The sequence below is a fragment of the Peromyscus eremicus genome, chromosome 11 (assembly GCF_949786415.1).
Source record: "Peromyscus eremicus chromosome 11, PerEre_H2_v1, whole genome shotgun sequence".
Taxonomy (NCBI): domain Eukaryota; kingdom Metazoa; phylum Chordata; class Mammalia; order Rodentia; family Cricetidae; genus Peromyscus; species Peromyscus eremicus.
The window spans coordinates 41,449,689-41,593,867 of NC_081427.1; the positions used below are offsets into that span (position 1 = coordinate 41,449,689).

The window sequence follows — 144,179 nt, forward strand, 5'->3', positions numbered from 1 at the left end:
CTCCAGGTGTTTCTTTATTTAGTAAATGATGTTGACAATTAAGGTAAGTCATCATGGAATTAAACAATAAACAGGGCAAAAATACAACTCTACAGAGTGTGAGAAAAGTGATTCATGTGGAAAAGAATTAATATCTGGAATATAGAAGACATACAAACAAACACACACACAGATTTAAAAATGAGTGGAATTCTTTTGATGTTTCTCAAGGAAGGTATATACAAAGGACAAGAAGTATATGAAAAAATATTGAACATCACTAATCATCAGGGAAATTAAAACACAAACACACACACACACACACACACACACACACACACACGCACACACACACAGGTGTGGTAGAGCACGCTTTTAATTCCAGCACTTGGGAGGCAGAGGCAGGCGGATCTCTGTGAGTTCGAGGCCAACCTGGTTTACAGGACAAGTTCCAAGTTCCAGGCTACTCAGTGAAACCTTGTCTTAAAAAACCAACACACACACACACACACACACACACACACACACACACACACACACAGAGGCTGGGTATAGTGCATACACCTGTATTCCCTGCACTTAGGAGGCAGAGGCAATAGAATCACTGTGAGTTCCAGGCCAGCCCGGGCTATACAGTGAGAAACTTACCTTGAAAATGAATGAATGAATGAATGAATGAACAAAGGATAGAAAGAAGGAAGGAAGGAAGAAAGGAAGACCACAAGGAGACACCACCTCGCTCTGGTTAAATAACTATTACTAAACATAAGACAACTAGGGGCCCAAGAGATGGTCCAGTAGTTAAGAGCATTTACTGTGTCGTGCGGTGGTGGCGCACGCCTTTAATCCCAGCACTCAGGAGGCAGAGGCAGGCGGATCTCTGTGAGTTCGAGGCCAGCCTGGGCTACAGAGCAAGATCCAGGAAAGGCACAAAGCTACACAGAGAAACCCTGTCTCGAAAAACCAAAAAAGGAAAAAAAAAAAAAAAAAAAAAGAAAGAAAGAAAGAGCACTTACTGCTTTTGCAGTGGATGGGAGTTCTTGAGTTCTGTTCCTACAACCCACATTGGATAACTCACAATTTCCTGTAATTCTAGTTCCTGGCCTCCCTTGGCACTTGCATGTACCTCATACACCCACACCCCCCCCACCCCCACCCCCCACATACACACACACACACACACACACACACACACACACTAAACAAACAAACAAATCTTTTGTCGTCCCAACCCTCAAATTTTTTTGTTTTGTTTTGTTTTTGACAGGGTCTCATTATGTAGCCCAGGCTGTCCTGGAACTTACTATGTAGACCAGGTTGGCCTTGAACTCACACAGCTCCTCCTGTCTCTGCCTCCCAAACTCTGGGATTAAAGGCGTGTACCATGATACTCAACTTAATAAATATATGAAGAAAAAGAAAGATAGGGCTGGAGAGATGGCTCATCAGTTAAGAGCACTGGCCCCTCTTCCAGAGGACTCAGTTCAATTCCCGGTACCACTCGGTGGTTCACAACCATCTGTATAATTCTAGTTCCAGGAGAACTGACACGCTGGGGCACCAGGCACACTGTGGCGCACAGACACGCAAACAGACAAAACACTTACAGAGTGAAAATGCATTGTACTAAATTGGACATTTGAGTAACAGTCTGCACAGATGAAGGGAAGGAAAACAGGAGGCAGGAAGGCCCCAGGCCCTTTGATTAGATCTTGGTGTCGTTGGGAAACCAGGCTATTCTGCAGGAACAAGAAGCTAAACAGGAAGTCGCCTCCAAGGGGTAAAGATCCATCCGCAGGGCATCTAGAGCTATTTCCCAGAGTCTCTGTCAAAGGGGCATAAAGTGGGGGTGGGGTGGGGAGTGGGGGATGGTGTTTCCACATGAAGATGAGACTTCAGGATTCTGGACAATTCCCTGGAACCAGGGGAAACCAGGGAGTGAGCCCTTATTTTGTCCTTATGGAGACACTCTGTACACACCCAAGGCCAGTGACTTCCCAGGTCTCCTCTGTGATGGTCCCGTGAACCAGACCCAGGACCGGGGAAGCCTCCTTCTCGATGGGGAGCGGCAATGGACTCTGTCCCTTATGATCATGGGGAGGATCCTCTCTCCACAGGCAGTTCCACACCTGCTTCGTGCCATTGACCCAGGAGACTCCAGCCTCTAAAGCAGTGTTCAGCCATCATCAGGCACCTCAATAAAGACAATGTAAACTCTGTTGTCTTCCCTGACGAGCCACAGACTCCTTCAATGTTGTAACCAGTGGCTCCTTTCCCACCTCATCTGAGAGTAAAATGTGAAATTACATGAATGGCCCTGGAGAGAGGTGGGGGAGGAGAACAGGATTAGAGTTGTAGCTCAGCCGTAGAGCACTACTAGTTCAGACACACGAGGTCCTGGCTTCAATCCTCGGCACTAGCAACAGAAGGAAGTAAATAAATAATATATTCTGGTGAGAACTGTGATACTTAATTTTTTTTTTTTGTAGATTTACCGAATTTTTTGTGTATGGAAATGTTTTGCCTGCATGCATGTATATGTACTACATGTGTAGTTGGAGGTCAGAAGGTGATGTTAGGTCACCTGAAACTGGAGTTATGGATGGCTGGATGGTTGTGAGCCACCGTGTAGGTACTGGAAACCAAACCCACATCCTCTGCAAGAGTGGTAAGTACTCTCTCAAATGCTAAACCAACTCCGAAGGCCCTCTCATACTCTTTTGAGAGTAATGGAAATTAGTATCACTTTTCTGGAAAACAGTGTGAAAGTTTAAGAAGCTGAACGAGACAAGCAGAGTCACAAACCTGTAGCCCCAGTACCTGGGAGGTACTAACAGGAGGATCAGGAGCACAAGGTCCTCCTTCACTACTTCGTCAGTTCAAGGCTAGGCTGGACTACTGGAAACCTTGTCTGAAAACCAAACCAAAACACAAGAAAAATCTAGAAACAGAACAGCCATGTATCTAGTAATTCTACGCCAGGATATGCATCCAGTGAAAATGAAATCAGTACAATGAAGAAACCCTAGCATGTATGTGTTTACTCTGAAGTGTGATTCACAATGGCCAAGAAATTAGAGCGGCCTAAGGGTCAATCACCTGACAAATGAATGAAGAAAACGAGTCACAGAGACAATGAAATACAATTCAGCCAAGAGGAAGGAGACCCTGTCATTTGCTGCAACATGGTTGGACACCATCAGACGAAGTGAAATAAGCCGGGCACCAAAAGACATATGACCTCTCTCCTTTATGGGAGCTCTCGGAATCGATCTCACGGAAGTCGAAGGGCCCTTGTCAGCGTTGATGGATGGGTCCTAAGCTTCGGTTACAGGGGAGTGAGAAGCTCTGATGTGGTAGTCCACAGTGCAGTGGGTACACAGAACTATGCAGTGTGCACTACAAAAGGCAGAAAAGGGATTCTAATGGTTCCATCATGAAGAAATGATGGCGGCTGGCGAGACGGCTCATAGTGGAAAGGAGCTGGCTGCACAAGTCTGGTAGCCTAGGCTTGCTCTCTAGGACACACAGAAAGGTGGTGATCCTCTGACCTTCACACACGTACTTCAGCTCTCTCTCTCTCTCTCAAGTTTAATTATCAAGTTAGAAAGAAGGGAATAACAAAGGTTCTAGGAGATATTGGCTTATGTTGAGTAGTACAGTGTATACGAGTATGGATGTACAATTGTCACAGGCCACTTTAAAAATACATACATTTTATATTTATATATAATGTCCATATTAATAAACCACACACACACACACACACACACACACACACACACCACACACCACACACGGTTGGAGAAATGGCTCAGGGGTTAAGAGCACTGACTGCTCTGCCAGAGGATCCAAGTTCAGTAGCAGCACCCAAGTCAGGCAGCTCACAGCTGCCTAGAATTCCAACTTCAGGGCATCTGATGCCCTCTCTTGGTATCTACGGGCACCTGTACAAAGTGGTAGACATACAAACACATACACATAGATTAAAATAAAAATAAACACTATAAATATAAATAATATAAAAAAGACAAACTGCAGAGTATTTATTGTATATAACATATCCCAATCTTGCTAAAATACACACGTGTATGTGGATAATGCATACCTGCTTGAGAAAAAAAATTTAGAAAGCTCACAACAAACTTACAAATATTTAATTCTGAAGTATATATACTAAGACATCACTCTCCTACACATATATTTTTTGTTTGTTTGTTTGTTTTGAGCCAGAGTCTCATGTAGCCTGGGCTGTCTGGGAGCTTTTCATTGTTCTGCATCCTAAATGCTCTGTTTATGGACATTCCTACAATACCCAACACATTCTTCCGAACCTTTAACAAAAGCCAGTCAGTGGGCCACAAGATGGTTCAGTGTGTAAAGGTGCTTGCCACCACCAAGCCACCGGACCTCAGTCCAGTCTCCAGGATTCACAGAGGGGAGAAGAGCACACATGTTGTGACACACACAGAAACACACACACATTGTAATTCTGTAAAAAAAATTTTTTCTTCGAGACAGAGTTTCTCTATATAACAGTCCTGGCTGTCCTGGAACTCACTCTGTAGACCAGGCTGGCCTTGAACTCACAGAGATCCACCTGCCTCTGCCTCCAGAGTGCTGGGATTAAAGACCTGTGCCACCACTGCCCAGCTTCACATTGTAATAATAAAAAAAAAAAGCCAGTTAGTGTGACCTATGCTCACTAATGTGGAATTGACCTACAACCACCCTAATTCTGAAACATAAAGGCTGAATACTGGGCACCAAATGAGAGGTTTTTAGTTTTACCTCGATAGTTTCCTTTGATCAACTTTGACTATGTCCTTTGGCTTGTCAGTTTTCCTACACGCTCTTTAGGCGATTAGTCTTGACGGTATAGAGAGTATTAACTCGTGTGAAGGTGATTTTAGATCTTGTCAAGTTGACAATTAATCTTCTATTTATTCATTTTTAGACAGGGTTTCATTCAAGGCCGGCCTTGAATCCTCCTGCCTCCGCTTCCCAAGTGCCAGGATTATAGGCATGTGCCTACTTTTGTGTGGCGCCGGAGATGAAACCCACCTTACCAGCTGAGTCACATCCCCAGCCCTAACTATCACTGTTAACTATCGCAACAGGTGAATTATCCTCCATTGAGAGGAGTATTGGCAGGTGACGGCAACTGGGGATGGGAGGTTCACTTTTCTCTGGGGGTGTGACCGTTGGGAGTTTGCCCATACCACAGGGGATGACCTCACACCCATGCCCACATGGGCCCACTAATTTGGCTCAGTGGATTATTAACATAGAGAAAAGAAAAAATAAAAGAGGGCATGAAGCTGGGGAGATGTGTTGGGGGGCCTGGTGGGCATTGGAAGGAGGGATTTGGAAGTAGATATGCTAAAGATACATTGTATATATGCATGAAATTTTCAAGTAATGAATTTTTTAAAATTATCTTAAAAAGGAAAGCATACCAATTATTTAACCAAATTTCTTATGATCGGAGGTTTTGGAAATGAAAATCCAACGACCTAGGGAAATTGTATTTTTTTTCCTTTATGTGTTTTGCCTGCATGTGTCTGTGCACCATGTGTGTGCAGTGCAAAAGAAATCATCGGATCCCCTGTAACCGGAGCTACAGAGTTGTGAGCTGCCGTGTGGGTGCTGGGAAGTGAGCCTGGGTCCTCTGGAAGTTCAGTCAGTGCTCTTAAACCACTGAGCCATCACTTTAGTCTCCTCACAGTGATAGTTAAAACAAAACAAAACCCCCAAACCTCAACGCCTTATTCCTGAAACGGTTTCCTTAAAAAAACTTATCTTGGAGATCTCCATGAGTAAACTGGGGATGAGGGAGGGGCATTAAAGGAGAGGGGATGGGGGATGAGAACGCGAGGTTACAGGATGTCGAGGTGGGGGAGGGACAGAGTGGGAGAATGAAAGAGATATCTTGATAGAGGGAGACATGGGATAAGGAAGAAACCTGGTGCTAGGGAAATTCCCAGGAACGCACAAGGGTGACCCCAGACTAGACTAGCAATAGTGGAGAGGGTGCCTGAACTGGCCTACCCTGGTAATCAGATCGGTGAATACCCTAACTGTCATCATAGAGCCTTCATCCAATAACTGATGGAAGCAGATGCAGAGATCCACAGTCAAACACCAGGCCGAGCTCTGGGAGCCCATTCGAAGACAGGAAAGAGATAGTACATGAGAAAGGGGGTTCAAGAGCATGATGGGGAAATCTACAGAGACAACTGAACCAAGCTCATAGGAACTCACAAACTTTAAACCAAGAGCTGTGGAACCTGCATTGGACCGAACTAGACCCTCTGCATACAGAAGACAGTTGTGTAGCTGGGTCTGTTTGAGGGGCCCCTGGCAGTGTGATCAATATCTAACTCTGGTGCATGAGCTGGCTTTCTGGATCCCATTACCTATGGTCAGACACCTTTTCACCATTGATGCAGTCAGAAGGGGCTTGGTCCTGCCTCAACTGAATGTACCAGGCTTTGCTGTCCCCGCCATGGGAGGACTTAACCTTTTAGAGGAAGGGATGAAGGGTGGGTCTGGGAGGAAGGCAGGGGAGGGAGCAGGTGGAGGGATGAGAGGGGAATCTGTGGTTGGTATGTAAAATGAATTAAAAAAAATTAAAATAAAAAAAAAAACAAATCAAAAAAATATCTTATCTTGGGTTTAGAATACAAATTAGAACTAAAGTATTTGCATGCATCAACCCCCAGAACTGCTAAATAAACAATAAATAATATTTATTAACCAGCCACTCTATAATGAGTATTGCTTACTCCAGGCCAGCCTTGTGCTAGGTGCTGGGGATACTGTAGAGGACAAAGCATGAGTTCTTCCCTTTTGAGGTCCTTTGAGGAGAGGGACTCATTAATCAGCAGCACATGTCTGTGAAATTTGCCAGGAAGGAAGAGGGATGTGATTACACTAAGGAGAAACTGGGTTTCTGATTTTTGTCCAAGTAAGGCATGTGAGCCTCAATTTGAATTATCTGTGGAGAGGTAGAACCCCAACAGTGAAAAGATGGGGAGACTTCTGTTGTGGGATTTTTCGAGACAGGGTTTCTCTGTGTAGCTTTGCGCCTTTCCTGGAACTCACTTGGTAGCCCAGGCTGGCCTTTGAACTCACAGAGATCCACCTGCCTCTGCCTCCCCAGTGCTGGGATTAAAGGCGTGCCACTACTACCCGGTGTAGAATATTATTTTAAGGTGTGTTATTTTGTTTATGTTGCATTTGTTTAACTCTGCGAAGCTGTGTTACAGTGCTTATCTAACGTACCTGGTCGGCTAATGAAGAACTGAACGGCCAATAGTGAGGCAGAAGAAAGGATAGGAGGGGCTGGCAGGCAGAGAGAATAAATGGAGAAATCTTGCGGGGAGAGAAAGAAGTAGCCAGAGAAGGAGGAGGACTTCAGGGGCCGGCCACCAAGCTATACGGCAAGCCATGGAGTAACATTTACAGAAGTAAGAGATTGGGAAAAGCCCAGAGGCAAAGGGTAGATGGGATAATTTAAGTTAAGGAAAGCTGGCTAGAAACTAAGCCAAGTTAAGGCCGAGCATTCAGAAGTAATAATAAACCCCTGTGTGTGTTTACTTGGGAGCTGGGTGACGGTCTGCCCAAAAGAGTCAAAAACCAACAGCAGACTTCTTTGTATTGTACCTTGGCAGTGATCTCAGAAACTGGTCTCTAAAGACAGACAGGACCTGTGTGGGTACCCTGCTCCAGTCACCTGACTGGGAATTGTACTAAGGGTGCTCCAAGCCTCAATAAGTAATACAGCTCAATGTATTAGCCAGGCCTGGGTGGGGGGTGGGGTGTGGGGTGGGGGTGGTGGTGGGGGGTGGGGGGTGGAGGTGGGAGGGTGGGAGGGGTGGGGGTGGGGGGGTGTCATGCTTATAATCCTGGCACTCGTGGGATGGAGGCAGGAAGAGTATGAGTTTGAGGTCAGCCTGGATAGCCTTGTAAGATCGTGTCTCAACAAAGAACTTCATTTCACTGAATTCTACTACGGGTTGAACCCTGGCAGGGCAAGCGGGTGAATAGAACAATGTCCCCGATATCTGGACAGGATGAAGCGTGCCTATAATCTCAGCACTTGGGAGGCAGAGGCAGGAATGTGGAAGTTCAAGGATAGCCACAGCTACATAGCAAGATCTTGTATCTCCACAAACCAAAAAAAGGGGGTGGGGGGCAAGAGATGAAGAAAAAAAAAAAGTAAAAGAACAAAAGAACAGTGTCCCGTAGACTCGTCCTCTATCAAGAGAGGTTACAGAAGAGGACAGATAAAACATGCCTACTTTCAGAGGACAGTCAAGCTTTATCTTACGGAGTGTTGCTTCAGCTGGGTCTTTGAAGATAATAAGAATTTGAGAAGGAGAGCAGGCAAAGAATGAAAACAAGTCTCCAAGTCGACCTTTCAAGGATAAAAGAAGTCCTGAGTACAGACAGTAGGTAGTTAGCACAAAGACTAAAGTGTTAGTTTCTGCTGTTACCAATGCTGCAGGAAGACGGACATTTTTATTGGGGCTTGTAATTCCCTCCCTGACAGAGAGAGCAGGCAAAGCATAGCCCTCATCAGGCGAATCAGGGAGACAGGGAAGTGCTAGGGCGAATGCACCACAGTCCCCACTTCCTACCTCTCACCACCTCCCAAGAATGGCATTCATTCTATTAATGAAGCCATCAGTGGTTAATCCATTCATTAGGTCAGAGCCCTCTTGATCTCCCTAATTGCCCTTACAGACACCCTCAGAGGTGTGCTTCATTAATCTTGTAGGCGGTCTTCAGTTCAATCAAGTTGGCAATTAAAGTTAATCTTCACAGCGGGAAGCCATGCATTCAACAAACATTCCTGGGGCATTCATAGCATGGCTGAAACTGTACTGCTTGCTGTGGATAACACTGAGAGGTAACACTTTTTTAAGGGTCTTTAAGGGTCTTTGAGTCCACGGGATTTGGAGAGATGGCTTGGAAGTTAAGATTCCTTACTGCTCTTGCAGGGGCTCCAGTTTCAAGCCCCCCCCCCCCCTTTAAAACTATGTCTACAGGACTTTGCAATAAGAACACAGATTTCAAGGATTTTTAAAAGGTTTCCCATATAAATGTTTATTTCAAATATGTACTTTATTCTTTTGAGTTGTTGCACACTTTGGGACAGTTTACTCATTTATTGTGATGTGCGTGTGTGTGTGTGTGTGTGTGTGTGTGTGTGTGTGTGTATGAGTGAGAGAATTTGTGTGTGTTGGTTAGAAGATAACTTGTAGGAGTTGGGTTCTCTTCTTCTACCATATGGGTTTCAGGTAGTGAATCAGCTTGGCTGCAAAAGCCTTTATCTGCTGAGCCATTTCACGAGCATGGCAATTAAGTTTTAAGCATTAATCATCATAAAATAGTATATTCAAATATATACTATTTCATATATTCAAATAAATGCACAACAATGTATAAAGCCAAAAGCCCTGCTTTGATGACTATTCAAACTATTCTTTACTGTTTTTTGTGAGGCTGGGGATCATACTGACACACTGACCATAAAGGTCCATTAAGAGACTATTAGTTTCTTATGGTCAAGAAGAAAGATTTTGGGCTGGGCAGTGGTGACACACGCCTTTAATCCCAGCACTCGAGAGACAGAGGCAGGTGGATCTCTGCTGTGGAATGTCGTTCTGTATGCTGTGGATGTGTGTTGCTCTGATTGGTTGACAAATAAAATGCTGATTGGCCAATGGTGAAGCAGAAAAAGGTGGGACATTCTAACTGGAGAGAGAGGAGACTCTGCTGGCCGCTGCCAGGAGAAGCAAGATATAAAGTACCAGTCAGTCACAAGCCATGTGGCAAAGTATAGATTTATAGAAATGGGTTAATTTAAGATGTAAGACCTAGCTAGTGAGAAACCTGAGCCATTGGCCATGCAACTTTTTTTTTTTTTTTTTTTTTTTGAGACAGGGTTTCTCTGTGTAGCTTTGCGCCTTTCCTCACTCGGTAGCCCAGGCTGGCCTTGAACTCACAGAGATCCGCCTGCCTCTGCCTCCCAAGTGCTGGGATTAAAGGCGTGTGTCACCACCGCCCGGCTGGCCATGCAATTCTTAATTGATAAAAGCCTCTGTGTTTACTTGGGTGTGAGCAGCTATAGGACTGGGCCCAGACACAGGAAAACTTCCAGCTACATTTGGCGCCCAGACTGCCACCAGGAGAAGCAGATCTCTGTGAGTTTGAGGCCACCCTGGTCTACAAAATGAGTTCCAGGGTGGTAGTGGTGTTAAAAAAAAAAAAAAAAAAAAAAAAAAAGGGTTCTGGTAAAGAATCTCTGGTCTGGGTGGAGAGCTTACATTTTAGACTACTCAAAATATAAATTAACCCAGCTGGGCTGGTCAATGACTGGGCCACGGTCCCATTCCCCTCGGGAAAGCGAGGCAACATCGAGGATGGGCTCAATTTAACAGTGCCAAAGCCATAGGTGGAATAATTATCCCTTTAATAGACAGTGCCCTTTCACTTCCTGGAATCCCTACCCCCTAGAACTCTTCCTACAAGCTATAATTTTTCTGCTTCTTTCAGCCTTCTTATTCTTTCTCTAGAGTTCCTTTTCCCCCATGTGTTTGACCTCCATACTGGCTTAGTTTAAAAAGCATGCTTTTTTCCTTATCAGTTCCATTCTCCTCCGGGCAACTGCCAAGATTTATAGCTTACCTGCCTGGAGGTCTTTCTTTTAAATCCTAATAAAATTGTCCTCTTTGAGTAAACTATGACTGTGCTTGACTTTCAAATTTCTGCCTTTTAAATCTGTAATTGGAGGAAAAAACAAACCCATTTTTGTGGTCCTAGAGAGAATCAGCACCCAGGTCTTGCAACGTGATAGGCAGGTACTGATGCACTGTTCTTATTTTATTTTTTTAAACCTGTTCTCGCCAGGCGGTGGTGGCGCACGCCTTTAATCCCAGCACTTGGGAGGCAGAGGCAGGCGGATCTGTGAGTTCAAGGCCAGCCTGGGCTACAGAGTGAGTTCCAGGAGAGGCACAAAACTACACAGAGAAACCCTGTCTTGAAAAACCAAAAAAGAAAAAAAACAAAACAAAACAAAACAAAAAAAACAAAAAAAAAACCCCAGTTCTCAGCGGGTGAACATTTCAGTTTCTCAGTTTTCACTCTTACCTGTAAGTTGAGAAAAAAAAAAAAATCCTAGCTTATACAGCATTGTATACTTGGGCTCATACAACCTTGGGCTATATTAGTTGATGTATGTGGCTAATATCTATAAAGGTACTGAAAGAACTAATTAAAAATTCTTGTAACAAAAGAAAAAAATTTCTTGTAGAGCTGGGTTGCAGAAGTGCAAGTTCTCTTCCCTCAGATGGTACAATATTATGTTTGTTTATAGACTAGTCCATTATGTGGTGTGCCTTGGGTAGACTTCCTTAAACCAGTAAAAGAAAACAATGGGATAACTGGTAACAGGTCCATATATATTTTTTTTCTTTCTGTGATTAGAAGACAAGTAGCATGTGCTCTTGGCAGGTATGACGGAAAGATCCTCTACTAGTCTGACATCTAGAGAGGTACTTTGTTGTCCCTTAAACATTTACCACTCTCCCATTGTTTTTTGATGTTTTGAAATGGTCCTCATGGCCTTGACTCCTGATTATTCTGCTTCCTCCACACAGTGCTGGGATTTCTGGTGTGCAACATCAGACCTGGCATTTTTTTTTTTTGGCGGGGAGGGGGCTGTTTCCAAGACGGGGTTTTCTTTGCGTAACAGCCCTAGTTAGTTGTTCTGGAACTCACGCAGTAGACCAGGCTGGCCTCGAACTCACAGAGATACTCCAGCCTCTGCCTCCGAGTGCTGGGATTAAAGGTGTGCGCCATCAAGCCCGACCAGATCCGGCACTTTAAAAGCTAGCTCTTTGGTTCTGCCAGTGCTGCTGGGGCAAGCTGACCAAGACCCAGCCCCGACTGCAATACACAGCTGCCGGAGGAGCTGTTTACAGGGACGTCCTTTCAGGGAATGCTGGAACCTGGGCTTCACTCAGCAAAGCATTTCAGGACAAGAGAATATGAAGCAGAGGTAGAGATACTTAGGTGTTTTGTTTGTTTGTTTTTAAGCATAGATTTACTCACAGGGGCTTGGTGGAAACACACACACACACCCAGGAGCAAAAGTGTGGCCTTTTCAAAGGGAGCCACATCTCCTTGTTTTTACAGGATCTCTATGTAAGATTTTGGTGTGTTCTGAGGTCAAGCTTGAAGACTTGCTAAGGAATTTAAATGAGATCACAGAGCAGTTCTTGAGGTGCACTGGGCAGTGACAGCTGAAAAGTTAAAGCCCCAACTCACTAGGATTGTAAGGGACGTTAGGGTGCTGTCACTAAAAACAAGTATGCTTGGTTGCAAATTTCCAGAAAGTATCTGGGAAAGGAACAAGACCATACTTGGGGTTTGCGCGTACTGAGTCCTTATGTGTTCATAGTTCACTGCTATTTAAATGTTTTTCCTTGAAATCTGAGGCAGGGTCTCATCTGGAGTCCTGGCAGGCCTGGATTTTCACTATGTTGTCAGGCTAGTTTGGAACTCATAGCGATCTGCTCACAAAGTTCTGGGAGCAAAGCTGTGACCCATGACTCCAGGATCTTTTTCTCTTTGGGTTTTTAGAGACAGGGTCTCTCTGTGTAGCCCTGGCTATCCTGGAACTCACTCTGTAGACCAAGCCTACCTCTGCCTCCTGAGTGCTGGGAATTAAAGGTGTGCCGCCCCCCCCCCCCCCCCGACTCCAGGATATTTTAACTTTCTTGGAATAGTTTTCTATACAAAGTAATCTTCAAGGTAAGAGCTGTTCATTGCACTGAATTCTCCACTCTGAGCCAGTGAGAGGCGCTCCTTTGCTCCTTTTCCTTCTCATGTCCCCATAATTGCCACCTCTTCCTATTCTGTCCAGTTTGACACCAATCCTCAGAACCAGGAACATAAAAAACAGGTGTTGTGGCTTCGAAGGGATAAGGAGAATTCCAGGCTAGCCTGGGTCACATAGCTGAGATCCTAGCACAAAAACCAAAAGCAACCCAAGTTCTCTTTCAATATATACATCACTTTTACGGACGAAAGCCTGGCATGCTGGAAAGAGTTTGGATTAGCAGAGCTGGGTGTGGTGAGGCATGGCTGTGATCCCAGCCAGCATTTGGGAAGCTGACGCAGGAGGATCAGGTGTTCGAGGTTATCCTTAGGTAAATAACTCCTTTGAGTGAGACAGAGCAACGAGAATCCTCCCCCTCCACCCCCACGCCCCATTGCAACCTTTGCCTGCCGTCTATACAAACCCACCTAAAAGAAACTGAAGCTTAAACCTGGTAGTCAGGTTGAGCAGCCAAGGTCCAGAGAGTAACTTGGAGTACTTTTTTTTTTTTTTTTTTTAACATGAAACCAGTTTCCTTATGTGAAAAAAGGGGGAAAACACCTTAGACATTGGTACAGGATTAAAATAGATAGCATATACTGTTTTAAATCCTTTCCCTTTTACGCAGGGACATTTATTCATTGCCCCAGGTGGCAATCTCCACGATGTGCAAAGGCTGAGTTGCAAATTAGGGTGAGTTTACATTGCAGCGGACTTTCGGGGACGTTTTAGGAGCACTGCCCTAAACTACAAACCCCATAATGCCTATAAAGACTTAGTTTCTGTGATAGGACGCTCCCGGGGCTCGGGCGAAGGTAGAAACAAATATTTATTTCCCCTCGTTGAGACGTTTCCCTCTCGTTTCTTCTAAGCACGCGTTTCTTCCCTTGGCATGCCAACTTCACCTCTTTGAAAGTGAACCTTCAGTGACCACGTTTAGGGAAGCCGAATACCGTAACATTTATGATTATTTTTTTTTTAAACAGCAGTGGTTTGCGCTATGCGGATTCCCAGGACAACTCTGTTGGAATCATCTACCTCCTGAAGGGTGGTTGGAAACACGAGTTAACCAGCGCGACGCTATCTAACAGCCCTTGGGCGGTCCTGGGAGAAAGCCGAGCTCGGGCCGAGCCCCGGGTCCCTAACCCGTTTTCCGCGTGTCAACGTCCCGCACGCTCCGCGTGGCACGCGACCGCGGCGTCCAATCACTCCGGCCCTAGCGGGGCCGGCTCCGCCCACGCGGCGCTGAGTGCGAGCCGCAGCCGGGCGAGCGAGTAGCGCCCGCCGCGGCCGTCCTGGGCTCCGCCGCCCGGCAGACCCAGGAGCACCGCCCGCTCGCTCGGCTCGGCTCGGCTCGCTCGGCTCGCCCTCCCCACCCCAGCGTCCCGAGCTCGGGGAAGGGCCGGCCAGCCGGCGAGGGGCGCTCCTCGGGGAACGGCCGGGGGGATTCCCCCTTCCACCGAACCTTCGGGATTGTTCGCCGTCCTCACGTCAGCAGCAGGGGGTAATCCCCGGCTCCAGCTGCTCCTGACGTCACCGCGCCGAGCCTCCGCGGCCCCTCCCTCCCCTCGGCGCCTCCCCCGCCCCCCGCCCCGCGCCTGGCCCCGCCTCCGGGACTTCCTCAAAGCCCCGCCCCCCGGGGGACTGACCACGCCCCCTCCCTTCCCCCCAGGCGCCCGGCGACGTAGGGGGCGGAGCTTCTCGGACCGGGGCGTGAGCGGTTGCTTGGGCCGGAAGGTTCGGTCGTGGAGGCCCTCCTCCTGCTGCCCCGCCCAGTGAGTCCGGGGTTTGCACGGCTTCTTCCACACCCTTTTCTTCCTCCTCTTCCCCCCCCCTCCCCGCCCTCGCCCCCGCCCCCCCTCGTCGGCCCCGCCTTCCCTCAAGCGTACTTCTCAACCTCTCTGCTTCCTTCCCCGCCTCGCCACCTTCCTTCCCACGATCTCGCGAGACTTGGCCCAGAACATTGCGGATCGGGTCGGCGCCATTTTGGGACGGAGACTGGTGGTGGGGGAGGGAAAAGCGGCAAAAGGGGATTATTCAAAGTACCGAAAACCACCTCCCGGGATCGAGCGCAGCGGCACCCCCAGGCCAGGGGCACCTCTGCTGGGGCGGAAGGTAACACCGTCCCCTGGGCCCCGTCCCGGAGTCCCGGGGACCGGGGGAGGACGGGGGGGGGGGTTTGCCCGTGTCGGCGTTGGGGCTGGAGGGGTCGGGGAGCGGCGTTGGTGGCGCGAGGCGTGAGGCTGCGGGCGGGCGGGCGGGGGGACGGACGGGCGGCCGGACGACCGGACGGCGTGGGGCTCGGGGCGCCCGCCCTCGGCGTTGACTCAGCCCGGCGGAGCGGAGGCGGCGGCGCGGAGAGGTGGGCGGCGGGGCCTCGGCGGCCGTGGGGGGGGGGGTGCTCGGCGGAGGCCCCGAGCGGCGGCGGCGGCGGTGGCGGCGGCGGGCTGCCTCAGGCCCCGGCACGCGCCTTCCCGGGCAGCCAGCGAGCCGGCCCCCCGGGGGTCCGGGCGGGGGGAAGCCGCGGCCGAGCTGTGTGGCCTTCCGCTTCGCCCGTCCTCGCCGCCGCCGCCGCCGCCGCCGCGCCCGGCTCCGTGGCAGTTGCCGTGGTAGTTGCTCGGCTCGGCTCGGCGAGTGCTCCTTGCGCTCCCCAAGTCGTGTGGGCTCCGAGCCGGACGGGACCTGTTATTATTATTTTATTATTATTATTTTCCCGGAGAGAGCACCGTCCCCTAACGCGGTGGGCGAGTGGGGTCCCCGGATCTCCCTCCCACCCCTTGAGTTTGGACCGAAACCTGTTTGCTTAATTCAAGGAAATGGGGGATTCACACCTTTATCCCGCTGCTGCTGCTGCTGTCTGAGGCCGGGAAGTCGCCCCTCAGGCGGATCTGAGAGACCTCCTTGCCACGCTCCCCTCTCACCTTCCCAGCCAGCCTTGGTGGGGGACAACCCAGCGGCTCCGTTCTCCCAGACATTGCATTTTGGAAGGAGCGTCCTTCTCTTTTTTGCCTCCCATTCTCGGAGTTAGGTTTACTAACGCTCCGTGGCAGCACCACCTGTCCATTTGTTTTCCTTTGGCACAAGGGATGGAATTAGGGGAGACCAATTGTAAGATGGTGTGCCAACTCCATAGTTTTAGTATTTGTTCGGAAACTTGTAAAGTTTTGCACACAACCACCTCCCGTGTTGTTCGTGCACATAGTTCCCAGTTCAGATGGGAACTTTGCTCAGTGATTCCATCATCCACTTTTCTGCCCCTAGACTTGGAAGTCCTTTTCATTCAGTAGACTTTTGCCGAGGGTTAGGCTCTTTCCCCAGCTCTTTTTAGGACTGTACAGACCGACCGGAGGTTGATTGGGGGTTGATTTTCATTTGAAAAATCAAAACTGTGATTTAAGTTGTTTTTTTTTTATAACTTTTACAGGTGATTGAATTATGCAGATATGAAGATCATCTTCTAGGTTTTTTTAAAAAGGCCTTGGATATTTCAAGTGGCCATTTTGGAATTACAGTTCTGTTTTTGTTTTGCCCCAGAAGTTTATTAAAATTGACAAGAATCATCTCTGAAGTGAATTGAAAGTAGTAAGCCAATTCAACGAGCTGCTAAAAAACCCAGTCATTTCTTCAGTATTTTGGTTCAAACGGATTATATAAGTGGTTAAAGTATTTCGTCTGATGTTATTTTCGTCTCTTCCCCCTCTCCTGTTGGTGTTCTTCAGCCAAAACTGTAAGATATGTTTGATTTGTGTACTGAATAGTTTCAAATTACTGTTTAAATATTGCTGAAGTTTCGTGGCAGTTCTTTTTACCTTTATTGAAAGTTTTAGTAATTTTTGACTTCAGCTCTTTTCATATTACGATGGGACAGCTTTTCTAAATGAAGACATTGAAAGAATACAGAGTTTTTTCCCCTTTTCCTTTTCTTTACTTGGGAGAGTAAGATGTTCCAGTGTCACACCAGCATGGTAGGATTGAGATAGCTATTTGTCTCTGTATATGCTGATGTGTAGAAGTAAGCTTCAGATGTGAAGTTTTCTTTTTGTTTCTGCTTTTTGCACATAAATTGGATATTTCATCTGGAGTGGATAAGTACAACAGTGACAAATACATGGAATAATAAAGAAGACCTTGCTCTTGAATCCAAGGAACTTGGCTAATTCTGGATATAGCCGTATGAAAACTTCAAAACAAATATGGGTAGCTGACTTCAAATAACTCTATGTCAAATAGTCATAGGTTAAGTATCTTCAAAGAACTTGGATATTTCAGAGGATACAAAATAAAAAAACAAACTGGAAAACATAAAGCTTATAGAGAAAAAACCAGCACCTTCCTGTGCAGTCCTCTTGGAATTTGTAAGTACTCTGTGGTGAGCAAATTAGATATTCATTTGTAATCTGTAGTATGAGTCAAATTGATCCAGTGTTATTCTTGGAAACCTTTCAGTTTCTTGAAAAAATTTTGCTTTTGATTCAGTTTCTGGATAGTCTGAAAATAGTCATTAGCCATGTAGTAAATTGAAATGGAGAAAATTTTAAGGCTTACAAGTGTTTCAAACTTATTACAGTCTTAAGTTTAAAGTTTTTGTGTTTTTAAGGTTAAAAACATCTGTCAGTATTCACTTTAGACTATGAATAACAGAATAGTAGAAACCTAGAAAAAAATCCTACACGTTTCACATATCTGGTTGGTTTTACATTTTAAATGTCTTGTGTCTTGATTGCTGGCTTACTTTCTCAATGAGTTTAGACAGCACTACTACACATAGTTTAGTGATCTAGCTTAGAGTAAGGTAGTTTGGTTTTAAATCCGGTATCTTATGAAATAGTACAAATACTCCTAATATTTTAACTCATTACAGACATTAAGTTTTTGAAACAATTTATTGAAGCACTTTTGTGTTTCACACTCTTAAGTTTCCTAAACTTTACTGGGAAAGAAGCAGAGGAACTGAGCAAGTGGACTTCAAAACCTTTAAACTAGCATACTGATTACATACTCCCCTACCCCAGAAGTGTGCTGGCTTAAGTTTAGAGATAGTTTTTTTTAAGTTGTGGATATTAATTGGTCTACTTGAAATTCTTTTAACAAATGTAAAAATTTTTAGTGATAACTGAATTATTTTTTTTTTTATTTTTGGTTTTCTGAGACAGGGTTTCTCTGTGTAGTTTGGAGCGTGTCCTGGAACTCACTGTGTAGACCAGGCTGGCCTCGAACTCACAGAGATCTGCCTGCCTCTGCCTCACAAGTGCTGGGATTAAAGGAGTTGGGGCATTCCGGAGTGTTTTTAAAAAAAAAATTCGGGGTTTGGGGATTTAGTTCAATTCCCTATGTTCTAACAGACTGTGTTCTAATAGACTGGATTATATGTGTTCTTAAATATTAAAAAAAACCCACATTGGTTCTCCTGACTTAAATCTCAGTGCTGAAATTCACCTGTGTGCTACCACACCAGGCCTTTTCTGTTTTTTAATAAATTGATGAGAACATTAATCTATCACTTGGGATCCAAGAGCTTGTATTCCATGCATTCCTATTAATTGGCTTTTGAGATTTCTTGTATAAAAGTATGTATTTTTAGTGTGAATAAGAAATTGAACTTGGTCTGTCCTGGTGTTGTGAACCTTTTTTAATCCCAGCATTCAGGAGTTAGAGGTGGGTCTGGTGTACATCATGGGTTTCAGACCAGTCAAAAAAGTACTGGGCACTGGGTGGGGACAAAACAAACAAAAACCACTCCACAGAAATCACCTGACCTTAATTCATAGCAAATAACCACATTTGTTTCCTTGTGATTTTGAAATTTCCAGTATTTTCAAGCAATTATATCAGGGTAAATTACTTAAGAAACCAGTTTTGGACGCTTGACTTCTTGGTAGTCTATTGTGAACTTTGTCTACAGCAATTGGTCAACAACTGATGTACTTTGGCTGGGCTTGGTGTACCCCTTTAATCTCAGCAGAGACAGGCAATCTCTTTTGAGTTCAAGGGCACCCTTGTCTACAGAGCTGAGTTCCAGGACAGCAAGGACTACACAGAGAAACCTAGTCTTGAAAAACAAAAACAAAAATGAAAACAAAAATCCTAAAACAAGCCGGGCGGTGGTGGCGCACGCCTTTAATCCCAGCACTCGGGAGGCAGAGCCAGGTGGATCTCTGAGTTCGAGGCCAGCCTGGTCTCCAAAGCGAGTTCCAGGAAAGGCGCAAAGCTACACAGAGAAACCCTGTCTCGAAAAACCAAAAAACCAAAAAAAAAAAAAAAAAAAAAAAAAAAAATCCTAAAACAAAACCAATAAAAAAACCCAGATGTATATACTTCAAAAACATTTCTGTAAAGTGTGTGTCAGTGCCTGTCATGGCCAGAAGAGGGTGTCAGATCCCCCTGGAATTGGAGTCATATTACAGGCAGTTGTGAGCTGCTCTAAAATGGGTGCTGCAAACCAGATTGAGGTCCTCTGGAAGAGCAACCAGTGCTCTCAATCTCTGAGCCGTCTCTTCAGCCCCTGAATTTCGGTTCTAAGACAGCTTCTCATGTAGTCCAGGGTGGCTTCAAAGCCAAAAATGACCTTAGACTTCTGATCACTTGCCTCTGCCTCTTCCAGGGTAGAAATTGCGGACATGCCCCTCTACTCCCACTTGTTTGAACCTATGGCTTTGTGCAAACTAAAGCAAACATTCTACCAACTGAGCTACAGCTCCACTCTATCTGACTATTTTGACAGTTTTCTAATGTTTTACTTTCTGGAAATTGAACTGTATAGTATCACTAGTTAGTAATGGTAGGACTGATTCTTCCCCACCGTATTTTCCAGTTTCTCTTACTCATGTTGTAAATGAGGTGTTTTAATGATTACAGTTAGATTATGGTGTCATGTGTTTTGCTGCATACTTTTACATGATAATCCTGTTTGGGTTTTTGGTTTTTTTTTTTTTTTTTTTTTTTTTTTTTTTTTTTGAGATAGGGTTTCTCTTTGTAGTTTTGGTTCCTGTCCTGGATCTTGATCTGTAGACCAGGCTGGCCTCGAATTCACAGAGATCCGCCTGGTTCTGCTTCCTGAGTGCTGGCATACTCATGTTCTAAATGAGGTGTTTTAATAATTACAGTTAGATTATGGTGGTGTCATGTGTTTTGCTGTATACTTTTGCATGATAATGATAATCCTCTTTTTTTTTTTTTCTTTTTTTTTTTTTTTTTTTTTAAGACAGTTTCTCTGTATAGCCTTGTCTGTCCTGGAACTCACTCTGTACAGGTCAAGTTGGCCTCACAGAACTCATAGGAATCCACCTGCCTCTGCCTCCCGAGTGCTGGGAATGAAATCCATTCTTTTTTTTTTTTTTTGGTTTTTCGAGACAGGGTTTCCCTGTGTAGCTTTGCGCCTTTCCTGGAACTCACTTGGTAGCCCAGGCTGGCCTTGAACTCACGGAGATCCGCCTGGCTCTGCCTCCTGAGTGCTGGGATTAAAGGCGTGCGCCACCACCGCCCGGTGAAATCCATTCTTAATACTATGAGAAAGTAGTATAATTGTAGAGGAGTAAGTAAGGAAATTAATATTTAGGAAAGTTCAGGCTGGAACAGAGTTGCTCACTTAGAATTAGAATCCAAGTGATCTCCCCCCTCCCCCCCACAATAAGCATATGGCTTATGGTTTTCACTGATCTTTCAGTTAGCATAGTAAATGAATTAAAAGGAAAGATTTTATTTTATTTTCTCTATGTATGAGTTTTGCATGTATATTTGTATGTACACCGTGTTTGTGCCTGATGATAAGAGGGTATTGGATCCCCTGGAACTAGAGTTATAGAAACTTGTGAACTGCCACGTGGGTGCTGGGAACTGAGTGCACAGGTCTTCTAGAAGAGCATCCAGTGCTCTTAATCAAATAATCTCAATAGCCCTCACCCGTTAATTTTTTTTTTTTTTTTAAATCTGTGCGTGTTTGTAAGTGCATACTAGAGGCCAGTGGTACCACATCTCATGGAGCTGGAGTTAGAGGCAGTTGTGAGGTGCCTGATGTGGATGCTGGTAACCTGTCCTTTGCAGCAGCAAGGGGTCTTAATCACCAGCTGTCTCTAGCCCTTAATTGTCCTATTTGTAAACAATAGTTTTGATATGCTTTCTCTAATGATTAATAGAATATTTTTTTATACTAACTGAGCCATTTGTATATCTTCAGGGAACTGTTTAATATGGATTGGGGATGGGCCTCTTTCATGCTAGACAAGTTTTAGTCTTCAGTAGTAGTAGTAGTCTCAGCCAAGCCTGTACTCTGTCAGTATGCTTTAAACTCATTCAGGCTGGACAAACTACCCCCAGCACAGACTATACTCTGAATCACTCTGCTTTACTCACACTATCTTCTTGTGGATACCACTTTTCATTCATTCAGTTTGAACATCCCCACCCCTCAACCCCCCTTTTTAAGTTAACCCTGATTGTACTAACAGAGGTTGGTGAAGAGAAGGTGCCGTTTAGTTTGCTATTTGTTAGTAACTGTTTGGATGATAACTTGCTTGGTTACAAGTTAAAATGTGGTTTTAACCGAAGAGTCTTACAAACGTGGATCTAAATATTTGCTGTGCTTTACTTTCTCTAGCTTTGGCCTGAAATTTCTACACAGGTTTTTGTTTGTAAAGCTGCTGGTGAGCCTCATGCACAGCAAAAGGAAAAAACCAAAATACTCATTAAAGAGAAAGACTGAAGGATGGGACAGTTTAGTTTGAAAGTGAGATAAATTGAGATATTTGAATCCAGGTCAGATGATCTTGTGTTCTGACCATATATCTTGATTATTATTTTTTTATTTTTTATTTTTTTGCATATTTTTGTTTGTGACACAGCATCTCACTGTCTCAATGTTTAACTTTGGCTGGTCTGGAATTTGCTTTGCAGTCAGACTAGTCTTAAACTTCTGGTGATCCTCTTGTTTCCGCCTCTTCAGTTAAAGGAATGATGGGTCTGTACCATCATACTTGGCCTTGTCTGTGTCACTTAAAATGAAAACCTTAAAGACTGTGTGTACATGTGTTGTTTACACATGTATGTGTTCATGTGGAAGTCAGAGGATGGCTTTCAGAAATTAGATTCTCTCCTATAAGTTGAAATATTTAAATACTTAACGAAGGTAGCACTGTTATTCTTCCCTCCTCTCCCGTTCTTGGTTTGTAGCCTGGTCTGTCTTGTAATTTCTGATCTTCCTGCCTCAGCCTCCCTAGTGCTGAGATTACCGGTATATTTCACCACACCTGGTTATTTGCCCAGTAAAACTTTGTTGTTGTAGACAGTCATATATTGTAGATAGTAATCTTGATCATAATGAGCGAATCATTTGAGACAGGATCTTAGCACATATGTCAGGCTGACTTGAAACTGTAACTCAGGCTGGCCTTGACCTCTGATTTCTTGCCTCAGATGGATGAATGCTGAGATTACAGGGTGTTGTACCACCATTTTCAGCAATGAATGAATCATAAGAACTAATAAGTACTGCCTATTGGTGTCCATAGCATGTCCTGGGCTATTGCAAACCTTGGAAAGTTTAGTCCTCTAGACAGCTGTGTGGGAGGCCTGCTTACTCTCATTTTACCATGGAGGAAATGCAGGCACAGGGATTTTAGACACTCTGCCAAGGTTATACAACTAGTATTTCTTCTGAACCCATGTATTTCTGTATCAAGGCTTACAGTTAGGTTTTTAGGTGCTAACGAGAAAAGCAAATTACTACTCTCTTTTCGAAGATACTTATTTTTATTTTGGGCAGCAACTAAATTTTATTTTCCTAGATGAATATGATAACAGTTTGCAGGTTGATAATCTTCATTTAGGAACATAGGAATCAAACCCAAGTCCTCTGTAAGGGCAATAAGTGCTCTTAACCTCTGAGTCATCTCTCCTGTCCAACCATAACTAATTCTTAGGGTCCTTGTGAACATTTACTAAAATGAGGTATCTCAAATCAGTCATACAAAGAAATTCAGTCTAAGATTAAATAATTTACCTAAAGAGTTAGGTGACAAAACTAGAATTTGAATTGGTTTTTGTTTTCTTTTTCTCCTTTCTCTTTGAAAGTGGTGCTGAGGACTGATTTCTGCCAAGTGTAATTTCTGTTCCAGTAGAAACAGTGTCCTAGTAGTGGCTCTTATCCCTTAGTTTTCCTGTCTACTAGAACATGAATGGTGGGAACCTGTTTGGAGACCCCCCTCCCTTCTCTGCTCTGTTCTTCTCTGTCTCTTCCTCTCATTTCTCTCTTCCTCTCACCTTCCCCCCCATCCCTTCTCCTTCTCCTCCTTCCCTCTCCCCTACCCTCTTTCCTTCCTTTCTTCTTTCACTCTGAGACAGGGTTCTACTTTATAGCCCAGGTTAGCCCAGAACTTGTATTCGTTAGCTTCCTAAGTTCTAGGGTATAAAAGCAAGTGTTACACTGGGTATACTTGATGTATTTTTGGAGTTGGAGATAGAGCCTAGGGCAAGACAAAAAGGAAGAGCACTTAGGGAAGCGTAAACCACTGACCTATACTTTAGCTCTTTTAAAAGTCATCTGTTAGACTTTTGTTGTGATTAAAAACCTCATAGAAACCATGTAAAATAAGGGAAGATTTATTTTAGCCTTCAGAGTAATAGAGGCTTCCCTTCAAATCTCTTTGGAAGGCCAGGCGATGGTGGCACACGCCTTTAATCCCAGCACTGGTGAGGCAGAGCCAGGTGGATCTCTGTGAGTTCAAGGCCAGCCTGGGCTACAGAGTGAGCTCTAGGACAGGCACCAAAACTACACAGAGAAACCCTGTCTTGAAAAACAAAACAAAACAAAACAAACAAAAAAACAAACCCTCTTTAGAACTGTACACTAGACACACACAGTGCTTTATTAATCTCTTAGGCTCTTTTCAATCCACCTTAGTTGATAGAATTAACTATCTTTTTTGAAGCAAAATACCCTCTTTCATATTAGATCAAAATAATATATACTTGTAATAAAGGTAAATGAAGGGAATTTATAATAAAGTAACACATTTAAGTATGTAATGTCATAAGTATGATTAATCTAGAATATAAAACACTATTCATTTCTTTGTGTGTGCACACATACATGTGTTGACATATACTTCTGGCTGGCTGGAACTTACTATGTAGAACAGGCTAGTCTGGGACGATCCTCTTGCTTCTTGGTTCTATCTTCCCAGTGCTGAGATCGAAGGGTTGTGCCTCTAGTTAGCTCATCTTGTCTTTTAAACAAACAAACAAACAAACTAATGTCCTTGGTTAGTATGGTCTTTTTTTTCTTTTTTGAAAATTTTTTTTGTTTTTGTTTTTGCGGTTTTTTTTTTCTTTCTTTTTTTTGGTTTTTCGAGACAGGGTTTCTCTGTGTAGCTTTGCGCCTTTCCTGGGACTCACTTGGTAGCCCAGGCTGGCCTCGAACTCACAGAGATCCGCCTGGCTCTGCCTCCCGAGTGCTGGGATTAAAGGCGTGCGCCACCACTGCTGGCTTTTTTTTGTTTTTTTGAGACAGGGTTTCTCTGTGCAGCTTTGCGCCTTTTCCTGGAACTCACTTGGTAGCCCAGGCTGGCCTCGAACTCACAGAGATCCTCCTGGCTCTGCCTCCCGAGTGCTGGGATTAAAGGCGTGCGCCACCACCGCCTGGCCTTTTGAAAATATTTTAAAAGCTTTTTTTTTAATTGTTTTATGTGGATGAGTGTTTTGCCTTCATGTCCATGTATGTGTGAACATGGGCATGCTGATGTTGGTGGAGGCCAGAAGAAGGGTATCAGATCCCCTAGAACTGACTGGAGTTAGATACAGATAGTTGTGATCTGCCATGAAGTCCTGGGATTTGAACATGGGTCCTCTGGAAGAACAGTTGGTGGTTTTAACTGCTGAGCCATCTCTAGCCCTCCACCCCCCTCCCTTTTGTATGATAGTATCTCAGTGTAGCTCAGGTTGACTTGGAACTTGACATCTTCATATTTCAGCTGTGTAGTACTGGTAGTTATAGATACTGTGATCTGGGCCACCATACCAGCATCTAATTTTTTAAAAATAGTTTCTTACATATTGTACCGTATATTGAACACAGGGCCTTGTGCATGCTAAGCAAGTATTCTACCACTGAAGTACATCCTGCCAGAGTAAATTTATACATTTTTTATATTGAAAATATTTTACTTATACAGTATGTTCTGATCATGGTTTCCCTTCCCTCATCTCCCAGATCTTTTCCATCTTCCCACCTTCCAACTATGCCTTCTTTTTTTCTTTCTTTAGAAAAGAGTGAAATTAAAACAAAACAAAAAACAGAAAAAGCATGAGAAATACATGCACATGAAAGGACATGCCCCTGAAACACAAAACCTATAAAAATACAAAATTGGAAACTGTTTTATATATAAGCAAAAGACTAGTAAGGTAAAAAATGGCCAAACAAAGCAATATGATATAAAAATCTCCAAAAATATCATTGAGTTCCTTTTGTATTGGTCATCTACTGCTGGGCATGGGGCCTACCCTTAAAGGTGGTTTGAATACCCAGTGAGACTGTTGGAGGAAACTAATTTCCTTTGTAAGTGGTTGTCAATTGGAGATATAATGTATACATTTAAGGAAGAACATATGAGACTGAATAATCCACTGATTAGTTTGCTTTCCCCCCTATTTTTTTCTGCCAATGTAGTTGTGAATTGTAGTCTGCACTGTCCTATGTGGTAGTTTTTTTTTTTTAAATAAAAGAAATGATTAAAAAAGTGGTTATCACTTTCCCTGTACCACTAATTGAAGATAAAAATCAACATCAGGCTTGGGTTAATGGTTCTTGTAGAGGAAGAAAAATAAAATAAATTTGTATTTATTTATTTATTTTTGTTTTTCAAGACAGGATTTCTCTGTGTAGCCTTGGCTGTCCTGGAACTTGCTCTGTAGACCAGGCTGGCCTTGAAGTCCTAGAGGTCCATCTGCCTCTGTCTCTGAGTTCTGGGATTAAAAGTATGTGCCACTACTGCCTGGGTAAAACATAAAATTAATTTAAGGGCAAAATATTACCACAAAACTTAAATCTTACCCCCCCCCCCTTTTTTTTTTAAAGATATTTTTGCCGGTAGGTGGTGAGACACGCCTTTAATCCCAGCACTTGGGAGGCAGAGTCAGGCGGATCTCTGTGAGTTCAAGGCCAAGCCTGTTCTACTGAGCGAGAAAGGCGCAAAGCTACACAGAGAAACCCTGTCTCGGAAAAACAAAAAAACAAACAAACAAAAAAACCCAATTTATTAATGAGTGCTCTATCTGCATGTGTGACTTTATACCAGAAGAGGGCATCAGATCCCACTATAGATGGTTGTGAGCCACCATGTAGTTACTGGGAATTGAACTCAGGACCTCTGGAAGAGCAGCCAGTGCTCTTAACTGCTGAGCTGTCTCTCAGGTCTCTCAGTTTTACATTTTTACAGTAGAAAAATATTTTAAAAATTGGGCTGGAGAGATGGCTCACTGGTTAAGGGTGCTTGCTGTACAATGGAGAGGACTCGAGTTCTTGTTCTAGCACACACACAAGAATCTGGACATCCAACAAGCTCACACACCGGCACAACACATGCACTGTGTGTACACTTGCATGGTTTCATACTCACAAACAAAACTTTAAATACAAATAAAAGGAATGTCTTGATTCCATTACAAAATTGATCTTTTATGCCAGGCATGATACTTCCCTGTAATCTCAACACTTGAGGCTAAGGCAGGAGGATGAGGAGTTTAGGGATATTCTTCTCGCTAAGGCTAAGTAGTGAGTTTGAGGACAATGTAGATGACATGAGACCTTGTTTATTTGCTTACGTTTCTTCATGGACCCACTTGGAAGTTAGTTTTATTGACATACTCTCAAGTTTATACAAAGCTTTATCAGACCAAGAATGTATAGGATGTTTTTATCAACCAAGAATGGTGGTTCTTAACCTGTGGGCTGCAACCCCTTTGACAAACCTATTTCCAAAAATATTTATATTATGGTTCATAACAGCAAAATTACAGTTATGAAGTAGCAATGAAAATAATTTTGTGGTTGGGGTTCACTACAACATGAGGAACGTGTGTTAAAGGGTTGAATCACTGCCCAAGAAAGTTAACTTGTTTTGCTATAAGTTAATTATAAAGCACTAGTCTTTCACATGTATATAATACATTTGTATTATATACTTTTGCTTTTTAGAATGCCATGTCTGAATCTAGAAAAGTCTATCATTATTTCATCCCATCAATAAAGAATTTTGTTTGAGAGAGGTGTCATGTCACCAAAGCTGGCCTCTTAAATCGCATGTAGTCATTTGAGCATCTTGATTCTACCTCCACCTCAGAGATGCTGAAATTACAGACATGCCTCACCATGTTTAGCTGTGCATATTTATTTATTTTTACAAAAATTAAGTCGGCCGGGCGGTGGTGGCGCACGCCTTTAATCCCAGCACTTGGGAGGCAGAGCCAGGTGGATCTCTGTGAGTTCGAGGCCAGCCTGGGCTACCAAGTGAGTTCCAGGAAAGGCGCAAAGCTACATAGAGAAACCCTGTCTCGAAAAAAAAAAAAAAAAAAAAAAAATTAAGTCTTTGATGGATATTTAAAACTGTAGGATGTAGAACATCTTCAACATTTTTCATATGTTATTGATAATAATGCTAAGAATGTCTTCTAAGTACATGGTGCAAAAATGGCAGAAATATGTTTAAGGTCATTTCAGAAATTGTTGGAAAAGTGTGTTATAATCTTAAGCCAAAGTTCATTTAACAGATAATTTCGTCAGCAGCGAGGCATGGTGGTGCAATATTGTAATCCTGGCACTTGGGAGGAGGCAGGAAGAGAATTCAGCTGTGTAATGAATAGTAGTCAACTCAAACTTTTTTTCCTATTTTTTTAAAATTCACCTACTTACCCACTCACCCACCAGTTCATTTATCTATTATGTGGGTGGATGTGAGTACCACAGCATACATGTGGAGATCAGAGGACAATTTACCTGAATTACTCTCTGTACCTTCTGTCTCTACCATGTGTCCCGGGAAATGAAGTCTAGTTTGACATCTTTACCTTACTGAGCTGTCGCCCTGACCCTCAAATAACAGTTCTTAAAAAAAAATGAAACATTCTGACAATACAATCTGAAGATAAGTTGATATGGTACATGGTAAGGAATGGTGAGAGGAAACTACTAAGTCTTTTGTATTCTGTGATTAAACCATTAATTTTAAAAACATCAACTTTGTATAGTAAAAGCACTACATTTGATAATAGTATAGTTTTTGAATCAGAGGTGTTTGAGGCATCATTCATTGTTCATTTGTGCAGCATGTGTGATGTAACAGCACAGGCAGAGTGAAGTGAATATGTTGCTCTTAGAACCAGAGCTGTTGTGAATGTGCTTGATGCAGTATGGGTCAATACTGTCAGAACATCAGATTTATTAAATTTTTGGTTACCAAGCATTGAGAATCCTTTTAATTTCTTTTACTGATGCCAGATGTTTTCACCACTCCCACATTCAGTTAGATGATAACCATTTGGGGTTGAGGTCCACTAAGAATTTGGGATGCTGGGTGTGGTGGCTCAGGCTTGAAATCTCAGCCCTTTGGAGGTAGAGTTGAAGGTCAGTCTGCTCTACCACAAGTTTAGGCCAACCAGGACTACATAATGAAACTCTATCTCAACAATAACCCCTCTAAAAAAACCAAAAACAAAAACTAAGACAACCCAGAATGGCAAATTGAGGACTATGGGATCAGCCAAGAGGGAGAGAGTGAATTGGAGAGTATAAATATAAAATGAAGGGACTGAAATGAGCAGTAAGGGTAATGTGTTTGGTGTTTTATATATTTATATATACACGGAAACATCTGAAATTAAGACAATGCATAATACTTTTGGATCATACTTAGGTATGATTACTTGAGTAATCTATGGTATGGCATCATAGCTTTAAGTGATATATTTATATATACAAGTTTTTTTGCACAGCATCTGGTTGACCTGTAAACGAGATGTGTCGATCAGAATGACCTTGAACTTGTGGCAGTCGTTTGAGTTTTGGGATTATAGGTATGGATCATCATGCCTGGCCCTAGCTAGGTAATCTTAAATGTCCAGTCCATATCTTTATATCATGTAACCATTTATCTTGAACTCTCCATATGTTAAACTGTACTCTTTTTTTTCTTTTCTTTCTTTTTTTTTTTTTTTAAAGATTTATTTATTTATTATGTATACAGAAGAGGGTGCCAGATCTCATTACAGATAGTTGTGAGCCACCGTGTGGGTGCTGGGAATTGAACTCAGGACCTCTGGAAGAGCAATCAGTGCTCTTAACCTCTGAGCCATCTCTCCAGCCCTGCCTAAACTGTACTCTTATTTATATTACTGGACAACCTCAAGTCATTGGTTCCCCCCATCCCTGGTAGCACTGGAGATTGAACCTGGGGCTTGGGTGTCTCAAATATGCTAGGCAAGCATACTACCATTGAGCTACAGCCTTAGCCTTTTGGGGGAATGATTGAATTTAGAATCTTATGCATGCAAGGTAAGTGGTTGGCCCTACCTGTTACTCACCCTCTTTTTTCCTGTTCATTTTTATCTCAGTAAATCTTCCTTATCAGACTGAAACACCTGGGAATCATCTTTGGTGTCCATTCTCCATGGACTCTATTAGCAAATACATCGGTTTGTTCCACCTCAAATCTCTTATGTCCTTTTCTATCCCATTGCTTCTACACTTGTCCAAGACACATCTTATTTTCATTTGAATGACTCATTAGCCACCTTTCTTTACCATTTGTACTGTATAGCTTATTCACAGAACATAATGATCCTTTCAAAGTACTAATAATTGGGACTGTAGAGATGGCTTAAGGGTGAGAAGTGTGGACTTCTTTTGTAGAGGACTTGTTTGGTTGCAGCTACCCTGGGTCCCTCTATCTTCTGGGTACCTGCGCTGAACATGGTGATGGCACACATAATTAAAAACAAAGAAAAGGTAAATTTGCTGCTTAAAAGCCTACAGTGTCTTTTCTTTGGATCTAAACATACTGTTGTACTTACAAGTCTTTATATTGTTTCTCTATTTTCTCTGCAACTTTGTGGTCTTAGTTCCCATTGGCCTCTGGCCACCTTCCCCCCTCCCCCTTGAAAACACCAGTTTCTTTGTTGTCTAAAGGTATGTTGTTGAGTTTTTTCATTAGCCCATCCAGCCACTTCCCTCTGCTCTCTTTCTTTCCCCATTTCCTTTCCTTGCAGGGAGAGGACTGATTGGAACTTTGGGCTCCAGGGGTCCTCCTGCTTTAGTCTTTGAATAAGTTGAGACTGTTTCTGTGCAGTACTGCACCTGGCTAGTTCAGGTTTACCTCAGCGGTCACCTGCTATGATAGACTTTCTCTGATTACTCTTTGTCTGACTGTTTATAGTGAACAACTCTTTGTATATTCTGTCAGTTCTTTTAATCCATAATATCCTACCGAGTTCATCAGAGCTGAAATCACCTCACTTAATTTCTTATGCCTATCTTGATGTAAACTTGGAGGGCAAGGACCTTTTCTCATTTATTTATCGCAAGTCAGAATTATTCACATTGTAGATAATTTATTCTTTTTTGAGGTTTAAGTTTGGTATATGTAGTTAGTATTTTTGTTATAAATTGATGCTTAACTGCTTGGAGACTAGTGAAATTTGTTTTTACAGGGTTATTTATAGTCAAATTGTGTTGTCAGATCATTTAGAAGCTGTTTTATTTGCTTAGATTTACATCATTTGTTTCATGAACTTCTAAATCTGTGTACTAGATAAAGACTTAGCTACTGTGATGCTTTTAAGATTTTTTTCTATAATTTTGAATTGAACCACAGGGATCAAACACAGGTATTTTGCCATTTGTTTCTAATTTAAAATGCCAGAATCTACTTATTTCCAAGTCTTTGAAATAGAATGGTAAACAGAATTTCTAGCTCAGAATTTTTGAGACTCAGGGAGACTGACATTTACTTTTTATGTGTGCATTATATGTGCATATAGAGGTCAGAGGACAAGTGTGTTATCGTCTTCCACATTTTTGTGGCTTCTGGAAAATGAACTTGGTCTCCAAGCAAGTGTTTTTTTTACCTGTTTTGCCATCTCTCTGGCCCAGCTGTAACTGTTTACACCGAATAATATCTTTTTTTTTTTTTTTTTTTTTAAAGATTTATTTATTTGTTATGTATACAGCATATGTGACTGCAGGCCAGAAGAGGGCACCAGATCTCATTACAGGTGGTTGTGAGCCACCATGTGGTTGCTGGGGATTGAACTCAGGACCTCTGGAAGAGCAGCCAGTGCTCTTAACCTCTGAGCCATCTCTCCAGCCCCCGAATAATATCTTTTATGTATTGTATTATCTGAGAGGAGGGAATGGAAGAAGGTAATGCAGATTTGTTACAGCAGGGTCATGGGTCTTCCCCTGCCCCCAAGACATGGTTTCTCTAGCCGTAGCTGCTCTGGAATTCACTCTGTAGACCAGGCTGGCCTCGGAATCTGAGATCCTCCTTGCTCTGCCTCCTGAGTGCTGGGATTAAAGGCCTGTGCTACCATGCCTGGCAATGACTGAAGTTTTAATCATTTGCTATTTTGAAGTTTCTTTTTTTTTTAATTACACTCATGATATTCATTAATTACACTCATGATATTAATTACATTTGTGGTATTCATTGATTACATTCTCAGTATTCATTCAATAACTATGATATTCATTAATTACATTAATTGTATTGATTTATTACATTCATATTATGTCCTGATACTACTGTCCGTTTGTGGGGTTTTTATTTTGAAGTTCTTAAGAGTGTTAAGATCCTTTCCAGGGTTTACTTACTAAACAGAGCTCTGGAAAAATGCTAAGACGATGCTCTGACAATATTAGGAGGTGAGTGATGAAATGACTTTGGAACCTGAATTAGGTTGAAAACTACTTGAATAGTAAGGTGCTTCAAATACTTCCTTGTGTAAACTAGATGTCACCCCCTCCTCCATAGGGGGGTTATAAAAGTGACTGTAAATGTTTTGATCTTAGTTATATTAAGGTAGAACCTTCCAAATACTTGATTTGCTAAGAAGACAATAGTCTATTTGAAGCCTAAGGGGCTTGAGTGGAGGGGGAACAAATTTTGACTGTCTTACTAATTTTTCCCAGTATAGATTTAGACCTGTATTATGGTTTGATATAATGCTCTAAGTGAAGATTTTGTGATTCTAGAAAGTTAATATAAAATCGTGAGGCCTATTATTTTGTTGTAAATAGCTAGGAAAATTACTTTTTTTTTTTTTTTTTGGTTTTTCGAGACAGGGTTTCTATGTGTAGCTTTGCGCCTTTCCTGGGACTCACTTGGTAGCCCAGGCTGGCCTCGAACTCACAGAGATCCGCCTGGCTCTGCCTCCCAAGTGCTGGGATTAAAGGCGTGCGCCACCACCGCCCGGCTGGAAAATTACTTTTAAAACACTTACTTAGGGTGAGATGGTTCAGTGCATAATGGTTCAAGCTTGGCAGCTTGTGTTTGATCCCTAGAGCCTTATAGAGTGTGAAGGAGAGAACCGAAGTCCTCTAATTTCCACACACATGCTCTGCCAAACCTGTCCTCTCCCTTCCCATCATATGTGCCTTTAAGGCAGGGAGATAAATTCCATTATCTTTCTGTATTAGACTTTGAAGGTGGTTTTGTTTTCTGCTTAATTAAAAGTATTTAAAGTATTGTAGTTTTGTGTCTTTGACTATGAAAGTTTAAAAATGTTTAACAGTGGCTACTCTTATTTAAAGATTGTTTATTAACAGCTACTTGATAGTTATTGATTCTAGTGTATAAACCCTGTTCTAAAAAGTGAAATTCTATGTCATAGCATAATTTCAAGTTTTTGGTCATACCATTGCCATAAAGACATTTAATTTTGTTCATGTTGTTACATTGAACTAAGCCACCTGTAGGATTTACATAGCCTAGTAGTGTTATATGTAAGAAACACAAATTAAGGATTAATTAAACACCTCCTAAGAGGCTTCACAGTTACTTCATTATTACTTAGTGGATAAACACTAAGATTTTTTTTTTTTTTTTTTTTTTTTGTTTTTTTGAGACAGGGTTTCTCTGTGTACTTTTGGTGTCTGTCCTGGATCTCGCTCTGTAGACCAGGCTAGCCTCCAACTCACAGAGATCCACCTGGCTCTGCCTCCCAAGTGCTAGAATTAAAGGCGTGTGCCACTACTGCCCAGCAACACTTAAGATTTTTTAAAACAACATCAAAACTATGGCTATATTGTAGTGTAATTCAGAAATTTTATACATCTATGGACTAAAAGAGTACTCAAGGAGAAGTTACTTGAAGAGTAGGCAACAGATTGTTTGCATATTTTAGTAAATTTGGGAAAGTTTGAGAGAGATTGGTGTTCTTTCTCTCTTTTTTTAGGGGTCGGGAGAGGGGGAGAGTGAGAGAGAGAGAGAGTGTGTGTGTGTTGGAGACAGGCTTCGGCAATGTAGCCCAAGCTAATTTAGCTTGTGATCCTCCTCCTGCCCCAGCCTCCCGGGTCAGTGCTGACATTATACTTGTACATCACTCTCTTGGCCTTAAGCAGTGTATAAAGACCTGGGGTGGGTCCTATTTTCCAGGTTCTGTCATTTATTGATTGGTTCAGGGATAGACTACCTTTTTCTTTTTTTTTGAAGACAGGGTTTCTCTGTGTAGCACTGACTGCCTTGGAATTTGATTTGTAGACTAGGATGGCCTTGAACTCAGATCCACCTGCTTCTGCCTCCTGAGTGCTGGGACTAAAGGTGTGTCCACCACCTCCTAGTTACTTTTTATAATTCTAATTTTGCCCCTTTTATCCTTCCCTTTATCTGAACTTTTACAATGCTGACTTTTTTTTTTTTTTGATACAGATTCTTACATAGCTAAGATTGTTAGCTTCCACTTCCTACAGACAGGTGACACCATTCCTGACTGCTTTTTGGTGTTCTCAGGCAGTCTTGCTCTGTATCCTTGGGTGGCCATGAACTTGTAGCAGTACTACTCTTTTTTTGGGGCGGGGCGTGGTTTCCAGACAGGGTTTCTCTGTGTAGTTTTGGTGCCTGTCCTGGATCTGTGCTCTGTAGACTATGGTGGCCTGGAACTCACAGAGATCTGCCTGGCTCTGCCTCCCAGAGCTGGGATTAAAGGCGTGTGCCACCGCTGCCTGGCTTGTAGTAGTACTCTTATCCCTAGCATCCTGAGTGCTGAAATTACGGAACATGTGGCCACTGTACCCTGGTGGCACTTTTCTAATAGTAAATACTTCTGGGAAAAATTATACTTAAGTTTCTTGAAAGGATCTGTGGCTACAGCCTAGCTTTACAATTATTTATTAGCTGCTTGTTAAAATCAGGGCTGACTGCTCTCTTGTGCCTTGTGTCTTCCACTGCTTGGCCCAAATCGTTTATGTTGGCCATTCAGTAAATGAGTTGATTTGAATTCAGTTTTGTTCCAATTAGTCCACACTGTTTGCAGTACAATTCTAGTTTAAAATTTACCTTTACCGACCCTTAAAACAAAAAGTCCCTGTATACTAATTTGTTGAAGATTTAGCCTGCTTCAGTGTTGTGAGGAAACCCAGTAAGTATAAATTGGTATACTTAAATTTTTTTATTTTTTCAGATTATAATATGATTATGTCATTTCTCTCTTACCTTTTCTCCCTCTAACCCCCCCCCCCCCCCCACATACACATCCCTGTCCCTTCAAGTTCACGTGTGTTGCAAATTGCTGGTTGAAATCAAGATTTCATGTGGTATGTATGCATAGTACTACTAAGGTTAAGTGTTAGCTCAGCTGGAGCTGTATTCCTAGCTGAAGCTATGTTTTCAACCCTGTAAAGTTTTTTTAGGTGTGTGTTTCTATTGTGTGCATATTTTGTATATTGCCCATTAGGAGTCTTAAAAACTGAGTATTAAAAACATCCTGTTTTCAGAAAATAATGTTTTTTAGAGGGGAGAACATTTATGAAACCCTTAACAAATAACAATTTTATAATTTTATGATTTTTTTTTTTCTTCTAAGTAAAGCACAGAAAGATTCTGGTAAGAGAATAGGTCTGTCTGTCTTTCTTTCTTTCTTTTTTTTTTTTTTTTTTCAAGATGGAGTTTCTCTATGTAGCCCTGGCTGTCCTGGAACTCACTTTGTAGACCAAGCTAGTCTCGAACTCAGATCCACCAACCACTGCCTCATGAGTGCTGGGATTAAAGCCCTGAACTACCACTGCCCTGCTTGCTCTCTCTTAACCTCTTAATTACAACCATCAATAGCTTTACCTTTCTTTTGTATTTTTGAGACAGGATTTCTCTGTAGCTTTGGAGTCTGTCCAAGAACTCACTCTGTAGACCAGGCTGGCCTCAAATTCACAGATCTGCCTGCCTCTGCCTCCCAAGTGCTGGGACTAAAGGTGTGTGCCACCACCACCTGGTCCATCAATGGCTTTAACACTTTTAATAGTATCCAGGGAACTTGGTGTCGGTTTCCCCCCCACCCCCCACCCCCATGAGTCTAATGCTTATCCCTATCTTTATCAGTTCTACTTCCCTTCCAACCCCAATCTTAGCAACTAAAATCCCAGTATACAACATATTATCCTTGGTTGACTCTAACAGCTATTGAGGTCAAAGGGGCCACTGTTGTTAACTGGCAAGTATGACATTTGCATAGTGGAAATATCCAGTAGCTGTGATTGTTCTCACAGTTACTATTGCACTCTGAGATAATGTAGAGACCTACAAGGCAACCTGGGACCGGGAATTATTTTCTGAACTATGTACTTCAACTCTACTGCACCCAAGTACCATTTGAAGAGTGCAAATGTGTTGACTGAAAGAATATAGCTCACAAAATCCCAAGCAGTGAAACAACCCCAGATGCATAAATCTCAAGACAGTAACATAAGAAACACAAAAACCAAGGCAATATATCTTTCTTACCAAATTACTAATCATACAGTAATGGCATCTAGCAAGAGTGAGTTAGATAAAATTCCAGGCAGATAATTAAAAAGAATGATATTTTTTTTAAAAGTATGTTTAAAGAGGTGAAAGAAGAAAGTAAGATCCTGATTGGGAACCCAGGAAAACAACAGAATAAAAAAGGTGAGCAATGCAAGATAGGAAAGGAGGATTTGTTTTTAAAGAAATAGAAATATTGGAGGAAAAAACAATCTGAAATGCTGTAAATGAAAACCATTGTAAGCCAATAAAAAAGTCTGTGGAATAGAATAGAAATGAGTCAGGAAGATAAACTATATGAGCTTGAAGACAGGTGGCTGACCTGAAGCTGTCAGACACAAAGATGAAGCAATGAGGAGGTACCAGTGGGAAGCCAACATACACATTTCATCCTCAAAAGATTGAGTGCTGTGGAGGTTAACTGTCCCAGGAGCAGTCAGGCTTTGGAGACTAGGGTCCAGGTGCCTTGCTCAGTAAATACATTTGAGAGTGAGTGAGAAAGACTTCTGGTCTCTACATGGATGTGAATATACCTATATACCTGTGCCTGAGCACACATGCACATGTTAAAAAATTAACATGTTTAACAGTTTGATCAGTTTATTAAAAAAAAAATCTTTCTTGGCTTTTATTAACCTGATTCCTCTTTTGAATTTTTAAACTGGGTTTTACTCATTGATTTTGTTTGTGCACATGTGTACCATGGTGACTATGAGGAGGTCAGAGCACAATTGCAGGTCTCTGTTCTATGCCTTAATCAGTGTGGGCCTGGGGATTGGACTCATTTGATCACATTAGGCAGAAAGCATCTTTACCCATTGACCTCTTTCCAGCCTTGCAACATATTCTTGAAGGTTTTTTTTGAGCTAGTTATTTTGTCTTTCTCTTAAAACAAAATACCCCCTCCCAACATTGATTGATTTGGTTGCCTTTTCGTGGGTGTGGTGGGGATGCGACTTGCATGCCATATTGATATCCAGACCAGAGTTTGAGAGTTGACTCTTTCCTTGTACCGTGTGGGTTCTAGAATTTGAACTTAGGTTGTCAGCAAGTGCTGTGGACCATTAAACCATCTCACCTGCCTAAGTTTGCTTTTCTTGTGTTTACATAGAAGCTAGGCATCTTTGGGGTAGAATAGGGAATGAAGCTTGATTTTGTTTATTGCTTTCTGCCCTGTGGCACACATTGTCAAATTGTTCATTACTAGTAATGTTCACTTTGATCTGTTTATTAAGGTGCTATTTGTGGGGCTGTTATACTGCAGAGCTGTAATTAATAAATTTTGGGATGGGGGAGTACTTAAAAATTGCATAGGTAAGATATTCTCATACAAAATGTGTATATATAATATATATGTGTGTGTTTGTGTGTGTCTAGATTTATAGTTGATTGAATGTTTATAGTACAGTGTTCCTCTCACTTATTTTCATTGGGGTAAAAGTCATATACTTAACATTTAAGGTGTACAGTTTTATTAATATTTAGTTGCATATCATGATATACTTACAATTATACAATGTGTTTATCTTCCTAAAAGAAAGTTTTGGGGACTGGAGAGATGACTCAGCCGTTAAGAGCACTGGCTGCTCTTCTAGAGGACCTGGGTTCAATTCCCAGCACCTACATGGCAGCTCACAACTGTCTTTAACTCCAGTTCCAGGGGGTCTGACACATTCACAAAGACACACAAGCGGGAGAAAACACAAACATAAAATAAGAAACATAAAACATTAAAAAAAGTTAAACAAGCCGGGTGGTGGTGGTGCACACCTTTAATCCCAGCACTTAGGAGGCAGAGCCAGGTGGATCTCTGTGAGTTCAAGGCCAGCCTGGGCTACCAAATGAGTTCCAGGAGAGGTGCAAAGCTACACAGAGAAACTCTGTCTTGAAACCTCCCCCCCCCCAAAAACAACAAAAAGTTAAACAAAAAAATGTTGTATGCCACATTTTACTTATTCTTTTGTCTGTTTATAGACAATTGGGATGATTCTACCTTTTGATGATTTTGATAAGTGCTGATGCAGACATTGGTATACACAATTTTAAGTATGATTTTTAATTCTTTGAGCATAGTGAATAAAGATATTGTGGACAATAGGGTAATTATGTGTTTTAACTTTTTGAAGGATTGCCAAATTGTAGTCTATAGTGGTTGTACAATTATCTTCATAACAGTGACATACAAGGGTTCCAATTTCTTACTATCTTCAATACCACTTGTTATTTTTTGCTATTAGAGATTATATAGATATCCTAGCAGGTGTGAGCTAGTATCTTATGGTAGTTTTGGCTTACATTTCTCTAATAACCATTTTTCTAGTGATGTTGAGGTTATTTTTATATGTGTATTGAGTATTTATAGATCTTAGAGGAAATATCTAGAAATACCTAGTTGCATTTGCTTATCTTTAGAGTATTTTTTTCTTCATTGTTATTTTTTCCCTTCCTCCCTCCTAACTTTCCTTTCTTCCTTTTTTGAGGCAAGGTCTCCTTATGTAGTAGACTCTGCTGTCCTGGAATTCCCTATGTAGAGGTTAGCCTCAGACTCCTCAGTCCACATGCACCTCTGCCTCTGCCTCTCAGGTGCTGGGATTAAAGGCATAGTCCACTGTGCCAGCTTTTGCTGAATTTTTAAGAGTTCCTTGTGTATTCTGGACACTTGACATTATCAGACATGATATGTACTCCGTTTTTGCTTAGCAGCATACTCAGGCCTTGATTATTCATGTCAGGTGAGGGTTCTTTATTAATGAGTTCATACCCTTGAATAATGTTCTTTATATAGTTGTTTTTTGTTTATATCCTTTTTTTCTTCCTGGTTTTGTTGATTATAAGAATATTGCTAAAGGCAGGGCCAAGAAGCTTTATCTCCTCGTTTTAAGAGTTTTAAAATTTTAGCATAAAATTATTTATTTTGTTCGTGTGTGTGTGTGTGTGTGTGTGTGTGTGTGTGTAGAAGGTATTTTGGAGTGGACTCTGTCCTTCCACCATATGAGTCTTACAGAACTGAGGTCAACAGGCCTGCTGTGCCATCCCTCTCTCCCTTACTCCCTCTTTCCTTTTTTTGTAAATCTTAGCTTTTGAGTAGTTTATACAGTGTCTGTACATTGCATTTACTTTGCTTATTAAAAACTATCTTTTGGTCTGATGTGATCGTGAATGTTTATAATCTCAACATTAGGAAAGCTGAGGCAAGAGAATCAGAAATGAGAGGCCTGCCTGTGCTACAAAGTAAGACTGTATCTCAAAAAAACAAAACACAAAATAAACAGTATAATAAAATCCATTTATTTGCTGCAATTGTAGCATTTGCTTGTTAGTGTACTGGGCCCATTTTTTTTTCTGTTTTCTGCTAGTTATTAAAATGACTTTTATACAGGGGAGTTTATTCACATAGTGGTCAAACATGGGAGATTGAAGTCTCATTTAGCTCTCTGAGGACAGCTTTTTAGGGTGTTTATGGGATCAAGGTACTCTGGGTGATTTGAGATGTAGATAAAGGTGATTGGAAATAAAGTAGTGGTTCTCTTTAGGATCAAGTACAGAAAATGGAGATTTTTCTTTCTTACGTCAAAAATCAACAGTCATCAGGCAACTTTGTAGCCAAAGTGAAAGGTTGGTGGCATTAATTGATTTAAACTACCTTCAAGTTGCTAAAAAACTGATGAGGTAGCTATTACCATCCTGACTGGTATGTCAGAGATAGTATATATAGCAAAGCTAATGAGACTGTATTGCTTAGCTAGGTGACCTTAATATTGGTTGTAAAAAAGCAAGTGACCAAAAGAGGGATTAATCAGGTTTTTCTTTTAGTTTCATGACCCTTAAAATATCTTGTCATGTGGAGTTCTTGTGTTACTTCTTACATGCATCCCTTTTTAAATTTTTTGTTTGTTTGTTTGTTTGTTTTTTTGAGATAGGATTTCTCTCTCTGTCCCTGGCTGACCTGGAATTCTCTCTGTAGACCAGGCTGGATTTGAACTCAAAGATCCACCTGTCTCTGCCCCCCAGTGCTGGGATCAAAGGTGTGTACCATCACTGCCCAGCTATTCTTATAATATTGTTTTGAGTTTTCTGAATATTGTCAGTTGAATTATATTTAAAATTCTTTTTGGGGGCGTGGGTAAGAGTATATCACAGAACTGGAGAGATGTCTTAGTGATTAAGAGTACTTGCTGCGCTTCCAGAGATCCCCAGGTTCTATTCCCAGCACCCAAATGATGGCCCACAACCATCTGCACTGGGTATCCAGTGCCCTCATTTGGCCTTCCTGAGCACCAGGTACATGTGTGATGCACAAATGTACGTGCAGCACCGTGTGTGTGTGGTGTCCTGGCATTATAGATTGTACCATGCAAGTCACACAGTTTTATGTTAGAAATAATTCTGATTGTCATTAAAAATAAGCTTTATTGAGGTATACTTTATAAAAAATTTGCCCTGGTTTTAAGTGTATAGTTTGAATTTTTCCATAGTTTCGTAATTACTGTTACCTCAATTGCTCAAAAAATTCTTGCTTCTTATAGCCATCTATTCCACACTGCAACTGATCTTTTTAATAACTAGAATTTCATTATGTGAAAATTTACAAATTTAAAGATCTTACTGGGCCTTATTTGCTCTTCTAGAAATTGGGAAGCCTTTTTCTATAAAACAACATGTTCTGATGAACTGAGTGTAAATAGGTTCTATAGATATAAGAGCTGAAGAAGGAAACAGAAGAAAGTTTGATACTTTCAAAGTTAATCTTTTAAAGAGGGGACAGGGAAACAGTAATAGACAATCACTTGGTTACTGTCAGGTTCCTTCAGGTTTTTTTGGGGGGGCAAGGATGAAAGTGGAGGAACAACATTAATATGGTGTTTGAAACTGATCTGTTTAGAAAAGTTGGTTATTCTCTTCCTTGATTTTTTTTTTGTTTTTTTGTTTTTTTAAATTTTGGACAATAAGTAACTTTGAGATTAGTGATGTAGAACTTTAGTGTGGGAAACTTTGTTTTTATTTTAGTTTGGGATCTACTTCAGGAACTTAGTTCAAAACAATGGTCTCCTATAATTGTGATTTAGCAATTGCAAATGGAATCTTACAGTTTTGTCAGTGTAATTTACTTGTTTCCGTTTTGAGACAGGGTCTCTATGGAGTCACAGCTGTTCTGGAACTTGCTATATAGATCAGGCTGGCTTTGAGTGCTGAGCTGAAAGGCATGCACCACCATGCCCAGCCAATTGTAATTTAAAGGAGATATAGCATAAAGTTATAATTTTGGTTAGAAACTACAGATCTAATTTCTTCCATTTTTTTAAATTTATTTTTTATTTTTTTTATATGACAGGGACTTGCCATGAGGTGTTGAAGCCTTGTTTCACTGAGTTGGAGAGACTGGACCTAAATGGCGCAGCATGACTTTGCTCCAGCCTGGCTTAATTTTCCTACTCCGCCATCATCAACAAAGGTACTTTTCCACCCTGAATCTCTGTGCCATTCTGTCTGCCTTGATTTTATTCATGATGTACACAAATTTAACCAAAGTGTGAAGACTTGGGCTGGGGTTGAGTGTGGCTCCTTGGTAGAGTACCACCCTAACCTTCACAAGTCCCTGGGTTGAAGGCACAGTGTAAGGAGAAAAGTGAAGACAGTTTCTGTGTTGTCTTTGTTCAAGGTGGTTTTTGCATTGTTGAGAGGCCATACATTTTAAGTCAGATCAGTCAGATGTTTGAACTTCTTATCTTACCTTTTTAAAATAATTTTTGTTACTTTACTGCTAAGTAGTAATGATACCTTAGCATACATGAGATAAAGTTTGTAGAGTACTTGGCCAAATATTTAATTTGATCATAATTTCATGAATGTTGTATATTTTAGATTTATTCCTACTTCCTGTTCCACAAATTTCAATTATTGACCTTGTTTTTGACAGGGAAAGTGAAAGGATTGTATTCCATAGTAAAGGACATGGACACTGGTTATTCTGTAAAGCTGTCTTTGATATCACAACTCTGTGCTAGGCCCCATTAATTGCTGGTTGGTTGCTGTGTTGTTTTCAACAATGCCCTGGGGCACAAATTGCTCCTTGTTCTGACTCAATTTAAGTAGATAAAAGGTGGTTTTTGAGGTCAGTCTTTGAGGTTTTTCTGACCTCAAAAAAGAAGTCTCTTAGTTGTTTCCCTGGTTCTCTCTGTGCTAGCTGCCTTATTGGTTTAGCTTATCGCTATTTGTTGAGAGTAGCCACCACCCTCCTGTGTCTCCTTCCCACATCTCCCACTAAAAATCTCCATTGGCTGGTTGTGGTGGTGCATGCCTTTCTTTAATCCCAGCACTTGGGAGGCAGAGGCAGGTGGATCTCTGTGAGTTTGAGGCCAGCCTGGTCTACAGAATGAGTTCCAGGACAGCTAGGACTGTCACACAGAGAAACCCTGTCTCAAAGGAAAACAAAAAAATGTCCATTATTTCTGATGGATTGTCCTTTAATTTTAAACTTTCTCATGCTGTGTTTTGAAAAGTTTCTTTGAGCACTGCTTCTTACCATTGTAAATATCTATTTATTAGGTAGCAAAATTTGGGCCTCAATATTCTTGACCTGAAAAACCTGAAATAGATCATTCAGTTGTGAATGGGGATTGGGCAGAGAAAAAGAACCCTGGTTTCATGATTATCACTTGGAATATAACCTCTTCAGTTGCAGTGGGACAGAATCCTTGTTTGCAGTTGAAGAGGGATGGCTAACAGAACTCAGGGAAATACTTGCTTTGCTAGCCTTAAAGGATATAGATGAATAGTGTGTATTATTGGGAAGGCCTTTCAGAACTTTCCCAGGCTGTCTTATGCGCTATCTTAATTACATTAGCATAAACTCTGGAGTTATTAAAAGAGCTTATGATGAGTAAGAAACGATACTCCCACCACTTAGGGATTTCCACAGCTTTTTGGGAGGTCTGTGACCAGGTACAGGGACAGAGACCAGATATACTTCATGTAGTAAATGTACTCATAGTGGAGATCAAATTTAATAATTTGTTTTCTTCTGTCCTTTATATTTAAAGTTATTCTAAGGATAGCATATTTTACCTAGTTTATACTAACTTATTCTAAGATTCCCTCTTTTAAGTCTCACTAAGAAAGAAAGAATAAAAGAAATAATTTCAAATTAATCTTAAGTATTCTAGCTTATAGAGATAACTAGAAACAGTCCATCTGGCTTAATAGCTATGTTCTACTTTGTTTCTTCTGTAGTATAGAGGAATCCAAGGAGTCTTGATCATCTGAGCCTTTTTTACCATCGTTACCATCATGAGGTAGCCATCTAGTACTTTTAGGTGTACAGGTAGTTTTTATAAAAGTTTATTAAAAATAGCTCTCATGAGAATGATTTTAGTTTGGGAATTTGTTCCCTTAAAATATGGGTTGAGCCTACTTCCCTACGCAGTAGAATTTAGTTTGAAAGTGAATCTAAGTGGTCATTGAAGCTTACTGTCTTGTACAGGTTTTTTGGGAAGGTTAACTTGCTCATATATTTTTATATAGTTAATTCATGTGAAACCAGACTTTATTCTATGTTCTTGGCATACAATTCCTTTTGAATTAGAGAAAATGGTTAATAATTCCATTTTGTAGATTGTAAGACTGTAACAAAAAGACTTGAAATTGTTAGGAAAGGAGACTCACTAGAGCTGCGAAGATTTATTTATTTTTAAAATTTTTATTTCTTTCTTTTTTTTTTTTTCTCCTTTTTTCTTTTGAGACAGGGTTTCTTTGTGTAGTTTTGGCTACAGAAATCCATCTGCCTGCCTGTCTCTTGAGTGCTGGGATTAAAGTTGTGGGCCACCACCGACTGGCAAAGTTTTCATTTCTTTTATGTGTGTGCGCACATGCACACACACATATATGTTCATTGGTGTTTTGCATGTATGTATATCTGTATGAAGGTGTCAGAAACCCTGGACTGGAGTTACCAGGTGTGGACTGCCATGGGGTACTGGAAATTGAACCTAGGTTCTGTAGAAGAGTAGCCAGTGATCTTAAGTGCTGATCTATCTCCATCTCTCTAGCCCCCAAATTTTCTTTCTTTTTTTTCCTCCTGGCAAATTTTCATTTCTTAAGCCAAGGTCTCATGTATTTTTTTTTATACTCCTGTTTACTTTCCAAGTGCTGGGGTTACAGGTGTGTTCTATCACATTCAACCCAGATGAATTTTTGTTACTGTTTTCCTTCTTGTTTCCCCATGCATAGTTACTACAAACTGTGCCAGCTTGTCTCAGACCCCTAGTTCCTGTAACCTATCTAGTTTATAGGCAGCCTCTCCCATGCCCAAAGGCCAACTTTGGAGTCTATATATTATTTCTATTTCCTTTCACCATTTTGTGTAAAGGAACATAAGGCTTATTCTATTTGTAAAAGAGTCTTACGACTACCAAAAGAGTATTTGGAAAGTGAAATTGCCCTAACAAAATTTTGTAAGTTTATTATTATTTAAGCATTAATAACCCAGGGTAAGGGCTGAGGACTGTTAAAGTACAATAAACTCTTAGTGCTTTTCTAGATTCAGTATGTGTATAGACCATCATGATGATAAATTCTGATTCTGTTTGAGTTGAGTGTAGGTTACTCTCCATCCCAAACTAGGCCATGCCAGGCAAACACTAAACACTGCTACTGAGCTGGTGCTTTTTACTATTTATTTATTTATTTGTTTATTTTTTTAAAGATAGATAGGGTCTTATGTAGTCCAGATTGACCTTTGAATCTCTGTGTGGTGGAATATGACCTTTGAACTTTTGAACCTGATTCTTCCTACTTTTAAGTTCTGGGATTACAGGTGTGTGACACTGCACCTTGCTTTTTATTTGGGACAGAACCTCACCAAGTTGCCCAGGCTAGCTTCAAACATTCCCTGTAGTTCAACCAGCCCTTGAATTTATGTGATCTTCCTGTTTCAGCTCTCTAGTAGCTGAGCTTACAGGCTCTTGACACCCAAGTTAGCTCCAGATTTTCTAACCAAACATGTTATTTCTCAAGTGGTCATCAATTTGAGTGATCATCAGTCTGAATTCTTAAGATTTGAGATTTTTTTTTTTTGATCTTCCCCTAAAGCAGTGGTTCTCAGCCTTCCTAAAGAAGGACCCTTTAATACAGTTCCTCATGTTGTGACTCCCAGCCATAAAATTATTTTCATTGCTACTTCATAACTGTAATTGTGTTCCTGTTATGAATTGTAAATGTAAATATTTTTTGGAGATAGAGGTTTGACAAAGTGGTCGAGATCCACAGGTTGAGAACCAGTGCCCTAAAGAGACAGCTACAAGCTTATGCTTTTTGTGATGTGAGATATATATATATATATATATATATATATATATATATATATATGTACTATATATATGTGTACTATATATATATATAGTACTGTGATGTGAGTATTGTGATGTCAGATATTATTGTGATGTGAGATATATATATATGTACTATATATATAGTACAGTAATTTATTATTAATGTTAATATTATTTTTGGAGACAGGATCTTTGTAGCTCTGGCTGTTTTGGGACTCACTGTGTAAACTAGGCTGGTCTTGGCCTTGAACTCACAGAGAGAGATCTGCCTGCCTCTAACTGTGCCCACCACTCCTGGCTATAGTGATTTCTTTATTTTCTTTTTCTTTTTTTAAAATTACAACCTCTCAGCTTATTTTTTCATCTTAAAAATCATGTCTTAGATTTCTGTTTGTAACTGCTTGTTCTCTACTGGGACTTTTGTATCATGTATGTCTCTGCTTTTAATGTTGTCTTAAGTAAATGGAACAAACATTAATTACTATTGTGTTCTTTTTTTTTGTTTTTTTTGTTTTTTTTTGACACAGGGTTTCTCTGTAACAGTCCTGGCTGTCCTGGAACTCTCTTTGTAGACCAGGCTGTCCTTGAACTCACTGAGATCCGCCTGCCTCTGCCTCCCAAGTGCTGGGATAAAAGATGTGCGTCACCACCACCCGGCTTACCATTCTTTAGTTCAGTATAATGATAGTTCTCAATTTTAGTTCAGAATGATGTACAGATAGATGAATTAAGGATGATAATGTTATAACTGTACTTACATGCCTTTCTGAGACATGTAGTATTTTAGCCCCATCATGTGGTCAAAATACAAACTACATGCATCTGGTTATGTCTGTGCCTTAGGACAGTTTACACAGTATTTTTTCATATGCATAGATCTAATTAAATAAGTTTTATTTGCGTTTGTGCACCAGTGCATAACTTTTGTGGTTCTTTAAACCAATTGCTTTAAATTTTTTTCTGAATTAATCCATTAAAAAATTTTTTTTAACAATTTTATATGTGTATTTAGCCTTCATGTAAGTTTGTGCACCATGTGCATGCATAGTGTCCACAGAATCAAGAAGAGGGTGTCTAATCCCCTGTAACTAGAGTTATAGATGATTGTCAGCTACTATGTGGGTCTTCTAAAAGAGCAGCAGGTACTCTTAACCACCAAACGACTCCCCACCCCCCTTGTTTTCAGTGTTGCGCATGTGGAGGGCAGAGGCCAACTTTTGAATTTGTTTTCTCTTACCATGGGGGTCCAAGGACCTACTGAGATTTTCAGTATTGGCAACAAGCACCTGCACTCATCTCTCGCTGATTTGGATGTGGCCTACAGTAAGAGTAACATTTTGGGTAAGGTGTAGTGGCACATGCTTTTAATTTTAGCACTTAGGAAGTAGAGGCAGGTGTGAATCTCCGAGTTTGAGGTCAGTGTGGACTACATACCACAAGTTGTGCTCCTGGCCAGCTCCAGTATATAGTGAGACTGTCTCAAACAGTAACAACAAAAACCAAAGCATTTTGGCCTGGTCCTATAAGATGACTCTAGGTAAAAGGCTTGCCATGGGACTTAGGAGGACCTGAGTTTCATCCCTGAACTCACATTTAAAAAAAAATGTTAGTCTGTGCCTTTAATCTCAGCTCTGGGGCTGGTGAGACAAGTCCCAGTTTGGATCCCTGGGACCCACTGAGTTAGCCCAGCCTAAATTGGTGAGTTCCAGGTTATTGAGAGATCCTGTCTCATTCTATTATTTAATGTAGAAGAGGTAAGTAAACCCTATGAACAGGCTACTGTAGCTTTTGTAGTACTAAGTGTTAGAAAAAAGAAGATCCCAAGAGTGCAGTGTTAAATAAAGGTGGATAAGCTAGAGTTGTAATTTGGTTATTGACTTTTTGCCTAGTATGCACAGGCCCTAGGTTCAATCTCCAGCCTTGTAAGAATAAAGCAAGAAAAGGGGGCAAAAAGGCATGTTGGTTGTAGAAAATTAAAACAAAACAATAAAAAATTATGATGAAATTCTACTAGAGGTGAATACCACATTTGTATTTTAATATTCTTCTGTCAAGAGTATCATTACCACTTTGAAATTTTATTTATTTTAATTAAATACAAGATCTCTCTATCTCCCAGACTGGCTTCAAATTTACCTTGTAGCCCAGCTTGGTTTGCATCTGAGGCTGGCTACCAATTTATAGTCTTCTGTTTTCATTTCCCAGTGTGGTCTATTACACTGGGTCAGCCTGTCATTTGTTCTTTCATGGCAACAATTAAAAAGCAGTGGTTATATAGTAAGACTGTTTTAAAGCAGTATAAGCTCACATTGAAAATACAGTCTAATGTGCATCTTTTGTAGGATAAGCGGATCTGAAATTCAGTCAGACTGATAGAGTTCATTGAAGTATCTTTGTGGGACATATGTACTATGTAGACTTTTTTTGGTGTGTTTATATAAATTGTTTTATTGAGGTATCCTAGATTTGTTTTTGTTTTTGAAGACATTGGCTGAGGAGATGACCTTACTTTCTCCTGGCCTTCTTCTTTCCACCTCCTATGTCCTGGGACTGTAAACACGCTTTTTACTGTGTCCAATTTGGGCATGCTAGGGTTCATATGATGATGGTGATAGGCAAGTACTCTACCAACTGAGTTATAACCCCAGTTCCTAGTTCTAGGAATTACAACTTTTTCTTCCCACATTTCTTCCATGAGCTATTCATCTTTTAATAGTAGTGTTCAGTCTCCAGAAATTTGAATTTTTTAAAGTTGGTTTTATTAATTTCTAGTTCTAGTCTTTTATGGTCAGCTAGAATGTAATCAGTTATTTTGATTTTTCTTGTATTTGTTAAGACTTGTTTTGTGTCCTACAATATGGTCTGTTTTAGAGAACAGTCTTGCTTGGGCTGCTGAAATGATTGTATTTTTCAGTGTTTAGGTGTTCTGTAGAGTCCCTTTTATAAATAGGGAAACAGGTTAGGAGACGAGAAAGAATTTTTCCTAAAGTATTAGAGCTGCATAAGTTCCTGTAGATACTTTAAGATTTGCCCCCCTCCCTTTTTTTTTTCTTTTTGCCCAGGGGTTGTGGTGCCATGCCTTTAATCCCAGTACTGGGAGGCAGATACTGGTGGATCTTGAGTTCAAGGTCAGCCTGGTATACAGAGTGAATTCCAGGACAGCCAATTCTACACAGAGACCTGTCTCTAAAAACAGAACAACAACAAAACCCCAAAAGATTTGTCCTTTTGGTGGGGTGGTTCTGGAGCTTGAAACCATCCATGATCTTTTACATGCTAAGAGAGTACTCTGTCAGTAATTGACACACCCAGCTCTGTTGGAATGTTCTGAAACATATTATACAAAAGGTTTTAATGAAATGTGTAACCTTACAATCACCTACACAGTAGTATCTTAAACATTTTGCCTCAATTTGGAAATGGAACATTACCTATACAGTCAACATGTCCTTACTATTTACTTCTTCACAGTCCATTTCCCATCTTGTCTTAGACATTGGGTTTATGTTTTTGTGACCTGTTTGTTTATATTCTTTGTTACTTTTCTTAATATGGGTTGGTGAAATATATTCAGAGGCATATATAGTCTTGTATGTTATCTTTTTTTTGGGGGATGGGTGGGTGGGGGGAGGTTTGAGACAGGGTTTCTCTGTGTAGTTTTGGTGCCTGTCCTGGAACTCATTTTGTAGACCAGGCTGGCCTCAAACTCAAAAGAGATCCCTGGCTCTGCCTCCTGAGTGCTGGGATTAAAGGCGTGCACCACCACCGCCTGGTCATCTTTAGTGTTTTTGAAGTCATATTACTTTTTTATTGTTGCATGTATTTCCCTAAATAAATTATAGTATCTTAGTACTATTTTAAATAGTTTTTTTAAAATTATGGCTTTAGTAATATGATATCTCATGTTAGTCTCCTAATTAGTATCCTTGATTAATCCATACTTTGTTGTGGGTGTTGCTTTTCTTATTTATTATGACTGGGCCTATCAAATGTTAATAAGCAAGTGCTCTACTTTCACTAACCTATGTTTTAGTCCATCTTGAATTTTTTAATATGAATATTTTAATATGAATTATTTTAATTTTATTCTTGAATACCACCTTTCTGTGTCTCTTTTTTAGTCTAACGTTTCTTACTTAGATTTTACTGCACTGGCAACTTTTCAGGAGGCCTTCTACTTTGGGATGTTAGGAGAAGACATAAAGACCCAAGTATATGACTGATGACTTGGCAGACAGTAAAAATGAATGTTAGAGGCACTGGTTTGTCACGCTTTCTAAGTAAGGCTTTTGGAGATTAACGGGGAGAGGGCCTTAGATAGATGCTTCCTTTGCACCGAATTTAGGGAATCAACTACATTTTTAATAAACCTGTTCTTGCTGGGTGGTGGTGGTGCACACCTAGCACTTAGGAGACAGAGGCAGACAGATCTCTGTGAGTTTGAGGCCAGCCTGGTCTACAGAATGAGATCCAGGACAGCCAGGGCTACACAGAGAAGTCTTGTATTTAAAAACCCCAAACAAAACCCCCCAAACAAAACGAAAAACCCTATTTTTTGTTTCAGAGGAGACTGCTACTTAACCCTTGATGTTCATTCTCAAACACGACTAAGCAATGGTCCATGCAAAAAGCAGTAGTGGCATTGCATTTTTGGCACATAAAAATTTTGTATGGGGATGTACAGGGTGGGCACATGGTAGATTTACTCTCCTAACTACTGCTCTTCAGCCTTTATATACTCTCGGCTGAACTTGAGTTTTAGAATGATGTTCCACTTTTGTCAAACACTGATTGATAGATGCTGAAACTAAATCCGTTTAATTTGTCTTGTACAACATGTAATTAAGGCTACTGTTAGTATTCCTAGCAGCAGCAGCAGCAGCAGCAGCAGCAGCAGGAGGAGGAGGACAGAAGGTGATACATACACTCTTCCTTCCTCTGGACCAACAAGATTGGCGTAGAGTCATGTATTACCAATTCAAGGATGTTTAAAGTAACCCAGTATTTGGTGTTATTTTGGGCATTATAGGCCCAGTACTTAGATCTAGAAGAACCTTTGGGAGGGGAAGGGGAGCTGGAGGGAGAAGGATTAAGAGATTGACTTACATTCCCATATTCAAATACCTTACTTCATGGACACGTGTCACTCCAGTTTTGAGGACTTTTTTTTTTCCTTTTTTTTGGGGGGGGGTGAGGGTTGTTAATGATGATAGGGTATGTGTCCAATAGGTTTTTGTTCTATTCTTTGAGAAACTCTATTCTTTATTCTTGAGAAAGTTGCAGCATAAGCACAAATCAGAAGGGGCTTGGATATAAAATGATTAAGACCTTGTGCTTTTGGTGCACCCAGCAAGGAATGTACAGACTCTTTGGTCCCATTCTAGATTGTCCCTCACAGTAGCTGTGACTCATAAGCACATAGCTAAATGTAACTGGTGATGTTGAATATATTGTTTTTTTAAAGTGGTTGTCTTTAATAGATAAAAGAGTACTCTTTCATCTTAGCATGCCAGATGTGTTTTGTTTGTTAAGGTGCTGTTTACAATCACAAATGATAAACTTTTGTCTCCTTTTTCTGAGATAATCTTCCCCTTATCCCACCTTACTCCCATTCAGGAACTATTTGAGGGACAAGGCACTGAATGTAAGGGCCAGCATGGTGGAGCTCAAGTTTAATCTCAGCACTCCAGAGGCAGAGAGAGACAGGTGAATCTCTGAGTTTGAAGCCAGCCTGGTTGAGTTCCAGGGCAGCCAAGGCTGCATAACAGAGAGACTGTCTCAAAAAACAAGCAAACTAAAATGTTGAATGTAGCTGAGTCTGGTGGTGTATACCTGTAATCAGAAGGATAAAGCAAGAGGATTTCCAGGAGATTCAGGCCAACCTGGGCTATAGCATGACCTTGTCTTTAAAAGAGCCAAACCTCAGATAAAACAAATGTTGAGTGAAAAACTGAAGATTTTTTTAAATTCTCACTCTGGACCTACATGGTAAATGATACCACTATGGTGATATTTTATTTGTATTAAAATGTTATTTGTATGTTAATAAATAAAGTTGCCCGGGGGTCAGAGCTATTAGCAAGCCATAGGAAAGCAGGGCAGTGGTGGCCTACACTTGTAATCCCAGCACTTGGTAGGCAGAGCTGGGTAAGTCTCTGTGTGTTCAGGGATACAGCCATTATTGGATACACATGCCTTTAATCTCAATACCAAGCATGGAAAACCTGGAGGCCTGTACAGACAGGCCGTGACGAGGCGGTCATGTGGTTGGGTTTACAACCAATGAGAAGGCAGAACAGGAACTCTATATAAAGACTTTAACACAGGGGTAGCTCTGGTTCCGAGAGGTAGGACCACTGCAGGAGGAAGGGTAAGGTTTTAGCTCTTAGCTCTGACCTCTTGGCTTTCTTCTTTGCATTGGTTCTGTGCTTCTTATTTAATAAGAAGGTTGGTTACATCTACATATCCACCCCTCAAGGCTCAGGGAACATCTTGCAGGAAAGGACTGAAAGTATGTAAGAACTGGAGGAAGAAGGGGAGTGTAGCCAAATGCTGCTGCCTTCCAGGCATAGCATGGCATGGCGCATGACATGGCTGCTGCACTCTTCAATTCATAATATTTGTAAAACACGTGATTTTGCCTGCCTTCAGTGCTGTTAGGACACCTTGGAAGTGGAGTAACAGGTGGAGGTGTTAGCCACCAGGTGGATGCTGGGAATTGAACCATGGTCCTCTATAAAAACAGCTAGTGCTCTTAGTAGCTGAGCCTTTTACTACAACTTTACCCCCCACCCCCCGTTTTTGTTATTTTGAGATGGTCTGTCTGCATATCCGTGGCTGTCCTGGACTCAACAATCAGGCTGGCCTTGAACTTACAGATGATACGCCTCTGCCTCCCTAGCACTGGATTAGAGGTGTGCACCACCATGCCCAGCTCTATTTATTGGATTTTGATATTAAGCTTATACTTTATAAGCTGTCAAACTTATACTTTGACTTTAGTTTTTTTTTTTTCCCCCCTCTCTGTTTGAGATGAGATCTTGCTATGTAATTTATTCAGGTTTTGAATTCACCATATAGCCTAAGCTGGTCTACCTCAGTCTCCCTAGTGCAGAAATTACAGGTGTTTGTCACCACATCTGGCTTTGGCTTCAGAGTTACTTAGGCGCTGTTTTTCTTTTCACATCTCTTAGCTCTTTGATAGTTATTTGTAAAGATTGTAGATTCTTCACTGTCAATACTTAAATATGAACCAATGAAGTTTAACGTGAACTAATGTTATTTCAACTGCCTAATAGCTACATGTACCCAATAGCAGCATTGGAAAGCTACAGATTTTTGCTTGTGTTGAGTCAAGGTCTCTTTAGCCTTTGCTGTCCTGGAACTGAGATCACTCTGTCTCACTATAGTGCTGGGATTTAAGGCATATAACACCACTCCTGGATATTATAGATATTAATAGATGATGTCAGAAAGTTTTTTATTGGAAAGTTGTGGTAGAGGTTTTCATTGATGACTGACTGACTTAAATGTTCTGGTGGTTCTTATTTTTTGCCTTATTTTTAGTCATGTATTAAGGAAATTGAATAGTTTTGCATTCATTTAAAAATATCTACATAAGAATTGGGAATGTAGCTCAGTTGATAGAGTACTTTTTTAGCATGCGTACATTCTGGCTCAGTTCCCCGTACCACAAAGACAGGGCATTGTGGCATACCCCTATATGGACTTTTTAGGTAGAGACAGAAGGATCAGAAAGAAGTTCAAAGTTACCTCTTTACTTACTGCTCCAAAACGTCCAACTGAAGGACAAGTCAAAGACAAGTTATTGGGGCGAAAGGTAAACAGATTTATTTGGAAAGCCTGCATACCAAGAAATTGGTTGGATATGACCAATAACTATGTTAAATCACTGTAAGTATCAAGCTGCTTTTATCCTTAGATAAGGTGGCAAGCAGAAAGATTGACTGGGGACCTTGAAGCTTTACTCAGGTGGTCTAGGATATGGGGTGTTAAAACCCTGGCAACCAGAACATACGTAAGCACAGAGTAATGATGCCCCTGTGAGCCTTGCAAATGGTTTGGTTACTTTCCTTTTGTCCTCATTAATCTGAGGAGAAGAAAAGAGATGAGGGAGTTTCATTGTGACAGTCTGTACAGTCAGTTCAGGACAAACATGTCTATGTACATAGTTAAGCAGAGATGGATGCAATTCAGATGTAAAGGTAGGGAAGAATACTGTGAAGGCAAGTGCAAAGCCGTTTGCCCTGTTGAGTTACCCATAGGATATCTTCAAGGTCAACTAGGAGTTCTGCTTTCAGCAAAAGAAGCTTTCAGATCATTGGAAAGTCTATGCAGCCATTACAACTCACATGTCAGAGATGTTTTATCAGCAAAGGTAATGAGATGGCATGGTCTCAAAAATTAATGACTTCAAGCCATTTAAAATCAAGGCTTATTGATGATTTTTCTTTCTTTGAGAATAATTTTTTTCAATCAGTTCTTTCTCATTTCTTCAGACCTAAGGCAAGCATTAGGCTGCCTTCTCTGTTTTTTTCCCTTTGCTTAGATATTTCACAGAAATGGAATAACATCAAGTGAATTTTGAACAATGGCTTAAATTTCACTTAAAAATTGTTTTTAGATTGATGTACATTGTATCATTTACCAGTATTTATTTTAAATTATATAGCTTTACCACATTTTATCCATTGATGGGCATTTAAATTGTTTGCAGCCTTATCTTATTTCTTTTCTTTTGGATATGGCTTTGGTACTTAATTTAGTCTGTCTTCAAACTTCCAATTCTCCTGCCTCAGTTTCTCAGTTGCTAGCAGTAAAGGTGGACATTACCACAACTGGCTTGTTTATAGTTTATTCTTTCCTATTTTGAATAATGCTGTCTAAAACTTAATGTATGAACCTGTGAAGATATTTGAAAAGTCATATAGCTCTCTATGCAATGTGTATTGCTGCTGTGTTCTGTCTGTCATCTATCTAAGAAGGTGTCTCCTGTACCCCGGGCTGGCTTTAAACTTGGTGTGTAGCTGATGATGACCTTGCAAATTCTGAGATTAGAGGCGTGCACTGCCACTCGTGTGTGTGTGTGTGTGTGTGTGTGTGTGTGTGTGTGTGTGTGTGTGGTTTGTTTGTTGTTGTTGTGGTTTTTTTTGTTTTTTGTTTTTTTTTTTGGGGCGTTGTTGTTGTTTTTGAACTGTCCTGTAACTCACTCTGTAGACCAGACTGGTCTCAAACTCACAGAGATCCACCTACCTCTGTTTCCTAAGTGCTGGAACTAAAGGTGTGCACCACCATACTTGGCTTTTTAAGTTTTTTTTTTTTTTTTTTTTTTAAAACCTCCCCAACTGGCTGGGCAGTGGTGGCACTTGCTTTTAGTTCCGACACATGGGAGATTAGGCAGAGAGAAGCTGGTGATTCTCTTGAGTTCTAGGACAGCCAGGACTACACAAAGAAACCCTGTCTGGGACCTTCCCTCCCCTGCCCCCCCAAAACCAAAATAAATAAACAAAACAAAACAAAAAAACCCCCACCAAAACACTGCCAAACTAGTGTCCAAAGTGACTGTACAACTTTACATTCCTACTAGTAAAATATAAATAACGGTAGCAGTGGGAAGTTTTTTTTTTTTAAGAAACTGAAAAATAATTTTTAAAACCCTACAATGTATATGTATACATATGCATAAACATACAGCCGAATTACATTTTCCATTCCTGCTGTACTTTGCTACCTCTATGTATTTGAATTTCCTTTCAGTGTTTTTTTTTTTTTTTTTTTTTTTTTTTTTGGTTTTTCGAGACAGGGTTTCTCTGTAGCTTTGCGCCTTTCCTGGAACTCGCTTTGGAGACCAGGCTGGCCTCGAACTCACAGAGCTCCGCCTGGCTCTGCCTCCCAAGTGCTGGGATTAAAGGCGTGCGCCACCACCGCCCGGCTAGTGTTTTTTTTTTTAAAGTTCAAAAGGTGTTTTCCATGTGTCTTGTGATTTAGATCTATTAGTTATTCTCTATTTTTGAATGGCTTCACCCTTTTTTGGGGGAGGGGTGGAAGCATGGTGCTAGTGATAAAAACTAAGGTGTTAGTAGGTGCTAGGTCATGCAGTTAGCAGAGACAGTCCTTAGTTCTTGCCTTCTTACTTTATCCCCCCATTAGAACTCTAAAAAGATTGTGTGTTGTGTGTCCATGTCAGTCCGCCCATCTCTGTGTGTGTGTGCACATGAGTGCAGGTGCTGACAGGCCAGCAGCATTGGATCCCTTGGAGCTTGCACAATAGGCACTTAAGAACTGTTAATCAAATTCATGTCTTTTGGAATAGCAGTTTATGCTCTTAACCACTGAGCTAGCTTTCAGCCCCTTAATTTTTTTAAGTTTGCATACAAAGTGTCATTATTTTTAATGGAATTATTTTTTTTCTGATTATAGGCTTAGATCACTTAGAAACAGGAATGTGATGGTAGAGTTATGGAAATTTAAGAGTGCTCAGTGGATGGATAAAAGCACTTGTTATGCAAGCTTCAGTTTAATCCTTGGAACTATAATGAAAGTGGAAGGAGAGAACCTTGCCTTAGGAGATTGTGTGCGCCCCCCTCAATAATAATGAATAAAAATGAAAAAACAAAACAAAACAAAACAAATTCCAAACTGAGAGACATCAGTGTGTTATCAGTAGAGAATGCAGATCAGAAGTGAGATCTGAAATGGTAAAAGAATCTGAACTATTCAGGTTGTTAGATGTGAAGTATGAATGAATGCGTATAGAATCACACAGCGAAAGAGGAAGACGTGAGAGTTGTCCACTCCTTTTTATGTATAGCAGAAAACCTCATGTCTAGAAACAAACACAAGAAGACCCTTTCTTACCTGTTTGATTGAGTAATTGAGATAGGGTCTTTGAATCCCTGGTTGTTTTTGAACTCTTGATCATCCTGCTTTTCCCCCTCTCAAGTACTGGTATTGCAAATGTGATACTCCACTTTAAAACAACCCCTTTTTTTGGAGGGCGGGGGGAGAAACAGGGTTTCTCTGTGTAGCACTGGCTGTCCTGGAACTAACTGTAGACCAGGATGGCCTTGAACTCAGAGATCCGCCTGGCTCTGCCTTCTGAGTGCTGGGATTAAAGGTGTGTGCCACCCCCCCCCCCCCCCCCCAGCAAGACAAGCATTTTTAAAAGGAGGAGACTTTTGCTAGTATTGAATATCATAGAAAGGACAATAGATTAAAGATTAATAGAGGGTCATAGTTCAGCATACAAAATCAATTTGGTTTGACAAAGGCATTGTGAATTGATTAATTATGGAGTCAGGACAAATATCAAATTGGCATTTGTAGTGTGTTAAAAAGTGTAAGAGAGGCAGAGAGAGGCAGGCGAATCTCTTGAGTTTGAGGCCAGCTTGGTCTACACAGAGAATGCCTATTTTTAAGAGGTGGAGAGGGAGAGAAAGAGAAAGAAAATTGGGGGTAGGAGAGCAAAAAAAAGGGGGGGGGTAGGGTAACAAGAAACAGAAGTTGTTTGGACAAGGAAAATCATATTGAAGTGGCTGAGATTTGAGTTTACTACTATGTTGGGCATGAAGGTTCCAGAGATTGGAGGGCCCTATTGATTACTGTCTGTCCCCCCCCAAGACAGGAATTATTTTCATGACTATAACTTTTTTATAATAACCAAAAATCCATTAATTGCTTAATTGTGTGTTTAAGATTGAGAAACAAGGTTGAATTATGATGTGTATTAATGCCTATAATTTGGTTTTATTTTCTGCCTAAAATGCTAGCAATTTCTCTAAGCCCCCCTTTTTATGTTCAGATATGTGTGATCACAGAATAATAACTGATGGTAACAATTTGTTTTTAGAGTCTTAGTGAATATTGAAGCCACACAAAAAGTCATGATAATGTTGATCTAGGGATACCAAATAATAGAAAAAAAAATTTCTCTGAAAGAAAGTAGGTAGAGGATAATGTTATTTTAAATTCTTTCAGGTTTTGGGGTTGGGGAAAAACTTGAAAAAAAAATTCTTTCAGGTTTTTAGTTCTATAATATTTACATATGAGTCCATGTACTCTTCAAATTTGGAATAATATGAATATTTATTTGTATTTTCTTACACACTAATAATTAGAAATTGGCCATGTGTGTACCTTTCCAAACTAGTTTGCTATGCTAAAGCATTGTTAAATTGGGTGGAGCCTGTTACCACCTAACTTCATTGTGTTTGCAAGTAACTTTAGTCTGTAGAGTGTTGCTGTCAAGTAAACTTTTTTTAAGTTGCTGTAAAAGATGGTTTGTATTGTATACCTATTTCCAGATTAGCACTTTCACTTTACGATAAAGCATGATCACATTTCAAACCTTGTCTGTAACCAGTAAAATACCGGGTTCTTTTGTCACTTAAAACTTTGAGTATTTAACCCAGTTCTTTAATGGAAGTAGGAATTTAGAAGTGAGACCAGTAAAAGAAGAGAGGAGATAGAGAGGGCTTGTCAGAATTTTCCAGTTCCCTGATTACCTGATAGATGTCAAGCAAATTTGGTTGGTCATGCAGTTAATACCTCCACTCTCTAAACTAATAGCTGTTTACTTATAGATTAGTCTCTTGTTTGCATTAATTGTAAAAATATTTGATTGTGTTACTTGAATATGGCAACTGGCCAAATCGTCATAATTTTGTAGGCATGTCTTATCTGTGTTTATACTCTTACTAGCCTTTACTTTGTATCACTAAATTTTGTCTTTTTCAGTTTCACTTGATATACAAAAATACTATTCTGTTCTTGCCTTTTTTTTTTTTTCATTTCTCTCTGTTCTCTCCTTTATTGTGGTTTATGGTTTGTGGGAGTCGTTCTCTCATGGCAGCAGGAGTTGGAGACAGGCTGATAATATTCCATGGACAGACAGGAAGCAGAGAGTGAACAGAGAGTAGAGTTCTGCTGTGAAATCTAAAGTGGGTTGTGCCTCCTTCCCTCTTCCAGCAAGGCTTACCTCCCTAAGGTTCCATAACCTTCCAAACAGTGCCACCAACTGGTGACTTAAGTGTTCAAACACATTCACGCTTAACCTTCCATTCTGAATCCGGCACAGGCCCATAGCCATCTCATGAGATACAAAATTCATTTGTTTCACTTTCCAGAGTTTCTATAGTCTTTCACAGGCCTAACACTATTCAGAAATCCACTGTCTCTTCTGAAATTCAAGGTAATCTCCCCTTAAAATAAACAAGTTTCATACTTCAGTATGTAATAGCACAGAGTAAACATTGCTATTTTAAGAGAGAGGAATTGGAGGCATAGGCATACCAAGTGGAAATCAGACCAAAGCTAGTCCCAAACCATAAGGGCAATCCTGGAACTCTTTTCAGCATCTGGGACTTAGGACACATCTGGACTCTAAAGGGACTAGGTATTTCTAGTCTAGTTCTAAGAATACCTTTGCTTACTTTTCCATGTTAGTATATCATTATTTGTATTGTTTCCTATAGCTTATTGTGTCTCCCAGTTCATGGATTTTCCGTCTTCTTTTTAAGGAGGTCCTTCTTCTTAAGGCCAGCTTGGTCAGCTAGGCTTCTAGGCCTATTAAGGGTACACACTGAGACCTTGTCTCAAAAAAAGAGAAAGAAAGAAAGAAAGAATGGGCACTACTATGCCTTCCCCTCTCCCTTTTCTGATGACACATAAAACCCTTGACTAAATAAAATTTTTTGTAATTGTTGAGAATTTTGATTGTGATTATATTATTCACATATATACATTAAATAACCATTATAAATAGCTTGTACTTTGTAGTCTTAATTTTTGAAATAGTTACTCTGTATTCTTTCCCCCCCCCTCTTTTTTCTTTTTGTATTTAACTACTTTATGAAGAGTCTAGGGAACTTAAAAATGTTTCACATTTGACAATTTTTCTTGATGTAGAAAAAAAGAATGAAAATGTTTACATCAAATAGAGTGTAGTACAGAATTTTATATGTTGTTAAAAATGCATCACGTTTTTACTTGTTTATCTTGGGTTATTTTATTGCTACTATTGCTATTACTATTGGAAAAGTAGGTGTAGTTCTTGAATTCTTTCAGAAAAGTATGCTTTTTTTTTGGCAAAGCAGAAGGAAAGAGAATAACAATTTGATTAATTTCATACATATTTCAATAGCTTGGAAATAACTGCATATATTCTTATCCATTTAAACTCCTAGAAATAAGTTGATGTGCTACTGGTTTAAAGTTAAATTTAGGCTTAATAAATGTATTTATTTTAATTTATTTCAGTCATCATTGAATTTTGAGAAGCATTCTGAAAATTTTTCATGGACAGAAAATCGTTATGATGTGAGTCGTCGACGACACAACTCTTCAGATGGCTTTGATTCTGGTATTGGACGTCCTAACGGAGGTAAAATTTGCTAAGGAATGATGGAATTCATAATTTTTTCGTAATCTTTTTAGGATGTTTTGATTGCTATTCAGTCATTAAGTATAACTATCTTTGAATTTATATTACTTTACTGTTATCAAATAAAGGTAATTTTGGGAGGAAAGAAAAAAATGGATGGCGTACGCATGGCAGAAATGGTACAGAAAACATAAATCATCGAGGGGGATACCATGGTGGAAATTCCCGTTCTCGTAGCAGTCTTTTCCATTCTGGAAAAAGCCAAGGACTACATGAAAACAGCATCCCTGACAATGACACTGGGAGGAAAGAAGACAAGAGAGAACGCAGACAGTTTGAGGCTGAGGACTTTGTAAGTTTCTATAATTTTCATACAAATGATGTTTCTGCAAGTGCCATTTCAGTATCAAGGCACTCATAGGTTTTTATCGTTGTTGTTCATTTTATATTAGTACAGGTAATTTTCTGTAGGGTCATTCTAACAGGTGCTTGTTCAGTTGTGGATATTTTGTATTGAGTCAGGGTTTCATGCTTCAGCTCAGGCTGAGTTGAACTCAAGCATGAGTCACTATGCCTAGTTCTGTCTACTTTATTTTAAATTTCATATTTTATAAGGAATCACACATTTTTTTTTATTACCTTTTAATTTTGTGTATGTGTGTGTGTGCTTGTATGTGTGTTAGTTCAGGCCACAGCATGTTTGTGGAGGTCAAGGTTAACTTGGTTTTTTGTTTTATTGAGACTGGGTCTCACTATGTAGCCCTGGACTTCCGTGGAACTTGGCATGTAGACCAGGCTGCCAGTTCCAGAGGATTAAAAGAGGGCAAGACTCATCCTGAGTGTGGGCTTGGGGGCCAAATGGAATAAAAGGAATTACCTCCTTTTTTTGTTTCCTGCTCCCATGATTTGAATTTTTCTGTTGCACAATGACTTTCCCTAGTGAACTGAGCTTTCTGAAACCATGCACTAAAATAAATACTTCCTCCTTTCTGTTAATTTTGTGGGGTATTTAGTCATACCCACTAATATAATATAAAAAGGTAAATACAATACCTTGGCTGTGAAATTAACGAAAGTATATAGTGTGCTGAACATTGTTCTTAGTACTAATGTTTTGAGATAGGGTCTCGCCATGCAGCTCTTGCTGCCCTAGAACTCAACAGTGTAGACCAGACTGGCCTTGAGCTCACAGTGCCTGTCTCTACCTTCCGAGTGCTGAGATAGAACGCATGAGCACCCTCACACAGCCTCTAGAGGATAATATCAGGGAGTTGGTTCTCTTCTTACAATGTGTGTCCTTTGGGTTTGACAGCAGGCACCTTAACCTCTTGAGCTATCTCCCCTGGCCACTCTAAAGGGAATTTTTTGGTCACTAACTCTGCTTTAAAATGGTTTCTTTCTTCCTCCCTTCTGATTCCTTCCAGAACATTTTGGCATATTTATATTGTTTTCATTCCTTATGAAAATTGAATACTTCCCCTTAGAACTAGAAGCCTCATGAGTTTAGTGGTTTATTTACAAGTGCCTCATAATCTATCATTTGTACATGTACACACACACACACACACACACACACATACACACATACACACGCACACACACACACGCACACACACGCACGCAAGCACACAAGCACACAAGCACTCATGCATGCGTGGTCTTGAAAATGTATTTTGCTAATTGATCAATTGAGTTTTACTATGCTGCCCAGGCTTGTCTGGAACTCATGGGCTTATGTGATCCTCTTGGGTAAATGAAAGCAGAGTTTTCATCCTCTCTTGTTCCTTAATCTCAGTATGTCTTCTTTAAACACCGTGCTTCTTAAGTTACAGAAAAGTGACCCAGTAAACAGTTTTACTTTGGGTTTTGTTGTTGTGCTGTTTGTTTTAAGATCTTGTGTAGCCTAGGTTGGTCCTAGACTTACTCTGTGGCTGAGGATAGTCTTAACTTCTGGTGCTTTTTTCTTCACTTCCCAAGTGCTGGGTTTACATAGGTCTATGCTGTTGTGCTTGGCTCTGATTCATTCCTGATAATTTAAAATTCATATGTTGTGTAAGTAGAGAACCAGCACTTTTTTTTATTATTACTGTTTCTTGGTATGTATTTGAGTGGTTGTATTAGTCTGTTGCTGTTGATGGCATGCAGAATATATAGATTAATATGACAGGCAGAATCTGTGTTCTCATAGAGCTGTTTCTAGTGGGAAGACTCAACATCAAATGAGAAAATAACTTGTAGAGAATTTGAAGAGGAAGTGACTGAGTAGTAGATACTTTGGTGAGGGAAGTCTAGAGAGGCTTCTTTGTAACATTGAGTCTGGGACTTAATTGACCAAAAGGAACGAGTCTTGTTACACTAAGAAACTGGGAGTGTGTGTAGCTCAGAGCTAGGATGTGGGCTTTGTTAGTATAAGGCTCTTATACTTAAGTTTAAAACTTAAGACAAAACCTGGGAGGAAGAAAGGATAAGTTTTAGTGTAAAAGATCTGAGTTTCTAAATTACTCCAGTGGAAGACTAGTGACAAACAATGACGCTTGGTTTGGGAGCTTTGATAACCAAAGGTAAGGTATTTCGGTATCTTTGGCCTTATTTCAGGTAGCTCTAGGGAAAGGATTTGACAGATTGGACTTGGGGCAGGGGAGTGGTTACGGGAAATGAAGAGTAAGTGATTTTAGGTATTATCAAGTAACATTGGACATTTCTGTACCTTACCATTTGAATGGTCTGTTTTTTTCCACTAGATAATCACCAGATAATTTAACTTACATCATCAAACTGGGGATAATAGTGCATTAAACAATGTTAGTGGAATAAACACATAGTAAGCACATTGTAAGCTCTTTTAAAAATAATATTTTTTATTTGTAGGTTTATAATAAAATTATATCATTTTCCTCTTTTCATCCTCCCATGCAAATCACATTCTCTTTTTCAGATACATGGCCTTTTTTGTTATGAATGCATGAGGGGGGCAGGGAGGGAGAAGGGTTCCTAAATATATAAATACATCCTGTTCAATTGTATGTTACCTGTACATTTTATCCATTATTAAATGGTCAGCCCTGAACATATACATAGTAAGCACTTAATAAAAACTAATGGCTGCCTGAAGTGATGGCAGAGATGGGCTGATCTCTGTGAGTTTGAGGCCAGACAGGGATACAGAGTGAGACCCTGTTTCACCTCTCCCCCCAAAAGCCTACCCCACCCTTATTGCTGCTCTCTTATTGTCCCTTACCTCCAGACCTAAGATAATGGTAATCAGTTATTGTAACTTTTTAGACCTGGAGTATAGACATAGTTTATAGTTAATGTATATATAAATGCGTATATATATATAAATTATATATAAATAAACTGTACAGTTTATAATAGTATATTTAATACTATCATAATTAAGAAAAGGATATATAGCCACAAATAAACTTAATTCTATTTAGTTCTTTTCTGTGAAGAAATTACTTATATGGGTAAACATATATGTTCTTATGGTGCTTTATAGTAATGTTAGTTCCATGCTAATAATAGTTAATTTCTGTACATAAAGTATTTGTACTTAGATTCATTTTATTCATTATAAGCATTAAAGTGTCTTCCTTAAAGAAAGCAGACTATGTTGCCAGGTAATATGAAAAGTAACCTGGTATACTGTGAAGTTACTCTAAAGAAACTGTTAAGTCTTAGGATTCTAGAGTCTAAACATCTACCAAGATTTGCTTTAGAGTGCCATTAATGCTCATATCTCTTTTGAATAATCCTAAGCACCCTTTGAAATAAATTTCATACTTTGCTTTGGGAATGTCTGTGTTGGTTTCTGTTTCTCTTTTGAGACCGGGTTTATCTATGCAAGTTACAGAAAAAGTTGACTAGCATACAGTCCTATTTAGTTCTGTTTTTTCTTTGAGACAGCTTTCATGTAGCCCAGTCTGTCCTCAGTCACTCATTATGTACTCTGGATGGCATTCTGATTTCTCTTGCCTCATCCTCCCAAGTGCTGAGAATGAGTGTGTTAACAGAAACACTCCATTGATAAAGCACATAATAGAATTGGTGAAGAGTGTAATTTTCATCTCTTTGGTCATAACTGTATACTGCAGAAAGCATTATACTTCTGACTGGGGTTTTCCATTTGCTGCTGTCTTGCTCTGCTTTAAACAACTTGACAAAAGCCATTGTTTCCTATCCTTTCTAAGTAGCAGCTACTATAAAGGCCAGTAGACACCTTGGCTCTGTGGGGTTTTTGTCTTTTGGTAGGTAGTGTTGATCATTGAACTCAGGGCCTGGCATGTGTGTTAGACCAGCACTTTACCATTATGCTACGTTCCCACCCTGTGTCTGTGTTCTCCACTTTAATCCAGATAGTCTTCAGATAGTTAGATGAAGGTAAAGATTCTCTTTGTCTCCAATTAGCAGTGAGAATAAACAGTAGACATTTTGATGGCTAGCAGAGAAAATTGAAAGCAAAGTTTATGGAAAATTAGTATTACAACTAAGAGCTGACCGGACCATGTTCCTCAGTTATAAAAGATGTGTAACCACGTGATTGTTTTAAAGGACCTTTGCTATGTGAAACACTTACATGCCTTGTTACATTTTCAAATTTAATTTTCTTTCAGCCGTCTTTAAATCCTGAATACGAGAGAGAACCAAATCAGAATAAATCTTTAGCTGCGGGTGTATGGGGTAAGTAATGTTTTACCTATTTTTTTGAGGGACAGAATATATTGTATTTGTAGGTTGCCTTTTTAAAAAGTATAAAATAGGGTACTCAAGGAATTTGGGTATAAATTTTATTTGAAATACTTAATTTGCACATGCTAGTGACATTAAGTATTTGATCTTTTTGAGAATGATTCCAGGTTAATGCAGTTTTGAGAGCAGTCTTGATAGTCTCAAATAATTCAATATATAGTTTAAATTTTTAGTTTTTTATCATTGAAATTTGTCTAACTGGGAAATAAGTACTTGTAGTCATTGTAAAATGAAATTACTCTTTATGTATGAAAATGGTTGTGTGTAGACTATTAAACTAATTGTATAGATTTTTCTTTGATTAGTCTATATTTGAAATTTGATTTTTAAGCTTACTGAGTTTCTGATAAATAACTCCCTTTAAAACTGCTGAGTTGAATTTGATAAGATCTTACAGAAAAAACTGCACTCATAGTACAAATTAGAAAGCTTTTAAAAGATTTAAGTGAAGTTTAAAATAATGGAAAATTTATAAGATTTCTGAAAAATAAACTTGATACCAAATTAAAAGTGTTATCCATTTTAAAACTTGTACACATGTTCATTTGTAATTTTTTTTAATTGAAAACCAACAGCCTACTAAAACAAAAGGATTGTGGCTTATGGTAGCATGCTAATCCTAATAATAATGGCATTATTTTAAACTTTGCCACTTCCTGTGCTGGTCTTAATTGTATTTATGGGGTGAAACTGGGGAATTATTTTGTTTTCTTTTGATCTCCCTTTTTATTTAATGGCTTTTGAGGGTGGGGGAGGGGGTGGTCAGACATTTTTGTTAGAACCATGTGAATGGCATTGTTTTTTCTGTATTGCAAATTAGTATTTCTACCACTCTCCCCAGGCCTACACGCCCAGACACACACATACCCAACCAAAAAAATCTCCCAAGCTCCTCTCTTAGGTATGTTTCCTTATTATTCAGTTTTTCTGGGAACAACTGATTGCATAAGAATATAGAATCTCCTGAAAAGTGTTAAATAGAATCTCTAAGAAATTAGGGATAATTTGGATTCTAGTGGAATGAAAGTACATTTTAAAAGTCAAGAATGTCAGCATTTGTCATACAAACTATAAGATACTACTGTGGTACGGTCCTTGGTTGACTTAATCTTAGAAATGATTTAAAGACAAAGACAGTTATGAAAACTAGACTAAAATGTATTAGTATAAAGATTTTGGTTCTGCTGTTTTCAGAGTTGATTTAAGGATTTTGAATACTAGTTGAAAAGATATTTAAATGGGAGGTAAACTATTTGTTTAGGTAAACTAAGATATATGTGTCTGCATTAAAAACAAAACAAAAGGTTAATTGTGGAATGGTTGTTAAATTCAAGTACTTCCCATAGAAATACAATGAAACTGTTCATTGTATCACACTTCACTATTCCTTTCTCATTTTACCCCCTGGGTTCCCAAGTATGCTTTTCCTCATAGCAACATTTAGAATAGCTATCTATGTTCCTGAGGAAGATGAGAGGATTTTAGCAAAGACTTCAGTAGAACTTTTCTAGTGATACTTCCAGGTAAGCAAAAATTTACTAACAAAAATTTAGTATGTATAAAAAGAAAAAAAGTTTGTTTCCCAGACTATGACTTTGTCAATCATACATGGGCCTATTTGTAACATAATACTCCAATTAAAAAAATGGCTTGAGGGAAATTAATTAAGCCATTTAAAATAAAGTCATTACCTAAGTTTATTTTTACTTAGGATTTAGCTGGCTTTGTTGGTAACACCTTCTTCCAACCTTTATATACCTAGGACTTCAATATTTTTTTTGTCTTAACCAGGATCACAGCTATTTGGTACAAAAGATTAATGACTATTAAGAAATCTCTGTGTTTTTAATAACATAATGCTAAAATAGCAATTCAAGATACTTGGCAGTGAGTAACTGAGAATTTTAAAATAATTGTTACTTTTTTTATTTGGAGGTTGAGGAACAAAGAGAAGGAAAGATGAGTGTTTATGTATGTGTAAGAAATCAAGGATACAATGGCTATCGATAGACTTGGAAATTTTCAGAAGTACTAATAGACTATGCTATATGCATACCACCATGATTATTGTAACAGTCAGTGCTTAAGATAGGAAGTCATTCAAGAATAATATTTTAATTACTGTAATTTTCTGGTCAGCCTTTGTACTTGTGTGTATTTGATGATATGATAACCTTCTGGTTTTTGCTGATAGAGTGCTTTTTAGTATAAGGTACATTATTAAGATATTTTTGTTTACCTTCTAAACCAAAGCATATTAGTGACCAGTCCCCCACTATCAACCTCCTCCCCCAATTTTTTTGTTAGCTAGAGAACTATAACTTAGCTAGCTTGAACCGTACAGGTTGAGAAATGAGAAATGAAATTACACTAAATGAAGTATAATGTATTGAAAACCAGTAAAATCTTTGAGAAACTAGATTAAGAGTATTTTGGTGGATTGTTTTGCTTGAGTATTGAAATACATTCCTTTACTATCTGTCTTGTGTAAAAACAGTAAAAAAAATTAGCATCATAAGGGGAAGGCAGCACTTTTTTAGAGACTGAGTAGGATAAATTAATGGAGTATGAGTAGACAGTTTGAGGAAATAAATCTTCAGTCAGCAACATGACTTGCTTAGGTGAGTGTGGTGGTATACACTTATAATCCTAATACTCAGGAAGCACAGATAGAAAGAAGGATTAAAATTTTAAAAGGAGTGACATTGCGGTTGCTTATCATAGGAGTTGTTTATATTTGCAAAGCCCTTTCCTCCCACCTCCCCCATCCACCTTGAGGCAGGGTTTTAATGAGCTTGAATTCTGACCTTCTTGCCTGTATTTGCCATTACACATGCCTTGTAAAGTATCTTTAAACCTGTTCTGTATATGAATAAAGCAGGAGACCTCATAAAGGAAAGGCACTGTGCCTATTGATACTAATGTAAAATTAACAGTGGTAACTTACTTGATTAAAACATCTGTAGATCAAAACACATTTGTTAAATAAGAACATTCAAACAGCAAAATACAGTGTCTATTTTTTTAGAAATAATTTTTAGCAGATCGTTTTTCTCTGTAAAAATAAGTGTTCACGATAGGAAATTGGGTGACTGAAAACTATAATGAAAAACAGAAAAGATTGAATCAGTGATTGAGGTGTTCAAGCTCTGTAGCCAGGTTGTCCTCAAATGTTCAATCTTCCTATTTTAGCTACCTGAGTCCTTTTTATTATTTGTAGCAATATTCTAATTTTTCTCTCAAAAGCCGGTTTTCACCCTCCCAGTGGTTTTGATTTAAGAAATTTAAAAGCTAATTCTTGCATTGGTAGGTAGAAGGGAGGGCACACATGACAAGACAACAATAAAAGTCACTTACAGTAAGATAAATTATTTAGGGAGCTAGGAGGAAATACTATGAAAATTTAAAACAGTTACCTTTAGAGTTCTTGAATGGAGTTCATTAACAGTTGACAAAGATCTAAGATAGTATGTGAATCTAAAAACTTACATACTTACAAAGATGTATAAGAATTGAGAAATAATCTAAAGAGACAAATAATAAAACAGTGTAGTGTAAGTTAAGTGTACAAAGTAGTTTCCCCGTCACTTCTTCTTTACTTACAGGTCATTATTGCAATAAGAGCACCCCTCTCTCTCTCTCTCTCTGTGGGACTATTTGACACAGGGTCTTTGTAGCCCAGGTTTGGTCCAAACTTGGCTACCAAGGCCAGAAGAGAATGTTGGGTTTCTTGCTTTGTCATTATTTGTTAATTATTATTTAAACATTATTTGTTGGAGATGGGTTATCTTGCTGAACCTGGCAGTCGGTAAGAACTAATGGTCCTCCTATCTCTGCTCCCCACAATGCTGGGATTTCAGGTTCACGGGCCACACCAGCTTTCATGTAGGTGTTAGGGATTTGAACTTTGGTCTTTATGATCGCACAGTGAACACTCTGACCCCCTGAGCCATCTCTCCAATCCCTAAGAAAACTTCCTTAAAAAATCGTATTTGTTTATTATTTTGTGGTTGCGTGTTTACAAATGGCAGTGGCATGTGTGTAGGGATCAGAGGACAACTTGTGGAAGTCACTTCTCTTTCAAACACGTGGATCCTTGGGGATTGAACACAGTTTGTCAGGTGTGGTGACAAGTGTCCTTACCTGCTGAGCCATCTCACTGGCCTCAAAATTTTCTTAACTGTGCAGCTTGTGTATAGTTTATTCAGAATAGCTTTATAGGATATAGATGTCTTTACATGTTTCTCTTAAAATTTTTTCTTTTTTCTTCTCTTACATGTTATTGTTAAGTTCTAGGAAAAGCGTACTTTTTTGAGTTGTTACTGTGTTGAAAATAGCATATGTCTTTTCTGTATATTTTGTATAAATTAAATGTCAAAAATTTGTAATAATTATGAGAGAAGACTGCATCTTAATAAATGAAAGACCAACTTCTATAAAGTTGTACAGTAACTAAGGTTAGAGCTACTTAGAAGTTAGTATTGACAATCATGTACAAAATCCCATTTTCCTGCATCATGATACTTTAAATGCTTAGAGCATAACACAATATTTGCTTCTCTTCCTTCTAATTCCCTATCATCTTTCATCTGGTACTTTTGTGATCTTTTACTTTTGCTGCTTATTCTTCTGAGAGTGATTTCTTAGGCTTCACCTTTCTTCTTTATAGGGCATTCCATCATTCTTTGCACTGAGGACCTCATTGAAGAAACAGCCAGAATATTTCTTGCTTCAAGGAATCCAATTTTAGGAAAGGTGAAATTTGTAGTCAGAATCAACTTGAGGCTCAAAGAAACAAACAACTTATCAATCTACTTTCTGTCTTTGCCTCCTCCTGTTCTTATTCCACATCCCCTTGTCCAGTTAGGGGTCTGAGTATGTAATGCAGGCTGATGTGGACCTTCTCAAATCCTGGGTTTTCAGGCACACACCACCATACATATCTTGTTTCTACTTTTAAAAATCAGTGATTAATATATTAAATTGTATTTCTTCATATGTCTTCAGCCTGTGTCAAACCCATTTTCTTGGTGTTTAAACACATAGACTAGGTTGTGAATTATATAATTTTGCTTGGAAAAATTCTTTTCTTCTTCTGCCATATCTTGATATTTTCATTTTACGTCATTGCTTCTGAGAGTCCGTAGGGCAGATTAAATCATTCTCAGCTGTTGTATTTCTCTGTGCACATTCTAAACTGAAACTTATCCCTTCATGTCTCCATCTTGCAGTGTGTATAGGAGTGTATCAGTCCTCTGCTGACAACTCCTACACGGTCAATCTGCCTTCCTTCCCCATTACAGGAACCCTTTTTTTTTTTTTTTTTTTCTTTGTGTGACAGTCCTAGCTGCCCTGAACTCACTTGGTAGACCAGGCTGGCCTGGAACTCACAGATCCGCCTGCATCTGCCTCCCAAGTGTTGGGATTAAAGGTGTGTGCCACCACCGCCCGGCTCATTACAATAACTTAACATAGAAGAATCTATGAGGGAAGGAAGATGAACTTAGTTGCTTAGCCATATTGAAGTCATTAGTCATACTTAATTGTGGTATACTGTTTCAGAGCCTGATATCTGCAATGATACCTTTAAAATTACCTTTTGTATTTTGTAAACATCAGTTATGCCTCAGATTCCTTGCTGCTATTTAAACGCTAAGATAATTGTCTTATATTTAATTTTAACTCCCCCTCCCTTTTTGGAAATCTGAATCCTAACCACTGGACTATCAGGGATTCTCCTCCCCTTGTTGTGAGATGAGATCATACTATGTTCCTGAAGATGTGTGTGTGTGGTTTTTTTTTGGTGTTTTTTTTTTTTTTTTTTCGAGATAGGGTTTCTCTGTTTAGCTTTGGAGCCTGTGTCCTGGAACTCACTCTGTAGCCCAGACTGGCCTCGAACTCACAGAGATCCACTTGCCTCTGCCTCCCGAGTGCTGGGATTAAAGGCGTGCGCTACCACTGCCTGGCCATGAAGACGTTTTTGGTCCTCCTAGGCACAAGCAATCTCCCATCTCCTTTTTCTAAGTGCTAGACACTCTAGGTGCCATCATGACTGTCTTCAAAGAACCTTTTTGTTAGGAGGAATCGAGCAGGGTTTCAGTTTTAGCACAAACCGGCCTCAAACTCAATATTCTCCTGCCTTGGCTGCCATATCCTTGGGTTTTTATTAGTTTTTATTGTATTTTCGTTAAAAACCACTAATAGTAGAGTGGTGTCCTTCATCATTCTCTAGTCGAGATCTTCATCCCTATTTTTGGTTTCCTTGACTTAATTGTATAATCAAATCTGAAGTAAAATTATACATTGATGACATACTTCAGTATCTTGTGTGCCTGAAGTTTCCCTTTTTTTTTTTTTTTTTTAAAAAAAAAGCTATTAGGCCTCTTAGATACCAATACATAGGATATTTTCCCTAATAATTCAACATGTATTTAACTTTTAGTATGGTAACCCTGTTTTCATTTTGTTCTAAGTTCTCATTCTTTATCTGTCAGCATGGCAGTAGATAGATATCTTTTGGAGTTTTTATCAAGGCAGTTTTATCTTTTGGAGTACTCATAGGTCCCGTTCTCCCACCCCCACCCCCCACCCCCCCACACAAGGCAGGGTTTCTGTGTAGTTTTGGTGCCTGTCCTGGATCTCGCTCTGTAGACCAGGCTGGCCTGGAACTCGCAGAGAGATCCACCTGGCTCTGCCTCCCAAGTGCTGGAATTAAAGGCGTACACCACCACCACCACCACCACCACCACCACGGCTCATGGTTTTAAGATGATCTAGTAGGAAGTTGGTAGTTTGGAGCCAGGGTATCAGCACAAGCATCTACCCATCTTACCAGTTAATAAAGTATGCCATTTATATTCTGAGCTAATTTAAATTTAGAATTTTTCAGAGATTTTGATCTGAGTTAGCTATTGTAAAATTTCTAATTATGAAACTGATGCTTTCAGAGTTTTTTGTAAATGATGAAGGATATACCTCTTTGTGACAATGATAGGTATGTGTAATACCTGTTTGATTATACATACAGCCTGATTAAATTCCAGGGAAAATGTTTCATATTTCCAGCAAGTAGAGTAGTCTTAAAAACGTATTCATTTAGCAGTTATTCCCAGTACTGACTTCAGAAAACTGACTTCACATGATGCCTTAAGTTACATTAATATGGACCGTAAATATTTGAATGAATTGATATTATGAGATAATTTTTATTTTTAACTAATAGTTGGATCTAATAGACATTTAGAAGTATTGGGATTGTGGGTCCTCACTCATTGATTATAAATTTGTTAGTATAATGAAAGGATTGAAAAAAAATAGGAAGTTTTGACTTTTTAAGACTGGCTTAAGGGGAAACTAGAACTGTCACATTAAAATGAAAAATTTTTAAGTTTTTGTAAATAAGTGAAGAATGTAAAGATACTAATTCTTGTTTTCCAATTACATCTTAGCCTGCGGTCTTCTGTATTAGTAGGCATTGCCCAAACTCTTATGTTACATAAGGTTATGCTTAAGCTGGAATTTGACTTTACTCACTTAGATTATTTTACCCCAAACCAGCTGGTATTATTTTTTTAAATGCAGTTAAGGTTTTGATGGGATCATTTATCCTAAAATTTGAAATTGTATATAACACATGCTTGTGCTTTATTTATGCAGAATATCCCCCGAATCCTAAATCTAGAGCTCCAAGAATGCTGGTCATTAAGAAAGGTAATACAAAAGACTTACAGCTATCTGGATTCCCAGTAGCAGGAAACCTTCAGTCACAGCCAGTTAAGAATGGAACTGGTCCGAGTGTTTATAAAGGCTTAGTCCCCAAACCTGCTGTTCCACCTACAAAAGTAAGTCCTGCGTTTAAGCTAAATTTGTTACAGATAGATGTCCCGTTTGTGAAGTGGTACTCCACACTCAGTTATTCTCTGCACTTTGACCAGTTGCTGGTTTTTTGTAGTAGTCTCCATCTGCTGTAAAAAGAAGCTTCATATACATATAAACTATTTTACTTTAGGAACAGAGAGAATTAAAGTTTTATAATTTCTGCTCTACTGGATGCACTAGGATTTATTTGCTTGGTACATGTATTATACTGTTTACTTGGTACTCAGTTTTAAGTCTTTAAAATGCTCATAAGTTTTATTATAAGACAAAAAAGAAATCTCTTAACTCTTAAAAAATTTTGAAAATAAGAGTGGTTTAGATTTAAAAAATTACTGTATTAGTTTAAAAATCACATTATTTTGTGTGTAGTTGTGTGTGTGTGTGTGTGTGCACATGTACTGCCATGCACAGGTGGAGGTTAGAGAACAACTTATCATCTTGCATTTTTGAGACAGGGTCTCTATGAAACTCTGGCTGGCTTAGACTCGCTGTGTAGAGCAGCCTGGCCTCAAATTTACAGAGATCCACTTGTTTCTGCCTCCAGAGTGCTGGGATTAAAAGCATGTGCCAGCTTTTTATTATTTTAAATCACGTGTGTGAGTATGTGTGTGGCTGTGTGCAGGTGCCTGAAGAGGTCAGAGGTTTTTCAGGTGATTGTGAGCCACCTGACTTTGGTGTTGGGAGCTGAACTTGGATTGTCTGCAAGAGCTGCTGAGCCACCTCTTAGCCCCAAATTTAGATGTTTTTATTGCATATTAAACCTCTGTTTTATTTGTAGAAAAAGATGGAGCCGTATGTTGGGGTTCCCACCTGTAATCCTAGCACTGAAGGGCCTGATAAGGAGGATAGTGACTTCTAGGCTAGCTTCTGGGCTGAATAGATAGATATTGTCTCTATCAAACAACAACAAAAACCAGTAATAAAACAAAAGTCATGAAGGTCAAAGAACCTCGGAGAGATGGTGAAAGTAGTATAAGAGAACTTTTGTGAGCCATATGTGATCATTGTTAGTGTGTTCACTTTTTCTCTGTTTTCATGAATTTGTTCTTGGTAACTATAGCTTCTTGTGTTTTTCTTTAGCCTACACAATGGAAAAGCCAAACTAAAGAAAACAAAGTTGGGACTTCTTTTCCTCATGAATCTACATATGGTGTTGGCAACTTTAATACTTTCAAGTCAACCGCTAAGAGTATTAGTCCATCAACAAATTCAGTGAAAGAGGTAGGCCACTGAACATTTCTTGAGAAATGTAATTCCCCCTCCCCACCCTCAAGACAGGGTTTCACTTGGGTATCCTTGGCTGTTCTGGAACTCACAGAGATCCCCCTGCCTCTGCCTTCCAAGTGCTGGGATTAAAGGTGTGTGTCACCACCTCCTGGCTGAGGATGGTACTGTATTTAAAAGTAAAGACCAGGCAGGGTATTGCTGTGTGGCCCAGGTTAGTCTGGAGCTTCTTTTCATAAAAGAAGCTGACGTAGGTTGAGCTGTGAAGCCCACTTGCTAAATCCTGATAGTTTAACAATTTATTAAATGCATAGACTTATTAAAGATGAGATGCTTTAATTTTTTTCAGTGAATTTAGTTCAGACATGTGTTAAAATAATTGCAGTTTAATTGATGCTTGTGGGAGTTTCACTATAGAATTAAATCTTGGCTGTGAATGAGAATTTGTACAATTTTGTTTTGGGATATTTTATTAGTAGTAACAGTAATTTAAGAGAAGAGGAAAGAAAAGTATATGTGAGTATGTGGTACCTCAAGTAGTTTTATTTTTTTTGAAAATCAGAGTAGGGAGTTCCTTGACTAATCTAGGATCCAAGACATCTCTGTTGTTGGTCTAATAGTTGTTTTAGGTCCCATATTGGAATATCAAAACCATATATAATTTATGTCCTCATCTGTAGAATTTTCACGTTAAAAATAGGACCAGTGTTTCTAACTTGTTTATTGTTCTTTAATTAATTCTAATGCACACTTCAGTGTCAGCAATTAAGCCTTATGATTTATTTCTGTGGACTGAAAAATTGCTATCACACAGTTCTAACATTCAGATTATGTTTATGTTCTGCTTAAACATCAAGAGAAAACAAAATGAAAAGTCACTATTTTTCCCCCCTCTCTTCCTCTCACAGAAATCTCTGGGGAAATCCAATGTGATGACATCCTGTTGCATAAATGATTATAAAATCTTATTGGAGGTGTTTCAGAACCCTAGCACTCTGTAGCATGGCCAGAAAAATGGCTTTTTATGTGCTGTGTAAATATTTAAAGTCAATAAATTCCTGATTTTATGTATTTAAGTTTTATGTTTTGTTTTAAGTTCTGTTGGTTATCTGGCCTTTATTACATCTGAAATAAGAAATTTCTTGAGCTAACCCATTTAGATAACAGTTTACTGTGATCTATACTTTGAAATCAGTTTCACCTTACAAATAAGTGTATGATAAAAAGCTGTGATAATTGTGAACTTTATTTTTATATTGATTATCTAGTTACATGTTTACTAGTGTTTCTGCATTTCCCATTAGTGTAATCGTTCAAATTCTTCCTCGCCTGTTGACAAACTTAATCAGCAGCCTCGTCTAACTAAACTGACACGAATGCGAAGTGATAAGAAGAGTGAGTTCTTGAAAGCACTGAAAAGGGACAGAGTAGAAGAGGAACATGAAGATGAGAGCCGTGCTGGCTCAGAGAAGGTAATTGAAATTGCAGTGATTCTTGATTTGACAGGAATGTACTTTTAAACTATGTGGGTAAATACTTAGAACCTTGATAAACTCCAATTAAAACTTGATCTTTGGTTTTCCTCCTACTAAGCCCATGCCAGCAGGTTCCTGTCTTTGGGCGGATGTTTTGAGGGTCTTATATAGCCCAGACTGATCTTTAACTCTGTGTAGTTGAGGCTAACCTTGAACTTCTTATTCTCCTGTCTCCACCTCTGGAAAGCTGGGCACCCATACACCTTGTTTGGGCAGAAGTATTTGTGATGGTGCCTAACACTGATGCTAGAGTCCAGGTTGGCTCTGTACATTGTTTCAGATGTGCTTGTCTTCGTCATTGCTGTTCTGTGTAGTCGCTGAATACCTTTGCATGATTAGAAATGAGCTCTGCTTTCTTAGCTTGATTCAGTTTTGAGGAGCCCTAGCAGGAAATGGAAAAGGCAGATAGTAAAATCAGAGCCTCTAATCCCCTGGTTCCCTTCCTGTGCACATCTTCAACAGGTTACTTCCTTGACTCCATCCCTATTGATGATCCCCATGGTGTCTTCCCCTTTCTCTTAGACTTATTGTCTGGCCTCCATCCTTAGGGGTGCTTCTATCCACACAGTTGTAAATAAGCCTTCAATAAACCTATTTTAAAATTGTAGTAAAAAAATTCATCTCCCTGTAAAGAAAGCTAGCTAGCTTTTTTTCTGAAACTTCTCATTTTGTATTTTTCATTTTTCTATGCAAAAATACATGGATTTTGTTTTAACTTTTTTTTTTTTTTTGGGAGATAGGGTCTTAAGTAAGTAGTCTAGGCTGGCATGTAATTTATGATCCTTTGCTTTAGCCTCCGTCACATGCTGAAATTACAGATGTGCATGACCATGCCTGGACACAAATCTATCCTTTTTTAAAAAATCCTTTTACCTTGGCACTGTGGTACATGCCTATAATTCCAGTACTCTAGACTGGAGCAGGAGGATTGATGCAAGACTGAGTCCAGCAGGGACTACATAGCAAGTACCAGCTGCTAATTATTCCTTTTTCTTTTCCTTCATATTTATCTTTCTGGCCTTAGGTATTTTTGTGAGAATACCTTTGAAATTTAATGATGAATAATTTAGATTTATGTATTTTTCATGAGAATCTAGATAGGTTCTTTCAGTTGTCAGTAACTGTTCTTTAGAATTCACTCTTTATTTTTTAAACTCCCTAAAATTCAGGATGACGACTCATTTAATTTGCATAACAGCAATAGTACTCACCAAGAAAGAGATATAAACAGAAACTTTGATGAAAATGAAATTCCACAAGAGAACGGCAATGCTTCAGTGATTTCTCAACAGATCATTCGTTCTTCAACCTTTCCACAAACTGATGTTCTTTCCAGTTCACTTGAGGCAGAACACAGGTTAGTAATTATTTCTATTTTTTAGCCAACATTATCTCTGTTCAAGATTTTACCAAGTTTAAATGATTGATGGCTTATTTTTGTGATGCTGGGTACTGGATCTAGGTTCTCACTTGTTACTCTACATGTGCTATAGTCTTAACCCTTAATTTATTTCTTTTTCTTTTTTTTCTTTTTTTGTTACTGGATCTTACCATATAACTTTGGCCAGTCTGGAATTTAGTATGTAGGCCAGGCTGGCCTTGAACTATGCCTGGCACTGCCTCTTGAGTGCTGCTGGGATTAAAGGTGTGTGCCACCACACCTAACCCTAATTTGTTTGCTTTTTGACATGTTTATTAAAAATAAGGTTGACTCGCTTTTAAATGGGCAGATGATTTTTATTGCATTTACAGTTGTGTTTCCCTTGTGGTTTAATCATTTCACCCTGACTTAGATAATCACTGATCTGTTTTCTATATGGAGTTGATTTAGGATTGTATCTCGGCTCTTTCATGCTGGCTTTGATTAAGCCTAATTTCATTCCTGTTTTAGAGTATGCCAATACTTTGTTCTTTTTTTATTGCTCAGTAGTATATTGTATGGCTGCATGACTTTATATTCATTTTTAAGATTCATTTTATATGTTTAAGTGTTTGCTTACGTTTGTGTCTGTACCACCACATGTATACCTGGTATCTATGGAGGCCAGAAGAGGGCATCAGATACCCTGGAATTGGAGTTAGAGATGGTTGTGAGCTAGCTGCCATGTAGATACTGGGAATCGAGTCCTGGTTTGCTGAAAGAGTAGCTAGTGGTCTCAACTGCTTAACATCTTTCTTTCCCCCCACTTCCTAAGTATTACAAGTAATGCCTTTACAAGCATTCATGTGTAAGGTGTTTTTGTTTGTTTGCTTGTTTTGTTTTTGTGAACATTAAGAAAACGTTTCTTTAGGGATGCTTACCTTATAGGGCTTCTGCCTAAATTAATGAGATAGATTATATGTAGAGAAATGAAAATAATGACTGGTGCACTGTGAGGTATATGAACTATATTCATAAGAAGATAATGATGGGAGATTGAAAATAAGAATCTATGTAAATGCTATTAATAGCAGAATTGCACATCCTGTATAACACTGGGCAGAAATTTGTGAAAGCTAAGTAACATCCATTTATATTAATGTGGAGCAGTCTCTACATGGGTGCAAGTTACATGTTAGTAATACTGTGTTGGGTATTATCCCAGTATGTAAAGGGAAAATGAAAAGTGCCCATTTGAATTAATGAAAATTTATATTTGTATGAACATATGTGCACATATAGAAATGAACAAATGTATATATACATAGGAAGTTTTTTTTAAAAAGATTATATGTACTTGTATGTTTTTCATTGACTGTATTTCTGTCTCACAGAGGAGCCAAGACAGATGTTGATTATTCAGTGTCTCAAAGTCAGTAAATTGTGTAGTTAACATTTAAATCTAGGAAATCTAATCCTAGAGCAAATAAATTATGGTTATTCTTAACGTTCTTTTGTTTGTGGCGGAGTTGGGGATTGAACCTGTCCTGCTAGACAAGCTTTCAACCACTGAGTCCTATACCTTAAGCTCATAAAACATTCTTTTCTCTAAGCTTACAGAGTTACATTTAGATTTCTTTTAGTTTACTTGTAGACTTCGGGTTTAATTTCTTTAAGAAAATGTGATTTTATATGTGAAAAAAGATACCATAGCTTCGGTTTTCACTTAACTTTATTTGCAGTTCATAAGTACGTATAACCTTATAGTGGATGCATTTATCAGTAATGAACAATAGTTTCTAGAGAGAATTCTTTTGTTTTGTATTAAATAAACATGTATTAAATAATCCAGCTGGAGAGTTAAGAATACTTGTTCCCTTCTCCATTTCTTTTAGTGTTGTTCATTGAACACAGGGCATCATGAATGTTTTTCCGTTCTTATAAGTAAAAGAAGGAAAAATGGTCATAGCAAAAGCAGTAAGTTCTATTAGTCTTAGTTTGTGAGCTTTGGATTAGGTGATATTGAATGATTAGGGTAAGTAGAAATGCCGTTTCTTTCTAAAGGGCAGCCATCTATGTTATAGTCAAGACAGTGTATCAGAAAAGCCAGTGAATAGAAATCAAAGAAATAATTAATACTGACTCGACTGTATTGGTTTTGAGGTTGTTCAGTGTGGAACATACTAATTCTGGAGGCAGAATACTAAAATTCTTTTTCTTTGCTGTGAAGTAAGCAAATCGTTGTACTTAAGTGACCCTAATTCTTTTTCTGTATGAGTAGCATGTTAGGTACTATTCAGATCTCTTCAGTACTAATATATTCTTTGAGACTTTGAAAAAAATGTATGAAATTGATAACACCATGATAATGTAATAGGTACAAGTTGAAAGACGTCCAAATAGAAATAACAAATATTTAAGGAGTGCAATTAAAAATACCAGTTTTTTTTTTGTTTTTTTTTTTTTGTTTTTGTTTTTGTTTTGTTTTGTTTTTGGTTTTTGGTTTTTGGTTTTTGGAGACAGGGTTTTTCTGTGTAGCTTTGCGCCTCTCCTGGAACTCACTTGGTAGCCCAGTCTGGCCTCGAACTCAGAGATCCGCCTGGCTCTGCCTCCCAAGTGCTGGGATTAAAGGCATGCGCCACTACCGCCCAGCAAAAATACCAATTTTTAAGTGTCCTTAAAAAATGCAGAAACTTCAAAGTTACTGCTTTATGTGCAGCATGCTTGTCCAACAAATCAAAATGGTTAGTTCTCTGTTAGTCTTTTCTTAGCTCTGTTTTTCTAAAAATGGAAGTATTTTCTTTAAACTGTTATTTTTCATTATATAGTTCTAGGTTGATAACTTTGAAAAATCGTGTTTCTGTTATTGTCGAACATAATGCCTCTTTTCAGAATGAGTTCTGTACTGAGGATAGTGAATGTCACACACCCAAGACATTGGTAGAAAATAAATTGTAAAATGCAAGATAAGGCATACTTCTGAGTCTTTCTTTTCCAAGTAGAAAACCTAATGAGCAGTTGAGAATATGTTGGATTGTGGTGGTATTGAAAAAGAAAAAATGGCATTATCACTATTAGTACAAGTGTTTGCCATTTTTTATTTTTGACTCTCCTATTCGAAGTTTCCAGTATAGAGAACCTTGATCCTGAAGATTAAGCAGTCAAGTAATTCATTCTTTTTTTTTTTTTTTTTTAAAGATTTATTTATTTATTATGTATACAGTGTTCTGCCTGCATGTATGCCTACAGGCCAGAAGAAGGCGCCAGATCTCATTACAGATGGTTGTGAGCCACTATGTGGTTGCTGGGAATTGAACTCAGGACCTCTGGAAGAACAGCCAGTGCTCTTAACCACTGAGCCATCTCTCCAGCCCTAAGCAATTCATTCTTACTTACTACTAAATATGGTTTGCTTGCTCAATTACTCATTTTTAAGAAAATAAACTCAGAACTCCTTTTGTATCTTGGGGACTGTGTAGCAGACTGTGAATTGTGTTTTCTTGTACACAGTATTAAGGGAATAATTGCATTACCCAGGTGAAGCTCTAAATTAAAATTACTTTTCTTCTTTTCAGGTTATTAAAGGAGATGGGCTGGCAGGAAGACAGTGAAAATGATGAAACATGTGCTCCCTTAACTGAGGATGAAATGAGAGAATTCCAAGTTATTAGTGAACAGGTAAGGAAACCTAAGCCTTTTAGATTCACTCTTCAAACAACCCTTCTTAAGTAGAACAACCAAATTATAAGTAAACACCATGGTGGTGGGGGCAGCCTAATAGTTTTATATTTGTTTAGGAATTTACTAGCCATCATGCCATAGGCCAGAATTCCCTTTGAGACAAATCTGCAGTGACTTACTCTGTGTACAGTGTCTAGGCAAACAAAATACTTAGTTTTTTTTTGTTATCCAGACCTTTAATTTGGTTATGATTTGACATGGGTGACAAATTTTAATTAACTTCACCTTTGATCCTTCCCAAAAAGAATATTTAATATTCTAAACAATCTTCTTTTAGGTTTGTATACTTTCCTTTCTGAAAGAGTACTGGAAAACATTTGATAGAGCATCAAAAGGTTATTTTTCTAAATCTATTATAGATTAAAAAATAGTTCTGGTCAAAGTGAATTTAGTATTTTCCTCATTGTACTTCTAAAATTTGCTTAAAAACATACCACATAAAATTTACTAATTTAATCATTTCTCTCACCCCTTTCATTTCTCTCAGCTCAGTGTCTTAAATGCATTCATATTGTTTGACAGCCATTACCACCCTTCATTTCCACAATTTTTTTTTTTTTTTTTTTGTATTCCCAAACACTAGCCCAGTACCACTAAATGATAACTTTGTGTTTCTCTAGTCCTGGAAACTACTGTTCTGCTTTCTGTCTGTATGAACATGATAATTTCCCGTGCCTCATATCAGTGTAACCATACACTATTTGTATTTTTGTGATGGTCTTATTTCTCCTGGCATTATACCTTCAAGGTTTGTATATGTAGCACTTCCTGGGATGAGGCTGAGTAGTATTCCATTATTTGCATGTATTGTATATTGTTTATTCATTCATCTGTTAATAGACACTTGGGTTGCTTTTACCTTCTGGCTACTATGAATAATGCTGGTATGAAAATAAGTGTAGAAGTTCTTGATTTCAATTTGTGTGTCTACAGTAGAATTGCTACTGAAAAAAAAGTTGGCCCCAGGTGATGATAATTCAGCAGGTCAATGCATTTAACACCAAACCTGACAACCTGACTTTGATCGTAAAAATTCACATGATGTGGTGCTGGGAGGTTGCTCAGCAGTTAAGAAGAGCTTTAGCTGCTCCTCCAGAGGACCTGGTTTCAATTCCCAGCACCCACATGGCAGCTCAGAACTGCTTGTAACTCCAGTCCTAGAGGATCCAACACCCTGACACAGACAAACATGCAGGCAAAACACTACATAAAAACAAATCTTGTACACAGTGAATAAACGTTAAAACAAAACACAACAAAGTTTTGAACATAGTTGAGCAGGTGTCTTTTGTGGTATGATGGAGCAGCCTTTGGGTATATGCCCAAGAGTGGAATAGCTGGTATAGCTGTGAATTAAGCAAATTGTTTTACTTAAATGACCCTAATTCTTCCTCTGTAAAATATGACTAGCATGTTAAATACTATTCAGGGCTCGTGAGTGCTAATACAATCTTTGAGACTTTGAAAAAAATGTATGAAATCGATAACACCTTGATAAATAATAGATACAAGTTGAAAGATGTGCAAATAGAATTGACAGAAATATTTAAGGAGTGCAATTAAAAAAAAAAAAACCTAACAGTTTGTTACAACATAAGTGTCCTTAAAAGAAGCAGAAATTTTAAAGTTACTGCTTTATGTACAGTATACTTGCCCAACAAATCAAAATGGTTAGTTCTCTGTCAGTCTTTTCTTAGCTGTCAAAAAGTACAAGTTTTTTCCTTTAAAAAAAAATGGAAAGAAGAGTAAACTAATATCTTTAATTATATATAGTTCGATTCCTCGTCTTCTGAGAAATTGCTATATTGGTTTCTACAGTACCTGTACAAGTTTGCACTTATACCAGCAGTGGAAGAGTGTTTCTCTTGTTCCCCTTGCTTCCCATCCAGGACAGCATGAACTGTCACTTTTTTTTTTTTTTCAATCATAGCCATTCTGACAGGTGTAAGGTGGAATCTGAGCCATTTTGATTTGCATTTCCCTGATGTCTAAGAATAGTGAACATTTCATTAAGTGTTTCTTGGCCATTTGAGATTCCTCTTTTGAGAATTCTGTTTAGAGAATTAGGCTATTTGGTTTGTTGATGACTAGTTTCTTGAGTTCTTTGCATATTTTGAAAATTAGCCCTCTGTCAGATGTGGAGTTGGTGAAGATCTTTTCCCGTTCTGTAGGCTTCTGTTTTGTCCTAGTGATGGTGTCCTTTGCCTTACAGAAAGAAGCTTTTCAGTTTCATGATGTCCCATTTATTAACTGTTGTTCTTAGTGCCTGCACTATTGGTGTTCTGTTCAGGAAGTTGTTTCCTGTGCCAATGTGTTCAAAACTATTCCTCACTTTCTCTTCTATTGGTTCACTTTCTCTTCTATTGGTTCAATGTGTCTCGATTTATGTTGCAGTCTTTGATTCACTTGGACTTGAGTTTTGTTCAGGGTGATAGATATGGATCTATTTGCATTCTTCTACATGTGGGCACCCAGTTAGACCAGCACCATTTGTCGAAGATGCTTTCTTTTTCCTTTGGAACTCTGTTTCTTATACTGGGTTGCCTTGTCCAGCCTTAATACTGCAACTCAATATGCATGTTTGGTTGATATCCATGGAAGCTCTGCCCTTTACTGAATAAAAAAAAAAACAATAACTTGCCGGGCGCTGGTGGCGCACGCCTTTAATCCCAGCACTCAGGAGGCAGAGCCAGGCGGATCTCTGTGAGTTCGAGGCCAGCCTGGGCTACCAAGTGAGTCCCAGGGAAGGCGCAAAGCTATGCAGAGAAACCCTGTCTCAAAAAAAAAAAAAAAACTAAACAAATTTTTAGGGGTTGCGAGATGACTTGGTGGTTAAAGGTGCTTGATAAAGCCTGATGACCTGAGTTGGATTCCCAGGACCCACAGGATAGGAGAGAACTGAGCCTATGTATTGTCCTCTATAACATGTATTTCCCCATATATTCCTTGATGAGTATAGGTGTGGACTGGAGATATAGTTCCGTGTTAAGGTCTTCTTGCAGAAGACTCATGTTAAGTTCCCAATACTCCTATCTCAGTAACGGGATCCCATTGCCTCTTTTGGCCTCTGGGTACTAGGCATGTACACGGTGCACAAAGATGCTCACACATGCACATACTATGCAAGTAAGTCTTTTATAAATAAATGTAATTTTTTTTAAATAAATGTAATTTAAAGAAGGTTTTTGCAAGACCACTGTTTTCCCAGGGGATATATCATTTTACATTTCCTGCCAACAGTGTATATATAAGAAGCGCTCCAATGTCTCTACATCATTGTTGATACTTGTTATTTTCTGTTTGTATCTTATCTCTTATATAGTATAAGTTGTTAACTCAGTGTTTTTGACTTGCATTTCTCCAATCATTTGTGTCTTAGTTACTTTTCTATTATTGTGATAAGACACCATGACCAAGGGCATGCATAGAAGGGAGAGTTTATTTGGGACTTACAGTTTAATGGGGTTAGAGTCCATGATCAGTATGGTGGGGAGCATGGTGACAGGCAGGCATGGATGGCTGCACCGAAACTGTAACTCAGAGCTTAAATCCTAAAGTAGGAGTCAGGAAGAGGAGGAGGGGAGGAGAGAGGAATGGAGAAAGAACTGGGAATGGTGTAGGCTCTATGTGGGTATTATTCTCATTCCACTACAGTTAATGAAGTTTGATCATCTTTTTATAGACTTATTAGCCATTTATATAGCTTCTTTGGGGGTAAATGTCTGTTCAAGTCCTTTGTGCTCCCTCCTTTCACTACATGCTGGAGATCATATCCAGGGCTAATAACCCATGTTAATGCAAGTGTTATATCACTGAGACATTTCCCCACTCCCATCCATCCAAACACACACACACACACACACACACACACACACCCCTTTATTCTTCTCTAATACATTACATCCCAACCACAGTTTCTCCTCTCTCCACTCCTTCCAGTCCCTCGCCTTTTCCCCAGATCAACTCCTCCTGTTTCCAGAGGGGGGGGGGGGGGGAGGGAGGGGGAGGGGGAGAGGGAGAGAATGAGAACAAGAGAGAACGAGAACAAGAATGAACGTGTTCCTGCAGGTCTCCCACTGAACATGGCCTAATAAATAAGACTGGGCACAAACCCTCATCACAGTTGGAGGAAAAGGGTCCCAAGCATAGGCAAAAGAGTCAGTACAACAATTCCAAGATATATACATGCAGAGACCTATATAGGCTCTGTGCTTGTCTCTCTGTGTTTGTTTCTGTGAGCCCTTATGAGCCTTGCTTAGTTGAGTGTGTGCTGCGTTCTTGTAGTGTCCTCATCCCTTCTGGCTCCTACAATCCTTCCTCCACTTATTCTGCGGGGTTCCCCTGGCTCTACCTAATGTTTGGCTGTGGGTCTTTGCATCTGACACCCATTTGACAATTTGGGTAGCACTGATCTATGAGTATCATTTTTTTTTTTTTTCTTTTTTTGGTGCCAGTTGTGTTTGGTTCTATCCTGGGTCTCTGGGCTGTTGTGCCTCTGGTTCCTGGCTATCTAGGCAATGTCAGGCATGAGCTTCCTCTTGTGGCATGGGCCTCAAGTTGGACCAGTTAGGGATTAGCCACTCTCACAAGTTTTGCACCACCTTTTCCCCAGCACTTCTTGCAGGCAGGACAGATTGTAGGTTTTAGATCTTAGTGTTTAGATTTTTCTGTCTTTAATAGTGTAAAGGTCCAACTTCATGTGGATATTAAATTCCTTTTTGGGTTAATGTGACCCAGCAGACGAGAGAGCAACTTAAGGATAACTTGGAATTTGATCCTCAGGACCCTTTGGAGAGAACCAAACCAGCTCTGAAGCATTGTTGACCTATGCGTGCACTCATACTCTCACTCTAAATGTAATAAAACTTTAAAATAAACAGATAAATAACAAGTACTCAAGCTAAACATATATATACACAGGAGGTTCTTTCTGGGCTCTCCATTTCTTTGGTCGGTGTCAGTTTAAGAGTCTTTTCCTTTAAGACAGAGTCTGTAGCACTGGCCACCCTTCCCTCTGTAGTCAGGTTTCTCAGATACGCTAGACTAAATGGCAGACCTACCTAGTTCATGCAGTGCTGGGGATTGCTAGGCAGTGCTGGCTAGACAGACTCCACAGCTCTGCACTGCTTTGATTACTGTATTTTTGTAGTAAGTTTTGAGAGTCAGGAAGTATGGCCCTCCAACTTTGTTCTAAAAGATTGTTTTGTGGTTCCTTTACATATTCCATGTAAAATTTATAGGGAATTTTCTTTTGTCTTTATCTTAAAGCCTTTTATATTAATGTATATTAATTGCACAAACTAATAATGGTTTCATTGTGAGATTTTATAAATGTATGTAGTGAATTTGATCATAGCCCTCACCCACCCCTTACCCTCTCTTGTCTGCCTTTCCCTTTTTTAATGAAATAGTGGGTTTTCTTTTTTCTCAAAGAAATACCATTGTTATTTCAAATGGGATTGCATTGAATCTGTAAGTCATTTGGGGGTAATAATAGCATCTCAGCAATATTAAATCTTCTAAACCATGAGCATGAGATGGATGTTTTTCCATTGGTGTGGAAGTATATCAGACTTTAAAACTCTTTGTGAACTTTATCCATTGTATAAATGAAGTTGTTTTCCCTCCCTCCCTCCCTCCCTCCCCCCCTCCCTCCCTCTCCCTCCCTCCCTCCCTCCCCCCTTTCTTTTGGGGGGAGGGGTTTCAAGACAGGGTTTGTCTTTGTAACAGCTCTGTTCTGGGACCTGCTTTGTAGGCCAGGCTGGCCTCGGACTGCTTGCCTCTGCCTCTTGGGACTAAAGGTGTGTGCCACCGCTGCCCAGCAATGGAATTGTTTTCTAAACAATTATTTTTGAGTCATTTGTTATCAGTATTCATTGACTTAGAAACAGCTGATCTTTCATGTTGATTTTTATATATTGTAATCTTGGTGTATATTAAATTCGCAATAGTTTTTGGTGGTGAGGGGCGAGGGCAGCGTTGATGTTGCAAACAGATAATTTTGCTATTTCTTACTTCTTTCCAACTAATTTTTTTTAAATTCAAAAGTTCTTAATGAACCCGGTTTTTAACACGATTGAAATTGATGACCATAGAATAATAGTAGTTTTGAAAGACTAATTTTTTTTGTTAGGCATGTGCATAGTTTTTATACAGAATTTCACTTTAAATAGTTGAGCTTTTTTTACTCAGTAGTATAAACTGATCATAATCCAGAAGAATAGTTCTCTCTCCATCCAGATTTTTTTATTTGCCTTTGTATTCGGTCTTTATTCCTAATTCTAACTGGCATCCATTTACCAATCCGCTTTCTGTCCTTAGGAATTAGTTTCTGTGGAGTATGTGCTACTAAGCAAATGCTCTACCATTAAGCTATCCCCAGCTTGAATGATTTATTTTGAATTTAAAGGAAGGTACCATTCAAAATGTACTGAGCACCATTGCTATGAATAGTATTCCAAGGAAAACAGAATGTTATATTACCAAGACTTTAAAACCATGTGATGACTGAGGCATGTAGCTAAAACCTTATTGATAATAAAATACCTAACTGCCACAAAGGTTTTAATTTTGTATGCTGTGAATAGGCAACTAATGATGTACATAAAGACTGTATTTTCTGAACTAATGATGAAGACATGGATATATTTATATTAAGTGTTATATAAAACATTTGCTATTTAGGTACCAAAAAAAGATCATTAAAGATGTTTTTAAAAGGGTTTGCATTGTACCTGGTAACACAGTTGGAGCGTAATGATTCTGCTTTTAAACTCTACTTCTCCAACAAACATGTACTGAGTGTTTAGATATGCTTTACTATCCAGAGTTGAACTCCTTTTTCTAGCATACAGTTTAGTGAGAGTATAAACTCCCATGTAAAGCAGATGGTGATAATAGTCTAAATGTTGTGAGTGAGGATCAAAGAGCAAGTGAATAGGGTGGTAGAGAAATGCAAACTCAATAATTTTCCTCATAGAATTTACTCCCCAGTGGTCAGTGACTTAGGAAAATTTAATTAAGGACATGGATTTGAATTGGCCTTTGACAGATAAGATGAAAGAATTACATTGTTGGAACAAATTGTAAAGAGACAAAAGTAAGAGATTTTGCTAGGGCTCGTAGAAGCAGAAAGAGAATTGGGTGGAAAGCTTTAAAGTGTGACTTCACAATGTATTGTTAACTTTAGCTCGTAATTTCCACTAGGTACCATGTTAAGTGCTTTCTTAAGCCGTTGTGTGAAGTAGGTTTATTAATACTACTCAGTACATGATAAAATTAGAGCTTCTATAACACAATTAATGAATTGAGCAATTAGAATTTGAGCCTGAGTTCAGCTAAATTACTTGCTCTACTTGCCTTTAATCATGGTAAAGGGGTATGTTGAAGAAAGATACACTGGAGTCAGAATATGAAGGGCTTTTAATGTCATGACAGGAGTTTGTTTGTGTCGTTATTAGGTTCATTAGAGGTTTTGTTAAGATAGGTACACTTATAAAGGATACAGTAGGCTTTTGTTTGTTTGTTTGTTTGTTTGTTTTGTTTTTTGTTTTTTCGAGACAGGGTTTCTCTTTGTAGTTTTGGTGCCTGTCCTGGATCTGGCTCTGTAGCCCAGGCTGGCCTCGAACTCAGAGATCCGCCTGGCTCTGCCTCCTGTGAGTGTGGTTCTTAAGAGTGGAATCAGGCTGATAAGTTGGTAATATATTGCAGCAATTAGGATTGCAGCCTACACTGAAGAAATGTTAGGTAAGGTGGTTCTAAGAATAAAAGATCTGAACTACAATCATTAGGATTTTGAAGTACCTGAATGTAATGATAGTATATTAATTATAAGTAGTGTAGACCGAGAGAGGAGCTGATTTTAAGGAAAAACTGTAAAATGTAATATATAAAATAATATATACTGGGTGATGCACAGGCTAATAGAAAACTTAAGGAATAAAGACATAGATTTGGAATGAGATGGCTTCTTCCTTGGTAAAGTGTTTGCCGTGTAAGAGCTGATCTTCCACATTTATAGAAAGAAAAAGCCAGACATGAGCAGTGTCTTCCTGTAATCTCAGTGCTGGGTAATAGGAAGCAGAGCTCCAAGGTCAGAGATGGGCCCTTTAAAAACAGATTGAGGAAGACACCTGGCGTTGATCCCCACCCTCCATGTCCATTGATTCTTATATCAGCACGCGCACACACATGCACACGAACTGGTAACACACAGAAAGGATGGAGAATTGTTGGCTAGCTGAGGTGAATGGATGGCTTTATTGATTACTAGATATGATTAATTGAAGGTCTTGATATAGCCCATTCAGCTATGGGACTTTGTAGTTCAGGTTGGTTTGAATTCACAGTCCTCATTCCTTGCTTCCCACGTGTTACAAGCAGAACTCCAGGTTTAACTATAGACTCTTGTTTGTTTAAACAACAAACATAAGCAAATAAATGGAGACCACTTGAAGACGACACTTGACATGGACCTATACCCTCTACGCACGCATGCACGCGCGCATGTTTGTGCCACCATACTTATTTAGCTTCATTTTCATTGAAGTTGTCCACAGGTGAGTTTAAGCTGTGACAAAATGAGATTATATTGGCTCATAAACTGGGTGAAGTAAGAATAGAACTTTGATGAATAGAGAAGCATTTTTTCTGAGAGGGGCCAGCCATACTTATAAATGTCAGGTGGCTGGGAACATTAGAGATGGACGTGTGGTTTTTTGAAGTAAAGATGATGACACTGTTTGTTTAAACTGATGGGAGGTGAGCTTCAAAATTAAATCAAGATAGAAAACATGCTAAGAGAGAAATGGGAAGGGAAACTTAAAGCTTAAGCCACTAGGTACATACGTGTGGGTGCTGTGTTGTGTTTAGTTATGTGTTGTGTATTTAACATTAGCTATAGCTCTTTGGATTTGAATAGAAATTCTCATAATTAAAGAACCCTCATCTGTAAAACCTATAGACAGTTCCAAATATTAACTTTAGTTTAATTTGATCTCTGCAAACTTAACATTAGCACATAAACATTAGCCTCATGGTTTTCATGAGAAATTCAAAAGGTCTGAGTTAATAAGAGTATATATTGTCATTAGTTTTATAGTTTTATGTTATTTTTAATTGGGGTGTCTATTTCCCCCATTTTGAGAGGTGATGTTTTTGACTGAGGTTTATCATCATCATCATCATCATCATCATCATTATCATTATTATTATTAATCTTTACTTTTTTGTTTGTTTTTGTTTTTGTTTTTTAAGACAGGATTTCTCTCTGCAGCCCTGGCTGTCCGGAACTAGCTCTGTAGACCAGTCTGGCCTTGAACTCACAGAAACCTGCCTGCCTCTGCCTCCTGAGTGCTGGGATTAAAGGAGTGCGCCACCACTGCCTGGCTTAATCTTTATTTTTTATTTCTTATTTTGGGTATTGAGGCTTTTTTCTTGTATCTTAATTTTGTGTGGTTAAGCATAGGACTCAAATTGTATACTTCATTTTACTAAGTGTGAATAAAACCACTTGCCGGCCTTGTTAATTTAGGTCCTGATAATAAAGAGATCAGTTTAATGGTTATAGATTATATGCCTTAGTCGCACCTGCAAGTATATTTATTGCAATGTTTATGTAAAACAACAGAAGTTTGGGAAGGTTTGATACCTTAGTGTGACAGTTTTGAGTCACTTCTGCTCTTGGTACTTCAAAGATCTTTCTACTTTTTTTTTTTTTTTTCCCCTTCATAGTGGGTTGGGGGTGGTGGTAAATATTTGTTCCCAAAAAGTAGATTTTACTTTTCCATTTTCTTTTTTTATTGTAACAAGGTCTTGCTCTGTAGCCAGACTGGCTTGGAACTCTTGTGTAGCCCAGGGTTCACCTTGACTTTAAGATCTTCCTGTCTCTCAAGTTCTGGGATTAACAGATATAGGCCACTGTGCCCAACTAAGAATAGGTTTAGGTTAATTCTATTAGAAAATACCATATTAGAATATGGTCTAACCCATGACTTTTGAAATAGCTTATTTAGGGGCATGATGTAATTATATCTGGAATTTTCAATGAAAATTTAATTATTTCATGATTATGAATAAACTTCATGGTTATGCTTATAGTATTAACTCTTGGGACAAAATTAACTTGCTTGTTTTTGACATTTTAGTTACAGAAGAATGGGCTGAGGAAAAATGGTATTTTGAAAAATGGCCTGATCTGTGACTTCAAGTTTGGACCCTGGAAAAACAGCACTTTCAAACCCACACTTGAGAATGACGACACAGAGACAAGTAGCAGTGACACGTCAGATGACGACGATGTGTGAAGGATTTCCTAACAGCTTTAGACATTTTAGTGTGATCCATCTCTCATGCCGTTTGGGGTGAATTGTAAAAATGAAGAACTATAATTTATGTAGTGAACTACCCCATTAGAAGATGATTTTTTTGGGGGACTTCAATATGAAGAAAACCAAGAATGTTGTGTTGGGCTGTGTTGAACATTATTTCTTTGTAAATGAATGTTGTAGAAATGAGGACTTTGGTTGATCCAACATTGACTCTCTTCATCACTGCAGCATTTCTCTGACTAGCAATGTGACGATGTAACAAATGAGATTTTCTCATTTAATAATAAAAAATTGTGTAATGTTTTGCAAAGCTTCTGTCTTAAAATGTTCAGGTCTTAAGGTCAAAGGCAGCTTACAGTTTTGCTTGCAGAGTCATACCTTTTTCCAACAGTGGAAATCTTCAACTCTACTTTGTGCACCTCCTTGCCCCACTTCCCCCTAAAACAAAACAAAACAGCAAAAAGGAAAACATAGCATGTTGGCTAAAACTGGAGCAAAGTGCACTAAAACATTAACTTCTTGAACTGAAGTCTTGTACTAAGTCACCTTTCAAAACAAATTGCTCTTTAGTCCTTTGTAGCGCAGTGGATGTGAGAGAGGAGACGTGCCAGGTGTTCTTCCAGGCGTTCTTCGAGCTTTAGGAGGTGCTTGTCAAGAGCTTTCTTTATTTGGTGTATTGTCAGATCAGGATTTTCATAGCTGATTGGAAGAGTTGTGGGAAAACTTATTTTGATAAATTATTACACATGCAGAAAACCTGATCACACTGACTGGATCTGTCCACGACATGGAAAATAAACTGGATTTTCAGAATATTGTTGTTCTCTGTAGTGTTCAAGGTACCGGTCTCCAAGTGCAACATGCTGTATTAATGTCTTAACTTTATACTTTTCTTCATTAAAAAAAAAAAATTTCTTTGAGGTTAGAAAAAGCTTAAATTTTTACCAATTCACAAAGCTATTAATGAATCTTGACTATTTTCATTTGCAAGGAAAATTTAGAATCATTTGTTTTGATGGTGTATTAGACTATTTTGGTTCTGTATATTTGTAATCAATTTTCAAGCTTTGTTTTTCCCTCAGTTGCTTTTGTTGCTCTATTCCAACCCCATTCATATCGGTATATTCTATTTTTTAAAATACTTTTATCTATCTATCTATCTATCTATCTATCTATCTATCTATCTATCTATCTATCTATCTGTATGTGTGTATGTCTGCGTATGAGGACAGAAGGGTGTCCAGATCCTCTGGAGCTGAAGTTACAGGCAGTTGTAAAGCTGCTTGATAATCGGTGTGGGTTCAGTTATTGAACTTGGGTCCTATGCAAGAGGAGTATGTGCTCTTAAACACTAAACCATCTTTCTAGCCCCAGTATATTCTTATTGTAAAGAGAGTAGTCTTAGACCAGGAGTGTTATGCCAGACTGGTCTTTTTGCTTTTTAGAAGGCTGCAATGTTTTATCTATTTCTGTATCAGTCTCCAGCTTTCACCAGAATCTTGTTTTATTTTTTCTTGTTTTGGTTCCCACTGAGACCTGGGGTAATGAATAAATTAAACCAGAAAACCCAACATTTTTACCTCCATAAAATTTTTGAGGCTAAGTATTAACAAAGTATTAAATATAGGTTTAAAAATGACTTTTTTTTAAAATTTGGAAAATGCCACAATTCGATCTAAATGGGAAAAGTTAGCTTGTGTCAGCCACAAAAATACCTAAGGGATCAAATGACAGAGCTGGAAGTATAACATTGAGTGTCTTTGGATTGCGCTATTATTTGCATACTAGGATAATGAAAAATTGTTTTGGGGTATCTTTATATTTAGGCAGTTCTTGTGCCTTAATTGCAATCTAGATAGCATTTAGCTAATGTTTGTTATACTCTAATAGAATTAATTACTATTTTATAAATATGGTGAGTTACAGCAGTATAGTTCTAGCCATTAAGTGATGGCATAACACATTTGGTTATTAAGGAGATGGACACACATACATGTTTAAAAGCTAGCACAGTTTTAACTTGCTATCTAAAGAATGGGCTCCTAACAAAAGTTTGGATCCTATTGAAAGGAGAGTCTACACATGCAGATTGGTTCAGTTGCAGGGCTAGTGTGCAATTATTGAACAGAATTAGCTTGTTGTTGAGGGACACAGTTTGAATACTCGAAACTCATTTCATTTTCTGCACAGCAAGTATTTAAACAAGTATTTTGTTGAGGTATATCATTGCCAGAACTGCATACAGTCACCACAACCAAGGTAGTGAACCATTAATACACTGTCCCAAATTTCTTGGGGCTTATTCTTTTTAAGTTCTTTGACTCATCACTCCCACATTTCTTGTATAAGTTGTAATTAATGAGGGAAATCCTATGGTAATGATTTAAAATAGCTTATCAAAATGTATCTTGTTTGAATTTAAGATGATTTAGAATGAATATAATTTCCATAAGTATACTAAATTCATCCAAAAACTATTTTATTTGAAAATAATGCAGATCTCACTTTAAGCAACTCAGTTGTCAATTTTAGCTTAGTTTCCTAATTTCTGACTAATTTATATCTTTTTGGTTTTTTGAGACAGGGTTTCTCTGTGTAGCTTTGGAGCCTTTTCTGGATCTTGCTCTGTAGACCAGGCTGGCCTCGAACTCACAAAGATCCGTCTGCCTCTGCCTCCCAAGTGCTGGATTAAAGGCATGTGCCACCACCGCCCAGCCTAAATTATATCTTAAAACTGCTTTTATGAAGTTTTGAAGAAATTATGGAACATCCAAAGAAATTCTGATGTTGGAAGCCAATTTTAAGTCACCAAAAAATCATTTGGCAAATCCCTAATTTTAAATGAATGCTTATATAATAAACTAACAATAAATAGTCAAAAGAAATAAAGTTTAAAAACCACAACCTCGCAGCCTAAATTTTAACATAAAACTGGTATCATAAGCCAATCTGGTTATGTTTGGGTTGACACTTTGTTTGATAGATTTATGGAAATTCAAAGTATCAGCATTTGGAAACTGGATGCTTGACTTTTGGGAAGGTATGATTTCATGAATTCATAATGGTAACTGGGAAGGCGATGGGCAGAGGACTTTTCAAGCAGTAGCAAAATCTGTAAAAGACGCAAGTGGTGCAGAGGCTTCCTTTCTCTTTCCTGCTTAACATGTTTCTAGAGGTAAGGCTGAAGACTGGGATTTAACTATAGCGATCGTTTCCAAGCAGAGCTCTGATCGTTTTAACCTTCAGTATTTGGGAATGTATAGTTCAGTACTTAGCCTAGTTAGACAGATTTTATAACTAGTTTTGTTATTAGCTGGATATAACTTAAACACTTAGAATATTTTGTGATATTCAGTATCTTTTATTGCAGTACATTATACAGTTTTATTATGACATTTCTTTCATGAACAAAATATTTTGGTTGTATTCTCTCCCCCTCCTTTTATTCCCTCCAACTTCCATCTGGTCGGTCTTTCCTCCCTCCCTCCCTCCCTCCCTCCCTCCTTCCCTCTCTTGTTGTGGGAATTTGGTTGAGTTTTGTTCTGGATGTGGTTTTTGGTGACCCAGTGAATTTATTATTGCTTACTGAAGCATTGTTTACTGTAGCCACCCTACCAGTGGCTGCAGCACTGGAGAAATGTTTCTTGTTCCCCCGTCAACCCTTAATTTAGGGTATGTGTGTAATTACTCAGGGAAGGGTAGGGGCCCTATGAGCTAGCCCCCTCCCTCTCCCATTTCCCAATCTTTGTAGCTCTTCTGTAGGTACCCACCGTGGTTGTGTGATCCACTGTGGAGTTGTATTCTGCAGAAACAATTGGACAGGTGGTTGGAGTATGGAAGCATTAGGTCTGTTAGGACATTGGTGTGGTGTTTGCGTACAGCAGGTCCCTGACTGCTACGTTATGTGAGAGTACTTGAGTAGTGGTTCTCAAAACTGTCTGCGTGTTGGTGGTGGACTGACTAGCTTAAAAGAACAGTTAAGGGTTGTGTCACCCCCGCTCAGAACTTTATTAGATGGTTGTGGCCTGGGCTCTCGATTTAACTAGTACTCCTAAATTAAGGACATACAAGGTGTCAGAAGTCCACCTAGTTGAAGCTTTGCCCCTTACGAGTTGTGACTAATCCAGATACCTCACTTGAGACATGAATCTCACTTCCACATGGGTTATTGTGAGAATAAGAATAATAATTTCACACACTTGGCTTGACTCCTAAGCCATAGTAAACAGTTCATAAGTTCTAGCTGTTTGCTTGTTTGGAGACAGGGTTTCTCTCTGTAGCCTTGGCTGTCCTGGAACTTGCTCTGTAGACCAGACTGGCCTCGAACTCACACAGATCCACCTGCCTTTTCCCTTCGAGGTGTGCACCACCAAAGCTGTTGTTTTACAGCCTTGTTTTTCTACATTTAAGATTACATTTTAAACAGGCAGTGTTGTAATGCCATGAATTATCTGAGTTCCCATTTAAGTTAAAATAGCTGTCATTTTTGCTTCTTTAGTTGGCATTATGCTCAGTTGTAAGCTGGCAGTTTTAATTTTGTCCAGCCTTTAAAAAGGTTGACCATTTTGACAAAGTGTGATCATTGGACTTCAGTGGTAAAACTGTGTGTGTGTGTGTGTGTGTGTGTGTGTGTGTGTGTGTGTGAAAGAATTGGAAGGTTAGGCTTCCATACTTGGCAGATACTTGAAGCTATTTCTGTTAGTCATACCACTTCAAACTTTGTGGAAATAAGGTAAGTTTGGTTTGGCTTGCCAACTCCTTTCTTTGAAGGTTTATTGCGTTCTGGAATGCTAAAGGTATAAGGGTAATGAGCTGGAGAATACACTTATAATGTGTATTTTAGTATCTTAAGCTTACCAGGTCTAGGTGACATCTATATTTTGAGAAAATTAGGTTGTGTCAGCTCTTGAGGCTTACTCTGTAATTAAAAAAAACAAAAAAACAAAAACAACTTAGATTCTAGTGTGCTATTTCTTAGTAGGCAACATGTACTGCTTGTTTTTCTGTGTGTGCATGTGTTTGTGTGTATTAGTTTGTGTATGAGTGTATGCATGCTCATATCATGTGGGTGTCTGCAGAGACCAGGAGACTGTTTCAGATCCCCTGGAGCTTGAGCTACACGTGGTTGTGAGCTGCCTGTGGTGGGTGCTGAGAACCTAGCTCAAGTTCTCCACAGGAATAGCACTCTTAACCTGAGTCATCTCTCCAGGCGCAGGAATTTTAAAATTTTTATTTTTTTAGCACAGTAACCCATAACTGGCTTTGCACTCATTCTGTAGCTCAGAGTGACTTTGAATTTCTAGCTACCCTCTTGCCTTAGTGTTTAAAGTATTGAAGTTACAGGCTGTATGCCACTATGCCCAGCACCTTAATGCCATTTCTAAAGGAAGGGGAAACTCATCAATGACTAAGTAGAGGAGTTCCTTTAATGAGCTAACATGGTGAGGTAGAAAGGTGTTTATTTGGGTTTATTAGCTTTCCTCAAGTCTGTGATGTCTGTTGCATGTGTTCAACTGTGCCATTGTATCACCAAAGCAGCTGGAATTGTGTGTTAGTTCAGTGGAGTGTCTTAACTGAGGGCAGTGGGCTGCTGCTCCCTGTTGGATTACAGTGTAGGCCTCTAGAAACATCAAGTTTAGGTGTGTTTTTTAGTCTTTACACCATTGCTTGTGCTTTTTTTTTTTTTTAGCCTTCCTTAAGCATTATAAGAAAACCTTTCCTTGTTTATAAAGTGTCTGTAATGTTGTATCTACGAAAGATAAAATAATTCTATCCTAAATTAGTGAAACTTAGCATAACATAAATGAAGATTTACTGAGAAAATGGGAAAGCTGGTGGAATGTGGGGGGCAGTTTTAAAGCACATACCTTCTCATTCTCCATAAGTGAGATTTTTATTTTGTTTTAAGACAGAGTCTTACCATGTAGCTCTGGCTAGCCTGAACTCTACGTAGACTATGTTGGCCTTGAGCTCATAGAAATCTGCCTGCCCCTGCATCTAGAGTGCTGGGATTTAAGGGCATATACCACCACACCCTGCTTTGAGATAATTTCTTGGCTTCTCAGCAGTAGATGTTTTATAGGGAATAAAATAGTATTCATGGCTGGGGATACAAAAACATAGATTACACGTTCCACCCTGGAAGTTGTATGAATTTTTATATCCAAGGAAAGTAATAGATAAATATTCTCAGTCACAGTGTCAGTTAGGTAATGCAAAGTTGCTGTGGGATGGTCTGTATGTCAAATGAGTTGCTCTGATTGGTCAATAAATAAAACTGATTGGCCAGTGGTCAGGCAGGGAGTATAGATGGGACTAACAGAGAGGAGAACTGAGAGAACAGGAAGGCGGAGGGAGACACTGCCAGCTGCTGCCATGACAAGCAGCATGTGAAGATGCCGGTAAGCCACGAGCCACATGGCAAGGTAAAGATTTATAGAAATGGATTAATTTAAGATATAAGAACTAGATAGCTAGAAGCCTGCCACAGCCATACAGTTTGTAAGCAATATAAGTCTCTGTGTTTACTTGGTCGAGTCTGAGCGGCTATGGGACTGGCGGATGACAGGTTTGTCCTGACTCTGGGCCAGGCAGGAAAACTCTAGCTACACAAAGTAGTGGAAAAACAGTTGACAATCTTTCAGCATCCTGGGGCTTAATAAGTGAATAATGTCTTATTAAGGGGATGCAAGAGTGGAAGGAACTTGTAAGCAAAAGAAGTGTCTGCAAAGGCATATAACATAGAGCTTTTGGGTTCAGGAGAATTCATGGTGTTCGGAAAAGGTATAAGGGAATGAGACTGATGGAACTAGACAGGTGTGGTGGACTCTAATCCCAGCATTTGGGAGATAGAGACCAGCCTTGGTTACATGAGAACCCATAGAAAAGGGGAAGAATAAGGTTGGTGAGCCACATACTGCAAGGAGTCAGCAGATGTTAAAACTGGAATGCCAGACTCAATGGACCTTCAATTTATCTTTGAGTACCTTCATTTCAGAGTCTGTACTCTTGCTTAAAACTGTGTCATGAATAAGGAAGGAAAACTTGAAATTGCTTCCTTTGCACTTTACATAAAATCTAGAGGAGCATGTTAACCATGGAGGAAAGTACTAAACTAGGAGTTGACATAACTGTTGTATAAAGCCCTGGGTTCAATCCATAGTACATTCCTATAGTCCTAGCTCTTGAGGTGAAGCAGGAGGTGCAGAAAGTCCATGGTCATCCTTGGCTATAGTGAGTTTAAGGCTAGCTTGGGATTTTAAAAAAGAAAAAAAAAAGTTGGCGAAGGCAGCCCATCAGTAATACCCTTACACAATGACATCATCATCATCACCACCACCATAATACAATTATGTGCATAATAGTGGTGCACACCTTTAATCTCAGCACTTGAGAGTAAAGACAGGTGGGTCTCTCGTGAAGTTGAGGCCAGTCTGGTCTGTACAATGAGTTCCAGGACAGGTAGAGTTACACAGGAGACCTTGTCTTGAAAAACTAGCAAAAAAAATTACTTTTTGTCCATAAGATAACAGTGCTCACTGAAAGGGTGTAAACTCTTCACAAACAAACTCTCTCCACTTTGTGTGTGTGTGTGTGTGTGTGTGTGTGTGTGTGTGTGTGTGTGTGTGTGTGTTTGTCGGTCCATCGGTTGGTCTGTCTCATGCTGCTTAGACTGTCCTCAAACTTGCTATGTAGTCAAAGATAACCTTGAACTCTCTTGGCTTCCACCTGCCAGGTGTCAGGATTACAGATGTGTTCCGTGTCCAGCAGAATTTGGAAAAAACAAACAAAAAAAGTTACGTTGACAGCATGGATCTCTGGTGCCCTCAAGTGGCATAATGTTGCAAAACGTCCCAGAAAGACTACTGTATGCATTATTAAATTTGGAGCACACTTTAGACTTAGGTTGCTATTTCTATGTATTAATAAGACTTTCTACACTATACGATAAACTATATGAATTTTATCCCCACCTTTTTCACTTTGATACAAGTTAAAATGGCCCTATTCATTATGAGATAGTTACACAATAAATTTCTTGACAAGTGTACCATATTTGTTCATTTCTTGTTACTCAGGAAAACTTATCGACTTGTACTATTGCAGTTAGTGTCCTGGCTAAGAGGAGTGAGTTCTGTACTTGGCAGGGTTCTTGAGCTATCTTGGGCCTGTCATCCTAACCATTTGCTATTTCACTCCTCTATGACTCTGCTTTTCTTTTGAGAGTAGATATTTATCTCACTTAGAATGGTCAGGGCATTTTTGCATTTTCTATTGAGTTTACTTTTTGTTATGCTTCTTACAAATACATAAACATTTTCATGTCAATTTGTGGGTTCATGAACTTCAAATTAAAAGAGTGAAGGGAACTATTTACATGGAACTCACAGGAATAGGATAATGTGGGTCCTTGTCCTTGTTACTGTTTGGAATTCGACAAACTTGAGAACATGCTACAGGCATATTGACTTTCAGATCATTCAGTCACCCTGATGATCAGTATAGTCAGCCTTCTCTAGCTTCATGTTTTACATGCATAGATTCAACCAACCATGAATTGAAAATATCTGAGAAAAAAAATGTGACTATCAGAATACACACAATCTTCTTTCTTACCATTATTTAAATAATACAGTATGACAATTTATATGACATTCACGCTGTATTGGTATAAGAGGTATGTAGAGTATTTGTTAAATATTTGGGAGGATGTATGTAGGTTATACAATTATATAAGGGACCTGAGGATCTGGATTTTGGTATCTTCCCTTATGAATAGCAGTGGATGACTACATTCACAGAACTGCTTGTCATAGGGATGGCAGTTCAGGGCAAGGTGGCCCTGAAGTTCACCAAAGCAACTGAAAGGAAAGGTTGGAAGAATTACAGTTCTGTGATTGAAAATCTGGTGGTGTAGAGGTTTCCATCAAGTGCCACTCTTCTGTTGTCCTTTTTTACTTGAGACAGGGTTTTATGCAGCCCATATTGGCTTCAGGCTTACTATGTAACTGAGCCAGCCTTGATCCTGCACTCCTCAACTACTGAAATGTGCCACCACACCCAGTCTTTAGTTTTCATTAAGTGGAAAGATTACTTAAGGCCAGGAGTTGAAGACCAGCCCGTGCAACATTGTGAGATACTATCTCAAAGACATTAAAATAAAAAAAGCCCAGTAGAACATTTACATTAAAAATACATGTTTGTCAGACATGGTTTCCAGTACCTTTAATCTCAACACTCCAGAGGGGAAGATGGATCTTTGTGAGTTCAAGACCAGCCAGGGCTACAAAGTGACTCTGTGAGAAGGGAAAAATGCATATTTAAAGAATATTATTATGGTATATGTGTACAGTGTGTGTTGGGAGGTTACACAGTCTACAGTGCATGTGTGAAGGCCTGAGGACAACTTGGGTACTCAGTTCTCTCCCTCTCCCTCTTGTCTGGTGAGCAGACAAGGTTTTCAAGCTTTTGCTTTAACTGCTAAGCCATCTCACCTACCATGTTAAACAGTTTCTCTCGGCCCCGTCTTTCTACCTCCCTTTCTCTCCCTTTCCCCAGGGTCTCTCTGGATAGCTTTTGCTGTCCTAGAGCTGCCTGGAACTTGCTATACAGATTAAGTTGGCATTGAACTTGAGGTCCATCTGCCTTTGCCTCCTCTGTGCTGGGAAGGCAAAGTGTGCTGCCACACTTGGCTTATCTCTTTTGAAAAAGAGTACCTTTTCTGTAGTCTTTGACCATTTTACATAGGTATACAATGTATCTAGATCATGCCCACCCCTGCCTCCTCTCTCACCCTTCCCTTGATTCCCTCAACACATCTGCTTCCCACCTTCATTATTTCTCCACCCCATCTACACCTAGTCTCCTTTTCCTCCTCCACTGAGTCTAATTAGTGTGGCCGGCTGAGATGTTGACCTTGCTAGCTTGATCCTGCACAGGTAACCATAGTCGCTGTGAATTCGTGAGTATGATCAGTATGTTATGTCCAGAAGATAACATTTCACAGTGGCTTAATGAATTTCTCCCTTTTTATTTATGGATATGAATGTTCTGCCTGCATGTCTGTTTGTGTACCACATTCATGTCTGGTGGACACAGAAGCCAGAAGAGTGTTAGATGGCCTTGTACTGGAGTTACAGGTGAGTTAACCAAACCCGGATCTTCTGGAAGAGCATTAAGTGTTCTTAAACACTGAGCCATTTCTTTAGCCCTCTTGTTTTTATTTATTTTTAATTAATACATTTTTTTTGCCGGGGGAGGGGGGTACTGGGCCTGATGGCACAGGCCTGTAATACCAGCTATTAGGGAGGCCAGGCTATATGTCAGGACAGTGTCTCACTCCACCTCCCAAAAAGAGTCAGTCCGTTTTCCTCAAATTGTAATTTGTCTTGTTTGTTTGTTTGTTTTTTTAAGATAGAGTTTTTCTGTTTAATCCTGGATGTCCTGGAACTCACTCTGTAGACCAGACTGGCCTCAAACTCACAGAGATCCACCTGCCTCTGCCTCCCAAGTGCTGGGATTAAAGGCATGTGCCACCACTGCCTGGCAAGTCTCCATTTTATAAAGGTTCTGCAACTTTCCCAAATGATACTAGTAGTCTGGAGCTGAGTGTTCGAATACACGAATACTTTAGGGGACATTTTGTATTAAAACCAGAATAGTATCTGCTATGCTAAGACCCCAGATAAAGTTCTTTTGTAATTTATAGCTGACATTGATTATTGGTTGACACTTCATGAGCCTCCTTTCTCAATAATTTTTAATCATATTTGAAAATTCTCATTTGCCTTACAAGGTAACATATTCTCAGGTTAAGGAGGTTGGGATGGGGACCGCTGTGGGGGCTACTATTCTGCCCACCACACTCCGCCAATTCAGGGAGCCGTTTTAGGTGAAGGACTAAATAGAGGGCAGATCTGCGAATTTCAGTTTAATTTCTTGTTATTTGTTTAGGCAGCTGCATTTAGGTAAATAATCTGTTTTGATCTTAGTTTCCTTATCTGTAAAACAAGAACGTGATAATGCTTAGATTCCCTTCCAAAGTCTCTATATGGGAATAGCATACCAAGCTGCTGAGGGTGTGGGGAAATGTGAACCTTCATACAGTCTTTGGGAAATAATGTAACCTTTTTATTCAATAGAACTGAACATTTGAATGCCCTCTGGTCTAGCATTCCCTGGGTAGGGGTGGGGTGGGATGGGGTGGGGAATGCAAGTATCAATAGTTCTATGTTTTTTTTAGGTGCTATTTCATATAAATATATGCTTCTGAGTATGTGTTTATATTTTTAACCACCATGTTATAAATAAGGGACAAATGTATATCATATACATGTATCATATACATATATGAGAGTAGTAAAAATATTACTGGAAACAACATGAATGTTCATAAAGGAATTTTGTACAAATTATTGAAGGGACTCTAGCCAGCCTGAGCATGGCAAACATGGCTCTGGCAGGCCTTACCCTTCTCCCCATTCCCTCTGCCTTCCTAAAAAACCATCAGATTACTTTCCTAAAGCTAGCCACCAAAGCCTATTCCCTTATTTGGCCACTTCCTCCTGAGGCTGACTACCAAGGTCCAGCTATCAAAGTACTAAAGTCCAGCAATCAAAAGCCCCCTTTGGCTGCCCTAATTAACATGCCCAATTAAAATGAAACACCTCATCCTAACATGGGGTTTCCCCTTTACCTTTGTAAACTGCTCTTTTCCTATGGGCCATGTCTGTCTTCTCTATCCAGAGGCGGTCCTTTGTCGCCGGTTCTGGGACAAATATCCCTTCCCCTCTCCCTTGTTCCCTTCCTCTCTTCCCTCATCTCCTGTCTTTGTCTCTTATTCCTTGCACTTTGTCCCTCTGGGGCAAATAAATCTCCTTTGTGCTGAGAACCTGATCTAGGGGGGTCCTGAGCCAATACTGATCCTTTCAATTATTACATCCATAATATGAACTATTGTAAAAATATAAGAGAGATTGAATATCTCTGCATATTGCCTGGAGGATACCTTTGAAATATTAAGTGAAAAAGGAAAACTGCCAAATATTACATATGGCATGGCATAGTTTAAAAGGAAATTTAAAAAGAAAGAGGTATATGTGCATGCATGTGCATCTGAGCATGGGGAAGTTGTAAAATACTTTTTAAGAAGTAGTTGTTTCTGCAGAAGGGAGCTGGATGGGAAAGGAGAGAAAATTGTGTATTAAGCTTTAATTACTCAAGTAATCAACAAATCCATTATGTTTGTAAATATTAAAGTTTAGAGGCTGTGGTGGTTTGAATGAGAATGGCCACCATAGGCTCATAGATTTGAATTCTTAGTCACTAGAGAGTGACACTATTTGAAGAGATTATGATGTATGGCCTTGCTGAAGGAAGTGTGTCACTGGGGGTGGGCTTTGAGGTTTCAAAAACTCAAGCCAGTCCCAGTGTCTCTTGTCTTTCTGCTGTCCGCAGATCCAGGTGTAGAACTCTCAGCTGCTTCTCTAGCACCATGCCTGCCTACGTGCCACCATGCTCCCTGCCGTGATGATAATGGACTAAACGTCTGAAACCATAAGACAGCCCCAATTAGATGCTTTTTTTTTATAAGAGTTGCCATGGTCATGATGTTTCTTCACAACAACAGAACACTGACTAAGACAGAGGCAAAGCTGATTCCTTTGAGTGAAATTCCTAGTCTTATTCCTATTGTCTATTGTTCTCATGAAACATGTAGCCTTCCTAATGTTTTTCTGTTCATTTATATGGATATGTATGTTCATAGAGAGAATTTATGCATTTAACAATGTATGAAACCACATTGTAAGGATCTTTCTACGATAGACTTTTGTAGACGGAAGTTTCTGTCCTGCCTGGTCCTGTAGCTGTTCACTCCCAAATAAACACATAGAGGCTGATATTAATTATAAAATGGCCTGTTGCTCAGGCTTATAACTAACTAGCTCTTATGCTTAAGTTAATCCATAGTTCTTGTCTGTGTTTAGCCACGTGGTTTGGTACCTTTTCTCAGTCCAACATTTTCACCTCACTTCCTCTGCATCAGGCTGGTGACTCCATCTCTGCCTTTCCTCTTCCCTACCTTCTCCTAGTCTGGTCACCCCGCCTACACTTCCTGCCTGGCTACTGGCCAATCAGCGTGTTATTAAACCAATAGGAGTGACAAATCTTTACAGTGTACAAGAGCATTATCGCACAGCATATTTTCTACTCCAAAGCTTGTTGATTTTTAAAATGGTGTTTGTTGACTTATTGATGTGTCTGTGTATGGGTGTGTGTCTGTCTGTGTGATGTTTGCAACGTGGTGAACTTGTGGAGGTCAGAGGACAACTGGCAGAAATTTGTTCCCTCTTTCCACCAAGAAGGTCCTGAGGATTGAACTCAGGCCATCAAGCTTTACCCTCTGAACGATCCTACCAGCCTGTCCTTTTTAGAAGAGGAGTCACAGTCGTAAAATGTATTAATTCTGGGACATAGAGAATAAAAATTTAAAAGTGATTTTAAAAATAGATTCTATAGATATGCCTTTATTTAATTTTGTGAAATTGCCTTTAAAAGAGGCTATACCAACTTATATTTCATAATCCAAAGGATGTCTTTAAATGTTTATTTTAATTGTGTGTAATGTGCATGTTCCTTACATGTACTGATGAGGGGTAGAGGTCAATTCTTCCTCGAACACTTCCCACACTTTTTTTTTTAAGGCAGGGTGTCTTAGTTACTGTTCTCTTGCTGTGAAGAGACACCATGACCAAGGCAACTTACTAAATAAAGTATTTAATTGGAGGCTTGCTTACAGTTTTAGAAGGTGGGTCCATTACCATTGTGGTGGCTTGAAAGAAAATGGCCCCCAATGAGAGTGGCACTCTTAGGAGGTGTGGCCTTGTTGGAGGAAGTGTGTTATTGTGGAGGTGGGCTTTGAAGTTTCATATATGCTCAAGCTACCAGTCAGTGTTCCAGACCACTTCCTATTGCCTGAAAGATGTAGGATGCTCAGCTACTTCTCCAGCACCATGTCTGCCTGCACACCACCATATTCCCTGCCATGATGATAATGGACTGAACTTCTGAACTGTGAGCTACACCAATTAAATGTTTTCCTTTATAAGAGTTGCTGTGGTCATGGTGTCTCTTCACAGAAATAGAAACCCTAAGACAGAAGTTGGTATCAGGGACTGGGGTATTGTTGTGATAGGCTTGACCACGTTTTTGTTTGAAGGAATATGGGCCTTTGGATTATGGATTAGAAAAGCAGTTGAACATTTTAAGTGCTGCTTAATGGGCCATACTGGTAGGATCATTGAAGACAATGGTGCTGAGTGTGATTTGATGGACTGTGGGGGGCTGGCTCAAGAAGTTTCAGAGGAGAAGGATATTAGTCTGTGGCCTGGAGATTGTTCTTGTAATATTTTGGTGAAGACTGTGGCTGCCTTTTGCCCTTGTCCTAAGAGTCTGCCTGAGACTAAGGTGAAGAGTTTTGGATTACTTCCATTGGCAGAGGAAATCTCAACACAGCCTAGTATAGACTCTGTCACGTGGTTATTAGTGGCAACTCTAATGAAGATTTATAATGAAAAGGAGCAAGCTGAGCAGGGTAAATTATAAAATGTTAAATTTAAGGAGAAAAGGAGCCCCAGAAAGTAGAATGGAACTAAATCCTGTGTTTTTAACCTGTAAACAGATTAAGAAATGGAATAAAGAGAGTGCTGACCTCAGGGAAAGATCCAACCCAGCTAAGTTTTCATCTTGTGAAAAGGAACTGAAGAAAAGCTTAGAGCTGAGTGTGGTGAGGCACACCTTTAATCCCATCCCTGGGAAGGCAGAGCTGGCGGATCTCTGAGTTTGAGGCCAGCTTGGTCTACAGATCCAGTTTCAGGACAGCCAAGCTTAGACAGTGAAGGAAAACATTGAAAACAGAAGCTGGTGAAGATGTAATTGAATGAGGGGGCCATGCTCCAGTCCCAGCAAGCAGCAGAACTTGTCAGCTTTGGACATGTGGTTGGTTCTGGCTTTAGAGTAAAAAATAGAAGAAAGGGTTTATGGAATTTACCTGCATTCCTGAAAGCCTTTGAGGCCAGGCATGTGTCAGGGGTGTCCCTGAATGGATGCCCAGGGAGTTTGAAGTTATAAAGTTGAAGCCTGGATTACCTTGGAGACCCCAAGATGTAGAGATGCCAGAGTTGTGAGATACCTGCAGAGGAGAGCGGCTAATGGAGTGAAACTAGCCCAACAGAAAGAAGTGTGTTGCAGTCAACAAAGCTGAAAGGAGTTGGAGATCTGAAGAGCATTTTGACATCAGACATGAAGATGCAAAATGCAGAGTTTGGAGTTTGCCCAGCTGGTTTTTGGTCTTGCTTTGGTCCAGTATTTCCTTGCTATGTTCCTTTCCTTATGTTTTCAAATGATAATATATATCCTGTGTGATTATATGTTGGGAGTATGTGATCTGTTTTTCATTTTTAGTTTATAGGGGATTACAGTTAAAAGATTGCATGAATCCCAGAAGAGACTTTGGACTTTACATTGTTGAGACTATGATAGACAATGGGAATTTTTGAAGCGGGGCTAAACTCATTTTTTTGCATTATGACATAGCTACAAGCCTTTGAGGGCCAAGGAGTGGAATGTGGTGGTTTGAAAGAAAAAGGCCCCCCAAATTAGAAGCTGTGGCCTTGTTGGAGTGAGTGTGGTCTTGTTGGAGGGTGGTTGTGTCACTGTGGAGGTGGGCTTTGAAGTCTTGTATATGCTCAAGATATAGCCCAGTGTCCCAGGCCACTTCCTGTTGCTTGAAAGATATAGGATTATCCCTAACATGAATTGCTAAATGGTCTTATTAATTGAAAACCCGGAGCCAGATATTGGGGTGAAAGCTGGAAGAGAAGAGAAATGGAACAAGCCACAGCCAACCTCACCTTACCAACTCCTTGACCTCCAGAGCAAGACTTCCTGTTTATTCACGCTATATGTACCTTTCTGTGCCCTGCCATCTTACTTCCTGCCTAGTGCTGGGATTAAAGGCATGTATGCTTCCCAAATACTTGGTAGCAAAGACATGAGATCTCAAGTGCTGGGATTAAAGGCGTGTGCCACCATGCCTGGCTCTGTTTCCAGTGTGGCCTTGAACTCACAGAGATCCAGATGGATCTCTGCCTTCTGAGTGATAGGATTAAGGGTGTGTGCCACCACTTTCTTGCCTGTATGTCTAATCTAGTGGCTGGCTCTGTCCTCTGATCCCCAGATAAGTTTATTAGGGTACATAATATATTGGGGTACACAATATATCACCACAATTCTTAGCTACTTCTCCAGTACCATGTCTGCCTGTGTGCAGCCATGTCTCCTCCATGATACGGAACTAAACCTCTGAAACTGTAAGCCATCCCAATTAAATATTTTCCTTTATAAGAGTTGCTGTGGTCATGGTGTCTCTTCACAGAACAGAAACCTTAAGAGAACCATCACGGTGGGAAGCATGTCAGCAGGCAGGCAGGCAGGCATGGTGCTGCCATAGTAGCATCTTATCTGCAAACTAGAGAGAGAGAAGGAGAGGGAGAGGGAGAGGGAGAGGGAGAGGGAGGAGAGGGAGAGGGAGAGGGAGAGGGAGAGGGAGAGGGAGAGGGAGGAGAGAGAGAGGGAGAGGGAGGAGAGGGAGAGGGAGGAGAGGGAGAGGGAGAGGGAGGAGAGGGAGAGGGAGAGGGAGAGGGAGGAGAGGGAGAGGGAGAGGGAGGAGAGGGAGAGGGAGAGGGAGAGGGAGGAGAATGGGCCAGGTAGGTTTTTGAAACCTCAAAGCCCACTCCTAGTGACACAGCTCCTCCAACAAGCCTCCTAATTCTTCCCCAAACAGTTCCACCAATTAGGGGTCAAGCATTCAAATATATGAGCCTATGTAGGTGTGTGTGTGGAGATGCTTCTCATTCAAACCACCATTCAGGGTCTCTTACTGAACCTGGAACTCAGTGATTGGCTAGACTAGCTGGCCAGCAAACCCTGGGATCCTCCAATCTCCATCCCCCTAGTACTGGGCTTACAAATTTGTGCTGTCACGCCTGGCTTTGTATGTGGGTGGCAAGATTCGAGCTGCTTGCACTGCCAGAATTTTGCCCACTGAGTTATTCTCACTGTAGCCAGGTTGTCTTCAAACTCATGATTGTCTTGCCTCAGCCTCACAGGTCCTAGGATTCATGCATGTGTTATGCCTGGATGGAAAAAATTAAAAAAACCCACAGAAAGAATAAAATATTGTCTAGCTTTAAAGGCCAGTGTATAGTATATGTAATCTCAAACCTTGAGAATCCATAGGGTACCTTAGAGCTAGCTACCTGTGCTCCCCCAGATACACGAGAGACATAGGTAGGTAGGTTTTCACCAGCCCTGGTTCTCTGCCAGGATGTCCTTTGGTGAGCAGGAGTTGGAGAAGGTATCTTTAGACCGTCTTTTTTTGGGTGAGGGGAGTGTTTCAAGACAAGGTTTGTCTGCATAGCCCTGGTTGTCCTGGAACTTGCTCTGTAGACCACACTGTCCTGGAACTCAGAGATTCACTTGCCTCTGCCTCCTGAGTTCTGGGATTAAAGGTGTGCACCACCACTGCGGCCCTCCTTGTCTTTAGACTGTAAATACTCAGGAATCCCTAAAGGGTTCTGTCTGTACAGCCCCTTGAACTTACCTGAAAAGCAAGCAAATGTCATAAAGAAGTTTCTATTTCTATTCTGTCTACAGATGCAGCATTTAGAGAAACACATCTTGGAGCTTTGTGAAATTATTGGCTGAGAAAAATGGAGGCCTTTTGGATTCACAAAAATGGAAAGAAAGAATTCCTTTTCGACATGGCAGTAAATATCAAGTGTATCTGAAGAGTTAATGGGATCTGCCTATCTATCTATCTATCTATCTATCTATCTATCTATCTATCTATCTATCTATCTATCTATCTATCTATCATCTATCTGTCTGTCTATGTGTCCATCTCTCTCTCTCTCTATCTATCTATCATCTATCTGTCTGTCTATGTGTCTATCTCTCTCTCTCTCTCTCTCTCTCTCTCTCTAATCTATTTCTATATGTCTATTTTCTCTCAGAAATTTCAACTAATGAATTTTCTAGCTTCAAATTAGCTTCTTAGACTTGAGTATTTTTGAAAACAAACAAACAAAAAACCCCAACCAACCAAAAACAAACAAAACAAAACAGAACAATTCCAAAACAAAAACATATATCAGAGACCAGCAGAGGGAGCCAAAGAGCTCCTGGTGCAGCACAATGTTTAAACTTTGTGTCCAAGAAGTATTACAGCTTTCATTTTTCTGAAGGAAGCGAGGTTAATTTATTCATATAATTGCACAGGCATCTTTTTTCAGGAATCCCAAGAGTTAAGAAGGAAAAGCCTTTTGCATACAAAGCTACAAAATGATTCAGAAGACACCATGCCTCCTCCACAGTCTCTCCAATTCCACGCTCCAGAAATAGCCATTTTGGGAAAATGACTTGGGAAAAACACCACGTAGGAACCAGCCATTTTGACCACTGACTTGGGAAGAATATTGTTATTTTTTAAGTAATTTAACCACAAAGTGCACATTTAAAAAGGTACTGAAGGGCCTCAGTGAAAGACAGTTTTCTCTCTCACCGTCTTTAGCTTTTAACTAATGTCCACTTCTGTAAAGCAGTTTTTTTTTAAAAAATCCTGCTACAGAGATTTCATGTGACAATTTTTTAACAAATATAATGCTTAAAAAAAAAAAAAAAGGCCGGGCTGTGGTGGTGCACGCCTTTAATCCCAGCACTTGGGAGGCACAGGCAGGCGGATCTCTGTGAGTTCGAGGCCAGCCTGGTCTACAGAGCGAGTTCCAGGAAAGGCGCAAAGCTACATAGAGAAACCCTGTCTTGAAAAACCAAAAAACCCCCCAAAAAACCAAAAAAACAACAAAAAAAAGGGTACCTCCATATGGCTGAAAACCCCAAAACTTTTTCAATAGGAATTCAGGAATCCCCTCTTTGTCCCTTGGAGGTTGTGTATTAGTTATTTGTGTGTGTTTATCAACAGGAGGCATCGGCTACGGGCGGCCTTCAGTGATGTAAGTACAGGGTCAGGCAGAGGTCCACAGTTACATTTTGGTAGATGAGGCCTTACTTACTCTCCATCCTCACTTTCTTCTCTAACTTAACTATACCCGAGTTTTCGACTATTCACCAGTCAGGCTTTGTTACTGCCTGGCTGGGAGAGCAAAGAAGGGTGAGCATCATGACCTTGGGCATGTGAGCATGTGAGTGACATGCACCCCCCTTTCTCAGTGCTCCAGCCCTCAGCATCCTCCTCCTACTGGAGGTTCCTCTTCCAAATCCAAGTACCATCCTGTGTGGTGTTCAGACTCAATCCCGAGCTGCAGTAGGCCGCCTTGTCCTCTGCTATCAAAACTGAAAAAAAAACAAACCCCATTTTAGTCTGTTCTTCACCAAGAATCCCTGCTTCAGCAGCAGGTCAGGAGTTTCTGAGCTTGAGCGTATAGATGAATCACTCTGGAATTGTGATGTTCTTCCGGAGGACCTGAGCTTCATTCCTGGCACCTGCATAGTGGCTCACAACCGTCTATAACTGTAGTCCCACAGGATCCAGTGCCCTCTTCCGGTGTGCAGACATTCATGCAGACAAAACACTTACATACTTAAATAAATCTTAATTTTTTATTTTTATTTTTGTAGTCCCAGCTGGTCTGGAACTTATTACTATATAGACCAGGCTGGCCTCAAACTCATAGTGATCTTCCTGTCTCTGGCTCCTGAGTGCTAGGATTAAAGGTGTGCATCCCCAGGCTCTACACATTATTTTTATTTTTATCCTATTTAATGCATGTGAGTGTTTTGCCTGCATGCATATATATGCGCCACCTGTGTGTCTAGTGCCTGTGGAGGCCAGAAGAAGGCATCAGATTCTCTGGAACTGGAGCTAGAGACAGTTGTTAGTCACCATGTGGATGCTAAGAATCAAACCCAGGTCCTCTGGAAGAGCAACAAGTGCTCTTAACCCCTGAGCCGGGGCTGGAGAGATGGCTCAGAGGTTAAGAGCACTGGCTGCTCCTCCAGAGGTCCTGAGTTCAATTCCCAGCAACCACATGGTGGCTCACAGTCATCTGTAATGAGATCTGGTGCCCTCTTCTGGCCTGCATGTGTACACGCAGGCAGAACATTGTATATATAATATATAAATTAAAAAAAACAAAACAAAAAACAAAAACCCCTGAGCCATCTCTCCAGCCCCACGTGGGGAGCTGTCTCTTCTTTCTCCTGCCCAACCTCTTTCTATAATATATCTTGGTACTACATTTTCAGAAGCTCGGGGGCCATCTACATAAACCACTAGTCTTCAGATGCCCGCTCTGGTTTGGAAGCCACAGGGCACTGAGGCCTTCTCTCAGGCAGGTGTTACACTCTTCTTAGAGACTGTATTAGAGTAAACCAAATAGTGACTTGTAGTCCGGCTTTATCATGTAGCCCTTCAAGTTTCCTTCCTATTTGTGGGAACCACCTTGCAACTCAGCTTAGTGGGTGGTACCTGAAGGAGAAAGGAAGAACGTTTGTAAAATTTCCTTTTAAAGTGCATAATACAGGGTTATTAATCATAGGCATCATTGCACGTGAGATCTCAAAAATGCATACATCGCACATAACTGAAATTCTCTACCTAAAAAGGACATTTATGTGTTAAGAAGTTGTCATGTATTATAGAATATTATTTTAAAGTGTGTTACATTTGTTTATGTTGTATATGTTGAACTCTGTGAAGCTGTGTTACGGTGCCTGTCTAAAACACTTGATGGTCTAATAAAGAACTGAACAGCCAATAGCAAGGCAGGAAGGAGAAAGAATAGGCGGGCATGGCAGGCAGAGAGAATATATAGAAATCTGGGAGGAGGAGGAGGAGGAGGAGGAGGAGAAGGAGAAGAAGAAGAGGAAGAAGAAGAAGCAGCAGCAGCAGCAGCCAGAGAAGGAGGAGGACTCCAGGGGCCAGCCACCCAGCTACACAGCAAGCCATGGAGTAAGAGTAAGATTTACAGAAGTGCCAGGTGGTGGTGGCTCACGCTTTTAATCCCAGCACTTGGGAGGCAGAGACAGGCGGATCTCTGTGAGTTCGAGGCTATTCTGGTCTACAAAACGAGTTCCAGGAAAGGCTCCAAAGCTACACAAAGAAACCCTGTCTCAAAAAAACCAAACAAACAAACAAAAAAAGATTTACAGAAGTAAGGAGTGGGAAAAGCCCAGAGGCAAAAGGTTGATAGGATAATATAAGTTAAGGGAAGCTGGCCAGAAACAAGCCAAACTAAGGCTGAACATTTATAATTAAGAATAAGCCTCCATGTGTGATTTATTTGGGAGTTGGGTGGTGGGGCCTGCAAAAGAGCAAAAACAAACAACAGTCATGTGTTAGATTTTTAAAAGTATTATTTTAAAATTGGTACAGACATTTTTACATATTTATCAGTACCACATGATGTCTTGGTAAATGTATATTTTATGTGATGTTCACATGATGGTAAACATGTCTGTCTTCTCAAACATTTGCCCCTTTTTTTGGTGAAAAATTCAAAACTATCTTTGCTTTGCTTTGAACTGTATAGTACATTATCGCTAACTCTGTTCACACAGATGTGTATGTTACATTTTCATAAAAACATCCACGTGTACCAGGCATGGTGGTGCATGCCTGTTCCAGCATCTGGGAGGCCCGGGTAGGAAGATTGTGAGTTCAAGGCCAGGCTGAGCTACACAGTAAGAGCCTGTCTCAATCAACAATGACAAAACTTGTCTTTAACTGAACAAGTTTGTGATGTAATCTGACAATTACAGTGACAGTCAAGAAATCATTGACTTCTGGGAGACTAGAAGGGACAGAAAAACCAAACTTTTCAGATTTGTTAAACTCCTTTTAAAAATAAAAACTGAACACCAGAGGGCAGCAAAACACCGTTGGCAAAAAATTCATTCCAACTCCGTGGCTGTTTTCCTGAAAAAAAAAAAAAAAAAAAAAAAAAAAATGGTGTTTGTTAACTAGTTCCTAAAAAGGCCTGCCCTGATACAGGAAATGCTTCTCTTTACAGGATCTCACTCAAATCTTTGTGCTTGCTTTGTGTTTTCCTCCACATGACCTCCCTGGCACTGTGATTTTTCTCATGAAGTACACTCACTTGCTGTAGTCAGTGTTTCTGAACACTGATCCCTGCAGGGAACTCTCCCAGTTCCTCTCCAAAGACTGCTAGCTTTGGTCTTCTGAGGACACACCATGTCTTCTGGGGAAAGACAGCCTCTCCACCTTCTGTGTCTCTCTATCAAAGCAGATTCCACCAATACCCTTCCTTCCCTCAGGTGATAGATCCTGGGGGTCATGTGAGCATGCTCAGAGGGATGACCCTGTAGTGTCTTGAAAGATACTCTCTGCAGTCAAAAAGCTAGGTTGTGTTTGGCTTTTTTTTTTTTTTTTACATACTTTATTCTAATCCTCTTTCTTCTGCATAAGATGGGACCCGATAACCCGGGATATCTTCTCAATTAACACTTCTAATCCCCATCCACATTGTGGGAGAAAAGATGTGCCATGGTTGGCTGTGTGCAAGATGGGCAGATGTAGTCATTGCTGGCAGAGAGTGGAGCTTTCTATTTGAGACTCACATGGCTTTGATGCTGGGTGATGTGTTCTGGTAAGAACTTCTAATGGAGGTGCCAGCAGAGCCTGGAGTACCAGGTTATGGTGGCAGTCTCTCTGGAGTTGTACAACCGTGAGTGTGCCCCATAACCTCTTCTGCCTCATTTATAAAACGAAGTCACTCTAGATATTGTCTCTTAAGCAAAATTGTGCCCCTGAATCTGATTTGAAGTTGATCTCAAATTTCACCTTCTCCTACAAAATCACACATTTGGTGGTGTAGGTCTGTGGTATATATTTGGGTATTGTGGCAGAGGAGAAGTGTAATTCTGGTTTGCTCCATAGGACATGGATATCTATGCTAGATCATTGCTAGTATTCCCTCTCACTGTCCATCCATCGATCCATTATTCACCAACAATGGATCAAAAAATGCTGAAAGTCTTTGAATTTCTGAAACAGTAATAAATTTCCAAGGCGATTATTTAAACTAGACTGGACACACACACACACACACACACACACACACACACACACGTTAGTATATCACAGCTAGTACAGTAATGTAGTAACAGGAACTTGTTTAGGTTATACTGACATCATTACATATTTTCTGAACATCGGTGACTTGACTGTATATGACAAAAATGGACCCCACCTTCGGGATATGAGAGCTGAGAAATGGGTGAAATTTACTCAAGTGACTGAGTGATAGGTGTCCTGGAAAGAATGGATGTCCCAGTGCCAGCAACTGTCATCTACTGGCAGGCTGATCTCTGGAAGGAGAGTTGGCAAGGCGTTTCATTTCCTGTCTCCAGTAATTGCTGCTCTTCAAAGGGAATTATAAAAACTCACTGCTTGTTCCCTGGGCTGAAGATTAGGATTCAATGAGGTATTATGTACATAAAGCACTGTGTGCATTATGAAGAGTAATGCCCCTTAACACATCAGTACCATACTCCACATCAAGCAGGAGGCTCTCTGAGGCAGGGTTAATGAGAATTTGTGACCAGTGAAGGAGCTCTCTGGATTTTCTCTTTCACTTTCAAAGGACTGCTGCAGCCCCACACTTTAGTTCTCCACCTCACCCAAAGCTGTTGCTCTGAGGAAATGTTTCATGGCGTGTTCATTTTAGTCACTAAACACTGGACCCTGTGGTCCAAAGGACCTCACCAAAGCCTGCCCCTTTACAGTTGTTTACAAATGTAGGTTTCATGGTAAGTTGGACTTCAGAGGTAAAGAACACCCACTGTGGTTTACTTGGGGCTGACCTTTAAAGAAACACAGGAGAGCAAGAAGGGGAAGGAGGGAGGGAAGGAGACGGAGTGAGAGATGCAGAAATGCTGACTTCACCCTGTCCTTGTCTCCACATCCCTCCCTCCCTGCCAGGAGACTTCATAGCTCTGTCTTGGGCCTCAGATTAAACTTTAAAAAAATTCTTTGTATGTCCAGGTTCTTTCCCCATACTCTTCTTCCTTGTGATAGCAAAAACAGAGGTGGGTGTCTTATGAGGGACAACACAAACAGCTTATTTACTAAGGAGGCATTTTGGGATCATACTGACGTAGGAAATGAGTCTTACTCTACACACACACACACACACACACACACACACACACACACACACACACACACACGGTGGCTCCTGAGGAGTCTGGCATCCTGACTCAAAGGAAGCAGGAGGCCCAGACAAGCTCTTCAACGTCACTTGTAGTGCTGGCATTTAAAGGAAAGTAAAACTCTACAGCAGAAACAGGCTAAGAATGACTGCTTAACACTAGTCTATCCGTTTGACCTTATGCTTACGCTGGACTCTTCCTAGAATACCGCAACGGCGAGGTGAGAGGTTTCTGTTCGAGTCGCGAATCCTGCTCCTCCACTGGCTTCTGGTTTACCAGTTGTTTCTGAGGACGCCTCCATCTGAGCATGACATAAGGCTGTGTAGTGACCCATCTCAGTGTCCCTTTCTGCCCTTGAGGCTGAACTACTTGTCCCCCTGTGCACCTAAGGCATAAACAGAGCCCTGTAAGGAACCAACAGTTAACAACAGCATAGAGACCTTACTTTTGGGTGGGAACTCATGACTGTCTTACTTGAATGTTGCTGGGTTCTGTCTGCTGTTGGCTTAGGCAGCTCTAAAGGACTAGGAACTCAGCATTCAGAGTTGGGTGTCCGTTGCAAAGGCCGAGGAGCGCTTGTTTCACCCTGCCCCTGCCCCCATCATGGCTCCAACCTTCCTAAGTTTCTGGTTGACTACTCCATTCCTTAGAGTCCTGACTGAGCAATTGAAGCTATGCTCCTGGAACTGGGGACTACCCCTCTGCCAGCTCTGAGCACTTCTATGTCTCATCTATCAGAGCACTCTACAGTTTCTTTCGCTTCTGTCCAAATTTTAGCACAGGGCTCGAACCTAAGCCTTATTGTGAGGACAGTGGGTGAAAGGTACTGCTGATCCCTGCTCTGTTCCCCCTCTGAGATGCCTTAACCATGTTGTGTACTTGATGGTACCTAGTCCTACAAAACCCGGTCACTTAGAGTTTCTTAGAGTTACTGTATCAAAGTAGATGATGCTTAATTGCCTTTTCTTTTTTTTTTCCCCTCAAGATGAGGTTTCTCTGTGTAACAGCCCTGGCCATCGTGGAACTCACTCCGTAGACCAGGCTGGCCTCCAACTCACAGAGATCCACCTGCCTCTGACTTCTGAGTGCTGGGATCAGTGTCCAGCTAAGTTTTTCTGTTTGAACAATGTGGTAACTAACCACTGGTGTTGAATTTGTGTTTTGACATATGTAGAAAGGAAGGATTTAGCTGGGCGGTGGTGGCGCACGCCTTTAATCCCAGCACTCGGGAGGCAGAGCCAGGTGGATCTCTGTGAGTTCGAGGCCAGCTTGGGCTACCAAGTGAGTTCCAGGAAAGGCGCAAAGCTACACAGAGAAACCCTGTCTCGAAAAACCAAAAAAAAAAAAAAAAAAAAAAAAAAGGAAGGAAAGTCCGTTTGAAGTGGGCGAACGTTCCCTTTTAACTTCCTTCAGGAATGATGCGTGTCACCAGGTCTGTTGTGGTGTGCAGAGTCACTTGCAAGACTGTCATGAAAATGATCTCCTTGCCTGAGTGAGAAGGGAAGTCACCTGAGCCTGTCTGGGTCTGGGTCACTGTCTTTCCTGCGTGTCCAGTCAAATACGTTTGATGTTTTCACTGTGTCCTTGATAGATTTATGAACTCCTTCTCTATTGCATCCTTTTCATCCCTTTTGTTTCATTCTGTTTCTTCTGGTAGATCTTCCAGTCCACTCTGTCTCTCTTCACTCTGGCTGTAATCTAGTAGCTTGTGTTGATTTTGATTATTGTAGTCTCTGGTTTCTGAATTTCACCGTTTCCTTTCCAAAAGCTGTATTGTTACAGCCTGCCTTTTCTAACTCCTTGGTGAATTGTTTAGTTTTGTTTTGATCTCTTTGAACATAGTCGTCATAATAATTTCAAAGTCTTGTCTGGAAACGTCATCATCTGGACTACGCAAGTACGTATTTTATCTTTTTTTTTTTTTTTTTTGCTTGTTCACATTCCCCTGTCTCCTTGACGCATGCTTCTATCATATTATTTTGTATATTTTTCTAACAGGCTCTCATCGAACCCAGGCTAGTGTAGAATGTATTGTGTAGTCTAGGTTGGCCTTGAACTCATTGTTCTCCTGCTTCTGCTTCCCAAGGGCTGGACTATAAACAGGTGCCACCACACTTAGCGAGGTCTGATTTCGCCACGTGTCCATGTGCCGGACACTGGATTTGAAAAACTTGCAAACATAATTTGAGACTTAATCCGATATCTTTCTTTGGAGAGGATTTTGTTTGGCCTTCACTAGGTGCCTGGAGGTGTTTGGACATAGAATCCAGTATCATGTTAATGGAGTTGAGAAACTGAGACCTGCAGGCAAGCTGCATGTGAGAACAGGTTGAGAAGAAGTTTCCAGTATGCAGCCCCCGGGAAGCTAACCCTGAGCGCTGGTGCCTCCTTGGAGGCTCTGAACTTGAGACTACCTTTTTTCCTGTTATTCTCATAAAACGTCAAAAACACTGCTCTGTCTTTTATCTGCCTCGTAGGGGCAACAACAGCCCCAGATGTGGGTCCCGTGTCTCCGAATATCCAATTTTCACTAGATCCCTGCCAAGTAATTCCTCACTCTCTCGCTAGCTATTTGATCCTTTTATGAAAATATTTTTGTATGTTTCATCTGACTTTAAAAGTTGTCTTCAGAATTCTCTCGTCTGCTGTAAATGGAAATAGAGTTGGGAGATCTGTGGAGGTTGGCTTGTGTTTGTTTCCACAGGAAAAATTTCTGGTTGCTTTTTCTGTTCCTAAGCCCATCAAAAGTCAGCTCGGAGTTCACCAGAAGCCCCTTAACTGCTCAGAGCTTTACTGTAACACAGGAAGCCTGTTACTGAGGACCTGTGATCCTGGGGTCCTGTACACACAGGCAAAACAAAACTCAGATGAGAACAGTGCATCTTAGCAGTTCACTGACAGTCTCACCATGGTGCCCGAATCATCACCCTGTGAGATGTGAGGAAAGAACCTGCTGGTTAAGAGAAAGCAGTGAAACTTCTCTCTTCAGACCTGAGCTGGGGCTCACACACAACAAACACACACTCTCACACTGTGCTTTCTCCAGACCTGAGCTGGGGCCCCCACACACCAAACACACACTCTCATACCGTGCCCTCTCCAGATCTGAGCTGGGGCTCACATGCAAGTACACGTCCTCACACTGTGTTTTCTCCAGACCTGAGCTGGGGCTTACACAACAACACGCACGCTCACTCACACTGCCTCGTGCTCTAGACCACGGGTGGTTATTTTTGAATGCTTGCAAGCATTTCTTCCACTGGCTACCACTTTCAAGTTTCAGCATGCCATTGGGTCAGAGCAGAGCGTGTTACAGTGGGGACTGTTGATCCCCCCTGGGCTGAATACATCTGGGTGGGAGCCTGGAATTTGCATTTCAGACAAGTTCCCAGGTGCTGGGTGGAGGGACCCCACTTAGACAATCTCCAGCCTACTCTAGTCTCTTGGGTGGGAAACTGTAACACACCCACCTTGGTTTTTTACATTAGCCAGATGCTCAGTACAGTGAGTCACACTTATGTAATATTCATGGTTTTAATAATATAGATTTTGTTGTTCTCTCTCTCTCTCTCTCTCTCTCTCTCTCTCTCTCTCTCTCTCTCTCGTTAGGGATTGAAACTAAAGCTCTGCCACTGGGCTACATTCCTAGCCCTTTGTTGCTTTTGATATATTATTGACCCACTTTTGATAATTTCATCTATGTATCTAGTGTGTTTTGAGCCTACTCACCCCTGCTTCCCCCCGCCAGTGCTCTCTCTTATCCCTTCCGCTCGCTCCTGCTGCATTCTTGGTTTGGATATCGGAAGTTCCCATAGTGCACTGGGTGCCTCATGGCGGCCCTGCTACTCACGGTCAGAATCACAGACCCCTTGGTCTCTAGTTTCTTCTTGTCCAGGATATAAAAGAGGGGAGGGTTCACGTCCCATAACTGCTGTTGAGACATTCCTTCTTGAGGATGATTCTTTTTTTTTTTTTTTTTTCAAGACAAGGTTTCTCTGTATAGCTTTGGTGCCTGTCCTGGAACTTGCTCTGTAGCCCAGGCTGGCCTGGAACTCACAGAGAGCCAGCCGCCTGCTTGAGGATGATTTACTTTGAGAAATGAGCACACTCTCTCTGCACAACAAGCAGCGGTAGTGGCCAGCCCTTAACTGAAGACTCCTAGAACTTAGAGTGGTATAGTTAGTCTAATGTGATCGCAGAGGTGACGCATGGGGTCTGGGTTACAGTTACTGTTGCTGTGATGAAAACATCATGGCCAAAGGCAACTTGAGGGGGAAAGAGTTTATTTCACTCACAGTTCTATATTGCAGTTCTTTTTCAAAACCACTAAGGGCAAGAACTCAAGCAGGGCATGGTCCTTGAGGCAGGAGCTGATGCAGAGCCCATAGAGGGGTGCTGCTTACTGGCTTGCTCCCCACGGCTTGCTCAGCCTGCTTTCTTATAGAACCCAGGACCACCAGCCCAGGCATAGTCCCACCCACAATGGGCTGGCCCTCCTCCCTTGATCACTAATTAAGACAATTAAGGTCTGTCCACAGCCTGATTTCTCAGTGGAGGCTCCCTCCTCTCCAGTGGCTCTAGCTTGTGTTAAGTTGAGACAAAACTAGCCAGCACACATGGAGCAGATGCCATACAAAACAATCAGGAAAATAAGTGTAAAAAAATAACAAAGCAAAAAAAAAAAAAAAATAAGAGGAGAAAGAGCCTTCAGCGTCTGAAGCAAGCGGCCGGCCACATAGGACTGGCCACATAGGACCGACCCCAGGCTCTGGTTGAGTGTGTCTGAATAAATACCCACAGGGGATCTGCTGTTCACTGTATGTGGCTGGTAGAAGGACTTCTACACGGGTAGGATGGGGAATAGGCAAAGCCTTTATCGGGCACTTGCTGGCGGATCCCGTGTGGGACCTGTATTCACAACCCTGTATTCTCCTGATTTAGAGAGGTCCTTCGTGTCTGGTGAGATGCTGGATTAGAAATGAGGGTGTCAGATGTCTGCTACATGCCTGACATCTCTAGCGGAAGTGAAGAAAGAAAGGAAGTACAGTTTGTGTCATTTCCTTCTGTTGGGAGAAGCAGAGCAGTGGCAGGGTGGGCAGAGGGCAGGATGAGTAAGGAAACGGATTGTGAACTCTCAAGTACACATTGGGACACTTCAGTGAGTCAAAGAAGATGCTAGACGGTGGGAGAGTGAAAAGAAGGCCGTGGGGCCACTGCACCTTATGAAGGGCCATGAGAACAATGGACAGGAACTATTCAATGTATCCAGCCTGGTCAGCAAGTTATGGCTAGGGGCTTGGAGCAGAACTCTAACAGTTGCTACTTAGCGGAGGATTGCTTGGTTGAATTTTTTTTTTTTTTTTTTTTTTGTTGTTGTTGTTCATTGCTTTTTTCAAGACAGGGTTTTTCTCTGTAGCCACGACTGTCCTGAAACTTGCTCTGTAGACCAGGCTGGCCTCAAACTTAGAGATCGGCTTGCCTCTCCCTCCTGAGAGTGCTGGGATCAAAATTCCATGCCCAGCTTGCTTGGTTGAATCTTGAAGTCTTAATTTTTGTTGCTGTTAAAAAAAAAAAAAAATCAGGATTCTGTGAAAAGAAGCAAATTTTTCTCAAATGACTCTATTGGTGGGATGTAAGGTGCCCTGACCTCCAGGTGTGTCTGGAAGCTTCTGGATCATTGTATTTGAAACACTCTTTGCATACGTAGCTGTAATCATTTGCAGAGTGCTGTTGTTAGTTTTTGTCGACCTGGTGTGACTCTAGACATACCTGGCAAGCAGGAATCTCAGTGAGGAATTGCTTCCATCCTGTCAGTTGGTGGGTATATCTATGGGGCAGTTTCTTAATTGTTGATTGATGTGGTAGAGCCGAACCCACTGTGGGCAGTGCCATCCCTGGGTAGGTGGTCGTGGGCTGTATTAGAAAGCAGGCTGAGCAAGCCATGGGCGGCAATTCCATAAACAACACTCCTACGTGGTCTCCGCTTTGGCTTCTGCCTCCAGGTTTCTGCACAGCTCTGGTTTTCCCTGATGGTGGACTCTAACCTGGAAGCTGAAATAAGCCCATTTTCCTCCAGGTTGCTTGCAGTCAGTGTTTTATCACAGCAACAGAGAAAGCAAATTAAGACATAGGGGCAACAAAAAGTCACCTGGACATTCAGAGTTCTTTGTATCAGGAGAATAGAAAGGTCAGTTGATTCTATCAGAACTCTTAGAGACTGGTTCTGAGCCAAGTTCATAAGGAATTGAACTCTGGGCTGCAGGACAGCTAATCTCCTTGCACACCTCTAAGTATTTAGACAAAGGTAAATTAATGTGCACTGGAGCTCCACACTGTCTGCATGGAGTCGGCCTCCCCTCACCCTGCCTCTGCCTGGAGTTTCCTCTTCATCGCTGGCTTTCCTTCCTAATTGCCATGTCTGTGTTTACTTCCTCATCTGCGGGGAGCATAGCCTCATGGTAGCAGAGCTGCACAGCTCTGGCTTCTATTTTGCTACCACCGTGGGTACAGTTCGCTGCAAATAAGGACATTTACAATCTCTGGGAGATGTTGAAATAGTCCCCAAATAGCAGACACACAAACTCTTTGCCTGATTAGCTGAAAACTGATTAAAACATATGGTTTAAGGGCTGAGTTGCCAATTTTATGTTTCCATAAAGTGCTGTATGGTCTTGTAGAATGAGGCAAATTGTGGAATCTGGTGTTTATGGAGCGGTAGATTTCAGAGGCATAGATCACAGTGGAGTTTCGGATTAAGACAAGCTTTTTGCATTAGGAGGGCTCAATATCTTTTGCTCCTGTAAGCACTGAGCTACACTTGCTTTCCGTATTAGATTATATCCCAGTCTACTGTCTTTGACCTCATAGTGGGCAAGGTCGCTGAACAAGCCACGTGAAGAGGAAAGTTTCCTTTCATGGTTTGTACCACGAACTCAGTGCTGGGCTGCTGAGGGTTAAATTGTGTCCCTGGGAAGATATGTTGAATTTCTAATTCCCAGTACCTCAGAATGGAAATTCATTGATGGTGGATATAATTTTTCAGGATGAAGTTATACTGGTGTGAGTGGGGGGGCCTCTAATGCAATGTGACTGATGCCCTTATATAAACATGGTATGAAGTCACAGCTGCACACGGAGAGTGCCCTGTGAAAATAGCCTATTGGAATGATACATCTATGTGCCAAGGAGTGCCAGGGATTGCTGACAACCCAGGAAGAAGTTCCTCACACCTCCTAGAGGAACCATGGCCCTGCCAACACCTTCTTGCAGCTTTCAGAGCTGAGACAATACGTTCCTGTTGTTAAAGGTTTGCTATGGTACCCAAGCAGCTAAGTCTGTCTGTGCCAGTGATGTCCTCTGGCTGTTTCACTCACAGAAATGGTTGAAGTTAACCCGGATGGCCTAATATGGTGTGATGGAAAGAGGGCTGGTTGGAGAGGCTGACCAGCCATTCTCCACACTTGCTGGTTCTTCTGCCTGGAATGTGCCAAGATGTCTTCTGTAGTGACTGCTGCTCAGCGGTTTTCTTACCACTCCCCTCCTCTTAGTTTCAGTCTGTTTGATGATGGATGGAGGGATGGGCAGGGTGCTTAAAACTCGGAAGTAGCTAATGCTAACCCACGTTTGATCTCCCTTGAGCAACAACACATCACTCCAGCAGCAGTTCCTACCCCCAAACTGCATTTTTTTTTTTTTTTTTTTTTTTTTGCTATTGGTGCCACTAAGCTTGGGACTGTGGCAGCCATCAGTGTATTGTTTCTGCATTGGGGGGGAGGGGGGAGAATGCAGCACCTCTGATGTCATCATCAGAAGCTCATGTTCTGGTGTCCTTCACCCAGCTCTGGTTCTGGCATGTCTGACCTCCACCTTGGCTATCTTCCAGCTCCAGGTCACACATCTATCTGAAGTAGCTAGTATTCCGTCCTGCCATTTCCAACAACCCACACCCACTGCAAATCTTTCCCGAGCCTTATTTCCCTCCAAGAGGAGAAGACTTTGTCTTGCTTCAATTTCATCTTATAGATCCCTCTAGAATACAGGGCAATAATTTTTTTCTTTGCATTTTGTTGGATCCATTATAATGTACGTTTCTTGAGTCAGGAGATTCATTCTATTTATTTTCTTAGTCTTATGACTTGATTGCATTTGAGACTGCAGTTTTGGGAGTGGGGGTCAATTGCTGAAATGGTAAACACGATAATGCACCAGCTGTGTGTGGATTACCAGACCATTGGAGAGAAGCAGAACTCTTCATGGGAAGCCTGCGGGAGGAGCCCCTGGAAGTGGAGCTGGCCTGGGCAAAGGGAGGTGGGTGGCCCAGAGTACCACGCTCTCACTTTTCCTCTGAGGAAACCCACAATGTAGCCTCTGTACAACTTTCTGGGTTTGATGGGTCACTCTTTGGTGACCATCTCATTTGGGCTTGATGGAGTTTTGATTTTTCACACCCAGGTTCCTTTTCTTATACAATGACCATGAGAAATCACACACCGATGCTTCTGAAGCATAAATACTTCTTCCATCACACACACACACACACACACACACACACACACACACACACACACACACCCTCTAGGATCTTGGTATAATTAGCAAAGAAGATGATGTGTATGACTCAAAGCTTTCTAGTGTGATCCATGGATTTTGTAACAGATGTTGCCCTCTTAGGGACAGGACCCGCTTAAACCATTCAGATTTGACCAAGGTTTATAGGAAGAACCTCCTTACAAACTGTAATAGCTTTTCCAAACCTCTCCTGGTTATACTCTCCAACCTCCCACACGCCGTCATCAGGACTCTGCATGTCCTGTATAAACCACTGCCCGGTCACACGGCAGGATGAGAAGCAACGTGACAATCTGACCTTCCCACACTTAAAAAAAAAAATCAAGAATTCCAATTTACCTCATTTAAAAAAAGTTATTGACATCTGGTGTCATAAATCTCCTAGCTGTTTGCAACAGAAAACTCCTCAAGCTCACAAGGGTATTTCCGTGTCTTGTCAGCAAGCTAAACTAACCCTTTACTGTGCTGGATGTCAGCAAATAAGCTTGCCTTAGGTCTGCCAGGTCTGTCAGCAGGAAGATTCCAGAGCTCATTCAGGTAGGGAGGGCACGTGAACTCATGTGACACAGTTAAGACCAGTCCAAAAGCACCGGAGGAAACTTAATGCAGTACACGAGCATACAGCTTACAGCAGACGGCAAACACGGTATCAGTTACTGTAAGGGATAATCACATTTTATCACCGCATTTTAGAATATAATAATAGAAAGTAACATAAAAGGGAGTTTTATGAAGACTTAAAAAATGACTGTGTGCTGGGCGGTGGTGGCACACGCTTTTAATCCCAGCACTCAGGAGGCAGAGCCAGGCAGATCTCTGTGAGTTCGAGGCCAGCCTGGTCTACAGAGTGAGATCCAGGACAGGCACCAAAACTACACAAAGAAACCCTGTCTTGAAAAAAAAAAAAAAAAACCTGGGCAGTGGACCCTTACACCTTTAATCTTAGCACTATGGAGTCAGAGGCAGGTAGATCTCTAATGAGTTTGAGGCCAGCCTGCTCTGTATGATGAGTTCTAGGCCAGCTAAGATTACATAGTGAGACCCTGTCTAGAAAAAAAAAAAACCCAGAACAAAAAACCAAACAAACCCAGACAACCCCTACTTCTAGAACAATGTAAAGGTAAAGGAAAAATGTATTCCTACTAGCAAGAATGCCAACACATGTCTGGAATCCCACCAGGCAGGAGGATGAGGCAGGAGGGGCATGAATTTGATAGAATACAGCATAGGTTTTTGTTCCTGTTTTCATGCAGCTAAAGGGACACTATTCCTGCTACTGACTCCCACATCTAAGGCAATTCAGTTGGCCTGGAAGGAGGGCTCAGTGATTAAGCGTGTGTACCGCTCTTCCAGAGGATTCGAGTTAGAGTCTCTGCACTCATGTTAGGCCACTAAAAACCATCTGTAACCCCAGCTCCTAGGGTTCCAATGTTTCTGGTTTCCATGGGTACCTGCATTTATTTGCACATACCCATACAAGTGTGTAGATAATTAAAGCTAAAAAGAAATCTTTTAAAATCATGAGTGTAGTCCATTATGTATTTTAAAATTTACAGCCGAATGTGAAAGTCTGGCTTTGCACTGAGATCACTGTAGTAAAAAGAATGTGAATGCAAGGTCTACATCTTAGACATCTAGTTTAATACAGATTAGCCTACTTTGAATTGACCAACTCTTTGCTATTGGATATCTACTTTTCAACTTCTTAGAAAGTAAAGATAGAATTAAAAAAAATTTTTTTTGAGGCAGGGTCTCTCTATACAGCCCTGGCTGTCCTGGAATTCTCAATGTAGGCTGATCTTGAATTCACAGAGATTTGTCTGCATCTGCTGCCTGAGTGCTGGGATCAAAGGCGTGAGCTACCATACTTGGCAAGATAGAAATTTTTCATTTTTACTTTGGAGAATTCTGATTCTTTTCATATTTGGTTTAGATATACTTTGAGAGTCATTGAAATATACTTTTAATGCAAACTATTTTTCAGATATTGCAACATGGAAATAAGTGAGTGAAATATACATATTTCAGTAAAAAAAATCTGTGGCTTTTAGGGTCAATCTATATCCTCAAGCTGTCATTATGTAGGAGACAGCTGTTGGCGGAACAGTCTGCCCTGCTCTCGATCACCAGGAAGTGCCTTACCAGCTCATCTTTTGCATGAACGCTTTGGAGCATCCTGTCTGAATATGGGACTATCCTGTGGTCAGGTGACCTCTCAGATGATTATGTAACAGTATATCATTGGTTTGAGTTAACCATGGTTGCACCATTGATTTAATAATAGTGTTTCAATTTGGGCGTGGTGGCACATGCTTTTAATCCCAGCATTCTGGAGGCAGAGGCAAGTGGATCTCTGTGAATTTGAGGCCAGCCTGAGCTACATAGTAAATGCCAGAAAAGCTAGGGCTACAAAGAGAAACCATGTCTCATGCCAACCCCCCCACAAATAGTGTTTCAGGTAATAGAATCATCATACTTAAAACTGAAGATCATGTTGATTTCATTAATGTCAAAATGCATGAAAGGCTACATTGTTTTCAAGAGTAATAAGCTATACTGATATCTTTAGCATTTTTCTTATATGTGTGTGTACATATATTACTGTGTATCATATATTATATATATGTATGCTATCTGCTATTATATACTTGCCATACACTGTACATAGTACATATACTATAAATTATACCTATATGCTATACATTACATACACACACTTTTATTTTCAAGCTTTCATATATGTATATCCTGTATGTTGAGTGTATTTCCTCCTCACATTCCTGAATCCTTCCTTTTTCCTTCCTTCCCTTCTCCTGTTTATCCCACTACATAGTTCTACTTCCATGTCATATATATGATTTTATATACTTATAAAATCTAGGAAGCACAAGTGAGAGAAAACCCACAATGGTTGTCTTTCTGTGATTGGCTTAATCAGATTAATATAATTATTTACAGTTTGTATCCACTTTCTGCAAACGATATAACTTCATACTTTATAGCTTAAAAAACCCTCCAGTGCACACAACACACACACACACCACACACACACACACACACACACACACACGCCTTATTTGGAATGCAGTTTGGAGATACCACTACAGATTAGAAAAAACACAGATTGGCATTGGGCAGCAAGAGGAAAGAGGGTATTGAGGAAGGCAGGCTGGGGTGCTCATTGACAGCAGTTCTTGGCCCCTAACGAGGACTGAGTACAACACTCTCTACTCTCATTTGGTGTCCTCACCAGAGGAGGTGAGCATACAATCTGTGTAACTGTTCTGAAAGCCACAAAAGAGCATATGACTTGTGTGTGATTGTCCACAGTGGTTTCTACTTAGCTGAGGATGCTACAGGTAGATCATTAGCCACCAGATTTTAAGGTGTGGGAGTCCTTTCCTGGTCACCATAGAAAGAACCAGACTCTTAATAGCCTCCAATTCAGTCTCCATCCTCTTTCTATGACCTTGCTTTGTCCCACCCACGCCACCATGCTACTGATGTTCTGGTGTGTTCTGGGGTTAGTAGGTCCTGGGTGGGAATTTCTCAGCACTTCACTTTAATTCTTGAGGGCCTAATTATCAACTTTAAAAAGCCAAAACTTCAGAAACTTGGTTAAAATAAGGATAGAAGATGGTTTTAGATGTACATATTTTAAAACATCCTAAAAGGATTCATTGGAGAAACACGTGACCCTTGGTGAGGAAAAGCTGTTTATTTCTCAGTTAGGGCATTGGGTGGATTCAGTTCATTGTTAGGGTTCAGCCTGGGAGGTTAGGATAGAGGGAGGGGCCCAGGCCTGTGCCTTGATGACCCTTTAGGCCTCTGATCTGACCCCAGTAGAGCACAGGGATAATTTCCCCTGCTGTTTGTTCTCAGTTTTCTTTTTTAGTAGTATTTTTTTATTTCAATAAAAAAATGTAACATAAAACTTAACCATTTTAACCATTTCTTTGTGTACAGTTTAGCAATGCTGTGAACATGCACATCACCATACATCTGCTCTCCAGACCTCTTTCCATTTTGCACAACTGAAATTCTATATCCAGTGAACAACAATTCCCCTTTAGCCTCATTCCCACCTCCTGGAATACACCTGTATTCTGTATCTGTGATTTGGCTAACTCGAGGCACCGTGCAAATGTGAAATCATGTCGTGTTTGTCTTTGGAACTGGCTTGTTGTGCTTAGTGTGATGTCTTTACAGTTCCTCCATATAACACAGCACATCAAATTTCCTTCCTTTTTAAAGTTAACAGGAAGGGCATTTGAGAAAGAACCTAGGGAGCTGACTAATGGAAGGTGTATACTCATCCTTCTTGTCTGCTTCTGAGTTTTCTGGAAACGGTCCTTAAGGTCTTTTAGATAATCAGGCCTCCAGGTTTCAGCAAGCAGGACCAGTATGGACTTTCTGAGGATACAGATAAGGGAGCAAACCAGACCACCCTGTTCAGTGTGCAAAAGGTCTATGTCTTTTCTGGCCTTTAGAAGAATCATATTCTTTTAACTTGGAGCAGAGTCTCTTAGTGCAGGTGGGTGGTGAGTGTGTGACTCTGTCCACTCCTCCAGGGGACGTTTAACAGCATTTAATATTTTCTGTAACTTGGAGAGTGTTCCCTTAGCACCTCGTTGGTAGAGGTTCAGGATGTTGTAGGATGCTGAACAGCTTCCACAGTTATCCAGTCCAAATGCCAATAGTGCTGACGTGGCGTGCTGGCACAGAGACCCAAACTCATGAAGGTCATACTGTGTATGGCGTGTGACCTATGGGGGACTTCTAGTCTTTGTACAGAGCGATGATTCTCCTCTTTCAGGAGGCCTGGCTTATCCTGAAATAGAACAACGTCCATCTACGTCACACGCGCAGGGCTGTTAGAAAGATCACATCAACAGTGGTTTCTTACATAAACACCGTTTGTCAAAACACAAAGCTCTTCAAACAGCTGGCATTTGCTGCCTCTGCCCTGCTCTGGGAGCCCCAACTAGAACATGTCATGCTAATTTAAACAGGACAAGCCCCTCGAGCCTCAGCACTGTTTACCAGGAACCTGCTAGAGTCAACAAAGTTGTTAAGTTTAATTTAGTGAGCAGCTGGACTCATTACGATCCCTGCTTTTGCAGAGCAGCAGCAACCAGGGGGGCGGGGTGGGGCATCTGACAGATGCTGTAGTCCAGATTTGTCCAAAGAGGGGGAGGGCTTCTAAGTGCTTTTGGGAGGGGGGCGGTGATGGCTAACTTCCTTTCCGAGAGGGAAGAATCAACTTAAAAGCCGCAGAAGCTGGTCTCAGCATCCTCCCTGCTCTGAGCCTCCGAGGCTGTATATCAGGACCGGTGACGGCTGTTCATAAAGTGCAGGAGGCTTAGGTGGTATTCTTCCCCCGACAGGTGGAAATCACACTCTTAAAAATTGTGCAGGGTTTTTATATGTTTGTCATTTAGAATTCCCATCTACAGAAGCACACGCCAAGAGTGAAGGCTCTTAGGGGACATGACAGCCACGCTGGCATCTCCAGAGATTCCATGCTGTCCTGATCCGAACAGGCACATCCTTTTTGACAATCCGCGCTGTGCTGCAGGACCAGCATGGAGCACATTTTTGTTTATTCTCTGGCTGGGCTTGTTGCGTGGGAGAAGCTGGTGTTTAAATGCGGGGACTAGTCCCCAGGGAAACACAGGTGAGTTTTGGCCTCTGGGTCCCCGGTTCAGCAGCAGCTTCCCATTGTTTCCTTCTACTTTCTGCTCTACCAGCCCGTTCAGAGTTGCAGCTGGTCCTCCGTGGAGCAGTTCGGCATGCAGACTCCTAACCTCCAAAGTTCACACCTCGGCTCTGGCACTCACAGGTTGGGCGTTCTTGGGCGATTTGCTTGACCTCTTGGGCACCGTGTTTGCTGGTCAAATGAGGAGAAAGATACTTGCCCCTGGTTCAAACAGCTGTGTGGATTTGAACAGCTTAATATTTGCAAAGAACACATAGGACAGTTTCAGGTGGATGGTGGATACTTTATTTGCCAATGAATGTCTGACACCTTATGTGGGAAGGTTCAAATTCATGACTTAGGTTGTGGGTTTAGCAGCCTTTGCTGTAGGGAGCCAGTACCCTAAAGCTAATGTGCGTGGATCAAAGCCCCGGTGTCCCAGATTTTCAGCTTCAGTCACAAAGGGTTTTGTCCTTGCATGGCCTTCACTTTTTGAGGGTCCCATGTGTCCTGGAAAGTGTCCACTGGCTTTCATTAGGCCGCCCCTGAGCTGACCACAAGTCTGTCCTTCTGTGATATGATCTTGGGATCGCTAGTCCAAATTGGGTAAAATAGAAAATTTCTGGAGCAGGGAGCTGCCATGTCTGAAGACAAACCTTCAGCCGTTCAGCGGTTCTCAACCTTCCTGACGCTGTGACCCCTTAACACAGTTCCTCATGTTGTGGTGAGCCTCCAAACATAAAATCATTTTTGTTGCTACCTAATAACTGTAGTTTTACTACTGTTATGAATTATAATGTAAATATCTGTGATTTCTAATAATCTTAGGTGACCCCTGTGAAAGGGTCATTTGATCCCCAGGGGTCCTGACCCACAGGTTGAGAATAGCTGCTGTAGTTCCTCTGCCGTGAAAGTGAGTCGAAACGAATTTGGTGAGAGCTTTAAAGAGCCTGGGTCAGGGGTATGGTCAGGATGGCATGGGGGTGGGGGTGCGGGAACCAGGGTGGAATAACCTGGGCAGTGAAGCCCTGGCTTGCTTTCACCTTTTGACTTGTGGAATCCTCCTTCAGAGGCTCAGGTCGAGGAAGGGACCATCTCTCGGGAACCTGGCTGGAGAGTTCTACAACACTGGCTGCTTGCATCGAATTGAGGGAGGTTTTGCCATTGAGTTCCCAAGAGAAGGGGACGGAAAGGTGGGGACTGGAGAGGAGCGGCCTGTCCTGAACGGCCTCCTTCCTCACCTTTGCTGAGGACTCTCCAGGCTCTGGTCTTCCCTTGGGGCATCCCTGGTTCAGAAAACTGCCCTGGATGGCCAAAGCTTAATTAATTAATTAATTTTATGTTTTTAACTTACATCTTAATTAATTCATTGTGTGTGTGTGTGTGTGTGTGTGGGCACATGTGCATCAGAAGGCCTGTGTGGAGGTCAAGCGACAACTTGGGGGAACTGGTTCTATCCTTCCACCACATTGCTCCCAGGAATCAAACTCAGGTCCTCAGGCTTGGTGGCAAGTGGCTTTACCTGTTAAAACATCTCACAGGTCTGCTTACTCATCTTCAAGGCAGGGTCTCATGTGCAGAGTTACCAGTCCCGGTGTTGGGAAATCATATTCATTTATTTAGTGTGTGTGCATGTGCATGTGCAGGTGCATGTGCGTGCGTGTGCATGCGTGTGTGTGTGTGTGTGTGTGCATGTGTGTGTGTATTTGTGTGTGTACACTCGAGTGTGCAGCCAGAGGACAACTTAATGTTTTTTTTTTTTCCTTTCAACTGTGGAAACTTGGGACCAAACTAAGACCATCAGGCTTGGCAGCAAGCATGTTTACTCACTGAGCCATTTCGTTGGCCCCTGTCAGAAAGTTTTAGAGTGGACAATGTCATGGGTCTTCTTTGCCTCTTCTCTCTAACTCACAGGCTCAAGTCCTAATCTCTAGGACTGGTAAACAGGAGCTTATTTGGAAATAGGGGCTCTGCAGATGCCATGTATTATGGTGAGGCTCTTAGTTTGGGCCTTAGTCTAATGCACAGTGTGCTGATGAAAAGGGGGGACTTGAACATAGGCACATACCCACGGGGAGGACATTGTATGAACGCAAAGGTGCATTTCAGGGTGATGGTGCAGGACGACAATCATGGCCACCAAACCACCAGACTCCAGAAGACAGAACAGATTCTTTCTCAAAGTCCTCAGAAGGAATTAACCTTGCCACAATCTTGATCTTGGCCCTTGTCAAAACTGTGAGGCTTCCTATGAGGTCCCACATTACTCAAGATCAGATAATCTGAGCTTGCTTTACCCAGCAGGGCTGCATAATGGGATGATTTGGCCATGGGCATGGTTACCAGTTGTTTTGAAGGGTCTACATTTGGCTGTATGTTGTGCTTTGATCTTGCAAGGGGGAGGTCTTTTGCCTCTCCCCTTGGCATTCTATAAAAAGCCCTTTGGAATAAACCTCGAGGTGACTGGGTATTGACCCAGGGCCCTCCCAAAGCTATCATGTGTCGCTGTCTTTCTTAATGTCTCCTATCTTTCTATCTAACATTTCCTTATTCCTGTCTCCTCCCCCCAAGAACCCTACGAAAGGTGGGAGCAGGTCAGAGCTGGACTCAGGTGGACTCCCACAGCTACCTTTCTGCTATTTAAGCCTCTCAGTCTAAGGTGCTTTTTTTTATATCACCCTTAACAAAGGAATACCAATATGAATGTTGGAGCTTTCTGTAAACAGTGGACTCTTCCCAAACTGACCGATTGACCCCACACCATCCATACAGTCCTACTGTTATTGCCAATCATGTTTTCTACAGTGACCTGTGGTCTCATTCTGCCACAGATTCCTCTGTATTTCTCCAGTGGAACTTTGCCTTGCTGTTCCAGGCTGTGTTATGTGGGGGCCGAGAGAGGAGCTCTTTGTTTAGAATTTGCGTGGTATACATAAATAACAGCTATGAGCATATGGAGATCTTTCAAGCCAGAGGCATTTCAGAATTAGGCAAGGGAAGAGAGGCTTCATTTGTCAAAGACATTTCCTGCTCAAATCCATCACAAGCTTCCCCACAGCCTCCCTTCCTGGGGCCCCCCTCTCCCAACCCCAAAAATGTAAGAGGCTTTCTTAGCAGCGTCGGCCCAACAGGATGTTAGGAGAAATGGATTAAAAAAAATAGTACACCAGATGAATGGAAAAAACCTCGTTTCTTTTGTGTATAACTTCAGAATTATAAAAAAGAAATGGGTAAGACTTTTTTTTTTTTTTGCAGGTGGACGTGCTGTTAAGTGCATATGAATTGTAGAGCAAAGGCTAGCCTTTAAGAGAAGAAGCCCAGTTGTTTCCATTTAAGAAACACAGGCATGAAAATCCACCTGCACTCTTCACGCAGATTGCTAGATTGTTAGCACTCAGCCTGCTTAAGCCCCAGCTCTGAAGCAGGGCGAGTCAAATTCAGTGTCCGCTCCAAGCCAGCTGGCTCCAAGGACGAGGTACAACTGGCTCAGGAAGGTGATTTCCAGTTCAGGTTCCCCGAATGCTGGGTGTCGGCTGCTCAGTTCCTGCTGCTTCCTGTCTTCTTGGGGATGCTCTACAGCATCTTAGCCACTCTCTCTGGAAAAGCCCTGTTGGATGAAAATATTTCCCTAGCTGCCAGGGGAGTGGTGAGGAGGCAGCTGCGCTTGCTCATGTGTGGGAAGGAGGCGACTCCTGGTTAGGTATCTTGGTTTCACACCCCATTTACAAGGTGTCCCACAGATTTCTCCCTTTTCACCCAAGCCACAGCCCTGGGAAAGTGCCAGTCTTCTCGCTGCTTCTGGCACAGATACTCATGGCTTCATGGTTGGTCTTAGTTAAAGGCAGATTTTACAGTTGAAATTTCAGGTTAGCATATAAGGTAATGGGTTCATTATGACATTTTCATATATGTGATAATGTACTTCGCTCTCGTTTGTGCATCTCCCCCACTCCCTCCCCAGAGTCCCTCCCACCTGCAGCTCATTCCCTTCCTTTCCATAATCAGACTTCGTTGTCTTTTTGAATGTGCTTCATTACCCTTTCTACCTCCCTCCCTAAAGATTGCCTCCTCTCCTTTGCCATCTCTTTTCTAGTTTCATCATACACACACACACACACGCACACGCACACGCACACGCACACACACGCACACACACGCACACACACGCGCACACACGCACACTCACACACACACAGACTTTTAAATTTTTGCTCTGCATATAGGAGTAAACACTCAGAGTTTGCATTTCGGAGTCTGGGTTTTTTTCTCCTGACATACAGATTACCAGTTGCGTTGTATTTTCCTGAGAACGTCATGCTTCCATTTTTTTGTTTATGCTCTGTGTATGCAACATGTTTTCTGTATCCATTCGTTTGTTCGTGGTCATCCGATCTGATCTGTATCACAACTGCTGTGAGTGCTGCCCTTGCCGTCAGGGATGTGCAAGTGTGAGCTGAAGTGGTTTCTTACAACAGCTTCCGTGTCCCTGTGTAACTGCAGATGGTCACCATGGTGGTAAATGTGCACAAGGATGTATAAGGATGCACAAGGATATATAAGGATCCTTGTATAAGGATGGCCTTGTGCTTCCAAAGGAGGGTAACTTCTGCACAAACTTTCTGACAACTCTCTTCATTAATGATAATTTGTAGCACAATTTAGAACATAAAAATCATAGTCATAAATCCTCATGCTCAATTTAGAATGTGTCCCCCCAAAACCATGCGTCGGAACTGTCTCCTCCAGAGCAACAGCACTAAGAAGGGGACCTTTGGGAGGTGCTTGGTCCTTAAGGGCTGTGCCTTCGTGAACAAACTGGTGTAGATTTTAGAAGGACTGGAGGATGAGAGTTCACATCTGTCCTCTCCCTTCCTCTTGCGTGTTCTCTGGACCATCTGCCTTCTGCCGTGGACTGGTGCACAGGAGTCCATTGACCTTGGACCTCCCAACATACAGTGCTCCTAAGATTTGTACAGTTGTGTCGCTTGGTCCTCTTGTGGGACTCCTCACAGGGGATAGGAGCAGGGGATGTCTCGGACTCTTTTGCTGGCTTTTGGGACCCTATGCCTCATACTGGGTCGACTTGCCCAGGCTTAATATGTGGGGAGGTGCTTAGTCTTACTGCAACTTGACATGCCATGTTTTGTTGATATCCATGGGAGGCCTGCCCTTTTCCCAATAGAAATGGAAGAGGAGCAGATGGGGGAGGTAAGGGAGAGGGACTGGGAGGAGAGGAGGGAGGGGAAACTGCAGTCAGGATGTAAAATAAATAAATAAATAAATAAATAAATAAATAAATAAATAAATATTAAAAAATTTTAAATTACATTTGTTCATTTAGTGTATGTGTGCACGCATGCACACACACCACCACCACCACCACTACCACCACCACATGTGCGTATGCGCATGTGTAGAGGTCAGAGGACAACTTGAAGAGTCCTCTTTTTTTCTACCATGTGGGTTGTGGGGATTGAACTCATGTCACCGGGCTTGTGACAGGTGCCTTTAGCTGCTGAGTTCAATTTCACCATCTCATTGTGTAGTCCTAGCTGACCTGGTACTCACTATGTAGAACAGACGGGCTTCGGATTCACAGAGATCCACCTGCCTCTGCCTCTCTGAGATTAAAGGCGTGGGTCGTCATGCCTTTAACTACCAATCCTTTTAGCAACGATCTAGTTTTGAGCTTTCAGTTTTTGAAGCACAAGACCAGTACAAATACTTGTTTAGTGTTATGGTACGTGTGAAAGAATGGAAACATAAAGCATACTACTAAAGAAGTCAATTGTAGGTATAATTTATTTAAGATCTACAGTGTGCCAGGAAATGCACCGTTCTTTATTTCGCATTTGTATCTTGGGCATGGGATGGGAATATGAATTAGGATCATTTTCAGAACTTATCCTGAGTCATTGAAGAAGGATCGTTTACATGTACGTGATGAAAAGCTGTGTTAGAGTTTGAAGGTTAGCAGGAGGAAGGTAGCTATCCAAAAGAAATAAATGAAATAAAATAAACCCCAAATCCAGCCAAAACATTTTTTCCCGATTCACTGGATAGTCTGATCCCTGAATGTTTTCAAGGTCAAGGCTCAGCCTTGCTTAGAAATAATTGGCTTCTTGCCTCAAGTCAGGGGTTTGGCTTTAGAGCCAAACACACTAATCTGAAACAGCTTTCAGGGAGCTTCACTGTCCCAAGTCCACCGCAGTGACTCAAGGCTAGTGTAAGTTTGTGCCACAGGTGACTGGGGAGTTGGGGAGTTGGGCACTGGATGAACAGGGAATTGAGCTGTGAATGACAAGGGAGCTGAGTGCTTCTGCAGCAGGTGGTTCTGTGTTTCCCTTTCCCATTTAAGGATGGCGAGAGACTTCTCTCTAAGTTGCAATAAGAGAAGCACAAGTTAGAACTCCGAGCCACAAGCACAAAGGAACCTTGGTAAGAGCTTCAGGGAATTTCTTTCTGAGGTATCTATGGCAACAGAAAGGTCCCATGGCCCCCTGGAGAAGAAACTTTGTTCCTGTGTCCCCTTACATGTCCAACTATTTATTAGCTGCCCGGAGACAGTCGCAGCAGGAATGACACCCAGGCTCCTTTTCTTGTGGTCAAAGCACTCAGCATTTTTGAGTCACTCAGATAATGGTTCCTGAAGCATGTTGTAGGATAAAAGGGATAAATGTCAGCTAGCAATTGGTAAAAGAAAACCAGAGATCAAGTGCATGAACAAGATAGAAATTTAAGATGTTCTGAGATAGGTATCATGACATTGTCAGGGGCAATATTCTCAGCAAATGACATTCACCTCATGGTCCAATATGGTGGCTTAAGCACTGGGTATCATGTCTACATTCTAACAAGGAGAAAAGAAAGGCTAGGAATATATATGGCATGGAAGCAGAAGAATTATTTGGGGGTGGGGGATGGGTGAAACAGCAAGAGACTGGGACAGGGCTGGCAAGATGACTCACTGCCCATGGTTGGATTCCCATCTTGGAGAAGGCGCCTGCTGTGGGATGGTCTGTATGTCAAATGTGTTGCTCTGATTGGTCAATAAATAAAACACTGATTGGCCAGTGGCCAGGCAGGAAGTATAGGTGGGACTAACAGAGAGGAGAATTGAGAGAACAAGAAGGCGGAGGGAGACACTGCCAGCCGCCGCCATGACAAGCAGCATGTGAAGATGCTGGTAAGCCACGAGCCACGTGGCAAGGTATAGATTTATAGAAATGGTTAATTTAAGATGTAAGAACTAGATAGCTAGAAGCCTGAGCCATTAGGCCAAACAGTTTAAAAAATATAAGCATCTGTGTGTTTATTTTATAAGTGGGCTGTCAGACTGCTGGAGCTTGGTGGGACCCGGAGAGAAAACTCTCCAGCTACAGGCGCCAATAGAAATTGTTTTACACATCACTTGGCTTTTCTCTGGGCTTCTCCAAAGAGCTTGATTTGATTGTGAAGTCTCAACAGTAGATACACTTTCACAGATGCTAGAGACATTCACTAGAGTTTTGGAGGTGGCCTGAGTTCACAGGGGTACAGTGTTCCTTCCAAACAGCAGCTTGATGGACAAAAGCACTTGGAGACGGCACAGCTGTGACCTGAGAACCTATCTGCATTCCTAGAAAGTTCACATGTGATGGGATGCAGTGAGGCAAAGGGCTTACAGAAGGTTCTCTGTGGCCATCTAAGCCATCTAAGCCTTAGCTTGTAGTAGGACATCAAGGAAGAGATGGGGTGGGGGAGTCAGACTGTCTGTCAGTGGTTCTACCTACCATTGCCCCGGGCAGCCTGTGAAAACACAGGCTTGGGGAATCCCAACAGTGGATTTCCATGTGGCAGGCTTAGAGTGGTGGGCAGAAATCTGATTTTCCTAACAAGCTTCATGGGTGGTTTCTCATGAAGCTGGTCAACTGCACTTAGGGAGCAGGTGTCTGGGCAGTGTGAGATCATGGCCATTTGGATCATAAGGCTACAGATGTGTCGTTCAGGGAATTACAGAAATTCAAGCTATTTTTATTCATTATAGGAAGACATGTTGCTAATCTCTGTGTCTCAGAAAAATTGCATTGAAGCCCCTCCCCTATTTTGGAGCCGAGGGGTTTGTTTTTCTAGGAGGTTTGAGGATGTCTTGACTCAGATGCCATAATAAGATGCTACAAACAGGGCGGCTTAAGCCGTAAACATTTATTTCTCATTGTTCTGGGGGTTGAAGACTGACACTCTGGGGATTTGGGCTTCAACACTCAGTCCACAACAGAGCTTCTGTGTTAATGGTACTGGTGGGTTAACTAGAAGTTGATGGGGACAAAGACAGATGTGGGAGTGCAGGAAAGGTAGAAGATGGGAGGGGGGAGAACCAGATTTTTCAGCATGCATCACAGACAAGGATTGTGCTTGCCATTGCCTGGGTATTACTTCATGTCCTCCTCAGGGTCACTTGTGAGACCACGGGGGCTGCTCCAGTTCACCTCAGACATTTGTTTAATATTCTTTTTTTTTTTTTGTGGTGTAATGGATGGAACCAGGGCCTTGTGGACCAGGGCTTTGTGTATGTTAGGCAGGTACTTTCCTACTGAGCTGTATCCCCAACTCTTAAATTCTTTGGACTATATCCAGCATTTGATTGACAAGGATCAGAGGAAAGAAATGCCCCCCCTTTAACTTCAGTAACCCAGGGGTTGCTTTTCACTTCTATCCATTTGCACCATTTTTGTGACCTGCAAGATAGTCTTTCTTCTCCCTCCTCCCCCCGCATTGCCTCTGCATTGGTTACTTTTCTGGTTTATGATAAAACATGGCCAGAAGGAACTTATAGGAAGATGAGTTTATTTGGGCTTATGGTTCTTAAGGGAGAGTCCATAACGGCCAGTGGAGGCCTGGCATCACGCAGCAGGTGTGGAGATAGATGCAGAGGCCTGAGAGATCATATTTTCACCAGAAAACATCAAGCAGAAAGAAGACTGGATGTAAGGCGAGGCTGTGAACTCTCAAAGCCCATTCCCAGTGATGTGCTTCCTCCAGCAAGGCTACACATTTCCCCACACAGCACCACCAGCTGAGAACCTAGGTCCAAACACCAGAGCCCACGGGAGACGTTGCTCATTCAAACCACCGTAGCCTACTTCCCACCTCTAGCTTCTCATGGCCACTCCAGCCTTTAGTTCTCTGTTTTTATGAAGTTTAAGTGCCAGGTGGGCGTCTCTGCCATCCCTCTCAGGAGTCAATATCTGTCTCTATAGCTGTGTTTCCCCAGGTGTCTGCAGTCAGCCTGGGGCTCATGTCAGCCTCTGAATGTCAGTAACTTCAAATCCCTTGGTGACTGTGTTCTCTTGGTACTGAAGAGCTAACTGATGGATGGCTAGCTCATCATCTGACTGCTTCTCCAGGGGACAGATTCACTAAAGAGGAAACCATTTAGGCTCTGAGGAGAAAAGCCAAGAGCTCCAGAGGTACATTTCCCCCCACCCCATGTTTCAGTAGATTGATAGTGCTGGCTTAGAACAGACTGAGTATCCCCCGGCTCCACAGGGTCCGTTTCTCTTCTTTAATGATTGTGAAAAATATTTTTAATTTCCTTTTAATTAAAGCATATAGATAAGATTTAAAAATAAAAAAGTGGCTTATAGTGGGTACCAATAACATCCCCCCATTACTAGTTCCAATGGTTTCAGCTCTTTTATATTCTTCATTTACCTTATGATTGCTTACTAACAGGCATACTTCTGTTTTTTCTTTAAATTTTCAATGAACCTAATAAGAATTAGGGCAATTTTCAAGACTATGAATGGGGGTTATTTACAGAAGCATGGGCAACTTACTGTTTTTCTCTACTAAGAAATGTCTAAAGCTCAATTTCTTTTTAGTTTTAAAAATCTTTAAATATTTTGCTTTGAATTGTGTGTGTGTGTGTGTGTGTGTGTGTGTGTGTGTGTGTGTGTGTGTAAATGTGCAGGTACCCATGGAGGCTAAAAGAGAGCATCAGATTCTCTGGAGCTGGAGTTATAGGCAGATGTGGTCTGCAGGGTGTGGGTGCTGGAAACCAAACTCGGGTCTCTTCAAGAGTAAGCACTACATGCTTTTAACTGGTGAGCCATCTCTCCAGCCCCAGAGGCTACACATCTAACAAGGCTACTTCTTTGACAAGAGAATATCTAGTGAATCATTGTATGGATATCTCCTGTCCTCTGTCCACCAAAATGTGTGGAGACGGATGATAGCGGGTTCTGCTGTATAAGAACACTGACATATCGCATAGGACAGATTTCTTTAGAGAAACAACAATATTCTAGCTAGATCTATCTATCTATCTATCTATCTATCTATCTATCTATCTATCTATCTATCTATCATCTATCTATCTGTCTATCATCTACCTACCTATGCAGAATGTTAGCAGAAGGTATTGAATTACATGGTTTTGGAAGTTAGGATGTCTTATCATCTGCCACAGTATGAAAGTTGCAGACCAGAATATCACTGGTGTAGTTCTAAAGTCTAAGAGCTCAATAATGGGTGCCATAGATGTGAGTGTTGAGACCTAAAGGCCTAAGAACAAAGAGTGCTAGGAGATTAATGCCTTTGCTCAAGCAGCTCAGTAGCTAGAAATCCATCCTCCTCTTCTCATCCATTGATTAATTCTATTATTTATTATTAATGTATGTATAGTGAGGTGTGTGTGTGTGTGTGTGTGTGTGTGTGTGTGTGTGTGCGCGTGCGCGCATATGTGTGTGTGTGTGTGTGTGTGTGTGTGTGTGTGTGTGTGTGTGTGTGTAAAAGCCAGAGAACAATTCAGGAGTCAATTCTCTCCTACTGGAGGTTCTGAAGATTGAACCCAGCATGGGAAGTACTTTTCCTGGCTTACCAGCTGAGCAATCTTAGGGTTCCCCACCCTTCCTCTTTCTTTCTATTCTTTTTTGAGACAGGGTCTCATTTTATAGCCCTGGATGGCCTGGAACTCACTATGTAGACCAGGCTGGCCTTGAATTCAAAGAATCCCCCTGCCTCTGTTTCCTGAGTGCTGGGATTAGAGATGTGCACCACCATCTTTGGCACATTTCTTCTTTCCTGTCGTTTCCAAGCCCTCAGGAGAGTGGACAAGCATATTTTCAAGGGCCATCTGATTGACTCAGCCCACAATTCAAGTGCTTATCTCGCCTGGCAGCACACCTGGACACAGACAGAAACATGCTTGAACAGTTTTCTGGTCAATTCATAGCCAAGTGAAGCTGACACATAGAAGTCACCATCACATGTGCTGAAGGTATTTAAAATTTTTCTATTATAATCCACTGAAGCCTTAAAAGTCCATTCAGGCTGAGAAGAAACTGCCCCTCCTAGGGCTATTGATTCTTAAAAGTAGCAAAGAGCCCAACAGAGAGCATGCCTTTGATATATAAACTATCAGTCCACAGTTATATCCCATCTATGTAGCCCATCTACCTCAAGATGCAACAACACCCCTCTGTCTTACTCACCCCACAGCCATGAATCAGGCAACTTGATACTGTCTACATAAATACAAAACTTGCTGAACATTTCTAAATTAGCAGTGGTAACTGCTCACTCTGTTCTACTTTGTCTTTGTTATGGAGAGTTCCAAGAAGGCTCTGACTTAAACTTACCTGTAGTTCTGTCCCCTGCCTCCTGATCTTGCTAAAGTCTTTTTGCACAGGCCCATGTGGCCTGCTATGCCTCTTTTTTTTTGAGGACTGTACTGGCTGGTTGTGTGTGTCAACTTGACACAAGCTAGAGTCATCAGAGAGGAAGGAGCCTCAGTTGAGAAAATGTTTCCATGAGATCCATCTGTAAGGCATTTTCTCAATTAGTGATCAATGAGGGAGGGCCCAGTCCATGGTGGGTAGTGCCATCCCTAGGCTTGTGGTCCTGGGTTCTATAAGAAAGCAGGCTGAACAAACCATGTGAGGCAAATCAGTGAGCAGCACCCTTCCATCTACTGCTCTGCATCAGTTCCTGCCTCCAGGTTCCTGCCCTGTTTGAGTTCCTATCCTGACTTCTTTCAGTGATGAAACGTGATGTGGAAGTGTAAGCTAAATAAGCCCTCCCTCCCCCCCCCCCCGACTTGCTTGTTGGTCATGGTGTTTCGTTGCAGCAATAGAAACCCTAACTAGAGGGTTGGGGATTTAGCTCAGTGGTAGAGTGCTTGCCTAGCAAGCGCAAGGCCCTGGGTTCGGTCCTCAGCTCCGGAAAAAAAGAAAAAGAAAAAAAAAAAAAAAAAGAAAAAGAAACCCTAATTAGGACAAGGATTTATGAGTGTAATGGACTTTGTAGTCCTGGATTACCCCTATTACTACACTTGACTGATTATCTCACAGAGACCAAATAACAGCTGACCATGGACTTGGAGTTCTGTATGTATAACTGGAGCTCTTGGGACCATGAGAACTCAGAGGATTGTATGCCTGTTGTTACTTTTCCGCTGGTCATCACCCCATATCTCAAACACATTATTTTTTAGCCGGGCCATGTAGCATATGTGTTTTTGAAAAACTGCTTCTAAACTTTTGTGATTAAGCACTCTTGTCTTTGAGGTTAGGTAACTCCCTCATGACAGATCACAGAATATTAACAAATGGTGGAACCATTCTTTCTTTCCACTTAATAAATATCCTATGAATAATTGAAGCTTGCTGAATTAGTTTGGCCACAAAAGCTTCTCTTCCTCCTTTGCTGGGAATACAGCCAAAGTTGTGTATTAAAAGATGTGCACATATGCTCGTGTGGAAGAAACTCCCTGGCAGAAAGCAAGTAGTGGAGGAGTTAGGAAGGTACAGAAAAGCAGGAAGCAGTACCAGAGAAAGAATGTACAGGAAGGCTCCAGCAGATTACACAAAATGAAGGCAGCATCTTCCCTAGGAGGAGAGGATGCTGTGTTCACCTTTATGAAGCCTTTTTCTTTTCCTGATTCAAGTGAAAGGAACAAGGAAAGCTGACCCAGGACCTGAGCCAATACTTGGGGTAGCGATGCTCCCTTTGTCCCAATCTCTTCAGTGTTGGTTGGAGCTACCTTTCCTGCCTACACACAAACAGGACTAGATTCTGTCTAGTCAGACTGGGATTGGAGATAAAGCACAGAGACACGTCTTTCCAACCAAGTCACCTGACTTGAGTTGGGGACACTGGAGATTGGAGAGTGACTGTCCATCCACAAAGGCATGCTGTAATATCTGGGTCCTGCTTCCTTGAGAGATCAGATGACTTCTTGGAGGCAGTCCTGAGGAGTGGAGAAGAGGGAGCCCTGAAGAAAGATGAGTCGCAAATCCTGCATACTCAGTGACCCCAAGACATTGGGCTAGTTCTAACATCAACTTACCGAAGGAGTAAAGGAACTTTGATTTTTGTGGGAAGGTAGTACAATAATAGACAAAGGATTAGAAAATTTTAACAAAAATGACAAAGGACATCTAGGGGCTGGGAGAGTGATGATTGGAGAGGTAAGTCAGACATGGTTTTCATGAGTCTTGTAAGAGCCAGCCATACATACACACATACACATATAGATAACACACACACACATGCACACACATACAGATACACATACACACACATACACCTAGACATACACATACACACACACACACATACACATACATATACACAGACACAGACACATACACATAGTCAGACAGATACCAACATACCCTGTGTAAAACTGCCGAGGAACCAGATAAGGGCTGTGGGGTGGAAAAAAGGCTGAGGAGGCACTGCAGGTGGATGACTCTGCTTTGGGTGGGGAAGTGAAAAGAGGCCTCTGAGGAGGCGGTGGGTGAGCTGACAAAACATGGAAAAACACTTGACCTTAAACAGGGGGGAAGGTCATTCAGTCTGGACAGTGAGAGAACATGTGTAGAGCCGTGAGGAAGTGAGCTGGGAATACTGGAGGCGACCCAGGGTGCTGGTGTTGGAGAGTGCAAATGAGCTGTTCCAGTGTCTGGTCAGGGTTGATCCCGTGAGGCGGGAAGGCCCTGGTGGGCATTGCAGATTTCCTTCCAGGAAAATGATATAATGCATCTTTTTTCACTTCATTTAAAAGTAAGTTTATGGGGTTGGGGATTTAGCTCAGTGGTAGAATGTTTGCCTAGCAAGGGCAAGGCCCTGGGTTCAGTCCTCAGCTCTGGGGGGTGGGGGAAGGGGGAGGAGGAAAAAAGTAAGTTTATTTTAACTGACACAGAATAATGGTATATGTATCCTGCTGATCAATCTCTCTTATTTCTTTGTCCATTTTTATGACTTCTCCATGTCATAGCTGTTGTACTCACAAATTCCTAGCAGCTGTGGTTATCTGCTTAAGACCTATGGAAGATTGGGCTCCACAACATTTCATTGTGGATGCCCCTCCACCCCTGAAACTATTGGCAAATAATGGTCATAGGGGAATGGATGTCATTTTCTTCAGTGGTCACTGACAAGTTGCTCTTGTTCCAGTAAATAACCTCTTACTCATGCTTGGGCAAGAAACTCTAAACTCAGTGGGCCTCATTCAGGTAAAGACATGAAGGTAGGAGCAGGAGGGAGTGTGTGTGTGTGTGTGTGTGTGTGTGTGTGTGTGTGTGTGTGTGAGAGAGAGAGAGAGAGAGAGAGAGAGAGAGAGAGAGAGAGAGAGAGAGAGAGAGAGAATGACTACAATTCATTATATAAATGCATGAAAGTACCAAATGATAAAAATAAATTTATCTGTGCTGTTATTTCTGACGCTCTGTAAGTCAGGAATACTGCAGTACAAAGGCAGAGTGAGGTCTGGTTATAGAGTACTTAGTCCAGTGTTCAGCACCACATGTGTTCAGGGCATGTTGTTGACTATTGCTGTTATCAGTCTCTAGGCAAGGCTGCCTTGGAAGCTCCAAGCCTATCTCATTCTAACATGCCTTATTCAAAATCCTTTATTTTTGAGAACTTCACATATATATCCAATGAAATATGAAAATATGACTCTATCTACCTCCATTCCTACCCTTTACCACCCTCCATGTCTCCCTCAACATGCCCCTTCTAACTTCTCTCTCTCTTTGATAACTCATTAAATCTGGTTAGTGCTACGCATGCATGCTACCCACTGGAGCGTGGGAAACATATGGCCATGTCCAAAAAAAAAAAAAAAGAATAATTTTCCTCCTGCAGAAACCATCCAATTCCAGTAAGCACCTTGTGATTGGGTAAGGTCTAGACATTGTGTACCCCATCTATGCTGGACTTTTGATGAGCTTGGTCTTGTGAAGGTAACTCCAGCTGCCAAG

The 144,179-nt window shown here is 40.8% G+C and overlaps 1 protein-coding gene across 6 annotated transcripts; it reads left to right on the top strand.

Moving 5' to 3' along the window:
* The first annotated feature begins 14,535 nt into the window (after positions 1–14,535).
* On the top strand, positions 14,536–90,723 carry Gpbp1 (GC-rich promoter binding protein 1). Of its 6 annotated transcripts, XM_059276061.1 has the most exons (14): positions 14,771–14,986; positions 16,296–17,226; positions 28,853–28,933; positions 41,201–41,320; positions 59,472–59,595; positions 59,724–59,947; positions 64,212–64,278; positions 65,189–65,248; positions 72,004–72,188; positions 73,306–73,446; positions 74,754–74,921; positions 76,154–76,341; positions 79,920–80,022; positions 90,231–90,723. In XM_059276061.1, the coding sequence occupies exons 4-14, from the start codon at positions 41,258–41,260 to the stop codon at positions 90,387–90,389; spliced, it is 1,482 nt and encodes a 493-aa protein (XP_059132044.1). In that variant the 5' UTR covers positions 14,771–14,986; positions 16,296–17,226; positions 28,853–28,933; positions 41,201–41,257; the 3' UTR covers positions 90,390–90,723. The 6 variants fall into 6 exon arrangements, with proteins under 6 accessions (XP_059132043.1, XP_059132044.1, XP_059132042.1 ...); XM_059276060.1 differs by lacking the exons at positions 14,771–14,986; positions 28,853–28,933 and adding an exon at positions 14,536–14,646; XM_059276059.1 differs by lacking the exon at positions 28,853–28,933.
* Positions 90,724–144,179: the final 53,456 nt, after the last annotated feature.

Excerpts from the sequence above, each read along its gene's own strand:
- Gpbp1 (XM_059276060.1), top strand. The coding sequence starts at position 41,258 with ATGGCGCAGCATGACTTTGCTCCAGCCTGGCTTAATTTTCCTACTCCG. Across the intron at positions 41,321-59,471 it reads CTCCGCCATCATCAACAAAG|TCATCATTGAATTTTGAGAA; the intron begins GTACTTTTCCAC and ends AATTTATTTCAG. Across the intron at positions 76,342-79,919 it reads TCACTTGAGGCAGAACACAG|GTTATTAAAGGAGATGGGCT; the intron begins GTTAGTAATTAT and ends TCTTCTTTTCAG.